We start from the raw sequence: 144,179 nt of genomic DNA, 5'->3' as shown, positions 1-144,179 counted from the left end.
AATGGAAAATAATAAGTTCTTTAATATCCTTGAAATCCTACAGAACTGTTTAATTACATTGTTTCAGTATCCGAAATACTTTTTAGTGATCGGATATAGTTTTAAAATTAACGAGAAACTTAAAAAAAATATTGCAACTAACAGCAATTTGAAAGCAGTTGCAACTGAACTAGCTTGATGTTTAAGTCATACAATCAATTAAACTGAAGAAAAGAGGTTCCGAGTTTCGCAGAATAATTCTTTAAAGAATGTAAGCAATGACTTTAATTATATAATTATTAAAATTGGATTCAATATTTTTAATTGCCAAATTCTTTAAAGATTCTTTTCCTTTCCTTAAAACATAATTTTAGAACATATTTAGAAATAAAATTTTCAGTGAAATATTAATTAATTTATCTAAAATTTAGGAAAACATATTTTTTATAAGATAAAAACCTTTCTTAAAAACAGGACAATTACTTGAGTCGAGTTTTGGAATTGAAAATTTAAGTACCGTTTTGCTTTTTGTAAAAATGTTTCCTAGAAGTAAATTCAAATGATATCATTCAATTTGCAAAACAAATACACGACTTGGAAGAAAAGAATTCATGTGCATGTGAGGCAATGTAATTAAAACTTTGAGTAAATCATTTCCCTGGAGGAAAGATGAACATATATGGAAAAATGTGCAATATATGGATAAAAAATGTAATATTTTCCTTCCAGTCTTCTCATAAAACCTTTTCTTAAAAGGAATATTTGAAGTAAAATAGAGAAAGCAGTGGAGATTTTGCTTTTATATTTGAAGCATTTATATAAAAATATTTTTAAAATTCGAGGCAATCACCTCATGAAAAATTTTAACGATCAAACGTATTGAGAATTTTCAATAATTATGTTCACGCACACAAGAAAAAAAAAAGGATGGTCAAAATTCAAATTATAATTTTCTTGAATTCAATTCTGAATCATCGAGTCAAAGTTCCAGTGATATAAATATAAAGAAAATATAATTGATATTAAAAGTATTTACTTCCATTTTCCCTGTTATAATATTTAAATTAACCAATTTTAAGCAAAATTAGCATATTTCAAAACTCACACATACATTTCACACAAAGTATGCTGTTCAACCCAAATTCAAATTTAAATAAATCATTGTCATTATCATAAATGCATTGACATACGTATTTCAACCTTAATATTCACTTTATTCCTCTGCTCAAAGCTAATGGGCATATCGGAGACCCATCTGCTAATTTCGAACACAATGGTTCATTCTTAGTTATTCGAGTTTCAAATAATTAGAGAATTACGTTTTGAAGCCCCTTTCGGAAGTTTGTATGCACGAGAATATGACGATAGCAATTCCTTCCTTTATAATCTACGACGTAATGCTGTTTTCAATGGTACCCACTCCTATGTAACAGCTCAATTCCAACTAACTGAATAGATTCAGAGCATCCACAAAATTTCCATTATAAATCTTAAAACTCGAAAGTTCACCTCGGCGGAATGTCTCTGTAAAACAGGAGAGTCATTACATAAGATGAGGTTTTCCCAAGAATTTAAGGTTTATGTCTGTACATATGAGTAAGTAAATTCAAAGGCATGAAAAATAGAATTAGAGAAACTGAAATGCGCATGATTGATTTCAGGTCACTTTCCATTTTGGGGTACAGAGGAGAACGACACATGTTAAGTGAAAAATCACAAGTGAAAAAAAAATATAGATTTAGATATGAAATATAGATATGAAACAGATTTAAAAAATTGTAACTAATATTTACATAAGGTACATTAATAAGCAAAATTAACAATAAAATATGATAGATTTCTTAATACTAAATAAAGTTTAAAACATGTATATAGGGTGGTTTAAATTAAACGGATGCGTGGACACTTTTGTGGGAACTATGTGGACAATTTCTCCCAAATTTCACACGCATTCTCTTTTGAATATGAGGTTTTGCTTTTTAAAAGAAAATAACAGTTCTTACTTTACAGGCTAGAAGAAGAAAGGGAACTACGAATCAAGCGGTTTTCATGCTTCTTAAAGTGTCTAGCAATTATATGCACTATATCAAATAAATATTAACTATAGAAAAGAGTTTTAACATGTAATCTCATGAAATTAAACATTTTGACTAATAACTGATTTGTATAATAACTTTATTGCTAACGCACGTGAATCCACACTATCATCATAGATATTGTTCGATTCATGCTTCGTCTCATTTCTCTAGAAATTGAATTTGATGCGCAATGATGCTACGACAGAATGCAATTTTTTTCGTTTGGAGGCACCATGGTGCGAAATTCTATCTAAACGCGGAACATTGGTTTTATAAACACCATTATTCCAAGTTATTTTAAGATGCATTATCCTTTTTAAAATAATTATTTGGCACTTACGAAAGAGGCAAAATATCCCAAATGTTTTATTTATCCCTAAAATAAATTATTTAACCCGAAAATAAGCCATAAATGAAATTAATTTCCTTTATCAATTATTTATCAGCAAATAATCTGTGAAATTCATTAGGTTGCATAGAAATAGCAAATACTTATATTAATTTTTGAAACTCTTCTGCCTCTCTACAATTTAACGCCGCATAGAAATAACTCAAAATATACAAAAATGCTACAATCGCATATAGGCATTTAACAATTGCCCTTCTTATCGTAGGCGTCCTGTAATAGAAGCAAATAAATCATCTTGTTGATATAGTGAAATAAAGGAAATATTAATAATAGTACAAAAAATTTATAATTGATTAGTGAAGAGTTATTTTATGATATATTTTATCGATAAATAAAAAAAATAATAAAAAGGAACATTAACCAAACTTTACAAATTTGGGCAGAAACCAGCCCCTTTGACTAGAAACTAATTACAATATAGATTTTAATAAAAAGGAATAAATACTTTTTGTGATGAAAAAGAAATTTGATATGCTTCACAATTCGATCAGTGTCGATTTCCATTACTATCTATAATTCCTGAGCTTCAAAAGAATGAAATCAAGTCACGCTAGAATCATATCCTTTTCTTTCTATTTCGTCTCCTCTTTGCTTAATACTCTCATTTTTGTTCCTTTTCTTTATTCTAAATACAGCTAATTTAGTTCTAAAAGAGACAACTAATATATTGAATATAATAACAAATAATGTTAAAAATAATACATTAAAATAATTCAGTTTATTATTATAATTGTGTTTTTCAGTATGAATGGAATATCATCAGTAGGAATGGATTTCTTCTTTTGCATTTAACTAAGAATACCAGAAATTCAGAGTTAATACTCGATAGTTTATTCTTTGTCTAAATTAATTTTTTATTGCTTTCAGTTTTAATAAAATAAATTCAATTCAAACTAAATTAAATCTTTGCAAAATGATTAGAAGGGACTCAGACTAACTTCAAGTGCTTAAATTTTTACTTACCTATTGCACAAATCTATATACTTATAATAAAGCTCAATGTGTGTGTGTGTGTGTGTGTGTGTGTGTGTGTGTGTGTGTGTGTGTGTGTGTGTGTGTGTGTGTGTGTTGGCGCTCTACGGGTCAGGTCATTTGACATACAACTATCAAATTTGGTACATGTATACCTTAGAGGTCGGGAATGTGCACCTGGGGTCCCTTTTTTTGAAATTTTAATTAGAATTTTAATTATTAGTTAAAAACTAACTTTCCCGCCAAAAAAATCTTCCATTTTCCCCACCGCCAACTTTCAGTTATTTTTTTCTCCCAACAGAATTGAGGCTAGGGTTAACATTTTTCGGCGGATTATTTCAAACGATTCTGTTTATTTTCTTAATGTTTTATGCATTTAAAATTAAACATTGTTAATTAATCCATGTTTCACATTCATTCTGAAGTACTTTTGAATTAAAATAACAAAGAATAAAGGAAATTAAAAATGTATAATCTGCATAGCGTTACCCCAACTGGCGTAGAAAAATTCACGCACTTGCGTTGACGTAACTGGTGAAGAAATATCACGCATGCGCATTGTTTTCTGACTGTTGACATGGCAACCAACGAATGATTTAAATTATTTTTAGGTTAGTTGCATGCTTTTTTAAGTAAATTGTATTTATGTTAGTTATATATTTTTTGTATATGCTTATAGTTTTAAGTACATCGTTTTTTAAGTAGTTTTTTTTTAACCTATTTTCAATGATTTAAATTATTTTTAGATTAATTGGATGCTTTTGTAATTAAATTGTATTTATGTTAGTTATATACTTTTTTGTATATGCTTATAGTTTTAAGTACATCGTTTTTTAAGTATTTTTTTAAACCTGTTTTCAACCGATTATTTTAAACGATTCATTTTATTTTTTTAGTGTTTGATGCATTTAAAATTAAACATTGTTAATGAATCGATCTGTTCATGATGAATCTGAGAAATTTTTGTTGACAAATTCTTGAGATATTACATAAATTAAGAAAGATATTCTTTAGTGCCCATAAAGTCTAAACGCTCAGTGACTCTATTATCAGTAATCATAGTATTAAAAAGATGCTTTGTTTCAGTAAAAAATATTATTATATTAATTGCAGATTAATCATTTACACTTTAATTTAAAGCATAATTTCTACGAGGGGTAACAGAAAATTAGAGAGATACATATCAGGCTATGACTGAAGGCCCTTATAATATTATGAGTGAATTATATGACTATCAAAATTTGAAGTTTTAAAATATTTTGCCGAAGAATCTATTAAAGTTGGAATTGCGTAAAATATTTAATGGTACGACCGGAGTTTAACCTCTTGCTTGGAGCAATTTTTAAAAATCGCCAACAACGACCTTGCGAAATGTTCAAAAGCAAAGGAGCAGATGTTCAATTATAGTGCATAATAAAGATTGCCAGCTTTGGAGCGTTATCGCAACTTGGCGAAGAAGGGGGTTAAACTCCGATTCAACCTATTTAATTAATAAAATTTAAACGAGCATTAAGATTGGCGAACCGGCTGGTCGCCAAAGGCGGCTAGTAATGAAATAAATCGCAATTTATTGCGTGTTTTCACCGATCAAAAACTAATTTAACTTGCTTAGATTACGCATCATTTATCTGACATATGTAATTAAATAAATTCTTAACCAAAATTTGAAATAAATCTCATATTTCGATAAGAAAAAGTCATTTAGTCTTCTTAATCTCCGTTAAAAATAAATCAAGGGCAAATTAGAGGATTAAAAGTATAATTTTATTGTTAACAAAATGGTATTAGAACCTCAGAAATCTCAATTAAAATTATTTTTGGTGATTAATAGTTTTAATTTCATTTATTTCCTGGATTCTATTGTATGTAAGCAAAAGATTCAATTGCCCATTAACTTTTGATATCTTTTTAAAGGACATATTTTGAAACCTTTACTTATATACATATGTTGTAATGTTTTCTAAGGTAACACGTAAAATGTCATTAATACACATGAGAAGAATTTCTTAATGAACATGTGCTTTGAAATGCTATATTCCTCTGCATTTTATCAATTCGCCAATTATTTAAAAATATATTTAACGAAGAAATTTTAAAAATATATTCATATATTATTTATTCTAACTAATTTGCATAATTCATATTATAATGTAAAAGAAAATTTAGACTGAAAGTCGCTGTTTAAAGTAATATAAAAAAAAACTAATTCCGAATTAGAGTTTTAAATGCCGCTTACATTTAACTCTCTCATTCCAAAAAAATGTAATTATTTTGTAAACAGCCAGAAATATAGAGACAGATTGATAGATTGATAGAGACATGAATGGTTATTCTTAAACTCGTACGATAATTTGAGAGATTAATATCGTCTTAAAGATAACAAATTGTTTTAAAGATATAAAATATTATTGTCTTTATATGCAAATTTTAATTTTCAAAAATATTTTCAGAACTATGCTTTTTCGAAAAAGATTTTAATGATTTCAACATCCTGGAATCTGCAATTAATGAAAAACATCGTAAGCAGTCGTTTGCTAAAATTATTATTTTATATAAAAAAAACTATTACGATTAGAATTTCAATATCAACGTAACATAAAATTTGCAACTCGGGAAAATATAAAATTAAAAACAAGAAAAAAATTAACACCGGCTTCAAAGTAATCAGTCCATCCAAATGAAGAAAAATCTTCCCACCAGCTCTTATCCTACTTTAAAATCACATATTTAATCATCTATCGAATTATCAAACGGGGAGGAGATACATCGGTTTACTATCATTCTCAACATTTGTGAAAAGAAGGTGATTGCTGGAAAAACATTCGGTATGAATGCTTCAAATGTATCACTTTACATGGGGGGTGGTCCTTCATCATCACATGAGCAAGGAAAGTCATTTTCTCTGGTAAATGCATCGGAAAAGCAAATGTTTTTATGAAAATCCCTGATATATGTTCGCGTGCATTGTATGAGTGGTGTTTGTTTATGTGGAGGCGGGAGAAGAAAACGATGCGAGACACATTCAACGAAAATTTCTTCTGCTTCTGTTTTCCTTTTATGTAGTTACAATTCTTGAGTCTTTCTTTTATGTGGCTACAATTCACGAGTCTCCTGTTGTATGTTTAGAAGCGATACGTTGAAGAGAAAGAGAAACTGTATATTTTAGAAATTTTATAAGGTTCGTGTTGTTGAGAGGTGCTTATTTATGCTTTTTGATATTGGAAAAAAATAATATTTTTCAAAACTTGAAAAGTAGAATAATAAAGTAATAAATTACTTTATTACTTTATTAGATATGAAAACTCTCTAATACGTATAAAATACCAAACTTTTGACAGAAAAAAAATATTTTTTTAAGAGTACAATTAGGGTTCCATTAGAATGATTTGATAAATTAAGACGCTGCAGTATGGAAAGTGTTTGTAATCATAAATGAGTATAAGATATATGAAATAACAGCATTTTGTAAGATGAAAAACGTTCACACGAAATTATTTTTGAAGCAACTTATAAGAGGAAGTTATGATGCAAAAAAGCGCACATGGTAATAAAAATAAATTTTATTTCGAATATCTATGATTGTTCAAAACATTCCAATTGAAGAATACAAAACTGTATTTATGCATTTAATGATTACTGAAAAAATGAAAAAGGTTATTTTAAAGAAGAATAAAATCCTTTGGCATGTTGCGAATCAAAGACTCTCGAAACAAAACTTAGGATCGATATTTCAAACTGAATTTAACAATACCAATTTCAATTTTAAAAATGCGGTGTGATAACCAAATAAAGTTACATATAGATCCCCTTTGCAATTTTTAATTTTCCATTGCTTATATTTGCATGCATTAAACGAGGTCGCCATGACCCTATTGATTAGGCCTCGGCAAGAGATCGAAGAGTTCTAAATTCGGAACCTACTAAAGTTCCATCTATTTTGCCTGCCTGATGGACTCTAAATCTGACGTCATAGGCCAAATATCCTCCCTCTGGTGAGATAAGGAAGCTTAGAGTGAAGATGCCATCTCAAATAGGGTCACATTGTTGAACATGAATGGGGATATATTTAGAAGTTTTTAATGCATATTATTTTATATTTAACATTTATAAAGCATATTAAATGTTTTATACGTTTAATAGTATTTCTGTCGAGAGATTTGTGCGCATTTGAGTTATTTGTGGTTCAAATTTTCTGTCATTTGGACTAATAGAATGCATTCTAGAACCCTCTGAAACGGGAAACGTTTTTCTTGCTATTCCGGTACTTGCTTTAATGTATTTTCTTGCGATATAAATATAAGTTTCAATCCTAGTCAGCTAAAATATCGATATATATACATATTCGATTCCATGCCCTGTGAATTGTTTATTATTATTATTGATGGTGAAACAAGTTTTATACCTTGTATGAACACTTGTCTATTACAATGAAACTGCTGTAACACAGATATTTAGCATTCGCAACTTTGCAGCAGAGATTTGATATTTTCTCATTTCTGTTATTTAATAAGGCATATTACTTTTTCATTTTTAGAGTCAATCATTTTAATACTTTCATTTTTTTATCTCTGCAGTTATAAGCCTAAAGTTAAAATACTAGTTATTATACGATGAAGCTTTTAAAATAGATTTATGAAAATTATCAAATTGTAAATTATTAAGTAATGCAATGCTCTAAAACTCTTATTTCTGTAGGAAAGATTGAAAGCTGAAGTACAGATGTTTAAAATATATAAATTAGAAAATTAAAATTTTAACAAAGATATCAGTTATCATCTATTTCATAAATTTTTATATTAAAATTCTATACAAAATAGAATTAAATATTATTAATATTATTGCATTATTAACATTATTGTATAAATACTATTTACAAAAATTCATTTTAACAATTTATGAATAAGAAATAGACTTAAAATAGGGGCGTTAAATAACGAGTTATGCAAATTCTAGTAAGAAAATCAGCAGCACTTACATAAAGATAGGAAAGCTGCATCGTGAAATAACATCAAGAAATCATGACGGATTTATTATATTTTCAAATCCCAAATATATTTAAAATTATAACACACATCGAAAAGCAGTTTTAAAAGTGATACTATGAGCTTTCAGGAGAAAAATAAAAGTGCTTCCAACAACCCCATTTTTCATCTTAATTAATAATTTTGTCTCCTTATCTATCTTAATAAGATACTTAATAAATAATTAAATCCCTAGTCCCTTCATAGAATTGAAAGCTACACTTGTTTTACTAGGGATAAAAGTACCAAAAAATCTAGTTTACTGTCTAATTTTTTGAAAATTCTCTCTTGTTAATTGGAGGTTGGAACGAAGTCTAACAAATTACCTCTCATAAAAAGAGATAATTAATAACTGAAGTAACAGTGTTCGTTAAGGACAACTCGCGAATTGATTTTAGTCGCAATTTTAGCACACATCGGGGGAAAAGTTCTCGTTTGCTATGATGTGCGATCACTTCTTTTTAAACTTCTGCGATGCAGAATTTTAATAAACATTAAAATAGAGGGATATTTTACTTTTTCTCTCCCATCTAATTAGATAAAAGTTACACCTTCATTAAAGGATCCCAGAAGCAAATTCGGACAATTTATGTCTCGATTTCCCTCGAGAATAATAAAATGCTGCTGAGAATTGAAACGAATTTCCCGTTACAGGTTGAGTTTATAGCTTAAAATATGCTTCATCGTTTTAATTTCTTTCTTGATGTTGACATTTTGATAGTGTGTTCGCATTATTGTTTGAATGAAAGGATAATAGTAAATGATTCTAATTAAGATAATTTTTTCTTTAATGTTTGATATATCGGCAATTAACTATGATCTTATCTATTTAATTCACTTGAAAAGCCATCTAAATCAAGATATTTAATTTTTGAAAATGCTGTAATTGAATGAGCTCATTAAGTAAGCAAATTTTAATTTGTGCCATTTAAAAATGGCGCAGTGAGTAATTAATTCTGACAAACAATAAGTTTTATTTTTATTTTATTATTACTTATCGAAAACGACAAGATTGCTAAGCTGTTTATATTTTAATTTATGAAAGTCAATACTGTAATATTATATATAAAAAATCATACATACAGATTAAATGATTTTACAAAAAAAGAAAAGCGCTCAGCATATTAATAAGTTGGTTTCTTTTTCATCCAACTGCACAAAAAATTTCGATTGCAGAACAAAAGTGTTTTTCAACATTCTAATACTACGATTTATTTAAAAATGAATATCATAAGAGTTTTCATAAATTTCAAAAAGACAGCTACATTAAATTATTATTTGAATTTTTTTCCTTTCGTGATAGAAATCGAAATTATTGTGCATTTATGTTAATTGTAAGAATAAGATGAGCCCTCTAGTCAGTAAAAATAATGATTATTATTTAATGGACAGTACAAACTTCGGGAGGAGATAAAAACATGAATATATCAGAATCTGAATCATATAGGAATGAACATTCTGTTTGGGTTGGTAAAAAGGCAACAAATCAGTTGATTGGATTCCTATGAAAACCTCGGAATCTATTTTAAGAATGAAGTTACCTCTGAATGGAATACTTTATTTCAAATATTGAATAATGCGCAATTTACTATAGAATTTATCTCTCCCATTCAGATATTTTAAAAGTTAGCCACTTAAACACTTCAATTTGACACCTACAAACACGTACTCTTGCTATAGTGGTGAAATCCAGAATATCAAGTCATGATACTTGAATTTATCAAATTAATTCCCGAAAGACTTGTGAAATATTTACTAGAGAACAGCATATTGTGGGTGGCTTCGTTCATTCTCTGCCTTTCTTCAGAGCAATTGAATTTTTTACATCATTTTTTAAGTATATCAATAGTATTTTCCTCCTTATTATTTAGATTTCATCTGTGCGTGGTTGCTTGCATAAATTTTACATATATATTTTATGCTTTATGTATTTTTATTTTAAATATTTTATTTCGAACATACTTCCGGGCCTCTCTCATTTTATAACCTTAGTTACTATATGTTAATTACTTCATGTGAGCAATTATGTTCTATTTTTATGTTTGTATTTGTGTATATCCTTATTTCTCCATTTTGAATTTTTATTTGTGCCTGCGCCTTTTCCAATTGAAATTTCCTGCTACTATCATTGAGTACCGACTTACGTTTGTAACTTTTGCGTTATACTTTGGTGCACACAAGGAGTATATAACTAGAGACTCAAAAAGAAAAAAGGAAGAGGTCGTACTGTAAGCAAGCACTCGAGATCAGTATTCGTTTTTTGTAACCGAGTGCATGAGCGATATAATTATAAATCGTTTCACCAACGTCGAGTTAGATGATATTGATATTCACTGATCCATGCAGCCTAGGTATTAATCGTGCATGAATGGCAATGGGCGGAATTCCGAACACCTCCTTTGATGAATCTAACTGATGTACTATTTTTTGTGAGCAATAAAGCGTTTAATATTATTTTTTGTACTGTGTCCTTGCTTTGCCCTTATGTCTCTTAATCATTTGAGGACCGCATTTGAAACCCCACTTTTTTTTTTTTTTTCTGATTCTATTTCCAATTGAATGTTTCCTTCCAAGTTTGTGCTTGGAGTTCAGAAACATCCTGTACATAAAGAATAAACTTAAATGTATTTTAGCAGTTTAATTCACAAAATAATTCACTTTCGTATGATGCATTGATTAATTATGCATTGATTATTTGCCATTGATTTTTTGTACAACATTCTTATATTAAATGCAAAAAAAAAAAAAAACAGAAAATCATTTTAGAAAACTAATGCAATAATAATGCAGTAACTACATTCAATATTATATATATATACAGGGTGTTTCAGTGAACCGTCTCAGAACTTCTAAGAGGGGTAGGGTACATCCTGACGAACCAAATTTATATACCCATGGGCAGTTAGAAATGCTTTCCTGACGCGGTAGATGGCGTTTTGCGAAAAGTCCGAGCTTTCGTGCAGGGAATCTTCATTTCGCACAAGAACGCCAAGATAGTAGGATGGATGATTACACGATTGCAGAATTACACGTCGTGCAGCGCAGAATCGATTTTCGGTCAATGTATGGGCCGTATTGTGGGAGATCACCTCATCGGACCTTACCTGTTACCGGGTCGTCTAACCAGACCTACGTACTTGCTCTTTCTGCAGAGCCCATTTTGCCACAACTTTTGAGAGTTGAACAGATTTCTGTATCGACGCAACAGACAATGTGGTTCCAACACGATGGAGCCCCTGCCCATTATAGCGGAGATGTTCGTAACAACCTGGATGTTACATTTGGTCAACGGTGGATCGGACGTGGGGGTCCCGTGCGTTGGCCTGCTCGTTCACCCGACTTATCATGTCTTGATTTTTATTTCTGGGGTGATATGAAATCACTAATTTATGACACCCCTGTTGACACTGCTGAGGAGCTCGTTGCAAGAATCGCAGTAGCTGCCGAAGAGATTCGAGATATGCCTGGAGTATTCCAGAATGTTCGGATGTCCATGCGTCGGAGATGTGAGGCGTGCATTGTAGCCCTTGGAAGAAACTTCGAACATTTACTTTAATCCATGTACCTTTTGCTTCTTTTCATGTATTATTAAAACGATTTCTCATTTATGGTCTCTTTTCTTTATGGTCCTTCTGTGTACAACACCGCTTCAGGAAAGCATTTCCGACCCCACATTGCTGTATGATTTCGAGTTGTCAGGATGTACCCTATCCCTCTTAGAAGTTCTGAAACGGTTCACTGAAACACCCTGTATATGACTGTTCAACATATTTATCTTACGAATGTTGTTGCTTGATTAGTAGCCCCTATCTTTAACACTATATTGCTATGAAATTGCTAATATAGATCATTTGTGCACTAATCGTAATGTTTTCAATGGCATGATGCTTCAGACATTCATCTTGAAGAAGTCTAAAAATAAAGCGAAATCCTCTTCTAGATACTAAAAGCCATTAATATACTCTTATAAGACATAGAAGCGTTATTCCAGGAGTATTTTTCACTTTCTTAACGAAAAGATGTCGATTCCATTTTATTCCAATGTGAGGAAAGGACGAAAGCCTACAGAAGTAATTAGTTATTCTTTCTTTTAAATAGAAATGTTCGGAACTTCTTTTTCTCTTTATTTCTTTTAATCGCATCCATGTGTGTCTTTGTTTCAGTGTAAAATAAGATCTTCTCCGTGTCCTAGTTTTAGGGAGCGTATCTGAAAAAATAATTACCCGCTCGATTTTTTTTTCTGCTGTTATTTGGAAAATTTCACGAACTGCATAGAAAGTTTTAATTTGTTCATGCGGAATTAAATAAAGTCTGCATTCAGCTGAATTGAGAGGAAAATTTCTTTTATATTTAAGTGTTCGTAAAAAATAATAGGATACAACTTTATTTAAATAACGAAGTGTATTTTAAGTGCTCTTCGGGAAAACGGAAAAAAGAAAGAAAATTTTAACTGTTGGGATAAATACTCACAAACTATCTTTGAACAACCCTTTCATTCTTGTACGGAACTTCTCTTTCTCTTCGTTGTAAAAAAAAATATTGTAGGAAATAGTTTTGAAATCTCCTATGCTGTTCTTGTCTTTCAAATCAGCTGTACTGAAGAATTTGAACTCTTGACATCGATTCAAAATTTTTATTTATATTTCTTTTCTGCTATATTATTTATATTTCTTTTTTCAAAGGTTGATTACGCCTTATTTCGAATCTCGACCCTGTTTTCATTTTAGTTTCTTGTTCGCTTTCAGGTTGAATTAAATATAATTTCGTTAGACAAAGGAAATGTTTATTTGGATAGTTTGGTGAATATTGACTACTGGCGAACCAGAAAATCCTCGATCAGTCCTTTGTCCCAGTCAATCTCGCTTTGTTCCAGTCATCAAAAGTAGCAGTGGGATGAGGATATAATGTATCATTCAAATTTAAGTATTTAGAATACCAGAACATCCGAGTTTCTCCCTCAAAGAAATAAAATTCCCTACGTCCCCTTAAACCGTAATGACTACCTATTTTTTTAAGCAGTTCATATACAAAAGAGGACCTCGCTTAGATGATGCTAGTAAGTAAATGCATGCTCATTCATTCATTGAGAGTTTTCAAAGAACTTCCTTCGTCTTCAAATCCATATTGACGAGTATCTCTAACGGTCAAAGCATGCACCGTGAGTATTCAATCTGTCATACTCAACAAAAGGGGGAGAAAAATTTGAGAGATATCCAGGTATCTAGGGCACCTGCCATAATTCTTTAATCGGACGTTTGGGGCTTTTCAATACTGCTAGCGTTAATCCACCTGTTCTTTATGGAAATAATATATATGTAAAGGAGGGAAAACCGAAATGGCGTAGAAAGGACTTGCTTCATTTTTCAAGATGAAAACAAAATAATACCAATTTAATAAATTTTAAAGAAAGAAGTGCGGTAAAAAACAGAGCCTTAAGGTAATTGGAATTTTTAGTGATAGTGTGAAAATATACCACCACATCTCATTTGGAATTTGAAATTATGTTCTCATTAAAGCTTCAATTCCTGAATAAAATCTTAACCTTTAAGCTTCAGCAACCCAAACTCGAAAAAGTTACTTTGAGTGCTGACATTCAGTGACAGAAACTAGAAGATGCTTTCCCCTTCTTTTAAAGGCGTTTGTTGAAAATAACCTCTTCGATTTCAACCCCCGTAGAGTTAATGGGTCATCTGTCCCCCTCCGTCGTAAGCGGGTTGCTTTTTTTGCGGTTTCGCCTCGATCGTACCTTAGGCTTTTAATCTCATTATTTTTTTTTCCTGAAAATTATTCCAGCAATTCTGTAAGAGAAAATATCGCATTAAATAGTATGATACTAAATAAATTGCAAATACGATATCTGCTGAATAGTTTAGCACATTAAACAATAATTTTACAATTTTTCAATTATATTTTAAATTAAATCAATTTCTCAAATCAATCTCTCAATTTTCAGCATTACTGAAGCTGTGAATTTTGCTGACAACGCTTGAAATCAGCATTGTGAATTTTATTTTATTTTTTTATAATTTTAACTTATCAATTTTCATAAAATGTAACGATTTATATATAATGAATTAAAGATCCTAATTCTTTATATTTTCTTTTTAAAAGTATTCACATCTCTTTTCAGCAATTGCAATACTTTCTCTATACGAGAAACTGAAGGCGCAAAACTCTGATTAAAAATTAAAAGAAGAAAAGAATAATCACACAAAATATGTTTAAAGACACCGTAGAAGAATGAACTAGTCTTCTTACGTGACTTCACTTAAAAGAATATTCAGCCCACACTTCTTCTTTTCAAAATATTTCGAAGTAGAAGTTTGAGGTAGAAGAATTCTACACCTGTTTGCTGATCCCTGTTACAGTTGTTATTCCTCAAACCCATCCATTCTCAATAGTTTTCACTGCGGAAACATACAACCGAACATACAAGCAGTAAAATTCCTTTAAAAAGAGAGCCGGAGAGAATTTGCAAGCTAAATATGCTTTCACCTTTTCTGAACAGTTGTTCCCGTTCTCTTTTTTTATTTACGCATATATATTTCTCTTCTCTTACTACACTGCTGGAAGGTTAAAGAAAAAGAAGTTAAGATTTTATCGTAAACACTAGAGAGATAAATGTGATTCAGTATGTAAATGGGAAAAACAGATTTTACAGTTTCTGCGACGTAAATTGTCCAGTATTAGTCCCCGATATATACATGCAAATGCTTCTGGGTTTCTTATTTTGTTGTTGTTGTTGTTCTCTGTTCATCCTATATCTTTAGGTAGACAAATTCAATGTAAGAAAGTCATGTTTTTCTTTTTCAGAACTACCAAGCTTTCGCAACTTTGTTTCTAGATGACTTTAAAAGTTATTTTTTTGAATTGATCTACATTTCCCTCGAGTAAAACTGGAGCATGTTACACAAGACTGTCTGACTTTTTCACATCATCTCTCAGTAAAGTAAAAATGAATGCATTGATTCCGTTTTTAGGTTTGTATAAAATTTTCCCTTATACCATGTATTGTACCATCTCGTGGGGTAGGCATGCTTATATGACAGTTCTTTGGTAATCATACGATATCATGTTATAATATTTACTGGAATAAAGTATTCCCTTTAGTGATAAATTTTCTAAAAAAATAGATGTTCTTCATTTTATGTAAATTATTTTTTAATCTGGCGAATAAATTCCAAAACCTCAGTAACAGGCATTATGTGGTATAATAATTCTTTCAATTTCAATATATTTTCATTTTGAGATTATTGCGCTCAAGGATTTCTGCATGCATGCAAAATGTGACACGCTTTAAATTTCTCCGCATAGTAAAGAAATCTGACTAAACATTATGTACCTTGTACTTTTTTCTCTTTGACCAATTATATCCAAATTTCGATACAAATATATTAATATAATTAGGTATACAGGTATACATAATACACAGGTTTCCTCAGAACCAGAACTTCTAGTACACCTTTCTTCAAGTGTAACTGGCTTCATGACGCGAAGCACTCCCGTTTCTGTCCTCCTTTCAATTTACCCTCTCCTCCATTTTATGCTTTGGCTTTGGTTCCTTCTTCCTTTCAAAAGTAGACGAGTGAACTCTCCAGGAGAAACTTTTCCCTCTCTGTTTTCTTCCTGCTTCTCATGGATAGTAAATACCTCTGCGTGCTAATGTGCTGGCGATGCGGGGTGGTATTAGGTATATTTCGGTTCCCGGTGTATCATTCGGCCGGTATCCCAGCCATTTGATTGGTTTGCTTAAGGGAAGCAAGCGAAAGGGGTACCTCCTGGGTTTGGCGTTATAGGCAGTTATTGTCTCCGAGGGTGACTCACTGCATATAGGTTTCGGCTAACACCCTGCTAAATGCTAATCCTGGAAAAACTAGAGGCAGTGGTTGCCATCCCTTATTGAGCTCATTGGTGCGTAGTGGCGTTATAATTAAATATATATCTATATCTTATGGGTATTGTATTCAACTTCCTTTTGGCATCATCTAACATACGTTCTATGATCATTAGCATACAAAGTACATTTCGTCGATTCTCTGTTTTTCTGATTAACAAACTATTCCTATCAACAATTGTTTAAATACAAAATATAATAAATTTTGCTTTGGTGACATTAGTTCATATTACTGAAAAACAATCGTTTGTCCTTAGTAAATTTACTAAGCATACGTGATTTCTCGTCCATACATCATTGAATAAAACTTGAAAAGTGACACATGAAGTTATCTCTAAGCCTGACTTAATAGAACTATCAGATGCAATCCAGTGTTCAGAAAATTAAATATGTGTCGCATGTCGTTTTAATGTCCAACGGGATGATTAACTTGTACTAATGAAATATTTTTTACCATACTAAACTTTAAAAAATGTTTATGCTGCTCCTTGTAAAGCATGGATATAAAGTTAATCAATCTCTCATATGTTCCCGCACGTGCCAATTAATATATATATATATATATATATATATATATATATATATATATATATATATATATATATATATATATATATATATATATATATATATATATATATATATATATATATATATATATATATATATATATATATATATATAGTGAAACTATCAAATTAGTTTCACAATAATATTGAAATTGATGTCACAGATTGTGTATTAATTCAACTCTAAAGTGATTACTAAAGAAAATTTCTATGGAAATGTAACTACTATCATTAAAAAAGTAATTGTTTGAGTTTTGAGTTTCAAAACCATTTTGGGGGATACAGAAGTTACAGAAGATATAATTAAAAAATCCGAACATTTACTTAATTTTTAATCAATTCATAGTTTAAGCGACTTTTGAACTTACAAAAGCTCAAAGCGACCTTTCTTCAGATTGAGAAGTTTTATTGCATTTTTAACTTAAAACTGTAGATTTGTGTAAACAAAGTTCAAACATTTATCTTTTTTTATAAATGCTTCGGTAGATTTATCTCCAATAAAATATTCATGTTAGAATAGATTCCGATATTTCATCACATACATATTAATATGTAAAATGGAAAAAATAAAATCCAAAAATCCATTTAAATAAGATAATTTTTACATATACTGATATTTTGTATATAAATTAATATGTGATATTACTTACAATGCACCGCATTCATGCATTCTATTTAACTATTAAACATAACATAATATGAATATTTAATGAAATCTCTAACACTGGGGTTTATCACTGGAACACTAACAGGGAGATGCGGTCTTACACCGCGCTCGAAGAAATAACTGAATTATTTTAAAAAGCATCTGCTGAAATCAGTTGAAAAAGTACACGTGTATTGAAGGTAACAAAAGAGGAAGCAACAAGATCAATCCATTCAATTGAGGTAAAAATAGAATAGGGGTGACAGAAAATCCATCGCTAGTGGTCTCACAGACCACACGTCCCCACTTAAGGGTTAAAATTAACTTTTGCGCCCTGTACTTGGGATTTCAACCATAATTAATAAATTATTTGGGCGGCTATTTGAAAAATAAGAATAATGATCTGTTCTCGTAAATATAATCAAGTTTATGGTAACGAGATTTATTTAAAAATAGATCAATGATATTTATTAAAATGTAAAAATGGGTCTTGTTATTTATTAAAATAACGGTTAATGAGAACATTATTCTGCAGATTTTTGCCCTATTGCTACGAGAAGTTGATGCGATTCCTTAAAACATGATGAAATGACAAATATAATATTGTTTCCAACATGCATTCTAAACTAATTAAAATTAACATTTTTTTCAATAGCACTATTTATGAAATTAAAATTTATATTGCCATATTCCTAAAAAATGCATCTTATGCGTCTATTTCGGCTATTCCCGCAAGTAAACTATTCACTTAATTGATAAATGGAATATTTTTTATTGTATTTGCTATAAAATTTGGCGCAATATTTTTTTCGAAATTAGAGTATTAAATTAAGATACAGCTACATATAGTCTCTTCTATAGCAAAGCAAATTAGTTTAATAAATCTTTTTACTTGTATATCCTTTTCACAATATGCAATATTTAAATTTTAATTTTATTAGAATACAATCTGCATTTATTTCAAGATTTATACGATCATTGATAAAATTTTTATAACATAAATATATTTTTGTGTTGTATCTTTTGTGTTGTGTTGTATAAATATATTTTGTTTTGTGTGAAATTTCTTAGTACTAGTATCTGGCATAAAATTGTTCTTACGAAACTGTTTTGTTGACTAGCCAGCAGTAAGCATATGGTTAGATCAAAGAGTCAACTTTTAGAACGCAAAGGAAGAAAAAATAATTCAGTTCCACTTCGATGAATTAGGACAGAGTTAAGCAGGATTTCAAATATTCTCTATAAAAAAAAAATCACACTAAGTTGAAAAAATTCTGGTCTTCCTCATGTTGTATTTATTCATCTATCATTTCTGGATAAATAGTAAATAAAAACATGAACAAAATGAAAAAAGAGAAAAAAAATCTTGCAGACGTAGGAACTTCAAGTCTGTTTTTCTACCTTTTAACATTAATCGCGTTCAGTCTCACTAACATCTACACCAAGATTTCTCTTTCATTTTAGCTTAATATTTGGGGAAGGGACAAAAATGAAAAAGTGAAACAAAAAAGCGGATAAAGATAGTTAGTTGTAGAAAGTGAAGGCAGAATAATAGAAACTATTTATAAAAGTTCGGTGTTTGCATATTTACTTCGTATTTTTTTTTTTAATTTTTTTTTTTTGTTTTTTTTTTTTGTATGTATTAGTAGTTTGTTTCCGCAGTCGGCACCATGGAGAATGGCGGAGCTTGAGAAATAATAACTATATCTCCAAAGAGACACAAGTGAACAGCTGTAAGTAAAGAGCATATAATCTATAACATTCTCGATTTTCTTCTGATCCCACAAAAGGTTTGGGAATAGATACAAGAGTTGAGTTGAAAATCGAGACAATATTTTGAATAGTCGTCCATTTGGAATAACAGTGAGATGGAGAGTTAAATTTTTTTTCTGATATCCGAAAAGCATTTTTTGTTCTAGAATAAAAGATAAAGGGTCTCCTAATGACGATGACCATTTACTAACCAAAGAAGACAATTGCCGGTTAAGTAATTTTTAATATGATAAAATGATTTTCAAAATGACTGATCCATTTAAGGGCTATTTAATCTCAGGTAAATTATTGGTATTCTGCGCATGAACCTCAATTTTTGAAATGAAAGTTCTTTTAATTTACATAACTTTTTCGGAACCCTGAAATGAAGAAATGACTTGTTAGACATTTTCTCATTTATGTTTGTGGCTTTTAACGTATTATCAATAAGAGTTTATAGAAAATTAAATTTGTCTTTCGAAAGACTTGTTTTACATAATGGATATTTTAATCAACTTACATAAATTTACAAACAATTTACTTCATTGAATTGATAGGGAAGAAAACATGAAAATCTTTTGAATACCAAGAACATGTCTTTTTCCAAAACATGTCTTTTTTAAACATGTTAACAGTCTGTAGATCTTTCAATTGTAGGTTGTTCAAAACAGCAAATTTTTATTATGTATCACATATAAAAGCTAAATTCAATCTGCAAATAAAAGGTGATTGTCGGCGCTGCCGAGCTTTTTTAATTCTTATTTCTCATCAGAAAAATTAATAAGGCAAAGACTGCCCTTTTTGTAAATAAATGTAAACGAAAATAATTGGCATGACACCATATTTAAATTTTTTGATAACATTTAATTGACGTAGGACGAAACATAACATATAAGAACACTATTACAAAATTTAGTACGTTAACATCATAGAACTTTCCAACATCCATCTCTCTCCTCTCTCGGCATCGTCTCTCCCGCCGTCCTTCTTCTCCACACTCTTCCCTTCAGTTCGTTTTCTGGTTCTAATCATACGCAGCGCCCTCACAGTGATAAACCAATAAATAAATGTTTTCATACAAGAGGCTTTGCCAAAACAAAAAATATATATATTACTGGAATAATCATCGCAAGCCATTCATTTGTGGCCGTTACATTGTAATAACATTTTAGACTTGGAAAGATATTCGAACAATTAAGTATTCTTGTACATATTTCGTGATATTAATTATTTTCTCCTATAATTTGGAGCACAAATAATTATTCTTGTTAATATATTCAGAATCGTAATTCAACGTATTTGAGCTCTACTCAAACATTTTTTATTAAACGTATTGCTTACATGCTTATGAATCCAAATCGAATTACAACGTATGAATATCAATATGAATTATTTGGGCAAAATTGTATAATTTTGAGTATAATTTGATTACTATTCGTCTTAATTGAAAGAGAAAACATAGACTCAGGTCTTTTATATATTGCGCTTTTCAGTTTCAAAATGCAACGTGAACGTTTTACTATCCATATCTATTTAAGAATTAAAAAATATATATTATAATCATTACAATTACGATTTTTGCACATTTCTAAACTTTATGTTATTGTTTGCGATGCCGTATTCATCTGAATAAGGTATGTCGAAGATTTCTAGTTAGAAAATCGATTCTAAGATTTTTAAAATTTACTTCTAAATTCCTCAGTTGTATATAAAAAATTATTTATGTTCGAATGTGTTCGCCATAATATAAACCTTTCTGAAAACATTCACAAGGATATCTTAAACATAAACGTTTCATATTCATGTCGCATCAAAATGTTATATGTTATATACATTTAATGCAACTTCTGTACCCATGCGTGTTGCTATTTGTTTTCAAAAAATGCTTTCATTACATTTAATAAGTATCTTATTGCAGCTTTATCTTATAAAAATATTGAATGATTTTATTTGTGCTCTAATTATATTATTATTACTTAAATTAATTCTCAAAAAAATTTGAAAATTGTGTGACTGTCAAATTGGTATACAGTTTTTATTCATTTTAAAGTTGTTGTAAAAGTCTTTTATTTTGTATTTATTTTCGAAATAATAATAGTATAGGAATAATAATAGCATTATTTCGAATAAATAATAATAGAAATCAACAGTCAAATCATCAAAGAATATATAATATAGAATAACGTTCATACATTTTAAAACAATTTTAAATTATCTTTTAAGAACCAATCAGGAGGTATGCTCGTTTTTGCCGAATTATACGGATTATTATGCTATTGAAATTTCAGCAAAAGTCGTAGAATTAGTCAAAAGTCTTCGTCAAATTATTCTTTGGCTTTATATTTCAATTTATTGGTATTGAATATAGAAAGAAGAAAGTCTTTCCTCAATATTTTATAAGAAATTTTAATTGGTAATCATTAGACAGAGAAAAGAAATATTTCTCATAAAGAAAATATGAACTAACAAATCATTCCAAGAACAACAATCACAACTTCAATGTGAAGGTAGTTATAGCAATTATTTTCTGGACAAGAAATGCCTTGTGGAGATCAATCCAATTTCGAAATAAAATTGAATTTTCCAAAAATATAAGGGCAATAAAAAACGTTCCCCCAATCATTTCTCTAATAAATTGAATAAACTTTTTGACCTTGCCAAAAGAATGGATATTTTATTCAAATATTTGCGATTTAAGGTTTACTGATTGGATTGCTAATTAACATAAACAATGATATTCGGAAGAATTTTCAAATGTCTTTTATGATGAAAGCTAAATTGTTATGGTGGTTTTAATATTTATCTTTAATACAGGTTTATAAGCCACTTTCTTTATTTATGATTGTATAAAAATGAATTTAACTTCTTATAATTAGATAAGCTTTTTTTATATGGAAAAAAATGTTTTAGAGGCATAAATTACATGATATGATTTTTTTAATGTATTTTTATCTGTTAATATACTTCAAGAAAATTTTTGTAAAGTTAAAAAAAAAATTAAGTTAAAAAAACAGTTAAAATAAAGTTTAAAAAAACCAGTAAAAAAATTACCAATTCTACATAATAACTACATAAAAATTTACCAGTTCCAGTTCGTAAATCATACTGAAGAATAAAATAGGGCCTTAAAAATCAGAAATAGAAGAAACTTTCTGAGGCTTTTATGTTGTGAATTTCATGAAGCTTTAAAGCTGGATTTCTATTGTCAGTAAACTTACATTAAAATTTTATATGCATCAACTCCATAAAAAAAAAGAAATGGATATAAAATAAATAATTTTACCACACTTATCTACATGATTTACCACATTCATGTAATTATATCTTAGCGAATATCTCGAAAAAAAATTGTATTCAAAATTTGAAGTCGATAAAAAATGGTCACTGTGGTCACATATTTTACAAATAAGTTTTAGTCAAATTGAAAACGATTTAGATCTCCTGTAATCGATTTACAGTGTGAATTGTTTTTGTCAAAAACACAGATTTTGACACAGAACACAGAAACACAGAACAGAAAAAAAAACTGTTACGGGTACAAAAATGCAAGATTCAGAATGTGTGTTATCAATAAATATATAAGTGTGTGTGTGTGTGTGTGTGTGTGTGTGTGTGTGTGTGTGTGTGTGTGTGTGTGTGTGTGTGTGTGTGTGTGTGTGTGTGTGTGTCATGCCAAATTTAGATCTCACGGATACGAAGCAAAATGATCATTTTTCTCAAAATATTCATTGCTAACGGCTTCATTTGTTTAACGTCTGCTTATATATTGATACATTTACTGCAAACAGACACATAAAATAGATTTTAAATTTGAAACGTGTTTACTAGAGCCATTTTATTTCTTATTTATCGAAATTAGTTCTATTTTTGAAATAAGAAATAAAACTAAGTGGAACTTAAAACGAATTTTATTAAAAAGGTTAAAAATATTAATTAATATTCAAATATATTATATATTTCCTCCTTATCTAAAGGGTCCATGTTTATTTATAAACTGGTGTAGTGGCAAATGTTAAATGATGTTTCATTTCGAGCTTTGGAAAGTATTTCCTGTCCAGCAGTCCCAAAGTACTTAAAAGCTTCTGTAATCTATTTGAAAATTCTTTTTATTGCTTATGTGTGTGTGTGTGAAGTAATTTTTATCACCATCATATCACTAGTCCCTGTTTCAACGATGAGCTTAAGCTCTTGTTTATATTAGTGAGATATCAGTGAATTATATCAACATAGCTCTTTACTCAAACTTAGCTTCTTGATGATCTTCTTGATTCTGTTTGCAGAGTTGTTTTGTAGTTTGCTTGGAAAACATTTAATAGTTTTTCCTCAGACAAGCAACACCACCATAGGACATTTTCTGGATGTACAGTAAAACCTTTTCTCTATAGAATTGTTTAAACAATATTTCTATATAATTGAGGCATTTTTCTAACTTAAAATTTTTGTAATGCATAAATATTTCTCAGATTTTACTACATTGAAATCATAAGGAAACATAATTTTCTAACAATGTCAACTAGTGTTTCAGCTGCGAGATTGGATCAAATTATGGACAGTATCAACGCAAAATTCGTCTTGCCATTGCCATTCATCTTGCATGAGAAAGGTTTTCAAGGTTTGTACTTGCCTGTTTTTAAAGTCATTCACCCAATAGTATATACGGGCGAATATCTCAGAGATCATTCTGATCTGTACTCAGTTCAATGAAATGAACCTCTGAAAAAAGATATCTATTTTATTGTACTCATCAACTGGCAAATCTAGACAACTTCTTTTACAATTTCCTCTTGTACCACTAAAAGTAGATTTAAACGTTGGATCTTTGAAGATTACAGTAAATTCGGAGGGGAGAGGATTTATTTAAAGGAAGTAAACAAGCCTTGCTTGGAAGTTTATGAACTTTAAAGCATTTTCGAAAAATTAAATTGATTCCTCGAGATAATCCGGTATTTTGTTGTACATACCATAACAATCAAAAGCGTTAATATTATGAAATGCAATTTTATGTCCTAAATTTTAATGTCTATTATTCTATATATTTCCAGGATTACTTTCTGCTGCTAAATGTCCAAAATATGTGGATTTTTTTAAACAAAGATTTATAATCTTGTTTAATTATCCTAATAGATTTACCATTTGCAGTTTCTTTAATTATTGTTTCATATTTTCGATGATCAAATAAGAGTGCAATTATATCTGAAGTACAAATTGATACCATGCATGTATTTAACCCTTTTACTAAAAGACATCGACTATAGCCGACTGATTTTCTGTCCACAAACTTTAAAGTACTTTCTTTTTTTAGTTTTAGTTCCATTATTTTAAAATTAAGCTCCAACATATAAAATAAAAAGCAAGATAGTTGTTAATGAACATATCCCAATTTTGAAACAAGAAATTTATCAATAGAAAAGTAGATCAGAAATAAACGAAACCGTAAATTGTAAACCTTTATTTTGAGAAAAATATAGAAATTTAATGGAGACCTAATTTTCAAATGATACAGATATAATTTTTAATATTTATTAGCATTCTAAATTTTACTTTTTCACACTTAAAAACAAAAATTTGGATTTCATAAGAACCTCAAATGTTTAATTAAAACGTTTTTTATAAATATGTAATCACAGTGACTAATTTTTATCGTCTTCAGATTTTTAATTTTAAAAAATTTCCTTAATACATCTTATTATCCAAAACCCGAAGGATCTTTGCGGTACTTTCATTTCTTTACATATTTTCATATTCTAATATATTTCATATTTCTACTACATTTACTTATTTGGATTACTTTCATCAGAATTCTAGAATCCTTTTCATCACGAAGCTTCTATCGGATTCTTATATAAATTATTTCTGACTTTTTTTTTTTCAAATAAGTAAATATGAAGTATCAAATTTTGTATTAAAAATTTGTAAGAACTCCTATACCCCCACCAATTGAATGTATTTATTCAAAGATAAATCTCCCCCAATTGTACTAGACGTAACTGAATATCTTTAGTTAAGAATAATCCAGAAGAATTCAATACTTTTTGTCCTAACACAGACATAGTGGCTCAAAAAAAGGCACAACTTCAAGAATACATTTTATGCACGAAATAAGGAGAAAAATTACCTTTTCTTCTTTTATTTTTATAGTGAGGAATATTCAGAATACTGCCTTCTCATCTTTATAAAAAAAACGTTATTTTTTTTTCTAATATCTTACTACTACATTCAATTGCCAGAGTGAAATCATTTTAGGTAGTCATTGTAAATTCAAACAACCAAAAATTATCTATGATTATAACCTGGAAATTATTGTGAATTAATGAAATAGTTAAGATAAAAATAAGTCCAGCCTGAAGACATTATAAAAGAACATCTCTTGAAGTGGTGTCACTTCAGTGATATTTCAAAAATACTAAAAAATAAATTACCGAAGATGATTGGATGGAATTTTATCTAAAATTGCAAAACCTATTTTGGAGAATGGACGAATGTTCTTATGGCTAAAACCTGTAGTGAATTATGCAAAGTTCCTTAATAAAAAAATTTGCCCTCAAACCATAAACCATGCTACTGATATTTGGATGAATGAATACAGGTATTTAAAGATAAAAAAACAAATATTGATTCCATTAATAGAACTTACTCGGATTACATTCTTCTGATTGGTGTTCTTCAATATAAAAATAGACAAATAAAAATATTTTTTGAAATAACTTTTTTTGTTATAAAAGAAAGTTTCAGGTTACAAAAAAATACTTATAAAATATCTCCAAATTCAGTTTGTGTGTGCTGTAAAGTAATGTCTTCGAAAAATATTCAAACAATAAATCCTAAATAAAAAAAAATTAAGCAAAAGTATTATTGAATATATAACAGTGCTTACAAAAAAAATCTAAATTTCCTGTATTTGAGTTTCTGTAAATGAAAGAACATAAAATTTGAACCTGCTTTAGCTGATAAACATAAAAAAGATGTACAATTCCACATGTACGTACTTTTAACACGAAAGTTTTTTTTCATATTTTTTCATATTTTAAAAAAAAAAAAAAAAAAAAAAAAAAAAAAACACTTTTTTTTTTATTTTATAGAATGCAATCTTAGAAAAAGTTATAATACGTTGTATAAATACATAATACATGTATTAATACAATTTATTTTTATTAGTTTAATAAAGTTATAAAAATAAATATTCATCGCATATCATATTTCTATTGCATTCCTGAAATATAGAATATTCTTCAAACTTCCATTCCACTTTTTATAGAATTTTGTAATGAAATTTTGAATTCTAAAATCAGAGAGCAATCATCGTACATACACTACATTTATGAGGGAAAAAATACAAATGCAATTTTGAATTTGGAGTTTAGAAGTTAACTCCATGAAAATATGTACCCATTTCGCTGTATCCTCTTCCCTTAATTTAACTTTTAATGTTTTACCTCTAAATCTCTTGCTATTGCTAAATTAACTCCAAACGTGCTTTTCTATTTTGAATATAACATTAAATTTCTAATTTAGAGGGCAGGAACTGCAAATAAATGTCTAACATCGAATAAGCATACATACTCATAAGTAATATCCACTTTAAGTATGCAAAGGATTTATTTCCCCATTTTACTTTTATTTACCCCATGTTATAAATATACATAAATGTTGTAATTGCCACAATATTCTATATTAAGATTTAATTATTTCTAAAACGATGCCGGTTTATCTGTTTGGCAATCAACTTATTTTTGGACGTGATTAATAATTTTATTTAATTGAATAATATATATCAAAAACGCAATAGGCTAGTTAGATGAAGGAACAGGGTTAGGTAGAAATTAGGGCTTGTGACCCTTACACAACACTTGTGGATCTTTGTGAAACTTTGAATAAAATTTGTATAAGGGAGAAATATATTCACAAAATAAATGTACCATTTTCTTCTTTAAAATAAGGGAACAATAATAAAAAATTATTTTATTAACAAAGATACGAATAATTAAGGATAATATATAAGATGATTTAAGAGAATTCCACACCATACAAGTATTTTTTTTTTTAATTTTCGTGCAAAAAAAATTTGAGAAATAATTTTTTCAAAACTAATACATTGGTGCGCAAAACTTAAGCAACAATATAAACTTTAAGCAGGTAGCCATAAAATTGCAGGAAAGGGGGTTATTGCGATCAGTACAATGAATACACAATTCAGTAGAAAGGGGATGCGTATGCAAATGTCAGGAACAAAACATCTGCGGCAACGTAAATGCACGCAAAACGAGTACAATCAGCGCGCAGCTCAAGATAAGGACGGTGGCGAAATTAAAGACATTCGCTGCAAGTGTAAGTAGTTTCATTTGGGAAATATGACTAAAAGAAATCTCCTTGAGTCCTTCACACGTGAAAAAAATGATCAGAAAGCTGGAGCCGAGGCGCAGTTTGACCAATTTAGCTGAAGAGTTCGGAATCAACAAAAGTGTAGTTTCGCGCGCTGAGAAGGCCTCCAAACCATAGGTACAGTTGTTAGAAATGTTGGTGGTGGCCTTCCTAGGAGAGCAACTGCAGTGACCGATATATCGTGCTGCAGGCGAAAAGAGCCGGATACGAGTCAGCAAGCGCTACTGCTCAGCAACTGTGTACAGCAACAGAGCGACAAGTGTCGCAGTTTACTGTAGCCAGACGCCTTCACCAAAGTGGGCTATTCTCTTACCGTCCTGAACACTGCATCCCTTTGAAAGTTGGCTATCGGTGCCACCGTTTAGAATGGTGTAAGGAGCACCAAAACTGGACATCTCATCAATGGAGTCGTTTCCTCTTTACGAATGAGAGTCGTTTCAGGGCCACAAGTGATTCTCAACGCCAATTGATTTATACAGAGATTCGGACAAGGTTTCATCACAGTAACACCACGGAAAAAGACCACTACATTGGTCCTGGAGTTGTCGTCAGGGATGCATTATATTGAACGGGGGGACAGCTCTGCGTTTTCAGATGTTCTATAACCAGATATAGCTATCGTAAGGAGGTGATTCTTTCCCATATACGTCTGTTTCGGGGTGCAATTGGACCTGACTTCGTTTTTATGGATGACAATGCAAGGCCACACAGGATTGATAATGTGCAGCAGCTACTGGAAAGTGAAGATATCACTCGAATAGATTGACCAGCATTCTCTCCTGATTTAAATCCCATAGAACATGTGTGGGATGCTTTGGGGAGACGCCTTGCGGCACGATTACATTCTCCGGGGAACACCCAACGACTGAAAGAGATGCTGAATGAGGAATGGACACTCTTACTTCAAGAACTGTTGGACAATCTGGTGCTATGTAGCGAGACGGTGCGAAGCAACCATTAGAGTATGGGGAGGGAATATCCCATACTAAGGAATATATGCTTGCTGTTCTTCGTCTTGGACAGACAATCATGTGTAGCAATACTATGAATTCAATAAAGTCTTTATTTGTTTGATTCCATACAATATGCCTTGTATTCTTTTTTGTGCGACTATACTTCCGTCATCTTTTAAATACAAAATGTTCTCATTTCTGAATTTCAAGTCTCTCATATGATTTCTAGTGGAGTTATGGCGAAAAACGCACCTGTTGCTTAAGTTTTGCACACCAGTGTAGATTCAAATGAACAAGCCACCTCAATCCTATTTTTAAGTACCAGACAGAAAGATTAATGTAAAGTGAAATCAATTAATGAAAAATTAAGAAACTTGCTGCAAAAATAATCTTTCTGCTATTTCCAAATACGAGATAACCTTCCAAATTCTAATAAATTTATGTCTCTGTATGCATTGAGGCGAATTATTTTAACAAAATTTCAACCCATAAAATTATTTTAAATACTGGGAAAAATTTAAAAAAAAAATAATTTAATCATTGGTGAAAATTTAAAATTGGTATGAGAATAAATGTGAGGACAGTTTCTCATGCAGATGTTATTCATATACTATTATTCATATTGTCACGTAGGTTCTTTAGTGTGGAACTCAATGAAACACGCAAGAAGTAGAGCTACACCAATTTATTAACTCAACTCTGAACTGAGAACACATGTGACTGAGAGATCTGCTTTTATATTAGCATGGAAAGTTCCAGAATATTTTTCTGGAGACAGTAAGAAAAGTCCAGAACACTTTTTTAATAAACAAAAGAAAGGTCCAGAATCTTATGGAACACGAAATAAAGGAATTAAATATTTACACAAACTCCGAATCGCATCGTCTCTAGCGAGATTCGAACTCGCGATATCCTGATTTTGAAACCAGTGTCATGACCATTCGGCCATGGATAGTCAAAAATCAACTGGCGTTGAGAATCACTTGTGGCCTTGAAACGACTCTCATTCGTAAAGAGGAAACGACTCCATTGATGAGATGTCAAGTTTTGGTGCTTCTTACACCATTCTAAACGGTGGCACCGATAGCCAACTTTCAAAGGCCACTCTTTTAATTGCGGCAATATATACTGTTATTCATATTGAAAAAATCAAGTAGCACTTTTAGACTTTCATGTCTATAGACTGAGAGAAACAAAAAAATGTCCAATAATTGTTATAAACGACAGCACAAAATCAATATTATTAATATAAGGAATCTACATATTCTTTTCACACAAAAAAAATTATTATTTAATTGCAATTTCCAGCAGTTTACTCTTGCAAGCTTTCAAATTATTTCGTAACTGCCTTTTTTGAAAATTTCATTCACCGTAGAGAACAAGTCTGAATGTCGTTACCATTTTTAAGCGGTCTTCCTATCTTTTGCTATTGTATCATCCCAATAATAATTACTAATTTTATTAGTGAGTTATTAATGGCCAGAAAAATGAAGCAAATAACCCTAAAATTAGTAAAACGTGTCCACGTAAATTTAATTGCATTAATTTAAAAAATGATACAAATTTCATATTCGTCATTTTAATATGTTATTTCGAGATTTCACTTCTCTGTTATCAAAAAATTAATACTTAAAGGTTTTTTAAAAAAAATAAAAGTGTAAGTTGTCCAAATTTTAAATTATTTTTAAAGTATCCCTTGATTACCAAAAGCTAATTAAGCTGATAAAAATACTTTCATTGAAATATTTCATTTCTCGCTTCTACCGAAACCTATTGGATGTTTGTACTTGGCCAAGCAAAAAATTGCATAATATTATTGCAAACCAAACATCTGGAAAATACAAATTTATCTAAAGTAAATTTTTAATAAATTATTTTGAAGCAAATCATTCAGAAATTAAAATTCTTTCCATGAAAATATATTTATGTCATTGCATATTAATATATTTATGCAAATTAGGAAATGCAATATTAAGATAACACATTACTGCATAGATTCTTACATTTTACATATTTATATTACACTTCTTTCTAGAAAATATGCGCGTCTAGATGAGTTGTTATCCTTTTAATGACATCCCAAATATGATTATCACAGATAAACAAATTAAAATTACTGTAGAAAATCTCATGTTCATTGGCGGAGTGCTTAAAAAATATAAAAAAATTGCAATATCTGTCAAATGTAAATAAGGTTTTATTAAATTAACATTAAAGGTTTTGTTTTCTTTGGATATTCTCTATCTATAAGGTTCATAACACTCGTATCATAACTAAAGTTAAAATCGGATTGACATAGATAATTATCCTTTATAGAAAAAAAAATGTAATGTCGAAGGCAAAATTTAAAAAAAATCTGAAAAAAATATTACAGTAACCTTCAGTTTGATTTTGAAAAAATAATGTAATGAAAAATTGCAAACCTCAGCTCAATGGTCTTTGCTATCTATTTATACTTAAATTTATTTTTACACCAAGAAATCAATTAGTTTTAAAGAAAAAAAATATGTTTCATTTGTTAAATGATAAAAGAGAAGTTGGGAATTTTGTATCCAATAATAGCACTGCCCAAAATGACAGGGATATTGATATGCTGATAAGTAATTAGTCACCGCTGATTCGCTATTATTTTTGCTATTATGGATAGGGTTTTTAAAATCTTCCCTAACTTTACATGTTTCTGATCCATTCTTGTATTTAACTTTTGTACCGTGTACCTATAGCCAACAGTTTTCATATGCCCATAATTTATTTCTAAAAATTTGAATATTTCTTTATTTACAGTAACGTATAGTTGTAATGCACCTAATAAACCTTTCTATGGGGGAAAATGTACATGGTTAATCCCAACTAACTCACAAATTGTTAAATACTAAAACATATTCGATAGTTCACCGAATACAGGTTCTATCTTCTTACAGAATTGAAACAAATGTCATGAAATAAGGGATATATGATTAAAAGTACAACTGAACAGAAAAAAAATGGAAAATGATACGAAGAGAATACATTGTATCCGATAGATGTAATGCCTTATATTTTAATATTTTCTTTATAGTCAGCATTTATGGAAATTGAAGAAAAATAAATTTCCAATTTATGGAAATTGAATTTATATGTATAGAAGTTTTCGAGAAAAGCTGAAAAGCTTAAGTGAAATGAAACCATTAAATCCAAAATTCAAAGAAGTAGTTTTTTTTTTATTATACGTCAATATAGAGCTGAATAATATTTCTAATGTTGTATGCATTTTTTAATGAATATTAATAAATATTAAAAGACAGAAATGGAATAGACAAGTGGTATTAATTTTAAGTAATGATGTTTATTTGACGTTTGCCTAAAAGTAAAAAGTATTGAATCATTAAAAGTTAAGGTTCTTCAAAATTTAATATCCATTTATTTCTAAAATGCTTTAAGATATACATTGTGCAAAAGCTATTGACATGTTAAGATAAAATATGCATTCATTTTGAAATTACTACAGCTTTCTGATGTTTTTGATTATCAAGTATTGGAGAAAATTTATTCTTTCGGAATTTTTCACCTCTAAATCAAATTTATTTGTAACAACTACATGTTTTTTTTTTTTTTGCCTTACTTTTCTCTGAAAGCATATCAAAAGATGCGAGTGTCGGTAAGTAGAAATCATTGCTTTACAATAAATCTAAATATTATTTGCAAGTTAGTTCTTTGCAATTGTTCAAATACTTACTAAAAAAATCCCTTTCTTTCAATCTGCCTTTCACCCAATGATCAAACGGTGAGCCTAATCGATAAATGTACATTCCACCTCAAGGTATTTTTTCTTTTCTGCCTTCCCTAAGAACATGGATTTTCTCGCAAAAGGAAAACACTGTTAACAGCGTTTGGAAGAAAAATACTCTAACGAAACTAATTTTGATCTCAACAGGTTGTGACAGCGAAGAAAAGAGGGGAAAATTTCCCCAGTGAGCACTTTTCCCAATTATTTTTCGCATTTATCTTACTTTTGGGTATTTCTATTTCATAAGATTTATCAGTTGTTTAATCAGTTCCTCTCATTAGTTAACAATATATTTTAATGACTGATAAAGCCGACAACACAACAGGTTAGAAGATATGTAAATATATTTGTATTTGATAAAATATGTATTTAGTGATTGATGTATTTTCCATGGTGGAAAAATTATTTGAATATATCTGTTCGGGCATGCCTGGAGATTATTCCTACCTCTGACTTTCATTTTATATATCATTGTGTGAAATTTCATTTTATGTAAATACTAACCAGAATTTCACCTTAAAACTCAACTCCATTTTTGAAGAAAATAAATAATTTATTTAAGTAAAAGCAACAAACAATTATTAAACTAGTAATTTGTAGAAAAGTTAATAATTACTTAATTAAAATTAGAAATTCTTTTTAATTTCTATCTAAAGATAGAAACATTTGAACGAAATGCAGAAGAACAATGACGCATTTGAGAAAAAGCAACGGGCAATTATTAAACAAGGAATTTGTAGTAAAAAAAATAATTACTCAATTAAAATTAGAGATTCTTTGCATAGGGATTGCATTAGAGATTCTTTGCAAAAATTGAAAAGTATGCTTAATATCGAAATTTAAAAAAATCTAGCTTATTGCTGATCCAGTATAACCAGAACTGCGAACCAGAATTTCATCACAAAATTCAACTCCGTTTTGGCAGACGAACAATGATGCATTTGGGTAAAATCAATAGACATATATTAAACAAGGAATTCGCAGCAAAAATAATAATCAGTTAATTAAAAATAAAGATTTTTTTTGCATTATAGAAAATATCGGAACACGATGTAGACGAACAATGATGCATAAGGATTGCAATATCGGACCAAAAGTTCAATACCGGTATTCGGTATTTTTTAGATCTTAGTACCGGGATACCGGTTTTAATACCGGTATTAGAAATTTTAGAAAAAGAAAGAAAACACAGGCGTTTCTTTGTTTTATTTGCCAGTTTTATTAGAGAGGGTAAATATCACAAAAAATAATAATAATTTGTAACTTATAAATTGTAACAGTATATAAAGAATCACACAAAAGTGTAAATAACCCGAATCAGTCTGTGGTACTAATACAAATTTTTGAAATGTGATCTTAGAAAACATAATGCATCAATTGTACTGTCATTAAGCCTGGAACGCAATTTTGTGCAAAAATTACCAGCTGTCGAAAACGCTCTTTCGGCATCTACGCTAGTTAGCAATGCATGATATACTTTTTTCAAGTATTTACCTCTAAATCCCTCATCTTCAAATAAATCGATTTCTCGTCGAATGATTTTGGATGTAGCTGATTTCTGTATTGTATTTGGTTTGTTGAAATTTTTTTATTTATCGTTAATTCTAATTTTGGTTCCAGAGACAATTCTTTTTCATTATCGACATTAGTGTCATCATAATCTTCGATAACTATACCGAATTCTTCTCAATGTGGAGAGGTTTGTAGGTAAAAAATTTTAAGAAAATTTACTATAAACTTGATCAGATTTGAATTGATTAGTCTCTTTTTTTTCTTTTTCATTTTTAAAATCATTATAATTATGTAAATACAGTAAAACATTTTCTATTTCGGTCTTTGTCTTTCTTCTGTGCGCGTTTTCAATGTAATATATAATTCTTCTTTCAATAACTGCAACATGAAATTTGTAGTTGCATTAGCTTTTAATAAATTAGAATCTCTCCGACATAATGCCTCAACAGCCAGTTTTATTGGAAGTAGAACTGATACAGTTCTGGATATTAAATCGAGTTTCATGTTCGGCTTCCAAACCATTTGAATAAAAACTGGCTTTACTAGCAATTTCAAAAACATATTTATGTTTCATCTAATTTTCAATAGGCCTTTACATTTTTTTTTTGCCAACATTAAATAATATGTCATATATTACCATGTAAACATTTTTACAAAGTAATGTAGAACATACATTGTGCATATATCAATGCATTTTTTTACGTAGTATAGATGTCAATACAATTCAGTGATAGACGAGAAAATGTTTTAAATCTTCATTTAATACCGAAATAAAAATAATCGTTCAATAAAAAAAAAATATTGCACTTTTTGAAAGATGTTTCGAAAATAATAATACTTTCAACACTCAGCTAAGATTTTTTTATTGTCTTTAGCATTTTTTTTTAATATAAACTATTAGCTTCATTGAATTTTTAAATATAAAATATTATTTTTCATTTTCGATAGTGATACTAAGAGAAAATTTTTAGAACTTTATTTAAATTTGTAAAGAAGTTTTCACATTTTTTCCCAAAATTCTTGCGCATTCTTGCTTTTACATTAAATAATCGAAAAAGAATGTAGGGTAAATATACATTCAAAAAATATCTTTATTTTGCCACTCATTTTTACTAATCTTTTAAAATATAACTATTAAAATTTCTGTCTAACTAAGGGAATATATTGCGTCAAACGTTATATATCTCATCTATCTAATTGTTTCGATAGATGAGATAACATATTTTTAAAACTTCATTTAATACTGAAATACAAAGATTTATGAAATAAAATTAGGGGGAAAAATCACTCAGCGAAATATATTTTGAAAATGCATTCCTTCAGTTTTCAGCCTGAACATTTTACTAAAACATTACATACTACATAAACTAAATATGAAGATTTTACACAATTAAAATTACATTCATCATAAATATTACTTTTTTAGTATGAACTGTCATGCGGAATTTTTCAAGCTGAATTTCTGATTTTAAAATGTTATGTGAAGTTTTTTATAGTATTGTTAAGACAAGATAAATTTTTGAACAAATGTTTAAAATTAAATTTCCACCAATTTAAGCATGAGGGAATCATTTGCAAATTTTTGATAATATGTACATTATATAACATTTTTTGACTCCTCGTCTTTATATCTCCCATTCATCTGACCCTCGTTAGTTTCATCCCCTGCTTCTTTGCTTAGAATGAACGAGATATCAGCCAAAGTATCATTTTTTGGCCAACCATCATTTTCGCTGATAGATCACTGTCTCCTTCATTAAAAGCAAGTAAAATTGCTTTAATTTCTTCTTCAATGTGTTCACGATTTCTTTTACTCATAATGAAGAAATAATAAGCGTTACAAAAATTACTCTGATAATCCACATTCCGATTCACAGTACGTAAAATAAAGAAAAAATTCACAAATGAAGAGAAATTTTCAGAATGGCATTTGGAAAAGGAACTCAGTATTTATATAACTTATCTCACTCTGTGAAGGGGCAATAAAGAATACTCCCAATTTTTTCTGGTCTTTTATTGCTATTTTGAAAGCGGTAGTTTTTACTTGGCCTCAGAAATTTCACAGTCCTTTGATGACAGAATAAGACGCTTGGAGTGTAAAACGATTTCCATCTACAGTAACAAGAGTCGCTACACATTTTGTGAGAAAACTGCGATGTGAATAGGCCGCAGTGTCAATGCAATAGTTTTTGTTTATATCATTACAATAGTCTTAATACTGAAAAGAGCATCTAATGCTTATTCGAAAAATAAACAACTTGTCGGTATCCTTATATATCATTCATCGTTAACAGAGCACTTCAGTAGAAAATTTTTCATAAATGGCCATAAAATATTTCCAATTTTGAGCTAACAGAACATGAAAATAGAAACTAAAACCCTTTCAAAATGCAAAATAAACGCCAACAACCTATTTAGTGAATTCCTCCTCAACCCCTACCGCCCTAAGGCACAGAGGAAACTACCGTGAAAAGGGCCGCGATTGTCGAAGATAACGAGGACCACGTGGAGTGTTTAGTAGAGTTGCCGCTTTTAATACCCATCTCCCCTAAAACGGCTAGCAGTCGCCCCAAACCGACCCACGTGAAAGTTATAGGGTAAATTCTCAAACCGCCCGGCTGGAATCGAGAGGGTTTTAAAGTTATTTTTATTCATTATTATGGGTTTATTTATGAGTAATGGTTATTATTTATGAGTATATATATATATATATATAATAAATCTGAAAAAATATTTTGAACCCTAATGTATAAAATGCAAATACAATGTGATTAACAAACTCACCAATTAAAAAAATGTCGAAATATTACGCACTTTCTTCACAACTACAACCTTGTTTTCACAGATACGAATATCAGACTATGAATCCTGCGCGTGTGCAGTATTGCTCGGAGCTTTAATATGATAGTTTTGACCCTCCTTCTTGGATGATTCATTTACTGTTCGTCAACATTTCGACGATTCCATCTCATTAAAAGGAGTGAGACGCGGAACGATAAGGGTATTTCCGGTTTTCACCTTTAACATTGGATTTCCCCTAGTAGATACTTTTTATTTCATTTTTTTTTACATGTATGTGAGTGTTATCACGTGAACAAATGGTGAAAACAATTTTAAAAATTTCTAGTAAATACCGAAAAAACTATTTAAATTTGTGAATATCGGTATTACAAAACTGTACAAATGGTTCAAAATACCAGTATTCGGTATCCCGGTATACCATTGTTGCAATCCCTAATGATGCATTTTGGTAAATGCTACAGACTACTATAAAACGAGGAATTTGTAAAAAAAAATAATAATTACTCAATTAAAATTATAGATTCTTTGCATATAGATTGCATTATAAATTCTTTGCAAAGATGGAAATTATGTGGAATAGCGAAATAAGAAAGCTTAGCTTATTCCCGATCACAGCATGTTCTCGTCCATCAATAGAAGTCATAAGTCCTGATTTTTTACTTTTGGCTTATGGGAAAAAATTTTAAAAAAAGATGAAAGAAAAAGGTATTTTTCCTTTTTCCCAATAGGCTAATATTTAATATGAATATATCTTTAAATCACATGTGAGAAGGCCTTTTGGTTTCTAATTACATTAAAAAAATATATATCAGACACACGAATCCATAAAATAAGATCCTGCTTACAAATGGATTATCATCGGCAATAAAGACCACACAATCCCCCAATAAATTATTTTCATTAATCTGACGTTGAAAGGATTTGATATAGTGCAAATAAACACTGGAAATCAATTTGTTGAAGGTTTTTTTTTTTTTATCTTTTCATCTTTGCGCATGCCTATTCTATCTGACGTTTAATTCTTGGCTGGTGACCAAATATTACAAGAAACTAAAGATATTCGATTCCAACCTGCAAGAAGCATTAAATAAGATATAGCTTAACACAAAAAACTTCTAATTATAGGATCATAAAAATATGAGAGGACTGGAACCTAGAGAAGAGATTAATTCTTGTGTGCTAGTGGTGCTTATATTATTCCCTAAGGAAAGAAAAATTACCTTGATATAGCATCTATGATGTCTATAATGAAAAAATATATTCTGATGATCATTAGATGTGTGCCAAAAGTGGCGTTACACCGGTAAAAGCTCATAAATAAAATTTTAAAAAAATCGAATTTAAATTGCTATCAAACGATTAGCTATTCATTTTTTTTCATAATCTTGTGTACTTAAAGATAAAAAGCCAAGGGGAAAAAAGGAGCAGGCATAAAAAGAAAAAGTGGAGAGGTCTAAATAGCCCAAGCAGAAAAGTCTACATAATATTCCAACAGCATCATTGAAGCATGATTTATAAATAATTAAATTTACTGAAGATAGGCAATTTAAATTTAGAAAACAGAAAGAAATGAAAAGTAAATTTTAAAAAAAGCAAATAAGAATATAAATAAACAAAGAAAAGAGAAGAATATAAATAAACAAAAAAAAGCAAAGTGAAAAAAATAAACAATTGAAAAAATAAGTAAATGAAAAAATAAACAAACAGAAAAATAAATAAATACAATGGCTCAGTCTAAGGTAGAGTCCATGAATCAGGAACCAAAGGCCAGATAGAGTTATTTTTGCATTTTTTTTTCTTGTATACACTAGATACTGTCCACTTTTAACAATGCTTGACAAACCGGGATAAATTATTTTTCAATTTGGAAAATTCTGTTTTCATTATGATATAGGAAATCCAAAATATTTTGAGCTTCTAAAGTCAATTTATTTCTTAACAGAATTTGGGAAATATTTAGTTGAAGTTTAATAAGTTTTCTCAAATGATGAAGAATAGGGCAATGGAAAATATAGTGTGGAATGTCATCATAATCATTACCACATCTACACTACAATTTCTCAAACTGAATCTTTTAAGGTAATGCGGGCAAAGTCCATGGTTTGTAGTTAATTGGGTTAAATATATTTATTGTCAATACATCTATTTCTTTTTACTTCAGAAAAGATACTGAAAGTAAAACGGCCTTTTTCATTATTTTCCCATCTTAATTGCTATTCATCGATGAGAATTTTACGAAGACGAGTTTTGATTGTTCTTTCAGATTCTCCAAGGTAATGAAAAGGTATGATAAACTGAAAAGCTCACATGTCATCCACTTCTTTTAGATCGCAATGAAATTCCGGACATATTTTCGATATTGAATTTTACGAAGCTAGTGAATTCAGAAGACATAATTTCGTGTCAAAGAATTCGATAATCTTTTATTTTAGTTTTTGATGAAAAAGGATACTTCAGCCAATCGAAAGAAATTCTTTTAAACTTGCTAACATCATCAATGACAAAATATTTTAATTCCATTCACATTTACGTATTTCATATATACGATTCATTTCTGAAAATGATTTTAATAAATTGTTGATTTTTTGAAAATACTTTCTGATATTTTAATAACTAAAAATACGACTCTGACCATAATCTACAAATTATTAACAACAATCAAATAAATTTCCTCGCTATGAAGAAGGCACGAAAAAAATTGATGAAATAAATTCTGTATATAGAATGCCCTTCAAGTAAAACTAGAGTTTGTAAATAAATAAAAGTATTTTAATCACAAAAATGCGTGGTTGTATAAGTTTATTCCCTTACCTAAAATTACAGAAATGAAAGCTGTGCTTGCAGTGTTAATTTAAGATCTTAGCTTCGCCAATTGTGTACTTCCTTAATTCAATTAATTAAACTAGAAGATGTTCTTTTAATACTTTCTTGAATTTAAAATAGATTTACCAAACCTTTTATCATTAAATATTAATGCAACTGTATCTCCATTTACAAAATTATTTCTGTCAATGTTTAAATATAAAAGTTTATCATATGTCTGCTTCATAGTGAAATATTTCATTATAATTAAATAAATATCTTGTAACTAATACCATCTAATTATAAAATTATTAGTTTCAAATTTTTTAAAATGTTATTGAGATTATATAAAAGTATTTATTTATATGTACTATCGAAAATGAAAATCGGATTCTGAAATTTGCAGCAAGTTTGGCTATTCCATATAAGGAGGCAACATGTGTTTCTGAAATGTATCCAATTGATTCATTTTCACTGAAAGGGAGGGGAGATTAGTGACTGATAAATACTTTATTTTTCTACATTTATTTATTTATTTTCTTTCCTCTAAAGATTATATGGAAGCGTAAATACAGGAGAGCAAAACATTAACAGGAATATTCTAAAAATATAAAATTTATTATTAGTTTTTCTCCCATTATTCTGATCTTTTGTTTTTGTTTTTGTTTTTGTATTTAGAACTCAAGCATGAATCTTCTTCCTTTATTTTTCTATTATCCATTATTAAAATAATGCAAGGGCCTTTGTAAATAGTTATCCTAATATAATTACTTTTAACAGCATTATTAATCATGACATCCTAGTAAATGCAGATAAACCGACTAAATTTGTGCACTTAAAAGAAACAGAGTCTGGTACCTTGTATCAGTTTTATTGCTTCCCGGGAATATACACATGGCTATTTTCTTTAGTATCTGTCTAGAAATATAGATTGTCTTAAAACTCCCTGCTTTATTGGGTAAAAACGGAAAATATGCGTAAATTGGTAAGAAAAATTTATGAACATAACACATTATCAAACCCGTATAATGAAAGCCACACCCAATAAAATGTACTAAATTTTGATGCAACATCTAAATCCCCGCGTTGCATAGAGTACTTTTTTCAGAATATTTAATAATTAGTTATCTCTTACTACAATTAGACAGCGGTTATAACTAAGCTATACAAATCTTTTACGTCAATAAAATGTTTTGGCAAATTTGCCATTTATCATTTGGATATGACAATTTCGATATCTAAGTGAATGGAAATTAACCCTCAAAGAGTAATTTATAGTTTCACAAAGCGTTTTTTTTTTTTTTTTCAAACTCCCCAAGAAATATTTTTTTTAAAAAAGAAAGATAATAGCCGTATTCTGAATTATGGATAGATGTCATCATTTAAATTACACAAGGTGGATGAGTGAGGTGCCATTTAATCTATGATCTGCATATGATCTATGATCTAATTCGATGTTGTAAACTTTTATATTTGTTTTACATTCATTATTATGGAGTCATAATTCTCTTGCAATCAGGAAACTAGAAATTGGATGGTTAATATCAATTAGCATACAGAGAGTCTTTTATCTAAAAATTCTATTAGAAATTAAGGACTCTCCAGAAACTTGTTTAGGACAAAGTGTGATTTCCACAAAGAATGATCCTCAACGAAGACTTCAAAAATTTTTACAATCACTTTTACCGTATGTGATATCTCTATTATCAAATATATGTAATATGATATTCATTGTTTATTTATCCTTTTGTAAGATTTCTTGTAGAAAAAATAGTCATTTTTTAAATCTAATTAGGAAGAGTGAACTATTTGCCACTCCCTTAATTAATAAATATAATTTTTATTCTGTTTCCATACTATCTGTGACTTTTTTTATATATATTATTTATTTATATATATTTTTCTTTTCCTTTTTTATAACTTCCAAGTTTATTTCATTCACATTCTATCAAAATTTACATTCATTAGCTTTCGCCGCACGAAATCCATTCAACTATTCAAAGATGTGAATGGCATAGATCAAAACGAACTTCTAGACATATTGGCTCTATAAAAAAGGTTTAAAAAATATAGGCTAACAAGAGTTGTTCTTAAAACTGAATGTTTTCAGCGTATAATGTTGTCCGAAGTATATTTGTGTGATATTTACTTAATTTTGTTTACTATTAATTTGGTTCCAATCATGAATTAATATTAAAAACAAAGAAATATTTGTTAATTCATGAAAAATATTCCTATTTTGTTAAAAATTTAGACAACTATAAGCCATTTAATATCGCCTATTCCTTCTCCAGCTCTTTCATTTTAAGAGCAAAATTATTATCGTTAACGCTGGTATAAATGGGATTATATGCAATAAAATTTTATCATAGGCATTTTCATTGTAAATATATTTGCTCGTCGTTTGAACAATGAAAATTTTAAAAAATCGGATCAGTTAAATTTATCTACTGTCGCTTATATATCTATGAGAACAAAAGATTCGTTTGCAGGTGAGAAAACACTAACTTAGTTTCTTTTTATAATACTTTTTAAATCATAAATGTTTAAACATGTTTTTGTTTCTTTCTTTCTTTAAATTTCATGCAAATCAATTTGATTATTTAAATTCCTTTTATCAGAGAATCTTCAGTAATTAATATGGCACAAAATACAAAATCTAATGTTTTTCTCTTGCATTTTTACACATTTTTATTTAAATAATTGAGAAAACAAGTTCATTCTTGCAATTCTTCTTAAATTATTTCCGTTCTTTCTTTTCCCCATTTTCTCTTGCCATTAGTTACAAAAAAATTTGCTCCTAAACACAACTGGAAAATTGATTCGTAACACAAACTGGTCAATTTATTCAAACCGCTTCGAAATAAAAATGCGAAGAAAATAAACAATACAAATGCCTTGGTATTTTAGATTTACTTGTCTTATAAAGAATGAAATTATTACTCCTAGCAATTAAAAAATTTACATTATTTATACCAAATTCACGAAAAGCTTAGATGCCTATTTATTCAGAATTCCCTATATATTCCCCTACCATCAGAATTTCTTAATATATTATCGAAATTAACATTTCTTTTGGAGGCATAATAATTGGATAGGTCCTATTTAGCATGATTGGTCTCCAGAGTAAGTTGGCGGGTTCTGTACTGGAGTTCCAGTGCAATGTTTATTTCGCTGGCATTATAAATGCCGCATTTACAATAATTGGTTAATGGTCATTCATACAGATTTTTTTATATCCTCTTGTTGAAAAGCGATAATTCTCTTAACCATGGGAATTAATCAGTTAAAACTATATGAAGGAGATCTCGGAACGTACAAGTTATTCAAAAAGTCGTATATTTCATAAATACATCAACTATTTGTAACAAAAATCGAGAGGTAAATCGTACAACCGTTTTAATCTTATTGCCATGGTAAAATTTGGTACAAAATGAAATTTGAAAAAATAATTTGAATTAAAAATTGGCAGAAAGGTTATAAATCAAAGTTAACTTGTGGAAAAAATAAATCAGGAAAATATTTTAAAGCATTAGCTCGAATGCTACTTTATATTAGAAATATGATAAACTGATAAAAATTTGAATGCTTTGAAATTTTATTTAAATGGTATTCATATATATACTTTAAAGTAGAGTCGTGGTCGAAGAAAGAGAAGACACTTTGAATTTTAAACTTCGCTTTTATTTCATCCTGAGAGGCATGGTTTATGCACAAGAAGAAGCGACGAGGCACATAAACACAGAACGACACAAGAGCGAAAAGAGGAATAACTATTAAAATATTTATCCTCATGATTATATCCTGTGAGATTGTGATAGGGATATAGAGATCCTATAGAGAAATATAAGGATCTTTTAAAAGAATGTCGTTTTTATTCCTCCACTCTGAGTGAGAGAACTTTTCGATGTCAGCAATCTTACAGATCTTCTGTTGCATTATTAAATTTAAAAAAAAGGTGGAATTGGATCAGGAAATAAGGGAATATTTTAGAATGAAGTTAAAATGGGAAAATCAGAAAAGCAATTAGGGTTTAATTTAGATTTAAAAGTATTATATATATCCTAAATACGTATAAAGAATCAAATATCGCCTATTGCAAACCTTTGTATCGAAAATTATAATTCTAATTAATCGCTAGTCAAATTTTACATTTGTTTTTCTTTTTTATACTCCACTATATAAATCAGTTGACATGAATTAAACAATCTATATTTAATTATGATCGTAATGGTACTGAACAGATGTAAATACGATAAAATTCTCATTAGGTTCTTAAATTTTTGAGGTTTATTAAAGTTTCGGAAAGGTCATTTTGAAATATAAAATGAAATAATTAAATCAAATCAGTATCGTACGAAATCATTCAATACAATATAATATTCTAAATACTAAATTCAAAGTACGTTTCATTACAGCATTTATTTCCTAAATTATCCGAATTAATTTTATATAATAAAAAATAACAAATAGTTCATAATAATATATTGAACTACGCATTAAGTGTAGTATTAAAGCAGAGAATGGTTTAACATAAATTTATTTGTAACACAAGGTACTGGAAACTTTTATACGTCTATTTATATATATATATATAGTTCATTCTACAAAGACCAAAAAAATTATTATCGAAATTCTAAAAAGAAAGATCTTTGATTTATAAAATTTGCTTATATAGATAATATAAAACAAATTTTTCTTTTACCATTTTTCCCGTCTTTTTTTAAATTCAATTATTGAATTCTTCTAAAAGATTAGATTTGAAAAATAAAAAAAAATATTAATAACGCAAGTCTCCAGAAACAAACAAAAAAAAGCTGAAGAAAACTAGAAAAGCTTTGTAAGTAACTGTTTTATTTTAGAGCAAATATTTCGTTTGGCTTCTTTAGAAATGATTGTTAATACCAAATAGCCGATACTAAATATCATACTTGAAAATGATTTATAAATGCAAATATTGATACAATTTCCTAGTTACAAAATCCTCCCAAATTCTAATAATAAAATTCCATTGGTTATAGCAGGTGGGTGGATATCCGAACAGCTACAGAGCAATGTTCAGTTTCCCCCTGCCGTCAACCCTTCATTGAGCATCGAACTGTTTATCTGCGGTAGAACATTCGAGATCAGTGAATTCCATTAATTGATTGCATCAAATGACTCATATATTATCGTTGCGTTTAGTCGATACGAATTCAGAAACCGAAGTAGAAATGAATTTATTTCGACATATTTAATTATGGTACAGGATTACCTCTTGTTAAAAAGAAAGATCATGTCATCTCAAATACTTAAGTGCTTTAGAAAGACTTTTCAATGTTTATAAGTGAACTTACAGAAAATAATCGACAGATAATAAACAAATCTGAAGAATCTTTTTCTTTATTAATTGTATTTTCAGCGGGAAATACAGAGTAAATCAAAGCAAATGCCCCAATTTCATAGAAGCTCAATGAAAAATGTAATAAATGTATTCATTAAAAATAAACGTACATGCAGAGGCAATATAAGAAAGTTTTAAATGTACTCCTCACAAATAGTCCATATGAGCAACATCTGTTATATAGTATACATTAAGTATGAAATTTAATTCTTGCCAAACTTTGTACAGCATCTCTATATGCTATTGGGAGTTCGTGAAAGATCGAGTGTGTGTACCTGAAAACCGTATGATCACAGCAGATTTGAGAATCCTTATCACAGCTACTATGCCACTATTGATACAGATATACTACACACGTTTGGCTAGATTTACATTTCAGACTTGATATACGTTATACAAAAAAAAAACCAAAAAAAAACCATGTAGAATATTTATGAGAAGTACATTCAAATCTCGCTTATATTACCTCTGCATGTACGGTTATTTTTTCATGAATACATTTATTACATTTTGCGCTGAGCACTTGTGAAATTGGGGCATTCATTTTGACTTACTCTGTATAGTTTGCCATATTGATGAATTTTAACCTGTTACTCTCTAGACACTGCGAAATTTAAGTGAGGACGAAACAAAGTGTCACAAGCAGAACTTTCATAGATGAATTGAAGCATCAATTAACATTAATGATAGCATGGATCTAAACATAATAAAAATTATCAATATTCAAATGAATTATAATCCAGAAAACACTATTATTAATCAGTAAAAAAAAAGAGTAATAATATTGCCCGTATAGTAAAAATTCAAAATTATTTTTTTCTCCTCATAATAAATCTGATTAATTTTTTATGAATATATTAATATAGCATGTATATTTTTAGTACCAAATATGATACCTTAGGATACCTATTGAAATATGCATAAAGTATAGAATATGCGAAATTTAGTGATTTGAGTGTAAATTATAGGTTTTTAATATATTAAAAATGCAAATTTATAGCTTAGTTTAGTGAATATTTAAGGTAAAATCGGTGGAAAGCTACGACTTTCAAGTATCGGTTGTAATTTCAAACTTCTTTTATCAAAATTATTTCATTATGATAGATGAAAATATTTCCAAACCGTTTGGCTCATGCAAATATTTTTAAGATTTATAAAAATGCCTTAAAGCAAGTTTATTTCCATATACATCGACATTCGTATTTGTACTAAAATCTATATAAAGCCAAAACAAAGAGAGGGAATTGTTATTCATGAAAAGAATTTATCTTTTTCAGTAAATAATTTTTATGATTTATTTTCCAATCTATAATAATTTAAAAAAAAAAGTATTTTAAAGAGGTTAGTTTAGAAACATGGTGTTTTAAAAGAAAAATGCGACTAGAGAGCGATTTCTTAAATGAGCAATTTATCAAGCGAAAGATTTATCTCTAACGGGTGACTAGAAGATATTTTATTTTTAAATAACTTTTTTAAACTTAGAAGGGATGCATTTTAAAGTAGTCATTAGCAATCTATTAAATGTTCTCTAAGTAAATTTTAATTCATCCCTTGTTTTATATCGAACACTTGTTTAAGAATGTGATTGCATAGAAACTAATTATTATCGATAAACTAATTATTATCGAACTAATATGGTATTATTTCATATGATTTATTTTATTTTGCACTGATAGAATTTGTTTACTCGATTGTTTATTCATTTCCCTCAGTCCTAATTTTCTGAATTTTAGTACACTGGTTTTATTGTTTATAATATATTGTTTTTTATATTTTCAGAATTTGATTCCTATTATCGACAAATATATTAGAAAAGTATTACAGACTTCCATTATCGAAAAATTTATTAGAAAAGTATTGCATTAATTAAAAGATTATTAGTAGAAAGTATAATTTGAAAGTGGTGCACTAACTTATATGATATTGCATCATATATTTATTTCATTTTCGTACTTAATTGTTTACTCATTTCCTTAAGTCCTAGTAATCTGAATTTTAGTACACTAGTGTCCTCGATTGCAATATATCGTTTTAATATTTTCGGTGTTATATTCCTGAGGATCGATTCATTGGATAAAATTTTGATTGCAAACAAGTGAAACGATCAGAAAGTGCATATAAAAATATTATAATATTGAATTATAAAGAAAAGTCATAAAGTAAAATACAATTTAAAACAATAACACTCTTTTGCCCATTTATAAAAGCGAGTTTTTAAAAGCAATTTATATTAAATTTATTTAATCACTTCCTAAGATTTCAGCAACATGAATTAATCTGGCTCAAATTCTACTACTTTATTGGAGTTTTCGGAAATTACGATGGGCGTAATGGTACCTTCCTTCTTTCCATAGGAGCAAGAATTCAATAAAGATAGCAGCCTTGAGGAAAGGTTAATCCTTTCTTAATACAAATTCCTCGTTTGCCAATCTGGTTGTCAATTAGTTTAGATTGGCTATAGCTTTCGAGGTCGATATAGCTTTTCTTTTTCTAGATCAATACACTCAAGGAACAGTTTCAGAGCAGAAAAGGTTAAGTTTCTGGTATGAGAAAATGTCGGCTTCATAACAAATTATTTAGTCACTAGGTAATTCTTAGTTAGAAGACGGATAAAAGGATCAAATCAAAATTATCCGTTTATTCTATTCAAAATAAGATTGTAAGCAATTTTGTTTCAGTTGTTGAAAAAACTAAAAGTGGTTTTAACATTATTTATCTTAACTTTTTTAAACAACAACAAAAAACAGTCCTTAGATATTTCTCAATTAGAATATGGATAAAAGGATCAAATCAAAATTATCAACATATTCTAATTCAAAATAAAATTACATACAATTGTATTGAAATTGTTGAAAATCTAAAAGTGGTTTTAACCTTATCTATCTTAAGTTTCTTACAATTTCCTTTAAATTAAAGGCTCAAATTTGTTAAAATATACGTTTGTTATAAACTGTCTGTAAACAGTAGTTTAGTTTAGTTATATTAACGTTCCATTTTAAAGCAACATTAGGACTATTTTGGTACGGATCTCGTAATTTTGAACCACGGTCAGATGATGAGGACGACACCTGAGCTGGCACCCACCCACCCTCATCAAACTTCATTTCAACACCTGTTGGTGAACATTTGGTCCTGAAGGATGCCTGCATATAATTTGTATGCTTTTTTTTTTTCGCTATCTTGTAAACAAAATTAACAAAAAGTAATATAATCGTCAGAAAATTTCACTTCGGGACTTTGATGAAGGTCTGTATTTTAAATGTCTGTAAGCCTGTTTTAGAAGTCCATCAATCAGTCAAACAACCTGCCTCTTAGTTTTGTGTATGAATACTATTCAAAAACTCAATGCACTTATTAGTTTAAATTTTTCAAATTATATTTTTATCAGAGTTTTATTTATGAATAAAATTCTATTCCAAATCCGTCAAAGTTCATTGACTATCGGAGAATTAATTCCTTTATTATTTGTGTATAAATGTTAAATGTTGAGTAAAGGAAATTTGTTAAGTAAAAAAATCTGAAATGTTCTATGCTTTCGCCACCTTTCTCTGCAGCTTCAGCTCAAATGTCCTTTTTCATGCATATGTCATTTTACAAGATTAGTAATCACACAACTTATATTCAGAAAGAAGATTTTCATATAAAGCAACAAATCTATTAAAAACATATTTAGATTATTAGAGTTTCGCTTAGAAAATACATTAAGCTTAATTGGATAGCATTCTCAAAATTCTGAACCATAAGCAAATGAAGATGACTGCATGCAAATCTCAAATCCTCTTGCTAAATATTTCACTTTAAACACCTGAAGATTTAACATATTCCGGTATTCTAACACTGAGATTGAAACTCTGCTAAAAAGTCCCAATCTTTTTCATTAAGTAATATTAATAAATTAGTGTTTTTAATTACAAGGTTTCTTCCTCAATATAATGAAGATGGTAAGTGATAAGTCATAATTCAAATTCACAAAAAGACGAATTTATATTTTTGTGCATTTTCTTCATTTATTTTTTTTTCATTTTCTTCATTGTGCATTTTCCATTTAAAACAAAATATTTAATATATGCAAAACTATAATAAAAATATATAAATACTAACTACTCCTTTGATACAAGAATTCATTCCACTGCATACAAGAATTCAACGAGATATCGCATTTCATTTTGGAATTTGAAATCAAATTTATGTGGTCGTAAATGCTGATATACGCAACTTAAAAAATGGTGAATTAATTGGAAAATAATTATCAGAAAGAAATAATTGTGGGGAAATAATTGGAAAAATGTCTCTCAGTTAATTAGTTAAATAGAGAAATTCTTTGTCATCAGGTCACTGTGGCTTAAACTACTGAAATTGCAGAAAATAACTTAAAATCATAATGACAAAATTTCGTCATGATAAACTTGTTTAAGTTTGTTTTATAAAGAGCATATTTTGCTTTCAAAACATAATCAGAATTGTCTTAGAGTTCATTTTAATAGAATCAATTTTTTTAAAAGTTAAGCAAATTCTTCTTAATATTTCACCTCAACTACTCAATTCCCTTCTTTTCTGAATTTAGTCGTAGTAACACCTAGTGATGAAAGTTCATAACTAGCAAAATGGGCAACATTCTCACAAAAATATTTTTTGGATAAAAAAGAGCAAGATGGTATTAAAATTTTATTTAATTGTTATTTACAAAATGCAAATATTATTCTCAGATAAGCTTCAAATTTCCATACTAAAATTAATTTCAAATAGAAGGAATAGATATTGCACAAAAGTTACAATTTTCAAGAGTGTCTAATTTACAAATTAATATGTTTTATCTCTTCTATTTTAAGTCTGGTGACAATTATAGTGAAAGGATTGATAAAGTGCTGTCATTTTATAAGCGGAATACTTTCTTTAACTCTTTCTGATAATAATTTATCTGTCTCACTTTTGTTCTAATCCCACACTGCAATTTATTTATAGAGATAGAAATTTGTCTAAATCTACTATGTGTTGTCTGATTTCATTAAGTTTCAATGTCAAGATTAATTAACGTTCAGAATTCTTCTATATCAAAGATTTACAACCACTTTATCAGAGTGTCTAGTAAACTCTTTTTGAAGCAGTCTGAAAATGAAGATACGATATTTCGTTAATTTGTTTCAAAAGTAAAGAAAATAAATTTGTTTTTATGATAATAATAAAAACAATTAAAGCTTTATATTATTTGTTATAACCAGGAAGGACATATTCTTAAAAATAAGCAGAAATATCTTTTCTTAATGTTTAATTCATATTAAAGTAAAAGAGCGTGCTTTTGATATCAGTAGATGACACTAAAAGAAAGCAATTATGAAAACATAAGAAACAATTATTTATCATAAGAAATTTTATTGATGGTATTCTAAATGCCATTAAACAGATGAAATATTTTTTTCGAAAAAAAATTTGAATAGAATCTGACAAGCTACTGCAAAGTTTAACAAAAATGAAATGCTATTCAGAATTATTCCAATACTTTAATTTCAGAAGTTCAATATCTTTTCAACGAATAACTCAAGTTCGGTAACTTAACACAAATTAACTTCAAATATATGATTTTCAGAAAATATAAATAGTAAAGAAACAAATGATTCTTTAAAGCAGAAATTCTTGAAAACTTTCAATTCATTTTTTTAGAGCTATTTTTCAGACAGATCATATTAGAGAATTTATTATATACTAGTTTGTTTTCAGGTATTAGTTATTTAAGTTCACTAAAGTTCATCGTAGATTACATAGATGGCAGCACGAACATGCAAATAACTCGAGTCTTGTCTGAGAAAAATTCAAAAGAGAAAAATAAATAAGAATTTGGTAGCCATATACGAAATAATTCTTTAAATTATATATGAAATAATAAATTATTGATGATAACCTATTAATGATAGAAAGAAATTATTCATACAAACAGCGATTGTTATTCAAAATAGCCAATCAAAAGTTCGTTAAATGGACGAGCATTAAAATGAGTATGTAAAATCTAAGGACGGGGCTTAATAATATAAGTTAATAAATTACTTTCAAGCCTTTTATCAAAGAATGAGTAATTTTTTAAATTGATATTATTGATCTAGCAATGATTAAATTCATATATAAGTATGCAATTAAATTGATACATCTTTAAAAAATTCATTAATGTATTAATATAACATTAAAAACATTCATTATAACATTCATTAAAAAATTCTTATTGATATCTTCTTTTGCAAAGTTTCATTAGAAAAAGAAAAGAAAATGCGAAAAATTATTAAAAATTTATTCAGTTACATACAAAAACAAATAAAATTAACACACAAAAACATTTTAAAACAGAAAGGAGATCTTCGCTTGAAGAATTTCGCCAACAATTATAGTTTCCGATGATAGAAAAAAAAATTTGACTACTTCAAAGCAGTGAATAATAATAAACTTTTAATTTAATTCTATTTGTAATGGGTTGAATGGGTTTTGAATAAAATCTCGTTTGAAATATATTTGATTTGCATCTTTTTTAAAGAAGATAATAATCACATAGACCAAAAGGCGCTGAATTTTCGTGGCGCCATCTATAATGATTTTTTCATAATTAACCAAAGTATTGAGATTTATTATTTCTTTACTTATCTGCACACGACGTAAAGTAAAATGTTGGATTAAGTAAAAAAAAAATGCCAATATATATATATATATATACAAAAGTATTAGAATCAAGTTAATTAAAAATAACTGGCTTGAGTTATGTAATTTTAATATTACTGAAAATTACGTGTTTCATGGTATTAATTTTTATAAACAAGTCAAGGGCATTCCAATGGGGACAGCTTTCTCAAGTGCTTTAGCTAATATTTTCCTGCATTACTATGAGAAAAAAATAATTAAATATAATTTAATAAACGGGTGGAGATATATTGATGACCTACTTTTGATTAACTTCGACAATACCAATATTATTACTAATTGCTATCCAAAAGATTTAATTCTAAAAGATACAAATATAAATCAACTTGAGGCTACCTTTCTGGATTTAAAAATCGAAATTGCTAATGATAAAACAATAGTTGGTATATACGATAAAAGGGATGATTTCAACTTTAAAATAACAAAACTATGTAACTACCATTCCAATCTAAACTCTAAAATTTTCAAAAATCTAATTTTCTCACAAGTTAACAGGATCAAAAGGGTTTGCAATAATAAAAATTCTTATATTGAAGCATCAAATATCCTCCTTAAAAATTTAATTAAAAATGATTTTCCTAGAAATTACTGTAATGTCAATTTTTTAATTAAACAAGGTATGGTTTGGGATTAATCTTTTGGCTTAAATAAAAATAGAAATTTACTTGCATATTGGATCACTCAATAGATGGCGCTGGGTGCCTACCTCTGTTTACATAATTTACCGTTAACTTTCAAAAACAGGAAATCACAATCGATTGTTTAAAGTTTCCTTCACTGTTGGATGGTATGTACTGGCCTTTTCGTTTTTAATTTTAATTTTAATTTTATTGCTGTTTTTGTTTTTATTGTTATTGTTTTTATTGTATTTTTACTTTGTGGTTTTTTTCTAATTTGTTATTTTATATTTCCTTTCTGTTAAAATGGTATATCTCTTGAGCATAATTTCGGGGGATTTTCGGGTCACGAGGAATCATTATTAGACTTAATGTCTGTATGTCCTCACAGAAAAAATCCCTTTATTTGAATCCCTGCCTGAGGGTGACCCTTGAAAAAGTCTTCAGGCCGGATTCTTTTTTAATATTTTTTAATAATTTTTTTGGTTTAATTTTTATTTGATTTTTGTTTTTCCTATTAACTTGATTCTAATACTTTTGTATCAATTCATCTGTGTTTTAGAAGTAGCTGCAATTGCGCTCTCTAAATACTATGAAGTTCCTTTTTGGTTTTAGTTTAAATAGGTAATAAATTTTAGTTGCGATTTCGAAACTGTTTTGTTTCGTTTTCATTTTAGTTTCGTTTTCAAACTTTTTCTTACTTTAGATTGGTTACTATATATATATATATATATATATATATATATATATATATATATATATAGCAGCTGAGATCTTTAATATTGAAAAATCAAAATTTCCGGCTGCATGAACTTTGATAATTGCAGATTCGTTCACACTTTGCGATCACATTTTGTGGTTTTCTGATAAATCAGAGAGCTAATCGATTTCTAGCACTAGTATAACCTGGGCTACTTCGCAATTTTTATTACGCTTTCAGAGCAGTATCACTTCAAATAGAACGCTTTTCTGGCGTTTGCTAGCTTTGCGCAGAGCTAAATCCCATAATTATTTTTACAAACACACGAAGTTTCCCTTAATTGTATCTTAGTTTGCTCCTTCTATAACTCGTAGCTGTGCTTGTAATTCATCAATAATTTTAATGAGCGCTGTCTCTATTCACAAAACTTGCTAATATTGAATCAGAGTGGAAGATACTGCTTTCACAAATTAAGCAGTTACCAACCTACTGAAATAAAAATCCATTTTTTAATATTAAAGCACTTTTTGCCATTTAAATGAGCCATGAATTATCATTTAACCACCGTGAACAATCACTTCAAAGTGAGGACTTACTTCGTTAGTTCATTAACTCAAAAGTTATTTTATTTATATTAGTCATAGAGAAAATCAAATGCTACCACTAGAACCAGCTTTAAAAGCCCAACTCATATCATGTAAGTTAATTAATTGGTCTAAATTCATAACATTTCTGAAAAAAAATTCCAGCGATCTGGAAGAGAGTTGATTCGTCCAATGAAAGAATTTCGTTAGGTTTGAGGAAAACCATGACACAATCTAGAATTTTCCCGAAAGTTGAGGAAGCTTGAGGAAGAGGGTGTCCAGTTATAGCGTTAATTTGAGGAACAAACAATTTGGTTAATTGGCACAATTCATTTTTCCATGGAAATTTATTCTGGATTTGGTAAACCTTGAAATTTTGGACTTTAAAATGCGCAGATGAAAATTATGATTCTTTCTTGCATATTTTTGGCCTTTTTGATAGTTTAACTGCTTGAAACAGGTTGAGAAATTATTGTAGGGGGTTCTTTAAATTTTTGTGAGTGCTCTTAATTTCTTTGCTTTCATTGATTTTTTAAAATCTCTGAGGTTCTGGCATTTTATCTTTATTGTGTTGTAGGTGCCTTGATTCTTTATTTTACTTTTAAGCTGATACATGAACGATCTGGCTATATAATTTTTTTCTTGTTGCAATTTAGAGTGCAATGTCATTTAAATTCCGAAGGAATTCTGCATTCCACCTACTCATATACACAATGAATATTCTGACAACTCGATACCAACCCCGATGTATAGAATACCACAAGGTTGGAGTGACATCTTCCGAAACAAGAAGGATTTTAGTCCATATATTGCTCAATTATTTGTAGACTAATAAAATCTCAGACACCCTTTTAAAACAGTTTTTTTTTCTTTTTAGAAAAACAGCCCTTTTCCTCTTTCCTCAACCTTGCCTGCTTTGAAAAATAATATTATTTCTGATCTCTTGTAGGATTACCTAATCTTGCCATTCGTTAAAAGCAACCTAGGGCATATACATCGGATGTAAAAATAAGAAACAGAAATAAAAATTTATATACGGTGATTAACAAAGGGCGTAATAATTTCTACTTGAGTAACGAAATCGTAATGGTTTAGTGATTAAACAGTAATTATGCATTAAGTTCTGTCCAATGGAAATCGATCTTCTGAAGCATCATTCAAACTATCTGTCATTGTTTATTTCGCTACAGCTGAAAGTAACAAGTAAGTAGTATCAAATAAATCATTCACAAGTTCGCTATTGCTGGACGCCATTGTATGATTTGTAAAATCCAATGAACATAATTCTGCTTGGTTTAAAAATTATATCCTAATATTTTCAACATATTCAGAAATTCTTTGAGAAAGTGTTTCTCAAAGAATTCTTTAACCGCACTGTTAAAAAGAGGTTATAAAGCATACAAAAATTCCTTAAAGAATTAACATAAATTGCATATTACAAGAGTGCGATAATTAAAACAGTATAAAAAAAAGTTCTAAAACACCAAACGATATTCTAGTGATTCTTTATGGTTCGACATTTATTAATTAAAAGTAAGAAATCAAACTATAATTCAATAGTACTGTCTGTTTATATTCTTAAAATTATATTCTTAAACTGTGTTACTTGGACAACTGTGTTATTTGAATGCCCGAGGAAACAAACAAAAAATATATTACAGAATGAATAATGCTAAATCCCTGTAGGTTTTTAATGATCAAAAATAATGAAATGTAGAATTTATATTTTTTAAATTAAATCATAAAAGAAAATGGAATTAAAATTATATTTGCTCTCAGTAATGTTTCTCTTTAATATAGTTGTTAAATCATTAATGATTGCTAAAATATTAAGTAAATAGATTTCATCTGTAATAAAAATTTATTTAACTGATAAAAAACGTTTGTATTTGTTGTTTTAATAACCACAGTTTTATTACGTTAAACAAAAACAAAATAAATGTCGAGTACTTAAAGTTACGAACACGGATATTTACGCAAACACATTACAACACAAACGTAAAACAAATAACCCGCCTCCTTAAACCAAACAAACCGATTACGGAATTTGCACAAATTTAACAAGAATTACAGACTGACGCATATCTCATACCAGACATTGATAAAGCAGTAATTGAAATTGCTTAATCCTCTCAAAACAGGAAGCCGTAAACTACTTACAAGCAGTTCCGATTGACATTTCACTAGCTTCCCTTTTCAACGATTTCCAATGTTATGAAGAGGGCTGCATTGTTATCTCGTTGAGATTTGTGATGCCTCAAGTGTTGCACACAGTGTTTCGCTCAAACAACACATGGATATCAACAATGGCAGCATCGGCAGCTTAATCAGCGTTGCTGATAACCAGGGGAGGAGAATGAGAGCGAGGGGGGCCTCCTACTTGATCTTCAGAATGCCGATAAGGACATTTTCTACAATTCAGTGGTCTAAGTAGGTCGTGTACCCCGCTGTTTGGTATCGGATTGCATGTCTCTTCAGTAGATTAGAGGCGAGGAATGGAAAGAGTAATCGGTGTATTTATTACAAGAAGTAATTAATGCAAAAGGGGAAATGTGAATCGTTCAAATAGCAATATATATATATTTTTGAACTGGAGGAAAGTTAAGAAAACTTGGAAATGATTTGGTTTGCATTGGAATATATAGAGAATGTTGTTATATAGGTAATTGTTTTTGAATGAATATAGGTAATTGTTTTTTTATATTGTGTGATTTAAAGCGTTAGTTAATATGTTATTGCACGCGATTAATGTCTTCAATTGTAGTACAGTATACTGGTGAAATTAAATGTTATGGTAATATTTTTTCAAATTATTTTTATTTATTTATTGTTGCAGCTACATATATTTATGAAATATGTAGAATGCTATACAAAATAATAACTTAACGTAATGTTATTGCATAGAGAAAAGGAACGAAAGAATCTTTTATCTTTACATTAATAATAACAGTATCATGAATATAATTAATGAATGGCTATTTATAAAATATATATAAGCATAGATGGACGTTGCAAGAGTAAGAATAGTGGCCTTTAAACTGAAATAATATTTATATATTATGAATTTTATTTCAGATGTTTAATATGATATAAATAACCAATAATAACTTATGATAATTGTAGCAGTTAATCTCATCATTTTCAGTTGAATATGCCGGTAAAATTGAATGGGTTAACAAGCATGGTATTTTTTAAATAAATTAAAAATGAAAACAGCTATGTTTTTTAAAATGGCTTTTATTCTCTCATTAGCCGCCTTTGATCATTTCCATTCATCATAAACATTAACTACATTTTATATCGATAAAATTCTAAGGTACCTTCGAAAAATTATTTTTAAAATCCCAAATGTCAATAAATATTAAACTTGTTTCGTATCAGTAGCCTCATATCAGTTCTGTTTACCATGAACTTTCCTAAGAGAGCCAAGTTATATGATGTCACATTTACATTGCTAAAAGCTAATTGTTCATTGTATCTAACAAGTTTCCAGCAGTCTCTTATGCATTGCTGTTATTCCAATTTATAACTCTTCATGTAAAATACGCAGGTGATTCCAATTTTGAAAGTGTATGTCCCATTTTACTTGTTTTATATTATCTCGTTTGATAGCAAGTTAATTGAATTGAAATATTCTCGTAAAAATTAAAGTATAATCTTTCTGTAAATCGAATAATTCCCTTGAGATCTTAAAGAGATTTTTCATATGAGAAAATACTTTATCACAAAGAAAACGAAATAAATTTTATTTAAACTTCGCAAAGTATTATTTCAAAATATTCATTAAGCTTTTTAAAAATCAGGAAAAATGGCACGATAATTAAACTAATATCATTTCAAAGAATTTTTTTTTTTTTTTTTTTTTTTTTTAGTAATAAGATGGCATAAAGATGGATTTTGAGTGTAGTGTTTTCAGATGTTATTTTAAAAAATCATCAAAATTTCACTTTTAAAAAATATTTTTAATACTATTTAAAATTTTACTTAAAAGTTGTGCAATTTTGACGCTGGTCCCCCTCCTTTTAGAGTTTATGATCAAAATTATATGGTTCCTGGTCAAACGGTCCGTTCTATAGAAAGCCAACTTTCAAGCATATATCGGTTTTTATTATTAGCATAGATTAGTAAAACTAATTTTAAAATAATCAGTTGTTAATGTTCAAATTTCTTTAAAAAATCAAGGAAAATAGACTTCGAGGCAGATTTTTATTATAATTAAATCTGCAATTAATAATTATATACAAGATATTAGAAATTTGTACTCGAATATAACTAAATGCCTATATTTTTGACCTTTTTTTTAATTTGAAGTTTCTGATAAAGATTTCTTATATCGATTACCTTTTATTAGTATTAGGAACTTTCAGTTTGACAATTGAGCTGCAATGGTATAGAGACAGATTATTGGCTCTGATGCCAATAAGAGTCATGGATATGAGATCTAATTAAATTCAATATTGGTTTATCACTATCTGAAACCGTCTTATCTATCGCGATAAAAGACTCTATAGCTGATTTAGTGTGAAGAGTTGTTGTTTGCTCTGGTGCCGTCCTTATAATATAAATTTAGTGTTGAACTGTTTAATTTGAATTAAATATCTTAAAAGTATTTATATTATAAAACAAGTCTTAATCTGAAAGAAGAATCTAAGTAAAATGCATACGTTTAATCTGCATCAGTTTTTGAAATCATTTACTTGATTGAGTAGAGCTCACTTCGTGATCAACAAAATTGAATTATAGAATGAACTAAGAATAAAGTTATTTTCACATCGCTACCAGAAACTTTTAATAACTAACTACTTTATTCGGTAAAAATATGTACGGATTGTCATTTTTAGAATTATTTATTATATTTAAAATATCTGCAGTTAATATTTATTATACATAGGATATTAACTTAGAATAAATGCAATATAAAATAGAGAAAATAATTGAAAAATTAAATTTACCTTAACAATTTACAAATAAAGAAATTGTAATGTAAGAAAATGCTGTCATTTGAATGATAATCCGAAACAAGTACAGATTTACAAAAAGTATTATATATATATATATATATATATATATATATATATATATATATATATATATATATATATATATATATATATATATATATATATATATATATATATATATATATACATATATATATATATATATATATATATATATATATATATATATATATATATATATATATATATATATATATATATATATATATATATATATGAGAGAGAGAGAGGGAGAGACTTTTAAATAGACTTATTTCATATTTACATTTATAACATTTCATTCATAACTAGTTTATTAGTTGTATTAATTTACAAGATGATTAAAAATTAATTACCTGTTTTTAAAAACATACTTTCTATTCATTACAAAATAAAACTTTTCAACTATAAATTTACATTTTATTGTTTGTAATATTAAATAACTGAAGTTCCATATTTTGTGCTTAAAGTATTCATTATCATCCTAATCTTGCATTTTAGATGAATGATCAAAAGAAAAAATCACAATGAAGATTTCTCAAACTGTGTTGATTCTATCTTTATTATATAAAGGTAAAATTATTGAAATGCAATTATCTTTCTGAATTTTTATTTCCTTTTCAATGCATTTATCAGAAATAATTTGCTCAGAAGGCATTTAGTTGTTATTATCATGTTCCAGAATAATATAAATGTGATAAGAAAATCAATTTAGTTTCTTATAAAAAATGCGTCTTCAAAATTATATATTAAAGTTTTTCCAAAAAGAATTGTTTTGGGTTAATTAGAGATTACCGATTATCAGATTTTAATAATTAAATTAAAAATTGTAATAAAACTTTTCAAATCTTTATTTTATTTAATTTTTAAATTTATTCTCTATATCGTAATTTTACCTTGACATCATTTTTCATCACTAAAAGGTGTCAAAAAACATAACAATGATGGTTTTTGTCATCCAGGGACAAAAATATTGTATATAGTAGTGCTAAGATAAAATGCAATTTTTTTTTAATTGCATTGATGTTTAAAAACTATATTTGTTTTAAACTTCTTCTTATTGAGAACAAATATATGAAAAAGTGCCTTAGAAGACCGAAAAAGCACGATAAAAATAAAAAAGCACGAAAAAGAACGATGATCAATACTATGTCAGATTACGTGCTGTATTCAATTATAACCTAGCCATAAGTTCATAACTGTGACTGTAACTGATCTATTCTGTGGGATCAATAAGAATAATGGTTCAAAAATGTTAAGTGTTCCGCTGATGTGTGTTGTATCCATGTATTACTAAATTTTATAAAATGGCATATTAGAACTATGCGGTTATTTATTTAAAACATAATAAACGCAATGGGTAATTTTTATCTCCGTTTGTAGGCGAACTCTTAAGAAATGTTTTGATATAAAACTCTTTGATGGCTGTAATCTTTTCGCGTGGTACATTTTATAAAATTTATTATCATTCTATTTTATACAATATTCAGATAAAAGCTCAGTAGTTCAATTTTTTATTTATCTGTACATTGCAACTTAAAATTAATGAGGAAACCAGAGGAAAGAAAGAAACTAAAATAATTACGCGTGATTTTGGAAAGATAATAAGAATTTCATTCAATCTATCTTAATATCAGTACAAAACCACTTGAGATTGTCACTGAACCAGAGAAGAAAAAATCATCCTAACAATAGGATTAAATTTCATGTGCAGTTTTTACGCACACGAAACTCTTAACTCTGACTTAAACTCTGTTAGCGTTTGTACTTTGCCTATCTGTCCTTTCATAGGTTTTCATTATGTTAATATACCTAGAAGAAAGGTTCCTTAATGATAGATTTATCAGTTCTCTTTTCCAGCATTTCGATGCATTTCTCACTTGTAAAAGAGTCAATCCACATTATATTTAATGGATTTTGGCCTTTCTCACAATATTATTTTTTTTTAAGATAGTACGTACAAAGCTACACTTTCATGTTTTTTCACGTGTACCGTAATAAACTTATTGATTTGAATACAGAAAATACTGAGAAAATATTTGAACCAAAGTATGTATGATTTCACTAACTTCATTCGTAATTCCGTCTTTTAGAAAAAGTCTTTTAAGCTCCTATACCATTAGGTGTTTCAAGTACTAAACACAAGAAAGTACGCAGAACGATAATAAAGTAGCAATGATGCCATTAATTCTCTAATTTTGAAATAAGGAAAAGTTGTAATTAAAAAAAAAATTGGGTGCACATACTAAACAAGTAATATATGAGTAATGTATTTATGTAACCTTTGAAACTTTTAACTAATTAATCATTCTTAGAAATATATGTTGATTAATTTAATTACTGTGCAGATGTCTATATACGAATGCATGCTTACAGCACTAATGTAAAAATTTAGTTGCCAATGGAAACACAATCGCATCGAATAAAAAAAATCAATTTGTGATATTAATTGTCAGTTCCATCTGTTAGCTTACGGTGCTATTCAAGAGCGCAATTGCCGAGATTTGTGGAATTACAAAAATGCTCGTCAGTCTGGCAACTACGAAATCGATGTGGACGGAGACGGACCCCTGAAGCCTCTTTGGGTCTATTGTGACATGGGGGATGGCAGAGATCCCCATCAAGTGAGAGAAAATATTTTATTTCTAAAATGCATTTTATCATTGTCTAGCTGTCAAGGTTTATGAATGATCTAGGTTTGCGCAACAACGAATGCATATGCAAGTTAAAAGTATCTATTTCAATATTACATTACTTCTGACTTTTATTTCATATATTTTTCAAATTTAATGCATACTCAATTTTTGTTCAAATCGTACATATGTAGGGTGACCACTATTCAATTGGAATTAATTTTAAGATGTTAGTAATTGACGCAAAACACATTTAGTAAGAAAAAGGGTCTGAAAGAAGTAAAGAATATTATTTTATGCAATTTGAATCAATAAATGTTCTGATGGAAAACGAATTTAATATTTTTATACAAACTCCTGATCCTCTGAATTATATTTAGTGAAATAATCTTGAGATATTAGCATTTTAAATGAAAAGAAAGGTCCACTCTATTTCGAATAAAACTGAATGAGTTGTGAAAAATTAGAATATTACTATTTATAAAAACGTGCGATTTTATAACACTTCATTGAATCGTTTCAAAAAATGCATCTTCTTTAAATTCAAAATTGCAACAGTTATAATCATGAAAGTGGTATCTAGGTATACTAAAAACGTTATGTGCTACGTGAAGAAACCACATTTATTGTTACATGAGGGAAAATATTGAAGTTACTATTCCTGTTTTTTAAAAAAATGGTACAAGATGGAGTGGGGAAATCACTGCAGTAATAATGAAAAAATTAAAGATGTAGAATGTTATCAATGTAATACAAAAATTCACTCAATATTCGCATGTGTCTTTTCATGATTTTCGAAATTATGACATCGCAAAATCCGTTAAAAAGAGAAAACAATTAATTGTCACAAGATAATATTATTTTCATTCTTCAAACCTCTCTCTTTATATATCAAATTCTCTCTGTCACCTATAACGTAAATCTGAATTCTCGTTTGATTTCACTTTACACCCTTTCGTAGCATATTAATTAGTGCATTAACATAAACAAAGGTAATACATCATCAAAATAACTCTAACTGTAGTATTAGCGAAAAGATCGCATATATTTATGATTTAAGTTATTTTGATTTCGAAAAAAAAAATATTGGCTTGACTTTTTATTCAAAAAAAATAATAATAATTTTCCTTGTTATCATTGTCTTGTAATGCCACAATTTCCGAAAATGCCAACAAATAATTATGCATTTTAAGCATTTTATTCTTAGTAGTAATGCACGCAAGTTGCTTTTTTCTCTTAATTATATAATTTTCTTCAATTTTGATAAAATTCCCTTTCCCATCTTGTAATGTTTTTGAGGTAAGAAACTGAACACTAGAATTTTCAGCCGGATGAAGCTGCAAAAAACTTCAATGCATAGAACATAGTCATTTTACTACCTACAAATCCTTCATGATTATAACTGCAATGGTTCTGAAGTAAAGGGATTTAAATGAGTGCTCAGTATTTCTCGACTTCATGAAGTACTGATTGAAATTCGTCAGATCAAAAATTACCTTTTTAGATTTGCATTAAATAGAAAATTAAATTTTGCAATTTTGATATTTTATTAAATTAATATTTATTTATATTTAAAATGAAAAAAAATCAAGTTTTTCCTATATGTATTTAAAGTGAGTACTTTCGTCATGTAGCATGCCTCGATCTATTAAGGGTGAAAAATTCTTCTATGAGTTAATCATCATGTTTGCTATCATAGAAGAGACAGCTTCCTGGATCCAAAAGAGAGCTATATTAGTAGGTCACGAGAGTATAAATATATGATTCTATACAAATTCTGAACGATAAATTAATACGGGAAAGAAAAAGACAATATTGCATTGAGTTTTGGATGCATTCAACATTCCTTTTCAAGTACTATTGATTGTCCAGGGTTCCTCCTATTACTGATATTTACAAAGATTATTTTATATCTTCGGTGAATATTTTTGTAATTTTGCAAGCACAATTAAACCTTTTATGAAAGATACTATGAACTATTATTACATATTTTAATTTTGCACTTTGCGAAAAATTGAAAAATATGTAATCGGAAATTGTCGTCTTGCAAAGCAGAACTGCGAAACTTTAATAATAAAATATTAATATATTTTATAACTTTATTAAAGTTCCCTTACACATCCAACGTGTATTTCTAGTGGCTATTCCAACAATGGCTGGCGCCTATTCTCCGTCTAGACCTGAGTGATCATTTTATATCCAGTTCAATCTTAATAATCGCCCGATTCAATCGTGTTGATTGTGTAGAAATAAATACCGGAATCCGTCATATTCTAGATTATTATATTATTTACAGTAACGGATTAAAATATAAAACATAAAAGTGAATCAAGTCTCTTTCGTTCATGGCGAACCACACCACCTTCGGTCGTCTTTTCTCGTCCTTATCTGTCCAGTACACTTCCTGTTCGTCTCTCTCCTGTTTTCACCCCCTCGGATACCACGTGACCTTTCCCCTCTCGACTGGTTTGCAAGCTTCGTCGTTGGGAGCAGAGGAACGGGTATTACAACTTTATAAACCAAAATCGATATTAAGAAAGAAAAATGACATGGATTCGCCGTCATTGTCTCTTTAGACAGTCTTGGATGTCCATGATCTTTTCCATAGAAAAGGATCTAATAATTTAAAACTGATTTTAACACGGTGAATATTAATAGCATTTAATAACAGCACAATACGACTTTCAACCGAATATACTTTGAATTAATGTTGTAGATCAAAATAAATGCACATCTTAAAAGATTTTCGATTTGAGAATCATAGCTTTCTTCTAGCAATTTCTAATGAAATGATAATAAGAAATGCATAGGTGTGGGCACAACAAAATATTTACTCTTTATCCTTTCTTTGTTTTTGGAATAAGAAATCCGATATTTTATTTTATTTTTTACCAATATTAGAAACACAACCCCGATATTTTCCAGGTATTGACTGTAGTGCATCACGATGCCGAAGACCAAAAGGACGTTCGGGGTTTTGAAGCGGCTGGTTCATACGTGCGCAACATTACCTATAAGAATGCAACCGAAGCTCATCTTATGGCTCTCATAGACCTGTCTTTTTCCTGTCAGCAATTCATTAGGTGGGCTTGCAGAGGGTCCATGTTTGGATTTTGGTACCCTCCTAATCATAATAGTTGGTGAGATATTCGATTTTGGTTTTGAAATATTTTGATTCTTTTTTCTTTCTGATATTATGACGCATACATTATATTTCTTATTTTGCTTATATTCAATTATCCAAGTAGAATAAGGGGAATTTAACTTGGAAATCAAAAATATGTTGGGAAAGGTTTAAATGTATCATTTCATCTCTAAATTACAAATAGCATATAACCACTTTCAACCCAATGATTATATGCTAAATTTATAAATGTTTACATCTTTACCAAATATCTATAATTTAAATATTTTATCAGAAATATATTTAATCATGCATCAATGGAACTATTTTCCGACTCATAGATTCTTTTTAAATTACTTTATTTTAATGTCTGCAATGATTTATTGTAACGATAAATAAAACTTTTTTAAAACTTGATTTTCTACCTGTTGTTATTATTAATATTAATTATTATTAGTTATGGTATTTGCAATTAATAGTTGGTACATTAATACTTAATAATTCTCATAATTTTACAATCACATCTTCTACGCTAATTGCTTTTTAATTTTTAGTATATTCTGCTTAATAAATTTAACATGTGAATAAGCAAAACATTTACTGGTTAAATTTTATAATGGCATCATGTAAAAAAAATCAGAAAAAAACTCCCTTTCAACACAAATGCTTAGTATTCTATAAACAAGCTGGACAAAAAAATTACTAACATATGTTTCTTGCTTACCTATGTGTTCTACATACTATGTTTCAACAAAGATGATCTTTTATGATGTGCTTAGTTCACTTTCAATTATTTTTATAAGTACATTTTCTCTTTAATGCTCATTCATTCATAGGTGGTCCATTATCACTATGCTTCCAATGACGAAAATTGTACTAATAATTGCTTTCTATTAGAAATAAACCTTAAAAATAAAATTATGTTAGCTTTTTTGTACAAAATCAATGTTTTTCTGTGGTTAGTTTCTATTCAGGTATTTTTCAATTGTTTTTATATGCCTATAGATTACATTCAAATACATTTTAAAAACCCTTTCCTTTTATCAAGCCACACATCTTTAATCTCAAATTTTTGTAATGTCGAAGTTCTTGCAACTAATAATAACGAATATTTTCGACAAATTTTTTAAATTTTTTTCTTACACAGGTGGGTTGGAAGATACTGGAAAGATCAATATTATTGGGGAGGGGCAGAAACAGATAGCAGAAGTTGTGGTTGTCACCCATACTGCCATCCAACAAATCGAAATAGTACCTGTAATTGTGATGACAACGACAAATTGAAATGGCGGGAAGATTCTGGCCTCCTGTTGGATTCGAGCCGGCTTCCGGTGCTCCAACTACGATTCGGGGACACTGGGGATCCAAGTGAAGCAGGTCAACACACGCTTGGACCATTGATTTGTAGATCAACTGGACATCGAGGTATTTTCATCGATATTTTTGCAATACACAATATAGCAATGATTACTCAGACTTAGAGCTTTAAAGTTTAGGTCATAACGGTTAATGCTCGTTTATAGTTACTGTATACCAGCAATTGACTGTTTCTACAATTATAATTTAAATATAATGCCAGCATTTAATACCTAATACCATAAATAAATCTTTGATTTTTTTTTGTATCTTTTAACACTTTCAATCACAGATTTATAAAAAATTCTATCAAGCAAGTATCTATGCCATTTCTTTGTTTTAAAAACTCCATGAAGTTTAGTAAGCTCAGCATTAAAAAACAGCAATCTATTTTGCTTGACAAAGAAGTATTGCTGCTTTTGATATGTAATTCAACATAAATGTTAAAGTAGTGAAGCGCAGATAAGTGGAAGCTAATGAAAAAAAAATTCGAATTTAGATGTATTGATTCATTCAAGTTACATTTATCTATCATCTTTATATTTAGATTATATTCCAAAAACATAGCAAATATATTTATAAATACCACACATTAAAGCGTTTATTCTGAATAACTGTATTCATTCAGAAGCTCTCTTCTGATACCTGTCTTAGAATTTTCATATGTAATTTCATTTGAACAATTTTTTTTTTTCGTCTCTTTACAAAACTACATGGCAAATATTACATTAAAATTATTTGCTACACTCAATTTCATGATAATTATTATATCAAAAATAATTACATGTCACAATGTCAGTTCCCTTCCCGATCTTATATTTCTCTAACTAATAAGGTTTTCTTTCTAAAATGTTTAGCATATTTAGACTTGCCTATTACTTAAGAATTAAAATTTATGAATATATATAATATTTTTATTTTATTTTTAAGCTAGTAGAAGAATTGGTGCTTTATAAAGAAGCATTATAAAATGTTATGTAATGAATCACCATCTAAAATAATTTATTTATCTTGTTATTGATCAACAGATATCTTTATGGGTGTATATAAAGCGCCAGTCACTCTGACAACTCCGGGATACGAGATTGGCAAATACCCTCCCCCGTTCCACCGGTACACGTGGTCAGTGAAGATACCAGAAGGTGAAACCATGGAGCTCGTCTTTCCCGATTACGACGTGGTTCATCATGGCTCTTATAACGCTGTCCCTGGATGCAGGAGTGTGGTGACGGTGAGAGCCGAAGAAGAAAATGCCCAAGAGACTGTTCTCATCAGAAGACAGAAAAGCCCACCATACTACGCGTCTGAAGGATCTGAAACCACTGTGAACATCACCCTCACAACCTGCAACCAGCATCCAGAGATCCCTTTGGGAAGAGGTTTCAAGGCATACGTTAGGAGAACTGGTAAGTATTGATTTATTCGAGAGTTTATTATGTTCACAAAATTAAGCTTCTGAGAGGCCTGAAACCATTTAAGTCAACATTAAGTCATTTCAGTCAACAAGCGGGAATTGTTTGGATAGAGATTTAAAGAAATACATTTGGAAAACTGTAAGTGTTGGCAATGCAAATCAATATAAAATCATGAATCTTAAAGAGTTTGAAACTAGTATGAGCAATCCTCTAATATCTTGTAACTACAACGATCTAAACATTTCTTTGATAAGAGATGTACTTTAGAAGAACTGTCAAATATTATCTTTCCTAAGTGTTTGTCCTATCCTCCACGCTACTCAGTCCAGGAAACAAATATTCGATACATCAGTATTTTTAAGCATATCAATGCCTTAAAAATATTCTATTGTAAATTTATTTTACATCCTCAATGATCAAAAAGAATTGGGAATGTTTTAGTGGATAAGGTATCCCCGAAACACTGAAACGCCCTTAAACTATTTAACTATCAGAGATAAGAGACATCGTAGACTGCAAAAATACTCAAATAAAGTAAGAAATTTGATAGAAAATATTTTTTTTATTATACGAATGTTAACTTCGTTTAGTTTCCAAAATGAAAAAGTGTATAATATAAATATTCAATACTTAGTTAATAAAATATTGAGTACACATTATGCATTAAAATTTGTTTGTACAAATTAATTCATGCTATAAATTCATGTTTCGAAAAGCTTTTAAATATATTTATTTATTAAAAACAAGAATGTTTGATTGGAATAAAATGTTTCAAAACGGTTGAGTATTTATCATAGATTAATCAGGTTCTGGAAAACCGTTCACTTAGTCTTATCATCAATATATAGATTCAATTAGAGAATCGGTACATAGTAATAATCGTCGGAAAGATTGAAAGCAATAAAAATTGTGACAAAATAACTCACAAGCTTCACAAAACAGTAATGTGTCTTGTCACAGTTTTATTATTACTCTTTAATTTTTAATTAAAAATTAATCAAATACGGCTCTATAAGCACATGATATGGCGCTGTATTACTTTTTCTTTTTCTGTGAAATTTTCTTTTTGTGGTCACCTCTCTGAGTGCAATAATAAGATAAGAGAAAACTTAGAACGAATTCTAAAGCGGTTGCACAAAAATGTCTTTAAAACCAATTTTGATGTTTTGATAAAAGTTGGCAGAAATGCATGGCATTCAGTGTGTGTGTGTGTGTGTGTGCCAATAACAACTCGGCACTGCCAATAACTGCCAATAACAGTCTCGAATGTTTAAATTTGATTTTTCGGAATATAGAAACATTATAATTAAAGTACCTCTATTTAAATTACCCTTATCATTACAAAAGGAGAAAAAATAACTCCATTCAAACTTTAGTTTCATTAATACAAATAAGATCAAGAAAATAAGATAAAGTATTCTGGAAAAGTTTTAATTTTCAACACACATTTCTTTTCTGGGTAGTTTATATATTTTGACATAATTCGGTTTCCTATGTTTTGTGCTTCGGTTTCCTGGAGCTTTCCCTCATAAAAGTATTACATTAAGTTGAAACTATATGATAATTCTAAATGAACAATGATTGTTATTCTTGCATTTTAGAGTGTGGAGGGTGCAATCCCGGATTGGGTCTCAACGAAGGACGGACCTATTGCTCTGGTGTTTGTGGTATAATTGCTTCTGAAGAGTAAGAAGGCATTTTTTATATATATAAATTTCCTTTTTGGCATGCTGTAATTTATGGGTTAATGTTAAATTTGTAGGCGTATAAGGATAGATTTAAAACACCTGCCAGCTAGTTAAAGTAAAAGTAGGTTAACCCTCGTTTGGGAATCAATTTTCTTTCTGTGGAATCTCTTTTCTTTAGTGCTGGCATAACATTTTAAATTGCCCATACGAATAGGAAAAATGTCTAGTGGGAGATAATCTAAGATCCACTGAAAGAAAAAGCTTGTATAAATGGTTCACAGAAAAAAATTCTTCATATTTAATACTAGAGACGCACATTTAGAAACGTAGTAATTAGTAATATATTTTTTTATTTCTCTTCTGAGCGTTACATATTGTTTATTATTTTTCTTTTAATAGATATCCCTTCCCACCAAACTATTACTTCTCGACCGAAGTTTACTACTTCTCGCACAGTGATTATAATCACACTTGGGTCTTGCATGTACCCCAGCATTACGTTGTAGAATTGGAATTCAGTGATTTTGACGTGCCAGCTATACCAGGATCCAGGAATTGCACTGCTGAGAGTGGCGTCCTATGGATCTACAGTGGAGAAGGAACCCGAAAGCAAGACCTCATTGGCGGGTTCTGTAACCTCAACAGGGAGGGCATTGTGTACTCGAAGACAAATATCATGACTCTTGTATTTGCAACGAGATGGAGAAAGGTTGGCAATGGCAGAGGTTTCTATGCGGTATATCGAGGAGTACATAAACCAACACATAAAAGATTGGGTAAGTATGGAGAAAGATTTCCCTCGGTGTTATTTTTTATTTAAATTTAAATTTCCCTCCAACTAAATTATCAAAATGAAATGAATTGTTTCTGATAAAAAGAATCAACTTAATAATTGAAATGCGAAACAAAACCTCGGTCAATGGAAATAAATTAAAGTTTGAAATACGTATAAAAAAGTAGCAGAAAAAGTATTAATTAAATAAAACCATGTGAAATTAAAACTATAATTCTTGTTTTGATAAAAGATAGAATTAAAAAAGTTATTATTCGATAGAAATTTGATGATTGTGGTGATTGGAAAAGCTTTCTTGTTTAAGGATATAATTGAAGGAACTTGAAAAATGTTTCGTCGCTTGGAAAGAAGAACTACTTGGAAATTAATGAACATTTTGACGAATAAGTTTTATTTCTTGTATAAAGAGAAGAAACAGATTCGTCTTATTTTGGAAAAAATTATCTAAAACTTGAATATTCTTTTTTAGAGCCTCTAAAATGGAAATCAGTTTAAAGAATCGCCTCTTTTTCTGAAATAATATAAAAGGTTCAAACAAAAAAGCAAAAGAAAAAGTTTAGACAGGTAAGAAATACGCAGAGATTTCAAAATACGCTCAATCAACTTCCCTAACGTAGTGCCAATGTAATGTCTATTCATATATAAACAATATTATATGCCAGGATAAACAGGATTCAAAATCCTAATTCATATACATTCTTGTTGGGTCCACTCTTCATAAATTTAAATTTTCATCGAAACAATATCTTGTATGTTTTCAGGTTCAGGTTCGTACCATACATTCTGAATAGATATCCTGAGTTTAATTACAGAAGAATATTATCTATCATTACCGTAAACTTAGTGGCAAAAGATGTCCCAATTATCCGTTATTGAATTAGGATCTGCTCTATATGCTGTTCAGTCTAACTTTTATATTCTGAGAATTAAATTAGATTTCAGTGCTTCTTGTTGAATTGCAATCTCAAGCCTTCACTTGCTGAAAATTTGTGTGGGCCTCCGGGAGGATCATCAAAGGGCAACAAGTTACTCTCCAGTGTCTTAGTATAGAGTTATAATGCTTGGAAATCATTGGTAAAAGGCGGACACTTTTGTCAGCAAAAGACTACTTACACACAAAAGACTACTTAAACCATTACTTACCCATCACATTTTCTGCACATGAAAAAAACAGCAAGATTTTTTGCGTAAGTCATGATAGTTTGGAATCCAGCCATCTGGACCATCCAAATTCCTCTTCTTTGTTGCAAATGAGCACTGATTTCCATTTTGTCAGTATGACATGTGATATCAAGTTCGCAACATTATTTGTGACTTATAATATGGCGTCAGAGGTGACATCTGTTCCATTTTTTTGATGAACAGTAGTTATTCCGGTCTCCAAAATTTGTCTACAAATTGTGTTCTTTGATATTGGGATACGCAGTTACCTTTAAAATTTACAGATAATCAATAGTTGGTTATTCAGCCTTTGCATCTAAAATTATCGCATTTATTTATTACATTCATCGTCTTAGTACTGAAAAATAAAACTCGATAAATAGATTTCTTTGATCAATTAATAATAGCAGAAATTTGTAAAACGAATTTACCTTTATCTTTTAACTGATAAATCTTTGTGACCTCATCCATTTGATTTTCTTTCCCGAACAGCATCTCAAGTGCCTAGTATTTTTATTTGAAGAATTACTCGATGTCTTTGATGTTATCCCTTTTAAATTTGTATATTTTAATAAAAATTCATTGAAACTCGTAAACTTATCTAAATTTTTCCAATAAGTAAATTTCTGCTTTTATCTAAAAAAAAGGGCTTTTGTAATTCTGCTATTAAGTTCTAAGTTTTAAATCCGAATGATGTCAATGTCTATTGTTTTACCTCGCAGTATATTGCAAATATGCTACTTTTGAAGTTCAGAAAGGCAGAATGAAGGATATTATTATGGAAAGCAATGAAAACTATACTCGAAATTCAACTTTTGAACAGATTTGATATTTGAATTAAAGGAAAAAGTGAGCGAATGATAGTTATAAAATGCTTCAACACTTTCCAGCGAATGCTGCATGAGAAAAGCAAATAAGTTTGAATAAATAGCGTTGATTTTCTTATGTGAAACAGGATCACAAAATTATCAATATCATTGGGCTTTCATGGATATTAAGTAGCTAATTAGTAATTAATTTCGTAAGAATAAACAATAATTTGCGAAAATTGATTGCATGGGTTCAAGTAATATCACTTTCCAATAGTTCTCATTTAAGTTATTATATGTATATATAATCATATGTTTTAGGTGTATTTTTATCATTCTGCAAAGGTCATTCAAATCTTATTTTAAATCAAAATATTCAAAATTAAGAACGAAAAGTTATCAAAGAAATTTTAACTTTGCACACTACGAAAGAAGTGAATTATGTGACAGAATACTGAAATCTCATAATGTGGCTATTTCCGATTTGGTATCTTGAAGGAAAATTCGCTTCAATGAAAAAAATAACAAAATAATGCATGCTGAAAGGTTTGGCAAACGAAAGAAGCAAATTCTATACATCAATTTTTGTGAATAATTGAAAAGAATAAAGTAATGGAAAAATAACTTATATGTTTTAAACAAATGTGTAAATGAGCCTGTGGATGCATAACATAGATTGAAATAACACTTAATTCTTAAAATCTGTCATATTTATCGTTTCATTATGCATACTATAATACTGCAATTCTTTTTTTAATAAAGGAAAGAGAGTGAAAATGGCATAACTGTTGCATGGGAAATAAGCCATTTGGCGAACATAATTGTTGTCCAAAATTAATGGACGTAGTGCATTTAAATTTACCGAGCAAACATGAAATGATTATCTAAATTTTAAGGCAATATGCACATATCACCTTCGATAATTTGCTCAATATGGCATTTTGAACGAATTATTTATTTTGCTGAATCATTGGAACTTTTTTTTTTATGCTTCCTTCATCATATCACCAACTGGATATTTTCTATTATAATTGTAATGCAAAAACTATTTTTAGTTTTTTTTTTTAAAAAAACTTAGATCACAGTTAGAGCATCTATATTCCCTTATATATATTATATTATACTTTAAAAGATTTACGGAAACTCTTTTGCAGGTGTAAAACTCCCTCCGCCCAACGTAGCCGAGGGAAAGCCAACCAGGCAATCCAGTACCATGGATGGAAGAAATGCACATTTTGGGGTAGACGGCAAAACCAATTTTGGCGCTCGAGGAGCAACTTGCACGGCAACCGAGTTTGAGAGGGACCCTTGGTGGCAAGTGAACCTGCAGAAACGATTCCTCATCCATGGATTTGAACTATATAGCGCTAAATCCGAATCTAAGGTATACTTTCTTGGTCACATTATGCAAAGTTTTTTCAATATTTACCTTTAAATATTTTAGCTATCGTTTTTATCAGTACAATCATTAGTTATCATTTCTATACGAGCATCAAGTTAATATAAACCGTATAATAATAAGATCGGTATAATAATAACCGGTATAATAATAATAATATAACCGTATAATAATAACCGGTAATATAATAATAAACCGTATAATAACCGTAAGTTAATATAAACCGTATAAGTTCAATAAACAGTTTTTATTCAGAATTCGTAAAGTCTATATGTTTGACCCAACATGCATATAATAATATAATGCATTCTGAACTAATATACATTGCTTTAAAAATTTTATTTCTCAAAATTTGTAATTTTAGTAATGGCAAATAGCCCTTTAACGTGAATATTTTAAAGAACAATTGCTTACATTACATGAGCTGATACTAAAATTTAGTATTATTTTCAACTTTATATGGGACATTACTATTAGCAACAAAGTAATTAATTTCTTTATTTTTCGAAAGTTGTTTTAATATATTCATCATAACTAATATATTAATAATTCATCATAAACTAATATATTCATCACTTGGCAGACAATTTAAAAATTGTTATTTTGTCATGAGTTTTAAAGCAAATTTCCGATTTCTTAATTTATTATAAAGCACTAATAGGAAAATTATAACCAACAAATATCTCTAATAATACCCTTCTTTAACCAATAGTTTATTTGTTCAATTACTTTATACTTTTCGGAAAATTACATTTACATCACCTTTTAACAAACAGAAATATCATATTGAAAAATTTCTTATTTTAACTTAGTGTTTTTACCTGCATTATAATTTACAATCAAAGTTAATAATATGTTTTTAATATTTGAATCACTACATTTGAAAAATCAAGATCACATTTATCAAAGACATAAGCAATATAAAATAAAAAGAACACTCTTCAAAACGGAAATTGGGGTTTCCAAAAATTGAACTTCACTACATTTTTTGTGATCTACTTTCTATTACTGGCAATTAGCATTCAGTATTCGAACACGTGCTCTTATTTGAAGGAGTGGGGAACTATCCCCCCTAAAAGCATGGGAAGGGAAAGCAAAGGGTTTACCATCGGAATCGAAGTAAATAATTTTTATTTATGACCATCTTTAACCTCACAGTGATTTCTGTTTACCTCTCTTTGAAATAGGAACAAAGTTCCATTTACCTTCAAGTGAATTTTTAATTTCTGTTGAAGATGAATTTCATAACAGGTATTTAAGTTCCAGAATCTATGATAGTGTGGCCCACCATGTTTCCCGAAAAGAAACATGGCTGAATACATTTGCTAGCGTTATTATTGAAAGTTTTATGATACCAACAAACATCATTTGACTGAGAAGAGCTATGCCATTGAAGGCGAAAATCAATTCGTTTACGAGAATTATTTCTCGGTCTACCATTGGCACTTCTTGATCGAGATGTATTATTTACATTTGCACAGGAATTAGAACTTGAAATTTGGCTTACCTCGGGTGGCGTAACTTCCCTGATTCTATCCGCAATTTCCGCAGCTTTAGTGACATTTAGAAGACTAATTACTAGAAGTATGGACTGGACGGTTTTGGGCAGTTGTTGTAAAAATAACTCCAGAAGAAGAGTATCCGAAATTTGATGATTTTCGGCACGCCTTTGCATTACTCGTAGTAAATCAGTCGGCTTTCGATCACCTAACTGTTAGCCGGCAAGAAGATATCTAATTTCTTGAGATTTCGATTCACCGCATCTTTTTATAAGTTCCTCTTTCAATTGCTTGTAAGGATCATCTTTGTCAGGACGACATCGCGATCTATAGCTGCTGCTTTCGGAGAAAGATTAGCTACACACTAGTTGTACTTGGTTGCACTGGCAATTATTGTTTCGGGACTGCAAACTGAAATGTTGCCTCTGCCATTATAAACCAAAGTTGAGGGTCTTCGAAATTAAATGGAGGCATCTTCACGGCAGAATTCTCTTCCATAATACTTGCAGTTTTTGGACTACTTTTGTAAATGTTATTGACAGCACAATAATTTTTATTAAAAAATGTAACTTCTTCCAGAACTCGTATTTGGGCAATTAAATTGCATGCCTTATTCGCCACGAAATCAAAACAATGTTTTTGAAATAATCGACTTCTTAAATCTAATTATTTTTTTCAGAAAAGAAAACTTTACGGAGCATTAAAGATGAATACAGTTACTTGTCTATTCGTTAGCATTTAGTTACATGTATTTTGATTATGCTGAACTTCTTATTTGAATGCTATGAAAAAAAACAACAATAAGAAACTACATTTTTTCATTTATTTTATCAGATTGAAGCTTTAGGTTGGCCTGACGGGCAGTACGGACTGCCAATGCCAGTTTCAGGATGTCCCACTGGAAAAGGATTCACTTGGATGACCGGCTATCGTTACCATGACATGCAGTATGAAATTGTCCAAGACAAAAAAGTCTTGCATTGGACAGAGGGAATCTTGCTTAAGGGTGTGTATTAAATAATGTTTATTAAGAATTAGTTATTTTTGTTGGATACAAGTATTATTAAGTGTAGTTGTAATAATGAATAGTTGTAAGGTCATCATAAAGGGCATGCTAAGACAACAAAGGAATATCTTTTAAAGTATTGGGTTCTATCTTATATTATAATGAAAAAAAAGTCTTCCAGTGTCTTGTCATGAAGGAGTTATAAATTAGTTTGCAAACGAATTATCAAAATAAGATATCGCTTTTATAGGAAAGATGAAAAGGAAACCAAATTTTCAACCAGAATTTAATGATTACAATTTTTATAATTATATCACTAAGTTGTGTTGTGGAACAATGCGTTACAGATATGCGCTAAGTGGAATAATAGCTAGCAAATTTTCACTGTGTTATGCCTATTTAAGACGGAGAACCACATTTTTTCCTCACTATGAGAAACGTTTCCCTTCATAGCCTATCATATTAGCAACTTACGCAGCATTTGCCATTAATGTTACAGATATGAAAAATGTGGTCCCGCTTTTGATATTTAAATTATTAAATGATTTGCAGCATATTCAATAAATGTCACGCCATTCCTCACTTATTATTTTATCATACGTAAAGCAACGTCCCTCCTACTGCAGAACCATCTGGTAATTCTGCAAAATATGTAACTAATAAAATCTAATTTTAGGACAAAATAACTCAAGTTATATTATTCTTTTTTGATATATGATATATTTCTATCATCACTTCGCTTGCAAAATTTTCATTTTTAATATTGCATCAAATTCTGAGACATTCTTGTCTTCATTAAATATTCTAGTTGTGGATTGTGGTGAAGTCTATCGATATCTACCAACAAATGCTGGGAAATGAAACAAAATTTGAGATGTAGCTAAGGAATAGAATAGTACTAGTAACTAATAAATATAATAACGAATATAGTGCCACGTGGATACTTTAGTATAGAACTCAATGACACACAGAAGAAGTAGAGCTAAATCAATTTATTAACTGAACTCAGAATACAGTGACTGACAAATCTTCTGCTTTTATAGTAGCAGGGAAAGTTCCAGAAAATTTTCTGGAGACAGTAAGAAAAGTTCAAAACACTTGTCTGGTAAACTAAAGAAAGGTCCAGAATCTTCTGGAACATGAACTAAAGAGAAACATAAAATCAAGGAATTAAATATTTACACGAACTGTGAATCGCATCGTCTCTAGCGTGATTCGAACTCACAATCTCTTGATTATAAGATCAGTGCTATGACCATTCGGCCATGGAGAGTCGACTGCCTCTTTTCAATGCGGCAATAGTGTGGGACTATATAAAAAACGACGATATGTTTTACTGCCAGAAAGAATATTTCTTACCTTCTAATAAAAAAATATAGCCTTGTGTTCGTTCACCGTCCAAATTCTGATGAAAAACGGGATAAGTTTTCCTTTCCCTGGCATGTTGAAAATGTGATAGAACTACAAAACGCAAGTGAAAAATAACCCTTATTGCGGGGCTAATTCCTATAAAAGGAAGTTAGGAACTCTAAAAATAAAGTTGACATTCTCAGCGAGAAATGGGTAAAGAAGTCTGAGAATAGCAATCATAAATGGAAGTGTGAGAATAGCAGCTAAAAAATAAAAATATAGCTGCCATAGAAGTGTGAAATAGCAGCTATAAAAATAAAAATATAGCAGCCATAGAAGTGTGAAATAGCAGCCATCTGTTCACGTGCGCCATCTCTGGCACACGTGCATAGAGAAATTTCAAGAATCCCATTCCTTAAAATGAATGTTGTATGGAAAAGATTACTTGATAACAATAAGTACTTACTGATGTTTTGCTGCGTAATCGAAACCAATGACAAGCGTGATCGAAAATTCCACGTACAGGCTTGGCTTTTGTAAAGTGAAGGCTCAGGGCTGAAAAGACAAAACGTTAGCATGCAAAATAGAGAAGAAAGATTCTTTTGCTCATTCTTGAGGGTGACGAATTATCCGGAGTAGAATAAAATTTGCTGAAGAATAAAGGAGAGTTATTTTACATTATTGTGTATAAGACCTTGCCGGGACTAAGGAAAAACATTAATTTAAAAGGAGTGACGATTTTTTGAGGTTTTACTGTATTTCACTTTACTAAAAGCACGTGCACAAAGTATAATTTTAATTCTTGAACATACATTGAATTTGGCAATCACAGAATTTAGAAATACATTTTTTTTTTCAAATCCAGTATATTTTATTTAATACTAAACTAGAGTATGAAATAACTATGCTTATCTTATAAATTATATCGCCACATTAACGGCTAAGATTTTGTACAGCTCCAAGCTTGAAATATTTAATAATTTTTATGTATTGTACAAGCAAATTCATAAGCTTGAATTTTAGATTTTTGCTTGATAATTAATGTCTTCATTAATCAATCTATTTGCTTTAATATCCTCAATAAACGTTATTGCATAATACGAGAAAACAGCAAAATAATTAAAAACATTTATTCATCTTGTTAATTAAAACTGTATGTTGTCATTTAATTAAGAGAACAAGACAAAATTCTGAGGCTATGACAAATATTCAACAGCTTAAATTATTATTTTTACTATCACACAATTTTTTCAAAATTGTTTACACTATGTAGAAGAATTATGTTCGACTATACAAATCTAAATTCTAGTTTAAAAAACTGTTTCTTATTTTGTTTCTATTTAAATACTTATTTTTTACCTTGATATCTGTATATTTAAAACCAGAGCTTATACCAGGTAAAAATTAAAATCGAATCTCGAATCTGCTTTTTATTGAATTGTAAGTAATCACCGACTTTGCAGTGTCTCTTGGGTTATATTTTATTTAATTACTAGAATCATTCTAAGATTTTGGACTTCGTCTTTTCATTTAGTTTTTGCAGAAACACACTATGGTTGGAGGTTCCACATTTCTCTTACATATGGGAATTCATTTCTATTGCAGGTGGTCTTCAAAGAAAGACAGTTGTTGGTGGAATTGTGCAAAGAAACGGTGTTGTTCAACACTTCTGTATAAAAACACGAATATATTCATCATACAGGACGCCGAAGAGGTGGCCAGCTGGTGAATATTGCATATTCCAGTACGGCAATCGATGTCCGCCTGATTTTCATAGTGGATACATAACTTGGAAGGACACCCACCAAAGTACCCTTTCTGACATCCAAATAGAGGGCTATCTTCCCACTGGAAACTACACCTTGGAGACGACGAGGATTTATTTCTGCTGCAGAAATGATGGAAGTGCTGAAAATTCGATTCAACTGCCTAATGATGCCCCTTTTTATCTCTTCAAATTTGGAAAATCATGTCAAAAAGTGGAAGGAATGTCTGAAATGGAACATTTCTTCCACTTCAATGAAGACGTGTCTCCGTTGCTGCCATCAAATCATCTGGAGAGAGTAGATGGTTTGCCCAAGTACAGAAGACCTCATCCGAAAATAGATGATAACAGATATGAAAAAGGAATAGCGGTGCACTATTGCTACTATGATATATGTAAGCAAACTCTTTCAAAATATTTTTAATTCATGTCTAAATGACTTGTCATTAACTTGATACACATTTTAATTGCTACCTATTTAGTTGCATAGAAGATCTGGAAAAACTTTATTTTAATTATTATTTTAATTCAAGAATCAAAAATATATAATCAATTATTTTACAATATAATTAGAGAAATTCAACTGTTTCTAAATTTGTTTCCAAATTTTAATTAAATTAAATTAATTAATCAAAAATTAATTAATTAATTAATTTAATTAAATTCCAAATTTTAATAAATTGAACTTATGATTTAAGTCCCATCTGCCTTCACCCAATCGCATATGTTTAGGCCTTAATAAAGGCAATTATTATTCATTGATAAAGTTTCTATATTATTGATATAAAATATATCTGTAATGAAAGCAGATTTTTGATTACAAAGTTTGGCTATTTATAATATAATTCTTATTTAGCAAATTTAAATGCTGAAACAAATAAATTATTTTCGACAGAATTAATTGTAATGACAGCAAAATTTATATAAATTTCCGATTCAACAAATTAATTAGACACATATCGTAACGGATATACCAGGCAATATTTTATATTTCTATAAAATTCCTATTCAGCTATATTGATATAAAATATTGGCAGATTCATATAATAATATAATAAACGAATAAATTTAAAACACTTATTGCATGATTAGTTCTTGGCATTTCAAAAAGCTGCGTTATCTAAAAAGTATGCTATTTGAATAAATACACTCAGAAAATTCTTTAAAAAAATTTTAAGCATGTGTAAGAAAATGAATTTCAGATCAGAAAGATACAAAATATTCCTTTTCTTTCCCCATTCGTTCATGAAATATTTTTTATTGATTTAGGACAGATTCGGATATCCATTTAAAATAAAACATCATGTATTATAGAAAACCAATTCCTTAAAATTCCATTTTTACATTTAGAAGCAGTATTTCTATTGCAAATTTTCAATGAAGAGATATATAAAAAAAGAAGACTGATCAGGCGAAAGGCTAGGAAGCAATTAAGTTTGCATGAAATCTCGAGAAATGAATTCATAATGGCATTTTCAAACTAACTTGAATTTAGAGTCATTTATTTAAAATTTTCTTTCATCAATAAAAAATATTTAAATTTACACATAGATTTCGTTATCGCATCTTCTTTGAACTAGAAAAAAAGTTAAGTCTTAAAGTATTACTATATAAAAGTTTTTATAAGTATATCGTTGCATAAAACGTTCTTAATTCTGATAATTATTTAGCATAATTCGCTAAAGTTTAAATTAATTTTTTCAGCTCAAAGTCTGAGAGGTTTCCGTGTGACAGTGGATGATACAGGGTTGGTAAGCACTTTCAGCCGCTATTACGATGAACTCTCATATGGCATTCCTCACACAGAAACTGGAAATTTCTCGAATGCCTACACTTGTCATGTCTATCCTGTAACCAATTCCGAGTTTTCCGTCCTAAGAGTTAATTGCTCTCAGCTAATATATGGTCAGTATGTAACACTACAACTGTACAACCGATTCGATAGCCTGCAGTTTTGTGAAATGAAAGTCTTCGCTACAGGTAAGTGAAAATTATAGTATACATTCTTGTTGGTGCTTTTTGATTTTTATGTACATTTTATATTTCTAACTTTTAATACTATATTTTTGAATTCAATTGTTTTCTTCGGCTATTGCCTTAAAACTACTATATTGTCTGTCAAAAACTGTAAGCTGACAGCTGACTGCAAGCTATCGTTTCATAGTTTGCTTCAAATTTTGGGGCAATGAAATCTAGATTAAGATTATTGCCTCAAGGTATCGAGATATTTGAAATTTGAAGCACTGAAAGGAAAACAATTGAAATATATCGTTTTAAGTATTTAAATTTAACTCAGAACGAACTAAGTGCCTAACTTTGAGCTCTATTTAGTCCTTTATTCCGAAATCACTATAGACGTTAATATCTTTTTTACATTTAATAGTTGAATTGTCACTGTCGTATTTTCAATTCTTTTGTTTGCACACATTTTATTACTATTCGGGAAGCCAATGAAAATATAGGTTCAATGAGAATATATTTGCCAGCAATTTTGGAGATTGTTCCTTCCGTTTATTCTTCTGTTACGCTCAAGTAAAACAACCATTTAATATAACAGACATTTTATATTCAATTTTCTTTGAAAATATTTTATTCATTTAAAGACTGTCGTTAGTATTGGTGAAAATTTAATTAAAAAAATCATTTAAAATGAAATTTTCATTGATTCATTATCATTGATTTCGAAAAAATGGTTATTTATAATAGAAATACAGATTTATATTATAGAAGTAATGTTTCAAGAATAAACTATTCAAAGAATAAATATTCATAAGGCATTTTTTATATTTAAAATGTGCATAACATAAAATTCATATAAAACTGAAGAATTGTCAAGCTTATAAAATTTTGTAGACATAATTAAAAAAAGATTCACATTGCAAATGAACATAGCATATAATAATAGAAATAAAAAAAATGCGATTGCTATAATTCATAAATTTCCACGTCTCTTATTGGAAACTTTGCCCGGTTTTTGACTATTCTGTGAAAGAATTTCTCTTATTGTGTGTTTCCACGAAAAATGAAAAAAAGAACAAAATCCTGTATTTTAAGAGTAGAATTCTATTATAAACAGAAAAAATCTCTTAATTTTGTTTAAAAAAATAATATTTATCTGTAATCTGAAGAATTGATTATATACGTAAAACATAAGCATTTAAGTTTCACTGGAAAGATAATTCTATCGAGAATATTCTTCTAATTTTCACTCTTTTCAATCCAGTCAATTGAAAATTATTCTCGTGCACAAGGATAAATTAAGTGTTCATGAAACAACTAAATTTTATTCATAGACATATTTCTTGTACGAGTGGAATTATCTCGTTTGATGAACTGTCTATCACCGCAGCTTCTCAAAACAGGATGGCATGAAGCCTATTCGGAGATGCACTAAACATGATAGTGGATGACTTTTAAATATTCCCTGGATGACTATTGTATGCAGCAACTCTAAACAAAGTATAGCCAAATCATTCATTTACAGTTTTTTTAGATAAGTTATAATTGCTCAATCTCCTCTTTTAATGCACATACTCTCAATTTTTATACACATCCGATATTAGTTTAAGAAATTTAAAATTAGATATTAAAAAGTTTTCAATTCCAACAATGCCGAATGCCTCAGCTAGTAAATAAAATTATTAAAGAAAAATAATTGTGAAAATAGCACAAAATTAGTCCATTATCATTATTACATAATTTCGAAAAAGATCTTTATAAAAGATCTTAATGACAAAGATAAATGTAATACTGAAGAAATGTGAATATTTTCAATTAAGCAGCGCTAAAATATGTTGAGAGATAAGTAAGATATAAATGTTTATTTTTTTTTCTCAATAGAATCATGTGGTCAGCCATTGGGAATGGCATCGGAAGAAATATTTGACATACAAATCAGTGCAACCTCTAGTGAAGACGATGACAGGTACCACCATACGAACGGAAGACTGAATGCAAATTATGGGTGGTGCGCAAATGTTACCGATTCTCTTAAACAATTTACCGTAAGTTTTATACTTTATTTTGGTAAGTTTTCAATTTTCATTTTTTTTTACATTCGACACCATTCTTTTCCTAGTTTCACTAGTTCCGAATTAGTTTCTTCCTTAGTATTTTTTAAATAGTCAATCAGAACTGTAAAATATTGATATAAAAATGTAATTTCATTTTAAATATATGTTTATAGAGTATTTCAACGCTCTTATTCCTATCAAAATTTAATGTTAACTTAAATATTGCATAAAGGGCCTTGTTTTAATTTTTAGGTAGATTTGCAGAATTTAACGACCGTCACTGGAATTGTTCTACAAGGTCTTAATGGGGCATCGAAGAAAACAGTAGTAAAAACTTTCTATATATTTTTCAGCAATGATTCTATAGGTTGGGTCTGGGAAGAAGAGCCTGTAGGACAACAGAAGGTAAGATATTTTTCTTTTTGCATTTTGGTTTTCTTGTGGGAGTAAAAATGGAAAAAAAAAAAACCCAGAGTATTTATCACTGATCGTTTAAAGTTTCACATTTTTAAAAATTTAATTGAAATGCAAACGTACAGATACTTTCAACCTCTCGATAGATTAGTTTCGAAATTCAATACAGATTTGCGCATGAGAGTCGTAACCTGCGTACAAGACTTAATATATCACACTTTTTACGTTTCGTAGTTATCACGTTTACTTGCACTCGTACAGACAGACAGACTTGTCAATGAATCTCCTTCAAAGTTTCAAAGTTATCTTAAAAATCAGTGAAGTTCATACATCGGATTTCACCCGCCATGGTCAAAAGGTTTTTAAGTTACCACGCTCTCATGCAAGCATAATACCAAAAATGATTTTCGTACTCAGAGAAGTTTAAAATGTGGAGATTCGTCAAAATGTCGATTTTGAATTTTTTGACGATTATAATACTTTTCCTTTGGATCCATCGCATTTGTATATTAAAAGCTTATTTCTTACACCAAATGCAACAACGGGTTTTTACAACTATAAACCAGGAAGCTATCAGGGTCTGGTTTCCGTGACTAAAAGAACTGTGGAATGTTTTTTAAGGTTATATGAATTGCCCGGTTTGCACTTGAGATTCGCTTTTTAACACCAGTGATACCAGGTTGTTCCATATTTAAATATATCCTTTCAATGATAACAAAAAAAAAAAAACATACAGAGTGTTAGATTTCATTCTGAATCAAAGTTATTGTATTTAGTGCATATATATTTTGATTTTATATTAATACATTATGGGCAATACGTGGCTTTCTTGTATTATGAATTAGATTTAAGTCTAAAGGAAGGAGACAAATTCAATGAATTGTATATTCTACAACTGAATATATAATTGTTCACGTCATTAATAATTTGTTTAAATATAAGTGGTGGATTAGACAAAAATAAAAGAAAAAGGTTTCGGAGAATCAATATTTAATGGATTTTACTATAATCTTTATCTTTTTCAGGTTTATGTATGTGACCAGTGTGAATCACCGGAAGTCTACAGTAATAATCTAGAAATGCGATTTAATCTTTTGAAAGGAATTCCTGCTCGGATTGTCCAAATTATGATTCTTGAATACTACGAACTACCTTGTTTGAGGTTAGAAATTTTAGGCTGCAGAGAAAAAGGTGAATTATTGTAACTTCATGTTTTTGCACTCAAATAATTTTTAGAGCTGCCAATAATTTTTTCAGAAATTAATTAATTTTCCCTTCCCATATAACCACGTAAGAATAAGAAACTAAGGAGTCAGATAATATAAGAAATGTAAAACTCGTTTATTTTCCTTTTAATGCTTGAAACATAAAATATAAATACGGAGATGTTCTCTCTTCAACTCTCTTGCATCTATCCACTTTTTGATGAATACTATATTTCATGAAATAATGACCTGGCTAGAGTAAAACGTCTGAGAACTAGAAAATTTAGGCATTGTAGAGCTGATTATTTTTCCGTGTATTGCTTGAAGCTTCAAACATAAATAATGTGTGTTCTCCCCACAATTTTTTTTGTTCACTTCCTTAAAAAGACAAATTCTGTTATTTGCTTCGTAGTTCAGTGAAGAAAAATCGATAAACGATTTTTTTTATCGATTGATTCAAAAGTTTGGCAGGATCATACAATTACGTTCATTTTAAATTCATCAATAACCAAAATAAAAAGTTGACGACTCTTTGATAGATTTAACCCAGAATATGATATACAACTAAAATTCTGGTGACGAGAATTCATATAAAATTAATCTTGTAATTTTTTTTTGAATTTATTTTGTTATTTTTTCGAAATACAGTAGCCATACATATTTTTACCAACAGACAACCAGTCACAGAATTCGTCCAAAATTTGAAAGAAATCTATCTTTTTAATGTACATGGCACGATACAATAATGGATTTGTGATTATGTATAATTACTGGTGATTATTCATGATGATCAATAAGTTTATTTCTGATTATGAATAATCACTGGATCAATCACATTTGCCGCAGCATATATAACATCTAAAATTTCAGCTCTCCAGTTTCCAATTTGGGATTATCATGTCATTCACATACCGCATTCATATGTCGGTTGGCAAAGAAATTAAGAAACGTAATTTGTAAAATTATGTTTGCAGAATGAGAGAGTACGAAAACATGGACATTTACCGAAGTATCGTTGTCAGCATGCTTTGAAAACGAATTTAAATGCATAATCAATCTTAAAACACATTTCATATATTATAGGTGCAAATTATGTAAATTTTGAGAAATTCCAAAAAGGGAAATGTAAAAAATAGAAATAACTTTAAAGTGATTATTTATGTTTCATTTTTCAAATGCAGCATTAATGTTCTTATTTTTCAGTTCAATGTGGTAAAATCAAGAGTACACCACAAGGTGAAGTGTCATCTCCAAACTACCCTCGATATTATGGCCAAGATAAGTCATGCTGGTGGACTATAGAGCCTGAACCGGGAAAACACATCGAGCTGAATTTCATTATTTACGATTTGGCTGAGAAAGAAAAATCGCTTGATTCAGGAAGATGCCGAGATGAGCTCACAGTCTATTCAGGATATGGAAACAGCTCAATCATCAAGTCACCCGATGGAAAAATGTTTCCTAAAAGAATCATCTCCAATGGACTGATGAGAATCCATTTGCAGAGTTGCTTCAGAAATTCCAGAAGCAGGTACAGAGGATTTTATGCCCGCTATAAATCTGTTGGTAAGTCATTTTAACTTATGCATGTAAAAAATACGTTCTGCTAAAGTTGGGTAGAAATGAAATATTTTTTTCTTAAAAGTTCCATAATCAAACAACTAGATGACTTGAGAATATGACATCCCAAGAATATTTAAATAAAAAAAAAAGATTACGCATAAGTTCAAGAAATGAATTGATAGAAGAAGATTGGTAAATAACTCCTACAGTGAAATATCATATTCTTAAACTTCTAAGCTAAAGTTACGGTAATATTATATTAAAGTTGCTAAGTTGAAATTAATGTATGATTCGATACAACGTTTTCCTAACTTTGCAAATTTCTGAAGTATCATTGTTTCTTAATTGAAAAGATGTAATTCCAAAGCAGATAATGGTATCTAATTAGTTAATAGAAAAAATAAAACATTTAAATGTCTTATCATAACGGAGATGAATATAAATTTTGGGTGATTTTAATACCAGAAATATGCAAAAATTATTGTTATAATTATATTACAAAATGTTTATTTCGCTACTGAGTATAACATAAAGTAACGTAAAATATTTTAAGTAATTAAATATCATTTTTATCACGCATGTTTTTTTTTCTATTTCATTTATTCTTTTTGTCTTGCTCTGAAATGAATTTTAACCAGCTATTAAATCCTTATAACCCTTTTTATCTTTTCTTAATTTTGGATAGAGATATTCTAATTTTAGCTCACTTTATGCTGAAATCAATAAAAGTAGCAGAAGATGTAATGCCATGCTCGTTTATGAACAAACAAATTAACGCAATTATGAATTTAAATATGCTGAATCATTTCGAATTTTTAAGGATTCGATTTCTATTTTAAATAAGCTGACTGCCTTTTCTGAACATATTGTAATCCATATTGAATATATTATATTCCAAAGATGAAGCTTTCAAACTAGTATTATTCTTTTTCATTTCTAACAAATGACATTTAATTTTAATACTAAGTTATGCTTTAGCAAAAAAAGAGAGGAGGAGTCTTTATATTCAATTCTAATGTTTGTCATCTATACACTTATAATAAAGCTCAATGTGTGTGTGTTGGCTGTACAGGCCAGACCGTTTGGCCTACAGCTACAAAATTAAGCCTATTTATAACTAAGAGGTGGGAATGTGCACTTCGAAGCGATTTTTTAAAATTTTTAATTAGTTTTAATTAATTAAAAACTAAGCTAAATTTTGGCGTCGTTTCGAGATAACTTCCAAAAGTATTATCGCAAAAAAATAATTTTTACATCAAATTGAAGTTAAAAATAAAAATTTGATTTTAAATGAAATTTTAAATAAATATTTTAACTATATTTTTCAACAATTTATTTCCCATAAAGTTAAAATCAAATTTAATCTGTAAGAGCACGATTCGCGTGCCTGGGAAAAAATGAGCTTCTATCAATGTATTGTCATCACATTAATAAAAGCTCAAATTCAAATATAAATTAACTTTTTACTGAGAATTAAATTTGGAAAGTATAATTTTCAGCACGTGTGTGTATGAAATGACATAAATATGAACAATGATATTTTTTGAAAAGTAAATGCAAGGAAACGTTTTCTATGATCTCTTCCAATACCAATATTACTGATTCAATGAAGCAGTTTCATTAAAGGAAAATAGGGTTTTATATTCAAAAGATATCTACTCAAATCGGAGTCCAACGGCAAATTCGTAAACCTTTAGTAATAGACATACATTGCTAACAAATGGTCCAAGTGAAATAAATAATTATATTCTACGTCCTACGAGTCAATAATTGCTGATGAATTACGAATTTTAAATTTTTACATATATCATCTGCCCTGTGGCTTATATTTGACAATCTTAAATAATATCTTAAATAAAAAAGTTGCATTCCAGTCAACTAAATCAATTATTGAACCTGACCGATTAATGAAAATTTCAATATCACTGTTCTATAAAAACGGGCGATTTTAGATCACTTTATTGATCGTCTCAAAGCAGCCAAAAAAATCTCCCAGTGTTTCTCAAGAATGATTAAGAAAATGTTGATTGTTCTAATATTGTAATGTTCAAAACTTAATAAATCAGACAGATTTGACCGCAGAAGATATTTGTTCATTTATTTATTTAGAACTTGGAGTGTCAAGAATATTTTGAAGAATGTGAATCTATAAGACGAAAGGACTTCCAAAATTTAAACTTCATAATTTTTTAAAGTATATATATAAACCGAAAAAAAATATATTGACAGCATTTATATACTTTAAAAAATAAAGCTAAAACTTTTACGAAGAGTCCATGAAAGTTTTGTCGAATAATTCTTTGAGATATTAAAAACTATGGAAATTATTCTCTAATACACATAAGACTTCAATGCCGAAAATAAATAAAAAAAATGTTTGGAAAAACTCTTTATACTAATTGCAATTTAATCATTTCTATTTAATTTAAAATTGATTTTTACGGGCGTGATAGAAAATTAGATGCATAGTACAATGATTCGAAGGGCTTAAGGCCTACATAATAGTATAAGTGAATTATATGACTATCAAAATTTGAAACTTAAAAATATTTTTGTGAAAAATCTATTATGAAACCAAGTTATAAGAAATATCAATAGTACCTTTTAGCCTACATTAATACTGCTGAATCGGCTGGTCGCAAAGGCGGAAAGTTTATAATATGTAAATGACCAATTATATTTCCACCTGCAAAAAAAAAAATGAATGATGAACGTGATAAGATATTAGAATTTTTAGTTAATAATTTTTAATTTGGTTTATTTATATAGTAGTGATTAATTTTATTTTATTCGCATTTTTTTTTTTCTCATTCAATGCTATGTTTTTACTTTTACAAAAATATTTTTAAATCTAGGAAAATTCCGTTATTTTGATAGCTTTTAAACTTATTAGCAGAAAAATATTTTTTAGCTTTGAAATTTGTAATTTCTATGCGACAATATATTCCGTTATCATTAATTTTTTTTGTTGAAATTATTACATAACTTATAAATTTGTCGAGAATAAGAATATATTCTTTAATCAGACTGTCCAGGCTGTGGCGTTGGAGATTTTCAGTGTTCCGAGTTACATGTGTGCGAGTCGCCATGTGGAAAGATTGTTTCTATTGGGCATCCTCTCAATTATCAAAATAATCACCGATGTAGGTGGCTAATACAGTAAGTACAGCAATATCACTTTATAGCAGCATATACTTTATTATATAAAATTTATTTTTAAAAATCCATTTCATTGCGTGTGTATGTGTGTGAATCAGTTTTGGTTTTAAAATCATGTTATTTTGGTTTTGCTTGTTTATGTGCTTTGTGTGTTTGCATTTCTATACTTTTCAGAACTATTATCTTAAATTCTTATTATAGAAATATCATCTTTAGAATCAGAATAGATTTGTTTAAATGGATCAAATATTTTCAAACATTATTTCAAATTCTTAACAGTTTTTATTACAGTTTTTTTTAATTGTAGCTATTTTAAGGCCATTAGTAAGCTGTTAATAAAATAGTAAATGAAACAGTATTTAACCATAATTGATTTAGTTGTTTAAGCCGTGTTTATTAAAAAGCTGAAATTGGCATGAAGGAAGGGATGATGTTACATGGTTTAGAAGATACTTATAGATCTTCTTCTTCTTCTTATTATTATTATTATTTTTTTTTTTTTTTTTTTTTTTGTTCACAGGGCATAATTAATCGCATGCTGAAGCAAAATCTGTTTATAAAAAATAACTATTTTCAAGCTGATATTTCTTTATAAAATTTTTAATTAATTAAATATTGTATTATCATGAGATTTTCCTATTCTGTGATTTGTTTGTATTTCTGATATTTTTATCTTTAAATCTTTTAAATCTCTGTGTCTTTTATATGCCCGTGTTAATGTGCATTTTTATTAATAAGGCGTAGATTCCACTTTTGGCATGTTATTCAGCTTAGATTCGGCTGGGAATCGAATCTTAGAAGAAAATTGCCCCTTCCTCATAGATATATTATCAATGCTCTGGGAAATATTCTGATGGAGAGTATCAATTCTACGAATTTTCTAAAATTGCCCAAAATGGTCCTATTATATTGAGAAAGGGGAACTGTACGGGCCAAGGTAGATGTGTCACTCCGCTTCGTGTTCATCAAACCACGACTTCACAAATCCAGCGGCCTGAATGGAAGCATTATCATCCTGGAAAATTCCATTTCCTTCAGTCAACAGGGATTGCATCATTGAATGGTCACTTTAATTCAGTTTCATTATTTTTCTAATCATGTTATCTTGTTGACATGAATTACCATCTAAAATATATTTAAAAAAACTGTAAAATTTGTATAATGATTCAGAATATGCAGGAAATGTCCTTTTTTGCTGTAGAAAATGAATAATGGCTATTTTTTAGATTTTTCTCAATAATGGGGGGAGGGAAGGTAACTGACCATATATTATAATGACGTGAGGTTTCAAATGGAATTAAAAGTTGGATTAACATTCGATTCTGATGGTTGGTTCTTTAGTATTTTTAAAGTTGTTTTGCATGCATAAATATAATGATTTCAATATATACGATAATCTAAACCTAAATCTGAATATTTCTTTTTTTAGAGCTGAGCCCACCCGTTTTATCAATTTAACTTTCCAAGATTTCGACATTATCGGTGGGGAGAATTGCCAATATGATTATTTGGCAATTTATGATGGCAATAAAATCCTGAAATCCAATCTGATTGGGAAATTCTGCAACACGAAGAAACCACCTCTTGAAATAGTATCCAGCTGGAATTCGCTTTTGTTGGAATTCTCTTCAGATGCTGAAGTGAATGGCAGGGGATTTGCGTTGAAGTACGCTTCTAAGAGCTTCCAGATGCCTGCGGATATCCACGTATACGACTTGGATGGTAAATCCTATTTGATTTTTTTTTTGTTCCAACATTTTTAGATGTATATATGGAATTTCATTTTGAGATCTAAAATTTTGTTACACAAAAATTTCAACTATTATTGTAGTTACATTATCTTATTTCTACTGGCTATTTTATTTCTAATATTGCGCTGTATTAAATTATTGTTGTTTCTCTTAAACACATTTATTGAAGATTTGGTAAAATTTCATGCGCTACTTTTTCCTGCCAATGTGTATCATGCGTGTTAACGTAAAAATGAATTTAATTAACGCTTTGCAAAATAATATGTAATGCAGAGTAATATTAAATGATTTATTTAGAAGGTGTTTCTATAAAATTTTTAAAAAGGCATAGAAATTTATACAAAATGTGATAAGCATCTTCAGACGATTATATTTTTATACTCAAATTCAAATTCGGGCATGATATATAAATGTTATACTGGAACAATAATTTATTTTTATTTTATTGCATTGTAGATGAATTAGCTTGTCCTATACCATGGAAGTACTACAATGGAAACTGCTACAATGCTTATCATGAAAACGATGCTATCCAGTGGTACGAGGCAGAAGAAAAATGCAAGAAATACGGCGGTGACCAAAATGGCCATCTGGTGAGCATCCTGGATAAAAAGGAAAACGCTGTTGTCCATTATTTCTTGACTAATTTTTGGAATGCAAAGCACAAATCTCTTTATATAGGTTCGTAGATAGTAGAATGACTGGTGCACAATAAAAATTTAGAAATAATAGAAAGTCTAATATAGAGTGCAAATTGAGAAATAATCGAATGTCTGAAGCAACTAGGTTAATGATTTTGTTTTCTTTAAAGGTCTCAATGATGAAGCCAAAGAAGGAGTTTACAGATGGAGCGATTGGAATCCCATGATCTACACTGATTGGTAATTTCTTAATTCTCTATATTCAAAATATTTCTATTCTTTCAAGTAGAGGAATTTCAACATATGGTATTTGTATATGCAAACAAGATAAATTACAAATTTTCCACATCATTTACATACAAAACATATGAGGGACATTTCTGAGTTCTGTGAGTGATTTTCATTGTTGTACTATTCAAACAAAAGAAAACTGAAAAAAATAAATATTGCAAGGTTTTTTCTATAAGATTTTATTTCAATTTATGTATGCTCTTCATACTTAAATTGGACAAAGTTATCTCTTTTGTATCTCCCGCACATTTTTAATTACAAAGCAATTTTTAAATATTGTTCGATTTTCAAAAAAAAAAACACTTTCTTTTTTTAAGAATTCATAAAATTCTAGATAAAGGAACAATCCCAAAATTTTGGGAGTTAAATATGAAAAATATTTTATGGAATGCTCCGAAAAGAGAATTTGCATAACAGGGATAGTTTTACAAATCTTCGAGAAGTCAGACTACGTATAAACTAATGAAACATTTTCCCAAATGTTTTATGAATTGGTATTCATTTGATTATGAACAAATAAATACTGCAAGTTTAAAAAATTAATAATTTGAAGAAATCAAATTCATTTTATATTCATTTCTATTCCAAAATAGGAAACGGTAATTTTAAGTAGATTTGAAACACATTTTATGATGAAAGAAATTTTAAACAGATAAAATTGAATTTCATTTAAATATTTCCTTCCAAGAAGATTTAGCCCTTTCTAAGACCATGGAAAGTATATTTTCCACCAAATTCATCTATCTTTGTATGCACTTATATCAGTTGGCATACATTCTCACAAATTTTTCCAATAAAGCAAAAACCTAGATATTCCAGTTCCTTATTCTCACACAAAATGATGTGTCTTGATTTGTTATTTAGTTTTCAAAAAACGAAATTAATTAATATATTTATACAATAGATTGAATGAATTCCTTTTCTTATGTCTATCTCAATTCTAAAATTATTTTAATATACCAGAACGAGAAAAAAAAACATGGACCGCTAAAGGATTAAGTAAGAGAATATTCTTTTAATTCTAAATTAAATTTTAATCAATTTTATTTTCTCAAAGCATGCCATATATTTCCAGTGCCATTACGATATTGTACATAAACAAAAAATGTAAAAGATAGCGGGTGAGTAGCTATTAATGCCTCAACGGCCCTATTTGGATGAGCTAATCAAAGCTATGAGTAGCTGTGCAAGGCACAATTCGTAAATGATTCCTGTTTGATAATTTAATTATTATAATAATTGCAGATTCATGATTTTCTTGAACATCGAAGACTCGTAGCATTAAAACGTTATAATTTGTTTTACGTTATTCTCTTTTTAATTCCGGAAAATTTAAGTATCTTAATAATTTAATAGTTTCCTAATAAATATTTGCAAAATAAATGTTCGTTGTCGAGGCCTCTAATATCAAAACATCAATTGTCAAGCAATCTTTTTTCATTCAAAATATTTTCATTTGAAACAACAACAACAACAACAAAAAAAAAATATTACCAGAAGCTTTCAAAAACTCTGGCTCTTTAGACGTCTTTTCCATCGCATTCACACCTTTTCCTCATTGTTCAGCATCTGCCTGCATCTCCATCATGCATTAAGAGAAAGCAGAAAGAATCCACTGAGGAAGGGAATCTAGTGGAGTAATCTAAATACCCGTAGAAACTTGCTTTTCTGAGTTGTTCTGAACCGTTCCCCGATTTTTAAAAATCAGTTAACATTTAGAAAGTGAAGCAGAACTTGAAAAATGCAATTTACAGCTCTGTTTCAATATTTTCGTCAATGATGACGAACATCTTTCGTGCCTAATATCGCATCTTTTTCGTTTCATGGTCATCCTTAAAATATTTAAATAACTTAAAAGGAATAATTTTTACGGTCCATGAGGACAGTTGATTTGGCCTTATTTTCATAAACTGCCTTCAATACTCATTAATATGCTGAAAGTTTTTACTAAGTTTCGGTACAAAAAAAAATGAGCTATTATTCTTCCATTTGCATCTACTGGAGTTGTAAAGAACTTGATACTAAAAAAAAAATTATCGGATATAATTGAGTGTTTACTTGAAAATTTGAAGGCTATTGACTCCCCCACTCTGGTCCTTTAAGTCATTAGATAAATGACCAGACACTTCATGCAGACACGTATGGCTTCTGTAATATCTTAATTTTTATATTTATTGGTCAGATCGCGTATACTATCTGATTTTTTAAAAATCTATTCATTTAACTTATACCATTTTTTGACTAATAATAGGGCTGTCTCTGGTCGAAGTCTCCGAACTCAACCAGATGGGGGAGCTTACCAGGATTGCACCATGCTAAGAGTAGATAGTGGTCATCCAACCGCCCACTGGCATGACATTCCTTGCTCCCTCGGGAAACTGGCCTTCCACAATTGGGACGGCATCGACTGGGCTGTCGAAGATTCAAACAGAACTGGATCTGAAAATGAAGTACTGTCCTCCATCAGCAGTTACATCTGCAAGATGAAGATGCAAAGTGATAGGCCAGCAGGTAGGCTAAACCATAATAACACGGATGTTAGCTAGCTGTGCTTACATTCACGAATTATCAAATATGCATTTAGATATGCTACATTATATTGTTTATTTTCAGCAGTTAAGCATTATTATTAAATGACATTCGTCTTTAAAAGAACGAGAATATTCATATTTAAAATTTAAATGAAATAGCATAATTTTATCTCGGAAATTATTTATTTTTGAAATTTACGTTTATATGCTTAATTTATTGTACTATATCGATTTCAATTTCATGTTTAGTAAGAAATTAAAGTCATCATCAGGGACACATATTTACATATTTATTATAGAAACTGCATCATTTTAAGCCTTAGCATAAATACCATTTTTTTTCTTGCAAAAATTTATATTTTTTGAAACAAAATTTTTAAAAATAAATTAAAATTTCATTTTGTATACAATTTTTAATTCAATAGATGTGTTTGAGTTAACAATCTTTGCAAATTTAGAGATAGTTTTGCTTTATTAGCCACTTACATAAAAGTTCAGAAGACGAAAGTTGGAATTTTTTTCCAATAATATACTATTTTTTTCAATTAAATGTAAGAATAAATTTTATAAAATTGTTTTTAATTTCAAATTGTATAGTGATTAATAGTGGGTAGATAAAGTATTGGAAATCAGTCATTCAAATTCTGAAAATTCGCAATTTTATAATGTAGTTTTTGAAGACTTGTACCAGTTTCTCTTTCCCGGGAATAAAATTTATATTCTATAAAATTATAATTTTTTTTGCCCATATTGTTCTCTACCCTGCATCTTGTTCTGAAATTTGTAATTTTCTAGATGCTTGACTTTCTTTTTGTTGCAAATTTTTGGAAGACATTATAATTAAACTTTCTAGCTATTATTTATACAATAACGGTGAAAAAATATGCAATTATAGGAATAAACTTTCATTAATTGGATATAAATTAAAATGCCCATTTCAGCATATTCACTAAGATAGGAATAAAATTCTATCTGAAATTCAAGAAATATGCAGCGATTAATGTTGAATGAATACATATGGTTTGTATTTCTAATATTTCCCTGTATGAATTTTTTAATAATAACTAATAAATGGGATTATCTAAAATATTTTTTTTCAAAATTGTGAAACTTTCTAGAATTTTCCTATGGTTATGATGAAAAGCAAAATCCGAAACTTTTCCAGTTGATTCGAAACTTCTGATCTCTTAATCCAATCCAAAATACAGTTAATGATTGAAAACACATCACGTGTTTTTCACTTTCGACATAGATTTCAAATAACACCTTACACGAGAAGAAAAACTACCCAATGCAAATAAATAAAAATTAGCCACATAACAGATGAATTAAAATAATATTATAAATGTGTAATTATTTAATGAATAAACATTTAAACACATTTAATGAAAACATTTAAACACATTTAATGAATAAAAAACAGCCACATAACAGATCAAAATGAAAAAGCTTAGCCATCATCAATTTGAAACCTTTAGATCGTTCATACATGTTGCTAGTTAAGACATATAAAATTATCAGAAAATTTCTGTTGTACCATTCTGTGCTCACTCGAAATTTAAATATGTTTCACATGATTCAATTTTTAAACATTCTGGTGAGCAAAAGAAATTCCGTAAATGTCCACAGTTCGTATTTCCTAGCTAAATGAGATTGGTTGTCTCTAATTAGAAATGTCATTAGCATTGTTTTAAACTAGCATTTCATTTCATTCAGAATGCTTAAGCAGATTAAAAGCTTTTTTGTTCATGCGTGCATCATTTTTCTTATTATTTTTGATTCTCTCATCCTAAACTTAGGTCTTTGGGGTGTTCTAAAACTTTTCAAGTCCAGAACTTGGAGACACCAGATATTTCATAACATTAGTAAAAATCAACGTAGGTTTCCTTTTTAAAATTATTCACTTTATTCATTTCCAATTCAATTACTCAAATGTGATTCAAATACATCTAAATACTAGCCCACAACAAAATCTGATACCACACCAGTTTAATGTATAATAATAGAAAGATTAATATAATTAGTGCCTAGTAAAATGGTTGTGTTTTAATTTTTAAATTATTTGTTTTATGATAATTCAAGTATCGTTGGCACCATTTCACATTTATTGCTGTCGATAATATAGTTTTGTCAGTGTTGTTTTAGTCAGTCAATGATAACTAATTAATGACTTGTTAATTATGAATTAGGTTTTTTTTTTAATATAAGCATATCCAGTATGATTCTACAGTGGACCAAGACGATGAAGTCTCTCTGTTCAGTTTTTTTCAATTGGAATTATAATTCATAACATATGGTTAAATATTGGAATGATTTTATTTTTGAATAAGATATTAGACATATTTCCAATACTTCTAGATGTTTGAAATGATTTGATAATCTAAGACTCATATTTAATGCTTGCCAATATAAACACAGATAACGTATAACTACCTCATTGAAAATATAATTAAAGCTATTTCGAACGACAACTTTCAAAAGTTATTTTCTGTTTTGACTCATATAAATGACCACTTTTGTTTTTCATTGAAAAATACGATGTCGAAACTCCACAAACAGACACACACATAAAAACTAACCATGAGTTTAATAAGGCAGTTTCGTAAACAGTATTTTTTTTTTTTTGGCAATCGTAAAAGTATACAATAAAACAAGTTTTCTGATATAAAAGAAATTTTTAACGACTTAAAAACTTCTAAAATAAAGCTGTAACCCCAAATTATGAATAATGATTTGAAACATATACTGAACTTGCAAATTTATCATTTATCAAGTCTATTTAAACTGTTACATGAAGGCTTTTTTCTTCTTAATTCTACCAAATTTAAATAAATTAACTTTTATCTCTTTAGTGATAGATTTTAAACTTTGAACAAAATCAATTGACAAGTATTCCTATGATGGTTTTCTCTTAAGGCATTTCGTACCAAAGGAATGTAGTAGACATTCAAGTCAAAACTTTATACAAATCGAGTTTCAAAACCATGATTAAGTGGTCGAAACCGATTCTTTATCATCAAGATATTAGACCATCTTTTAAATTTTGTTTCAGAGAAATATATTAAAGTTTCTCTTAAATTCTCTTTCATTTTTTTTTCAGTATAAATCATTTATAATGGGTTGTGATTAAAATGAGATGTATTCTCCTTTTTTATAAAATTTTTATTTACAAAAGCTTGATATTTCTGTTAATATATACCATATCAATGATATTCCAATTATAATTCTTCAACATATATAAGGTGATTACTGTATGTTTGTAATGTGAGTCAATCACATACAAAATGTTTTTAGAATAATAACCATTTAAAATATTTCAGATACGTAGGGTTTCTCTATCTCTAAACTATTCTACACTTATTTTAGGGAATGTGGAACGAATTAAATCGATTCCGGCTCAAATTGGTGGAACGGCCACAACTCCGATGCATACAAAAAGTTTTTAGAATAACCATTTAAAATATTTCAGATACGTAGGATTTCTCTATCTCTAAACTATTCTACTCTTTTTTTAGGGAATGTGGAACGAATTAAATCGATTCCGGCTCAAATTGGTGGAACGGCCACAACTCCGATGCCTGCTATTGCAGCAGAAAAATACTTCTTGTGCAGAAACAAGGAGATCATCTCAACCCAATTTGTATGCAACCTTGCTGAAGATTGCAGAGACGGCAGTGATGAGGAAACGTGTCGTAAGTTCATATTTAAAGATCAAAAAATGTCTTAAAGAATAAAAAAAAAATTTTTTTAATAATATTCCTTAATCCATAGTTTTAAGTTCCTTAATCCATAGTTAATCCATTGAATTTCATAACTAGATTAAAATATTTTTAAACTTTTTTTTTCATTTAGATATTATGAATCATATTCAAATTGTTAGTTAAGGTTTTTTAATGAACATGCTGAGTTTATAATAGTCACAGATAAATGCGGTGTTTTTAAAGGTAAAAACCTATCACATATGATTCGGATTAAATATTCAGAATTCATAAAAGTGCCTTTTAAAGGTGGTTTTCAAAATTGTTTCAAAATGAATGTGCCACCGTAGAGATTTAATTATCTTTTTCCTATTGAGCATTTCTGTTGATAAAATATATGTTTAATTTTAATGGAAAAGAATGATTCGAAATTATGTTCGCGTCTTTTGTACAAATTATTACGTGAATTTGTAAGGTATTTTTTCGAGTCTTCAGTTTTCAATTCAAATTTAATGAAATCTCTAGAACTCCCATATTTAAAATATTCACCAATTATACGTAATTTAAATTTTGAAACAAAAATGTTAGTATTTTAATTTTCTAATATTTATTTTGTAATAAATGCTGAAATAAGCCACATCAACAAAATTATTTATTAAGGTCATTTCAATATGCAACTAGGCATAAAATTTATCTACAGTGTCCTCATGAAATTCAATAATTAATTCTCTGATGTAACACATTCAGCTTGAGACATTGTTTCTGTCTAAATTTCGAAAGGAATGGGAAGTATTAACTTAGATGAAAAGTAATCTACCTTTGCCTTCCAGCTGCTTGTCGAGAGGAAATCTTTTAATTGGAAATATCCTTGTTCCTTTTCATTTATTACTATTTTCATTACATGAGAATCAACTGAGAGAATGAAAACAATGCGAATGAAAGTTGTTCTACATTGACCGAAAACTACCTTTTTCAGCAGACTTCTTAATAGAATATATGGTAATTAATAGAAGTTGGCACCTTTCAGCTTTTGGATCACGAATAAAAATGGAACAGAATTTAAAATTATGATGATTCGGGAAAACGTACGATGCGAATGTAACAGCAATTTGTTGCTAATATATGGGAGAAAATGTTCAGATTTGTTTACGTCAAAGCTAACTATACTTAATATTGAGCATACCAACCAAATATGCTTCTTTTTATTTTCTGTATTCATTGGTTTTTGCTTTTCCATCCACAGCCCATAAAGAATGTCCACAAAGTAGCTTCCGATGTCACAACACAAAATGCGTTTCCATTGCTGCTTATTGTGACTATAAAGACGACTGTGGCGATCTCTCGGACGAATTTAGATGTCGTAAGTAAAATAAGTCTTTAAACAAATATATTTCTAATTTTGCTTAAACTTAAGTAGAGTGAGTGTATTGGAAAATCTTATTTTTTTAATAACTTTTCGTTGGAGGAGCTGGCATATAGTGCAATTCAGAAAAAATAGGCATATAGAGATAATTTTTCCACTTTTGGCTTTAAGTTTCCATCTACTTTTTCTAGCTTTATACTTCAGTTTTTTAAGAATCATGTTAAAAAAAAAAGAGTCGTGAAAAAAAAGTTAAAACGAAAAAGATAGTGAAATTAATAAATAATTAATTTTAAAAATGAAATTTAGAGAAATGGAAAACTGTTCCAAAAGGTAGATTGTTTCTTAAATAAAAATAAATTTGAATTTATCTATGATGAATATTTATGCAAAAAGTATATGAGATTAATAGTAATCAATTAAGATGCATTGTACACAAATGATATTCTTACTAGAATAGTTGGGAGTGAAGGGATTAGAGATGGAAAAGACTGATATCCACAACTCATTGGCGTATTTTATATGTCAATCTTTCCAATTAATGGTTACATTAAATTTCAGATAAAGTGACGTATGGTATAGTATATATCATAAAAAGAGTATTTATATTTTCAAAAGCAATAAAATTAATCACTTGCAACTGATGGCGCACTTATATTTAATTATGATTTTACAATATAATATACAATTATTCTCATAAATATTAATGTGATATGTTGGAAGTTTCTAAAAATTCTACGGAGAAACGTACAATTAAGTTATAATAGCAATCACGCTTAAGTCATAAATCATGCTTAAGTTGAACTCGAAAATATTTTAACCTTATATAACTTTATTTGAACGACGAATTTTATGAATAAGGTTTATATATAACTTATATAACCTTATTCAAACCTTATACGTAAGTTTATCCTGTTCTAGACAGATATAGCCACACAAAAATGCAGTGTAATCATAACTTAATGAACCCATTCCAGGATTGAATTAAGAAAAGGATATAATAAAGAATGTAAGCTTTTAATGATTTCTCTACAAATTTATTTCAAACAGTTTAATTTAATCTCATTTTGACTTTCAACAAATTCAACATATACTCCATTCTTGTGCAATATTTCTTCCATTATTTCTCCAATTAAATCAATGAAACATGAAAAATTAATTGATATCTTCAATACATATAAATGGACTTTGATAATCCATTCCCCCCCCCCCAAAAAAAAAAAGTCTGAGGTGATAATGTTAAGGGGAATCTACAGCCAGCTATCTGACCATTTCGTCTTATGATTTTATTACAAAATACACAATTATTACTTTAATTTTTGACCTTACAATTTTTGCTATAATATAACTTTATACTCTTTTTTTGACGAAGTTTCGGGCATTTATCAATAACTCACTCATTTGAAAACCTCTCACAAACGATCAACATCTCTCTCCAAGGTCTGAATTTCCACCAGCATCATTCCATTATGACACATTTCTCGTATCTGTAAAATGCTGATGACTTTTTACAGACTTTACATTGTAAATAATGAAAAAATCTGTCTGAAAAGTATTATTTGCTCTATAATTCCGAATTCTCTGCGTCCGAAAAAAAAAAAAAAATACCAAACCAAATGACGAGCTTTACAATTGCTTATACAGTGGTGATTTCCATGACAATATTAGTGTTAGAATTACTTTCTTATTTAATACAAAGTAGTGGTTCCTAATGTTCTTCTTTTATTCAAATTTGAAACTGCTGAATAATCCGGTATAATTGTTTAATTTGTTACTACAAATTTAAATAAATATTCTTGTAAATTATATTTTTCTCTTCCTGATTTTGATTTACATTCATGGCAAAACACGTGTTCGTGCATCGTATTAATAATGTTTAATTAATAGTACATTACTAATAATTTAATAATTCAGTATAAAGCGCAAAAATAGAAATTTTTAAAAAAAATTATAATAATATATATATTCTTCTATATATAATTCGTCTATAATTTTCTTTTATTTAACTTGCAGAAATCTCAGTGATAAAATATTGCTTCCCCTAAGCCTCTTGTTTCTTTTACAATTTCAAAATATATTGTGACCTTTTTATAAAATGCATTAAGTGAATTAATGTAAATAATGTAAATTATCTTTTTAATTGCCAAGAATAATAAATGTTTTTTTAATGTGTTGGCGCATATAAATGATTTCTAAGCATATTTATGTTCTTTTTGTTTAAAATAAATGAATACACAATTGTTTATTATATTTTTCCGATTGTTCCCTCATTGGTTCTTCATGGGGACTCAAATCTATTTCTTAATTTGCCTTTTAGAGCATCGTGAATGTTTACCTGGAGAATTCCAATGCCGTAATGGTCAATGCATTCCAGAATCTCAACGATGTGATTTGTTACCCAACTGTTACGACAAATCAGATGAACATGATTGTAAAGGTACGGTATTTATATGAGAGAAAATTATATAAAATTAGATTAACCTTGTTCTAAAATAATTATTTGTGAAAGTTGAATTTCGAGAAGCCATCAAGATTCCATCCTTATTATTGACTTTAATAAGCTATGTTGAACATGTAAGCTATGCAATTTATGATAGTGGTAAGATGCTGTGTCGGTATGTGAATTGTTACTAACTCCAGCAACTGTTTCAGTGCACATCCGCCGTAGATCTATATATTTTCTATTAACAATTAGCCCTGCCTATTAGCATTTTTGTGACAAAATATGAGTTTTAAAATACATGAGCATATATATATATATAAAGATTTTCCCGTCCGGCTATGACGAGTTCCAGCGTTTTCCGACCGTTGACCGTTCTGTTAATTTGTCATTTCATGTAGATGTGGCCAACTGACTGTCGGCATAAATAAAAGCCAAGGGCCAGATTCTAGGCTATAGTTTTAATTTCACAAATTTACATTATGTACATGGGTTAATTGTTGTGAAATGTACAGCTTTGGTAATTTAAGGAATATTTTCTTAACCGTCAACAAACACAAGCTAACTGAACATGGCGTCCTCTCCTCCTCTCCTATCTTTACACCCCGTCCCTCTCTTTTCCCTAAGGTCAATGCTCTCTGGGGGCGACCTTGGAACCCGCGATGCAAAATTTGACAGAATATCGTCCTGTGGAGTGAGAAAACCATGGCCAATCCTTACTATATGACATTTAAAGTTTTGTTCAATTGAGGAAAAATGCTGAAAAATCTCTCTAATCATCAAAATGAAAGTGACTAGTGAGACGAGACATTAAAATTTTCCTTACTGTATGAAAACAGCTCACTTTTATTTGAAATTATTTTTTGTAACTTTTACTGGTGATTCGATAAATATGTATAGTTAATTTGCTATTACGATGTGAAACTGTGTAATAATAGGTCGTTATATTGAATAAAAAATTATAATTAAAAAGTTCACATTTTAATTTCCTATGTCATGAATGTCCAAGTGTAACAATTGTATCTAAATACTGAAGAAAAGCAGATATAATAGTTAACTTCACTTAATAGTTACCAGTAACGTATAGTTTGATGGAACTCTATAATTATTTGAATGTAGCAATTGAGTTAAAATTAATAACAGAAAAATGAAATTACTGATGACAATGAAAATGAATTAATGATGAAAATACATTATAAAAATACATGCCCAGATGCCAATAAACAATTTTCGTAGAAACCATAGGAAATAAGAGAAGTGTTTTAGCTATATAGGAAAATATATATCAAAATTATACTGTATAAAAATTTCGCTTTTTAATATTAACTATATTTCTACAAATGCTCTTTTAATATCAGCTGATTTTTCGTTTAATTCTAGGTTTTTGCAACCCAAATAGTACTTTTCAATGTTATGACGGAACATGCATTCCACGATATACTTTATGTGATGGTCACAGAGATTGTCCTGGAAAATATCACGAAGATGAACAATACGGATGTTGTAAGAATATTTCCTCATTTCTTTTGCAATTCAAAAGTAATAGAACTGATAAAGCATTCTGAATATATAACAGGTTATTACTGATAATGATTCCCACCTTCTTTATGCAATTGTATTTTGAATTCCAACTTTACTTTTTTTTTAGAAAAAAAATTCCGTACATTTTGTACTCCTAAATTTCATCAGAATATGAAAAATAAAACTTAGTTTTTATGATCTAACAAAATAACAAAAATATATCCAATGTAAATGGTAATGAAACCTATATATCAATTATTATTTCTCAAATTAATAATATGTCTGCTTTTTTTGAATAATATTATTCCTGAAAACGAATTAAGTTTAAAAGCACCGTCTTATAACTTCCATTTGAATAACCGTTAAAAAAATATTATTATTATAATTTTTAAAATTTCAAAATTCCTTTCAGCTCGAAGAGAAGACAGAGATGGAAGAAATGAAGAAAAGAAATTGTGTTCTAACAGAAGTAAGATAATTTGTGATACTTTTGTACTAATCGTCATCAATCGTCAACAAGTGAATATTTTTATCTCCCTGACAAATTTTAATATTAAACATGAATTTTTATAAAAAATATATTTTATAAGTCACTCCATATACCTGTCTTACAAACTAAAGAACTATACAAAAATTCTTACAAAGAATGTTACAAAGAATTATAACCTCTCGAAGAATATACAATATTTCACACATGTATGGTTAAAATTTATTAATTAAAAATATTAATATTTAATCGAGTATTTCAATCTCTATAAATTTTAATATAATGTTGCAATATTACTTTACCGCATTTTGTTTAAGATCATTTGATAGAAAATTCCAAATTTTATATGCAAAAAGCCTGGGCAGAAAATTTGAAGTTAAAAAAAAATTTTATATTTTCACAAATATGCGCACTTATTTTTATAAAAAAAAATGCCTGTAATTATTGCTAAAAAAATAAAACCACTTTCGATAGATTAAAATCATTATCCTTTTTTGTGCACTCAAATAAAATCCTTTTCTTCTTTATTAACTTCTGATCGATGGGTTAAACGCCCCTTAATTGAAACATCATGGTAAAATGGGAATTTACAGATATACTTTTTACATATTCAAATTCAATGTCAAGTTTAGTTTTCGATATCTGGAATTGTGTGAATTGTTTGGGTCGCATAATTTATATAATTCTAACTTTCAATCGCCATTCATTCGCATCTTCAATGTACTAAATATAACGGAATAGATTAGTTGATAATGAGAAATCAAAACGTTGTGAAGATGCTGTTTTATTTATAGAAGTGTTTTGATTAAAATTTTCTAAAAGTGTCATTCTGGGTCCTTTATCGTTCACAGTTAAAAGTCAAATACCAATCAGCAAAAGGATGCTAAAACAATTTAATATGAGTTTACATCACTAAATTTAAATTAGGAAGGTGCATTTAACGCTTTGTGTGAACTAAGTGGACAGCATTGCTTCTTTCATACAAAAGGATAATTTTCAAATGCACTTCTTTGAACACCAAAGACGCCTTAAGAGTTTTTCACCTTAATTCAACGGAAATTTGTAACTAGTTATACGCGATTCTTTCTATATAAATTGCTAAACATTTTAGGGCCTATAACCAACTGTTATCCTTCTAGGCTCATAATCAACTCTGTTATACCTTAGGGTAAACTAACCCAAACTTTAGTAAAGCACACAGCGAAATTTTTGTGTCAAGAAGGCATAAAGATGAAAGCAGTTTCTTAAAAAATGACTTTTATTAAAAATCAAGAATAAAGTCAATGTGCTCGTAACTGGAGCAATCAAAATAATAAGTTGAATAATAAAAACTTAAATCAACATTACCAGACCTCAGATTCGAAACGTCTAAAATAACTAATCGGCATAATTAAAAAATTGAAGCAACGCACAGTTGCATAGCTCTCCCTCTCAGAGCTAAACACATTTCTCGTATTCCATATCCTTCTCCTCTCTAAAAACTACGACACGAGCCGAAATTAAAATAGTCGCTCGATTTGCATTGCGATTGTTGCCAACCACAAAACTAGCAAAAAGGTCGGGCTCGAATCATCGGTTTGTTTATTTACATTGAGATCATGGAACGGGATTGGAAAAACAACACAAGGACCGTAAAACTCGGATCCGAAAATAACTTTCGCATGGTTTTTCTTTAAATGTCTAACATAAATTACTATTTTTGGATGCTTTAAGCCAAAACATTCTGTATATTGATCAATATTTTTCACTCATAAAGGTAGGAAAACATGCCTAGATCTCTATATTTTGGATAACAAACGAATAAGCAATTATTACCAGATTGACCCAGATGGTCCAGACGGACCAATACCTCCTTTCACTGTTTTTTGTCGCATGGGTCGCACGAAGGATGAAGTGGTCACCATCGTCCATCATGACTCAGAACAAAGCATCTATGTCCGCTCGAACAAGGATGGGCCAGGCAGCTACAGCAGGGTCTTGGTTTATTCCATTGGCATGGACAAGATAAAAACCCTCACCAATGCGTCCAAGTACTGCCGCCAAGAGATTAGCTGGCAGTGTTCTGGCACTGGATTTCATTTTGGTTCCGATAAGCCATCTTCTTGGTGGGTGTCTTGGGATGGTAAACCTCAATACATATGGGGCGGTACAAAGAAGAATAACTCCTGTGGCTGCGTTGAAACAGGATGCCGTAACCCTAATTATACTTGTAACTGTGATGCTGTGCCAAGGTTTGAATGGGACAAGGATGAAGGTTATCTTGACGATAAAGAGACTCTGCCAGTTAGTGAGGTAAATATATATTAATACTGATTTGCGTTTAATAATTTTAAACAAATCCTCTATATATTTTGTGACTAAAGATTTTTTATTTAATTTTTACAACGTGGATTAATTTTTAAAAAGCTGAGCCTGTCTTAAGATATTAATGATTAAATAATAGGAGTTGTAATGGTCTTCTTGAAATATTGTAGTAAAATCCCTGACAAAGTATCAGTAGATTTAAGTTTACATTTGCAATATAAATAAAGTCTATAAATATATATCCACAGTAGGGATTGCAATACCGGTATACCGGGATACCGAATACCGGTATTTTGAGCCATTTGTACAATTTTGTAATACCGGTATTCACAAGTTTAAATACTGGTTTTTCGGTATTTACTAGAAGTTTTTAAAATGGTCTCCACTGTATGTTCAGGGATCGCGAACATAGCAAAATAGTATACATTTTTGTTTTTGTCTCCCTAACGGGCGAAATTAATTAGCTAATTAATTGCTTAAATCTAAATTAGCGAAACATGGATTATCCCTGAAAGAAAATATTGTATCCATAACGACTGATGGAGCAACAATTATGAAAAAAGTTGGAAAGTTGATTGGTGCAAATCAGCAGTTGTGCTATGCACATGGAATTCAATTAGGAGTAATAGATGTATTATACCAAAAAAATAAAGAACAGAAGAATCCAAATACTGTGGATATAGAAACTCCGGATTCCAACTTTGAAGAGAGGAAAAGTGAGAGTGATATTGACAATGAAGATAATGACAATGTAATTGTTGAAGAAGATATTGCTAATGACGATGAAATATTAATCTATCAAAAATTCCTTCCTATAATTTATAAAGTTCGAAAAATTGTTAAGATATTTAAACGTTCCCTTATAAAAAAGGATATATTACTAAAATATATACTAACTGAAAATAAAACAGAATATATGTTAATATTAGATTCTAAAACACGTTGTAACAGTTTACTCCTAATGATGGAACGATTTTTGAAACTGAGAAATCCAATACAAAAAGCAATAATTGACTTAAACCTGTAAATTATTTTTTCAGATAGTGAATTCGACTTAATATCCAGAACTATATCAGCTCTACTTCCAATAAAACTGACTATTGGGGCATTATGCCTGAGAGATTCTAATAACAGCTAATGCAACAATAAATTTCATGTTGATATCACTGAAAGAACTGCACACATCACTATCTAAAGAATTATATATTACATTGAAAAATCGCACAGAAGAAAGGCCTACCGAAATAGAAAATGTCTTATGGTATTTACATAATTCTAATGATTTTAAAAATGAAAATGAAAAAGAAGAAAAGAAAATAACCAGTTCAAATCTGATTAAGTTTAGAGTAAATTTTCTTAAAATCTTTTACGCACAAACCTATTTACTTTCAGAAGAATTCGGTTCAATTATCGAAGATTATGATGCCACTACTGTCGATAGTGAAAAGGAATTGTCTCTTGAACAAAAATTAGAATTAGCGATAAATAAAAAAAAATTTCAACGAACCAAAATACAATACAGAAATCAGCTATATCCAAAACCATCAGACGAGAAATCGATTTATTTGAAGATGAGGGATTTAGAGGTAAATACTTGAAAAAAATATATCTCGCATTGCTAACAGTACCACCAGCTAGCGTAGATGACGAAAGAGCGTTTTCGACAGTTGTTAATTTTTACACAAAATTACTTTTCAGGCTTAATGACAGTACAATTGATGCATTATGTTTTTTTAAGATTACATTTTAAAAATTTGTAATAATACCACAGATTGAATAGTGATATTTACACTTTTTTTGTGATTTAAATGAACAATTGATACATTATGTTTTTTTAAGATTACATTTTAAAAATTTGTAATAATAGCACAGACTGAATAGTGATATTTACACTTTTTTTGTGATTTAAATAAATAAGATGTTACGTTACTTTTTTGTGATTATATACTGTCATAATTTATAAGTTACAAATTATTTTTTGTGATATTTACACTCTCTAACGAAACTGGCAAATAAAACAAAGAAACACCTGTGTTTTCTTTCTTTTTCTAAAATTTCTAATACCGGTATTAAAACCGGTATCCCGGTATTAAAATTTAAAAAATACCGATTACCGGTATTGAAATTTTGGTCCGGTATTGCAATCCCTAATCCACAGCAATAAAAAAAAATGTTTGCAATCCCCTCTTTCAATCCTACAAAAATAGGTATTATTTTAATAGTAAAATTCGCATAAGGATTGCGAAACGCATTACTAATGGTTATAGTTTATTTACACCTTCGAGTTCATCTATTATTCGAAGCATTAGTAAAATATTTGCTAATTTCTAAAATTATCATTTCGGATACCGTTCAAAATAATACTAAACAACAAAGTTTGTTTTCATTCAAGGGTAAGAATAAATAAAAATCTGATATACGTTTTTTATTACCTGTTTCCCTAATCAACATGTGCATAATTTAGGTTCGGTTTGGCCACACTTTCCGAACTGGTCAGTACGGATACCATAGGATTGGACCTCTTGAATGCATGGGAAATGGTGAGAGAGAAATTTTTAATTGCTTTTCATAATTTTATTATTATATTAACAATTGCTATTAAACAAATGCTTTAAATAAACATAACGAGACTGTATTTATTAAAGTTGTTTCTTTTAAATATCATTTACAAAAGGATCTAATATTATGGGATCCTTTGACGTTCACCATTATATAATTCTAGCAATTCGAACAAGTAAATTTGAAATAAGTGATATGTATTAAACAAAGAACGCATTAAGTATAAAAAATATTCCATTATTCTACTGCTATATTCTTAGAAAACGGAAGTATGCTATTTTGTGTCTATTTTTAGAAGAGTCTATGCTAATAATCCATTTGCAAGTATTAATGGAAAATATATGCACTTATTCTGTAACTTTCATATCGGTTCACCATTCATTTTATTAATGAAATTGATGCACTCTGTGACTTAAAAAAACTTTAAGTTTGCGGAAAAAATAAATAAAAACAATCACGGAGAAAATATTTTTGATGAAAGTATTTACATTAGTGTTTTATATTGGAAAAGTAAATCTTTTACTTTTCTTGTCAATTGAAGTGAAATCACATGATAAGCAAAACAAAGAATATCATCTTGCATTTGGACGTACGTTCTTGGCTTACGTAATATCGGCGTCAGTTCTTTTTGAAGATTATTCACTGAGGCTTAGTTCAAACTAAAAATAAAATCAGAAATTTATTAATTTTCAAATTAATATTTTTGCCAATTTTACTTTAAAATTATTCTTTTATTTCATAATATTAAAAGTGTCAATATCAATTTAAAATAATTAAAGTTTTCATTGTATTATATTGCAAATATATATTTCCAAAAACATTAATATTCTAAAATTGTTGACTAAAATTCCTTATACGAATTACTAATGCTTTGTTTTTCCTCTTTAAAACGCAGATGCCGAAAGTAATGAAAAGTGTACAAACACAACGAAATACATGAAATGCCAAACTGGCCACTATGTTTCGAACACTTACAAGTGTCGATATGAGTTCGATCCTTACGGTTATCATCTGGGATGTAGAGATGTCACGCATTTAAGGCATTGTGGTAAGAATAACAGTTACTCTTTTGTTTTAAAACTTCTATTAGAATAACCAGTTATATATTTCTTTAAATCTCTCCTGTTACATTCTTTAGTGAAATACATAAAATTATAATATGAGCCTTCGCTTAATATAAAGTACATTATACGTTTGCATTTGTTCTGGATATCATTAATATAATTAGTTTAAAAATTTCAGTAAAAGCAGCTTCTATCTTTTAGAATTGTTATTATAAATAGAAGGTTAAAAAAAGTAAAGCAACAGACTTCCATGATAAATTTATTATTCATTTCATATAGTGCATTATGTTTAGCAATTACCAAACAATAATTATTTTTGAATAAAATGGGCAGAAATGCAATATAACTGCAAATAAACCAAAATACTTAGAAATTCCAAATAAATTGTTCTTTCTATATTGTATATAATATATTACTAATGTTTTATCAAAGCAAATACTATTCAAGAAAAAAAAATCTAACTTTAAGCTTAAAATTGTCTAAATTGTAAACATACAATGAATAAAAACACATTATAAAAAAATTCATGTACATTGTAATTTTTAATATTTCTAATAACTTTATTAAATAAGATCATAAAGTTTAGAATTTTCTTGAGTCATAACTTATGAAAAAAATTAGAAAACTCAACTCACTTTGTTATCATTATTGAGTTTAATTTTTTTAAAGGCATTGCCATTTTTTATCCATTTGATCTATATCTAGGCATTTTCTTGAATTACAATATTTTTTTTTTAATTTAAAGAATTGGAGAATGCATTATTATTTTTCTTCGATAAGCGTTTTCACTAGAGTTCTTTCATAGAATAGACAGTAATGGTTGTATATCTTGTCAGAGTATAAATAAGAAGCACAGAAGAGCTACCGAAAATAGCCAGTTTGTATGAGTGAAGCAGTCGTACTTAAAATTAAAATCTATCTTTAATCACAACCAACCGGAAGCAAATAATATCCGATACATTTTTTTGTTTATAGTTCTAAGGGCTCAATTGGGTTAATAAAACTCCATAAGTAATCAAAGAAGCAACAGCTGTGAGAACTAAAGTTCTTTTTATCTCAACCATTCCCCAAGCAGTCAACCTGACTCGCTCTCTGTCTTCTATCAGTTTCAAACTTTGCCGAAATCCGTCGTGGACATTCCTTGCCTCTTTGATATCTACTGTCTTCACAATTTTTTTCCGGAGCAATCCGAAGCGTCTTTGCAATGTATCGGCAGAATAAATCAAAAGCATAAATAAAAATGTTGTTTGCAGAAAGTAAATCCCTGGGAGAAGCACATTGGATGAGTGGATACTTGCTTCTTTTATAGAGAAAAACATACTAAAGGTTCTAAACGCTTCGGCAAAATTAGTAAAAAGCACAAAAAGTACAGCAAATGACAAAGAATTTTCCAGTTCATTTATAGCTTTAACTATTATATTGTATATGTTGATCACAGCAAAAGAATTTAAGTTTCTTTTTCCATCCAAAATTTTCTGAAATGCTTCAATTTTGCTTGTGAGTTCATTGCAGTAAAAACTGTAAAAAAGCGTTGCAGAAAATGGTACTCCCCAATTACTGAATTGCCGAGCAATCTGCAAGAAAAAGTGGTATAAGGTGTATTGCAGTCGATTCATTTGAGTCCAGAATTCATGACAAGTCGGAGGATGTAGGTATCCTAATTTTGATCTTCCAATTACTCCAGACATGATGCCTGGATTACAAATAGCGAGAAAAAACACAAGAAAGCATATAACTGAATATCTTCGCAGCCTACTTTTATTTTTGCATTTAGTTTTCTTCTGAAGATCACAAAGAAATTTTAATAATTCTTTGTAATTTTTCTTTCTTCGGTACATGCTCCACCATGAAACAAGTGCAGCAATTTTAGTTACTAAAGTGAAAACATAGAAATTGGTATATAGATTTACCAGACAAGCACATGTGTTAAGAAAAGTTAAAATAGAGCACGCAAGGAAAGCAAAACTGCAGAGCAAAGATAATGCGTATCTGAATCTGGATACTGGAATACCACATATCATCAAAGCATAGATAAATAACTTTGATTGTTTGTACAGTTTTGTAGATGATTCATTTATTCCTGGGTTCATTTTGCTATTAAATTCAATCACTTTCGTGTTCCTCATTTTCAGAGGAATCATCCATGCTTCCATTGTAATGCTATACCTTAGAAGTAACTTATTGGCTTCAAACTAAAAATCTTCAAAGAAATCTCTTTTCTAAGCATTCAAAATTTATACAGTAAGCATTAATATCCCCAAGGGAACCCATCCAAGAGAAACATGATACAACCATTAATAGTTGTGTGCTTTCCATGGCAAAAAAAATGTGGAGTTTCAAAACTTGCAAACATATAATAAGCTACATAGTTATCTATGCTTACTTAAAAAATCTATGATTTGTTTCGTATTTTGTAAGTGATGAAATGATTGAGGATAAATATCAGTTAAAGAATGATATTTCCCACCATATACCATGAGAATAGTAAAAATCAATTCCAAGTTCGGCCATTAAAATATTTTCCATAATATTTCCATTTATTTTACAATAATCATTTTGAGGCGTGATAGAAAATTTCTAAAAATTTATCCAATCGTTCGATGTACAATAATTTTTTTACTCTTGCTGTTTTTTTTTTTTTTATCGGAAGAAAAGTTTTAGCTGAAACTTTTGGAAAAAAGTACATAATATTGTCCTATAATTTTACGTTTTTTGTTTTGTTTTTGTTTTTTGTTTTTTTCGTAGAATAATTTGCATTTCCCAGAAATTCTAGTTCATATCATTTTCTAATCTGATACTTTTTATTTCCTTTATCTGAAAAATGGTTATAGAGTTCTACAAAACTGAATTAAGTTTCCAGTGAGTTATTCATTTGCACTTTTTCAATATTTACTGTTGTAATATTGAATGCTAAGTGTTTGTGATGATGATATTTCAGGCAGGTGACATAAATGTTTTCGTTCATTCTTCGTTGTTTTAAAGTTTATCCTGAGAATAACAAGTGACTCGCTTAAAGAATAATCATTAGAATAATATATGCTGAAAGGATATCATAATTTTTTTTTCATTATTGGCAGGCGGATAACAGATTTTTTTTGTCTTAACTTTTTACTAATCACATCTGTACAAAATTAATTTCTTGTCACTTAGAAGTACAGCAAATAACAACTGTGAGGTAACCAGAGGAGCGTGAGTTCTTATATCTATATTTCTCCTCTTGGTCTGAGGTAATACTCAGCCATCGTAATATAAAGTCTGTCGAAAATAAATGCACTTAACTTGCATCGTAATAATTTGTCACAAAGATGTGTATTGAATACATAACAGCTAGGGATTGCAATACCGGTATACCGGGATACCGAATACCGGTATTTTGAGCCATTTGTACAATTTCGTAATACCGGTATTCACAAGTTTAAATACCGGTTTTTCGGTATTAACTAGAAGTTTTAAAAATTGTCTCCACTATATGTTCAGGGATAGTCAACATAACAAAATAGTATACGTTTTTATTCTTATGTCTCCCTAACGAGCGAAATTCATTAACTAATTAATGGTATAATTAATTGCTAAAATCTAAATTAGCGAAACATGGATTATCCCTGAAAGAAGATATTGTATCCATAACGACTAATGGAGCAACAGTTATGAAAAAAGTTGGAAAGTTGATTGGTGCAAATCAGCAATTGTGCTATGCTCATGAAATTCAGGAAGGAGTAATAGATGTATTATACCAAAAAAATAAAGAAAAGAAGAATCCAAATACTGTGGATATAGAAACTTCGGATTCCAACTTTGAAGAGAGTAAGAGTGAGAGTGATATTGACAATGAAGATAATGACAATGTAATTATTGAAGAAGATATTGCTAATGAAATATTAATCTATCAAAAATTCCTTCCTATAATTTATAAAGTTTGAAAAATTGTTAAGATATTTAAACGTTCCCTTATAAAAAAGGATATATTACTAAAATATATACTAACTGAAAATAAAACAGAATATATGTTAATATTAGATTTTAAAACACGTTGGAACCGTTAACGCCTAATGATGGAACGATTTTTGAAACTGAGAAATAAAAACCAAAAAGCAATAATCGACTTAAACCTGTAAATTAATTTTTCAGATAGTGCATTCGACTTAATATCGAGACCTGTATCAGCTCTACTTCCAATAAAACTGACTATTGAGGCATTATGTCGGAGAGATTCTAATTTATTAACAGCTAAGGCAACAATAAATTTCACGTTGCAGTGACTGAAAGAACAGCACACATCACTATCTGAAGAATTATATATTACATTGAAAAATCGCACAGAAGAAAGGCATATCGAAACAGAAAATGTCTTATGGTATTTACATAATTATAATGATTTTTAAAATGAAAATGAAAAAGAAAAGAAAAGAACCAATTCAAATCTGATTAAGTTTATAGTAAATTTTCTTAAAATTTTTTACCCACAGACGTATCCACATTCAGAAGAATTCAGTTCAGTTATTATGTCGATAGTGAAAAGGAATTGTCTCATGAAACAAAAATTAGAATTAGCGATACATGAAAAAATTTCAAGGAACCAAAATACAATACAGAAATCAGCTATATCCAAAACCATCCGACGAGAAATCGATTTATTTGAAGATGAGGGATTTAGAGGTAAATACTTGGAAAAACTATATCGGCTAACAGTACCACCAATTAGCTTATATACCGAAAGAACGTTTTCGACAGCTGGTCATTTTTGCACAAAATTACTTTTCAAGCTTAATGACAGTACAATTGATGCATTATGTTTTTTAAGATCACATTTCAAAAATTTGTAATAGTACCACAGATTGAATAGTGATATTTACACTTTTTTGTGATTTAAATAAATTAGATGTTCCTTTACTTTTTTGTGATTCTTTATATACTGTTACAGTTTATAAGTTACAAATTATTTTTTATGAGATTTACCGTCTCTAATAAAACTAGCAAATAAATGGTGTTATACTGGTAAAATGGTAAAATACAGGTGTTTTCTTTCTTTTTCTAAAATTTCTAATACCGGTATTAAAACCGGTATTCCGGTATTAAGATCTGAAAAATACCGAATACCGGTATTGAAATTTTGGTCCGGTATTGCAATCTCTAATAACAGCGCTTCCAATTTTCAACGTAATAAAGATAAATAAATAGATTGATTTAAGAATTCATTCAATAAGGCTGCTTGTATCCAGGATTATCTCGGGATAATACGTTTTCAGTTTTTTCTTTAATTAAAAATTTCTCAAATTTATCCCAATTTTGAATAGCAATTACCATATCTCAAATTCTAATATTTATGTATCCGAAAAAATTTTAATTTAAAAAATTTGTTGAATTTAATTTTAGATTAGTTTTTGAAAAATTCATTCTGTCTCAATAAATAATAACAATTTAGCAACGTAATTTCTTTAATTATTACGAAAGACTGTACGTGTGTAGGAATTTATACATTTTGAGCCTAGAGTTTAATAACTATAAAGCAACAATGATAAGGAGTTAATGCGCGTACAATCCCTGTTCTGAGCTATTTATATTTGTTTGTCCTTCTTTCGCCGGCTAATGTTAAGTAAAATTGATTATTTTATTTTGAATTCGTTTTTAAGATTTCAAAACAGCATTTATTTTCTTTCAGTTTAGTTTAAAGGCATCCATAAAATCTTTTAAACTTACATCATCAAAGGATTGCCAATAAAAAAAAAAATGATTTTTTTTATATATATTTTAAGAAGTCTATGGGGAGCAGCTAAACATTAATGTATATTAATTCTTAATATAGTTTTGATTATATTTTTGAAAATTTTTTGACATATTTTAAACGAGTTGAATGAAAATAATTGAACTTTCTATTAAAAAAAAGGTTTACAATGTTTATTTATACATATATATAATTTTAAAAATTTAGATTTCTTATTTTCGCACATAAAAGAAAAAAAGTAGTTTTTTAAAGACCTGAGTTTCTGAAAAATTTATTCCAAAGTCGGCAAAAGATACACGCGAAAAGATTAAATATTTAGAATAAACCAAATTTTCGAATAATCTACATCTCTTTGCATATAAATTAAGAAATAATAACTTAAATGAATACGTTTTCCTTTGTTTCAGAGAATTTCGTATGCCCAAAAGATTACGTGAAGTGTCCTGAATCGTACTGCATCCCCACCATTTACGTATGCGATGGAAAATGGGACTGCATTGGTGGAGGAGATGAAGAAGAATGTGGTAAGTGAAACAAAACAAAGAAGTGTTTTTGACCTGAATATTTCGTAATTTTCAAAGGAGGCGATGCTTTATTGAATGAAAATGTATTAAAAGGGATTATACGCATGTGTTTAACATTTTTGTGATTGTATCAAATCCATTGAATATTTGATGGAATCGTTTACTACTCGCTACAAAACAATTCTTGTTCAGTGACACATTCATTACTTACAATTAGACTTGAAATGACATGGAATTAACATTACTTGAAATTCTGCCAATAAAGTCAGATGATTTTGATATATTCTTAACAGAAACTGATGTCATTCTTTATTCTCATATTATAATAATTTAGTGAAATCTTATTTCTCAAAATTTGTACTTGTGTAATTGTTTTACACTTTCCATCAGTTTAAAGATAAACTTATTAAATCATTTAAATCAATAAAAAGTGGATGAATGGATGTTAGGGGAATAAGGCAGTAATATGTCTGTGTCAGTGAATTGATTTTTTTTAATGAATGCATTTGCTAAAACTATGTAGGAAACAATAACTAAGTACTAAAATAACTAACAAGTATTCAATGAAAGTATTTACAGGAAATGCGCAGATTTATCTATACTTATAAATAAAGCTCAATGTGTGTGTGTGTGTGTGTGTGTGTGTGTTGGCGCTCTACAGGCCAGGTCATTTGACATAGAGCTACCAAATTTGACCCAGGTGCACATTCCCGACCTTAGAGGTCGGGAATGTGCACCTGGGGTCCTTTTTTTTGAAATTTTAATTATTATATAAAAACTAACTTTCCCGCCAAAAAAATCTTCCATTTTTCCCACCGCCAACTTTTTCGCCAAAAAAATCTTCCATTTTTCTCATCGCCAAATGAGTAAGACTTCAGTTTTTTTTTTCTCCCAACAGTAATGAGGCTAGGGTTAACATTTTTCGGCGGATTATTTCAAACGATTCTGTTTATGTTCTTAACGTTTTATGCATTTAAAATTAAACATTGTTAATTAATCCATGTTTCAGTTCATTCTGAAGTACTTTTGAATTAAAATAACAAATAATAAAGGAAATTAAAAATGTATAATCTGCATAGCGTTACCCCAACTGGCATAGAAAAATTCACGCATTTGCGTTACCGTAACTGGCCAAGAAAATTCATGGATGCGCATTGTGTTCTGATTGTTGACATGACAACCATTATCAACGGATGATTTAAATTATTTTCGGTTAGTTGCATGCTTTTGTAAGTAAATTGTATTTATGTTAGTTATATATTTTTTGTATATGCTTATAGTGTTAAGTACATCGTTTTTTAAGTAGTTTTTTTAAACCTACTTTCGACCGATTATTTTAAACGATTCATTTTATTTTCTTAGTATTTGATGCATTTAAAATTAAACATTGTTAATTAATCGATATGTTCATGATGAATCTGAGAAAATTTTGTTGACAAATTCTTGAGATATTACATAAATTAAGAAAGATATTCTTTAGTGCACATAAAGTTTAAACGCTCAGTGACTCTATTATCAGTAATCAGATTATTAAAAAAATGCTCTGTTTCAGTAAAAAATATTATTATATTAATTGCAGATTAATCATTTACACTTTAATTTAAAGCATAAATTCTACGAGGGGTAACAGAAAATTAGAGAGATACATATCACGTTATGACTGAATGCCTTTATAATATTATGAGTGAATTATATGACTATCAAAATTTGAAATTTTAAAATATTTTGCTGAAGAATCTATTAAAGTTGGAATTGCGTAAAATATTTAATGGTACGACCGGAGTTTAACCCCCTGCTTGGCGAAATTTTTAAAAATCGCCAACAACGGCCTTGCGAAATGTTTAAAAGCAAAGGAGCAGATGTTCAATTATAGTGCATGATAAAGATTGCCAGCTTTGGCGCGTTATCGCACCTTGGCGAAGAAGGGGGTTAAACTCCGGTTCAACTTATTTTATTATTAAAGTTTAAACGAACATTAAGATTGGCGAACCAGCTGGTCGCCAAAGGCGGCTAGTCTATAATATGACAAAGCTAATTTTTTTATGTTTTTTTTATATCCAGATTAAATTAAAAAATGAAAAATTCAAAAAAAAAATCATATATATAAGACTAAAATATTTTTATATATTACAAACGAAATTAGATACATAAATCAATCTTTTTTTTTTCTTTCTAAATATTTTACTTCATTTTCTAACAAGCTCGAATGTTTTCCCAAAACTTTCTCATAAAGGTGTAACTCCCTTTTTTTCACTTAAAATTAAGAACGGAATCTGTTGAAGAGAATATGCCTGGTGAATCGAAGTGAGCAGTGGACTGTACTTTTGCTTAAATTTCTTTATTTACAATATATACACTCCTTTTGCGGTGAGTAGTTCATATAATACATGCCTGATTGCGGTATTGCATTGCGGTTGGCTTTGTTAAGCCTTTCAAACTAGAAGTTTTTTACAGCTTCTGCGGGAGCTGGGGAACCGATGCGGATCAACGTTCTAAAGAACCCCTGAAAGACTCGACCGGAAGGGCGGGTAACGGGGTTGCCTAATTTTAAGATTGCTAAGTTTGGCGTTAAGCTACATTCGCGTGAACAGTACCTTTTGCACACACTCAAACTGCCGTTTTCTCCAAAATTTGACACAAAATTGGCTTAGGTCATTATATTTATGAGTTATTGCATTTATATGCCTGCGAATGTGCAGACCGATAGACGGTCAAAAGTAAGTCGGATTTCGTTCAAAATTTGATTAGTAACCATATTTTATATGCTAAGCATTTGTATCAAATTTTATTTATTTAGCTCTTTGCATGTTTTGTTTATCAGATCCTCTTGCATTCGAGAAGAAAGACTGACTCACTGAGAATGTTTCCATTTAAAATTTCACAGAAATCTACAAATTTGGTCACAAGTTCATATATAGCAGATTTCATCAATCTAGCTCGACGCGTTTTCGAGTAATCGCGTTCACTGACAGATAGACTGACATAATGCCAAAAATGTGTTTTTCCGACTATGGGAAGTTGGAATGTGGAGATTCGGTTAAAATCTTGAATTCTGATTTATTTATTTTACGATTAGGATCATTTCTCCATATTCTATATTATCTTTTCTCTGTACGAAAAAGAAAAAAAAATGCAGAAAAAGGATGCTACATTATTTTGTTTGAGATTGAAATTTATAATGAAAATTAATACAAATATTTTCCGTCAGGATCTTTCATATAGTATAAACAAAAAGCTGTTAAATTTTGTATGCCAATTCTGTAGCCTGAAAATATTTTCGTTCATATTTAGCCATCATATTTACATAATTAAAAATTATCATATTTAAAATTATATGCATAAAATTACTTAAAATTGTTAATAATTTATTTTTACTGAAACCAGTTAATTATATTTTCAGATAGATACAGTTGTCCTGGACAATATAAGTGTTACAACAAAAGTTCTTGCCTCCCACTGAATAAACTGTGCGATGGAATCAGAAATTGCCCTCATGGTGATGATGAACTTCTGTGCGGTAAGTAATAATGAAATAATAAAGCAGTTTTTTTTTTTTTGTAAACAAGTAGGACTCTGTAAATAAATCCCAGATAATTCAAAGTAAATAAGTTTGTATTCTTAAAATTATGGAATTGTTTTTTCGAAAAATATTTCTATAGATGAAAAATTAAATGATTTAAATCAAGAATTTTCATCCTGGGAAAATGCATTCTTTAATTGTATCTAATTTATTGCAACGTATTCTTCACCGTAATTTCTTTGAAGAAACACGATTCAAATAAAGCTGATTAAAAATGATATGGAAATGTTACTCATTGATTTTGCTGGTATCCGAATATGATAAAATGCAATATTCTATGTTGCATTATATCTGTTTAGAGCGCTGTCTTTATAATGTAATCTATGTTTCGATGATACTATAATTTCATTTTTTAAATTCTTTTTAACGGTGTACAAAGATTATTGGCACATGAGAATACTGGAAAATATTTGATAGAATCAAACAATAAAACAATGATGAAAATTTCAATCAAAATGCTGGAGATAGAAATAAAAATCGTAAAAGTTTGAAGCGCAGAAAACAACAGGTGAAAACCGCAAAGAATATCATAACAATCAAAAATATTTTTAAAATTTATTATATAAAATAAAAAGCATTATAAATGCGATTACAGTTTCTGTTTCCATCAAATTTTTCTATCTGCTCTTTATGTTTTTATAATTTGTATTTTGACCTCCGAAATTCGATTTTTTTTCCTTTTTGCTACTCTGTCAGTTAATTTTCTCTGTTATTTTTCTTTAATATATTTTATAATTTATAATTAATCTGTAATCAGCAATTGATACGATTAAAATAAACAATTGATTGTCTGAAAAACTTATCTGAATTGATGAACAGAAAATGCATTATATTCTAGCCAAGGAAAATTAGATCTTTTGCATCGGAATCCAGCTTTTATACTTATATATTTAACTTATAGAAGCTGCATTAAAAGTTTTATGTGTAAATCTCTGTAATCCTGATTTTGAATCTGCAATATATCAGAGCCATGCGGTATTCTCTTACATATACAAAAGTTGCTTTTAAAAATTCTTCGGAAAATTCATTTAGTTTTTTACCAAGAAATACCACCTATTTATAATTAATGGGATTATGACTTTTATAACGAAAATAGAAAGGCTTGTCAATCGAAGAGAGATAAAACCTGGTTAAAATTTGCTTGAATATTACAATTATGGGAATCCATGATAAAATAATCTACTATTTCATTGACTTTTAGCTTCTCAATTTTTGAAGTTAGCAATCAATTTCTATCCATTTCACCTTATTGAAGTACTGATTTTTTTTATATCACATGGTGGCAAAGCTATATATTTTTTATATTTGCAAGTGGTTCATACATGCTACTATAACATATGTTTGCTTTATTATATCTATCTGTTTGTTTATTATATCTTTCTTTATTTTTATCTGTTTATTATATGTATATTTTTATTATATGTATTCCTCTTTTGTCTGTTGATAGACCTTACCTGTCCCGAAAAATGCATGTGTGTGGGGCTTTTTGTCTCCTGTATGCGGCAGAATTCGTCTATGTTGCCTCATAACTTGCCTCAAGAAGTGCGCAAGCTGTAAGTTTAATTATTGAAGTCTTTACGGCAAAGTTGAAAGCTAAAATATTTCTTTTCAGAAATATTCCTTTATGTTATGTAATGTATTTGTATAAAAAGAAATTTTCATTTAGATTTCATTTTTTTTTTACATGGAATTTTAAAATATTTGATATGCATTATATTGTTTGTTGATGATTGCTGAAGTTTTTGAAAACATTGCTGAGATTTTAATATATATATTGTCTTCATTTTCTATATGAAGCAATAAATGCTGATTGAACTCGGAAAGTTGCAAATTATAAGATAATACGTTCACTCGAAAATATAATTTAGAGTTGTACAAATATAAATACAAAATAATAAATTCAAGTTAAACCCTCATGAATACAAAACATTTTACTCAAAGTATTAATAAATAAAATATTATTCTTCAGTTCGTTATTCATGGTAATCTCTACTTATGAATCATTATAAAACCGAAATACTTCGGAAAAACTAAAAATATACGAGACACGAAATGTATCAAAATAATGTTTCAAAGTATGATTTATTTTCATATTTCAGAGATTTTAGTTTCAACCGGCTTGACTTATTGAAGACAGATTTCTCCAAATATTGGACTTTAGGAGAGTTGTAAGTAAATATATTTCGCATTCCTTTGTAATTGTTGAAATACCATTCAAAAGCATCTTTCATTTACAATAAATTACTAATATGTGGTAAGGTTCCTTGATTGTTTTATAGTAAGATACTTATTTCTTATTTCAGGATATTACAATACAATTATTTGACAATATTGCCTCCAAAGAGATTCATGCATCTCAAAAATTTATACAAATTGTAAGTTGATTTTTTTTATATTGATGATATTAACATGCTCATTGCAGAACAATAAAGTGATTGTTAGTATCAACAGATAAAACAAAGCACTTAACATTCTTTTCATATGAATTTCCTTCCTATATATCGAATATATTTATGTGCATTGAACGAAAACGTTTGCTCTAAAGACTATGAATTCCAATTGCAATCAAATCGTAATTTTCCTATCTTACACAAAAAGAAATATAAATTCAATAAGACAAAGTTTTTCAACAATTCATAAGAGAAAATCGTAGATGGCCAGAACTCGTTTACTAAACTCGTTAAAATAATTACACTAAACATTTGCTGGTGAATTATTTGTTTTTCTTAGTTTTCTGTCCGGCTAATCCCAGACCTCCTAATATGAAATTTTTATTTGAATGTATTTCAGCTTTAATTTTTCAATGGAACTTGAAGACGTGCTTGTCAAGACAGAATATCACAGATCTGATTGTCATAGATTACCTAATGAAAGTTGCTACATAAAATCTGATACTTAAAAAAATGAAAAAAAATGTAGCGCATTTTAGATATTACTATATAGTAGCATTAATAACAAAAAATAAAGGCCAGGAATTCTAGCATCTGAGAAACTTCACGAACACTCAAAACAAAACTAATCACTAAAAACGGTTCAGAACAATTAGTAATTCACTAACAGAAAAAAAATCTCTGCTAAATTATAAATTTAAAAAATGCCGTAGAAATATTAGCAATAATTCTAAATTATCCATGAGGAGAGAATATAATTAATCTTGATAAATGTAAAATAAAATAAATGTAGTAAAAATTGCAGATGCCATCTCATTGACCTTTGTTAGAACCCAGCAAAAAATAATGTGAATGATGATTACGATCCCACAAATAATTTTTAATCATTTTAATTTTATTTGCGTACCGATAAATCAGTCACTTTTAACATAGAAAAAAAACTATCCTAGTTTCATGATGGTAAAACAAAATTTGGGTTTCGTGCGTTTGATAAGATGCATACCAAAAAAAGAGGGTTTATTTTAAACTCAACCAGCTTTATAGACATCGCTTGCTTATTTTATCACAGATTGCTCCTAAATGAGCCTCTTTAAGTGTAAAAGAGAAGATCAATTGAATGAATGACACAGAAAGCGGGATTAAAAATAAAGATGAGACAAAAACATAAAAAATGTGGCCAAGTATGGTATCAACAATTTTAAAAATCATTTTACTTCATATATTTATATATATTTTTGAATAGTTCTCTCTCTTGAATCTTCTTTTTATTCTTATGTATTCTTTCTCTAATAAGGCCATGAAAGAAAATTGCAATTATTAAATAATATGAAAGAGCGAATTTGTGCACTTTTGAATGTTTATGAATTTGTGTACGATAATTCAATTTCTCAATTTCTTTCCCTTATCAACTACTAATTATACATCACATCTCACCATCATATTATTAATTTCCGAAGTATCGAATTTCTTATTTAAAAAATAGCTCCTAAATGAAATATATATATATATATATCCAGTTTGAATTTTTCATGATTGTAATCCTGATATCTCGAACCCCTAGCTACTATCAAACCTATTCACATATGAATAACGATATGCATGTTTGAATAATTCTTAGAAGCGAATAAGAAGCAAGATTAAAAAATTATTCATTATATTACATGCACAACTTTATGTTTAGAATTTCATTATTAAGAATTTATATTATTGATTCTAACAATAAAATTGTAATTCTATATCTTAATAACTTATTTTTTATATTTAGGGATCTAAGTCATAACAGGCTGACATTTATTGCATCTTCTGCATTTGCAGGGCTTACGAACGTTCGATTACTGTAAGTAGAACAATTTTGCTGTTTATGTTTTAATTTACTATATTCGAAATTTCCAAAATAATGTCTTTAAATATTTTTAACGAAACGGTAAATAACTAAGATGGTTTTTTTCTCCCTAGAATTCTAGAAAATAATCCTACAATAACTGAAATTGAACCCGAAGCCTTTAATGGTCTCTCTAACCTTCCGACATTGTAAGTAAATTCACTTTCTGAATTTTTGAACTCATTTTATGAATTTTAAATTTTAATTACGTACTTCTATATCGTTTACAGCCAAAAATAATTTAAATATACTGATAAATGACTGCGTGTTTTAAATATCTGTTTTAAAATCCTATTTTTTGTTTTGTTTTGAAGGAAGATTTTTTACTGCTTCTAATTAAAAGTCAATTAGAAGAATTACTGCTTCTAATTAAAAGTTAATTAAGCTAAATTTCTTTTTAACTCTATTGAAGTTAGTATATATTTGATGGGATAAATAGCTAGCTATATGGTAAATAGCTTGTGCTATATGGTAAAATGAATAAAGCAATAAATGCTACACATAAGATCCAAATTAAAATTTAAAAAAATTATTTTTAGAGAGATTATATCTAGAACTTCGAAACCTCACTAGCTAAAAAAATGTTGCAGAAAAATTTAATTCTTATGTTTCAAACAAAGCTCCTGAAATAACATATTGCTGTTTCGAGTCTTCTTTACCTGCATTTATAAACGGCACAAGAGTAAAAATGTAAAAAATTATCATTGGAACCATTTTAATTGAACTGTAACTTCAATTTTCAACAAACATTGCTCAAATACAGACATTACCTAAATGGTAAAACTTAAGAATTATAGAAACACAAATAAATCAAATAACGTAATAACGCCGTAACTTCGCCCTAAATTTACAAATTTAATAAACAACTAAGCAACTTGTCAAATTGATTTATTAATAATTCTAACTAATGAGTTTCATTAATTAGAAAATTTGCAATCGTATTTCCCTTTTGAGCTGTTATAATTTATTTTATTGCAATGTTTTATGTCTTATTACCTCATAATAAAATTTTATGTGCTTTCTAGAAATTTAACGGGAATATCTCTCAATGTTTTGAGAAAAACTACTTTCAACGGAATGTCCAGTCTAAGAACTCTGTAAGTATTTCTGTATATTCTAGTATCTTTTTTTTAATTTTAATTTGTGAATAATTGTAATTAGGGCTGGGCGATTATTAGATTTCAACATTGAAATACATTATTGAAGATAATCTATAATTTTTCGGTATATCTCAATATTATTACTTTTACACAATTTGATTTCGTTTTTTTTTTCAAAATTTTTATTGTAATTTTTTTTAAATATTGACAATTTAAAATTAATTCAAACTATAGTAAATCCGAAGTTCAGCTTTTTAAAACGAATTTCGAACAATAAAATTATTTTTTTTCTGTTAATAGTAAAAATAATTTTCTTTTCAATAAAAGAAAATCGTATTGTAACTTGTAACAATTCAGTACTTTACCATCTGACTTAATATTTAAATTATTTCGATATTCTTTTCATATTAAAAGGATTTTTTTAAATTTATTTTCATTTGTGCCAATTAATAAGTTACAATTCCTGCAATTTTTCACAAACAAAATTACCTTGTGGAGAAACAACGATTATTTTTACTGAATGTACAATTTCATGAGAATAAACGAATATCATTAATTATGTGCTTCCTGGTGGGAGAATTAATAAAATATGAAATCACAAGATGAGTGTGTTCAAGTCAAATAAATTATCGGTTTCTATAGCGGAAACTGAGTCATGGTTATTTCATTGCATTCCGTTGAAGAGAAGGAAACGCTTTTCCCAACAATTTTTGTTTTTTTATGTGTCTACATGCGTATGGATAATGTATCAATATTTTGACCTTGAATTTCTTATAGTTTTGACGGCATGACTTCCGTTTAGAAGGAAAAATCCATTGCGAATCCTTTTTAATACTTTTTTTTTTCGATGTGCAGGAGGGTTGAGGGAGTGCGCAAACTCAAGGACACTAAATCTCTGAGCTTTACTACGAATTAGAAAACAATTGCAATAATATCGTCACGTTATAAATATTAAATGAAAAAAATGAAAGCTAATTATTACATAATAAGATAATTAAAAACTGGGAGAAATAAAAACGGATATAATGTAGGAGAAAAGATAAACACAAGGATAAATTATCGGCATTTTCAGCTGAGAAGGTGAGGTCATGCCTGGAAGTTGGGAAAAACCAAATTAACCATTTTTAAGTAAATTAACCGATCTTAAATTTGGTATACATTTAGTTTAAATTACTCTCTAGGGCATGAACCATCGTAAAGTTATGCATATTTCAAGCTTTAAAAAAATCAAAATTCCACAAAAATCTATAATTTTATGTATAAACTACAGTTATTTAAAAGAAATTTGAGTTACTCCTAAAATTTTGGATGGTATATCGATCATTCAATATGCCTCAAATAGTCAATATATCCACGATAAAATATAATATTCCGGTCATTAATTTTTGGTCAAAATTACTTTTAAAAAGTCAAGTGTAAGGTAAGAAAAAAATCCCAAATTTTTCAAAAGATTAAAAGAAAGTAATCAAACTATAAGATACGTTAGTATGATATTACGTTTTTGAATAAATGTCAAATGAAAATAGAAAAATATTGCTTTAAGTATCATTATTTAAAAAAAAAAATGCATGTGAACGTAGGCGGGTATTTTAAAGACTTTTTATAGCATTCTATGTAATACCGCATCAATCTCATAATCTGTTAGAAACGTCATTATTTTAATCAAGCTACAGTAAAAAGAATTGCTTACATTTTTGCTGTCTCGTATTCACATTACGCATTAATGATCTGTTGGAGATTTACGCAGCGAATATTGCAAAACAACCAAATCATTTATTTATACAACAATATACACACGCAGGCATTACAATAAAAGATGAACTAAAACCATGAAGGAAGGTTAACAGTACCAGAAGCATCTTCAGTTAGAATGCAACAGACGTGAACGCCTAATTGGCGCATGCGCAACTTTGGCAGATTACATGACGGCAGATTCTACTTTAGGTCAAAGGGGGGAGGATTCAAAAGAAAAAAAATTAACTTTGATATCTTACAAATGCAGTAAGTATACAGTTTTTTAGAACAGAGTACTAATTATTAACTTAAAAATATGATTCAGTTAAAAAAATATTCCATTTATAAAAGTTTAGAATAATAAAAAGAAAGAAATATTAAGCTTTTACATGGCGAACACACACAAAAAAAGAGTAAAAACTGAATTTTTAAAAAGAAGGAAACGAGAATTCAGTTTTTGACATTAAAAAACGACGTTTAGTTAGGTTGATAATTAAATTAATTTCCAATTTTCCAAACAACAACACAAAAACAATTTTGAGATGAAAATCATAATTTTGAAGCGTGGCCAGTTGAGAAAACCGTGGTGAAATATCGATCAGAGCAGCTATCGAAAAAGAAACTTAATTTAAGGGCATCATGATTCGTGATTTAATATAGAACTAATTCATTGTAACTTTCAATCCATCATGGTTACCGCTTAAAAAATCGCAATAATATCGCTAAATCTTTTTTTAAGCAGATACAAAAAAAAAAAATGAAATATCAATTTATTTTGATAAATCATTCATTTTGACCCCAGTTGAAATAAATTATCCATTAACCCCATTCGTTTTTGAAAGTTTTTTTTAGGACAGAGATAGTAAATATAGTTAAGTTTAATAATTTTTGGAGTTAAACAAATCCAAAATATAACTGGCATTACCAATATTGTTTTCATTTTACGGAGTGAATTTTAGCAACAAATAAATGTTAATGCAATAATAAAAATGCAAGAAATGTGGATTTTCTTTATGATATGTATGTTATAGAATATCTCAAATATATGCATAATATATGCCCTTCTTAATTTCAGAAACCTGCAAAACAACAACATTGCAAAAGTAGAAAGCGGAGCATTTGTTGGTCTTCATTCTGTGACAGTTCTGTAAGTGTATATTAATATTCTTTTTAATATTATTCAATATGATCATACTGCGATGTTTGGAAGTGGTAAATTTACAATGACAAAAATTTAATAAGAAATCATCAATTAAATTTAATTTTTACCTTCTTGGATTATTATATAAAAATTGTATCACTGTGTTTTTTGTAAATAACATAGAAGATATGTCCTGAAAGATAAATAAAATTATGATAGATAATGTGAATGAAGTTAGTTTATTTCTACGACTTCGAAATGATCTGTTTAGTGGTTTTTCATTTTTGATAGAATGCAAATAGTCAAATAAAGATTTGTCTAAATATATGACATTATCCTCAATAAAAGATGCATAATGTGTTTTATAAACATATGTGGTAGATGAGATGATGGGTAAGGCAAACCACTTTAAAAACGAAACAAAGATATTTATTTTATATTTGCATGAGGGTATTAGTACAGAAAGTTATTGCCAATATTAATTTTTATATATGCAAAAATACAAATTACAGTTACAGCTAAGAAAAACAGTGACATTAATATATGAGCATGAAAAACTGGTGGGTTGTTATTAAGTTTCGAATCCGAGGAATCTGTAGATCCCACATATCAAATATTGAAAACGGCTGTATTGAAGATTTGAGATGTTGCAATTCCACATGGAAGTCTGCAGATAGAGATATCACTTCAAACATAGATAATCACCTTCGATAAATCGTTTCACAGATTTTAAATGAATGATAGCATATTCCCTATTCTTTCAAAGAGAGCAACCAAATAGTTATTTGCAGACAAGCAGATATACCGATATCAATTTCTCTCTTTCGACTTGAGGGCAACGACATCGAAAAAAGTGAATGATCTACATCAAGATCTTAATGCTTAACTAACGTTCATTATTCTTCTTTATGAATGCTTTTGTTACACTTTTTATTTTTACATAATCTTTTCAGTGGTTGTAAAATGGCTTCATTGGCTCACTAGTTTTTGGCTGAATTTCATCATCAGAATTATTATTATTAATAAAATGATCTATTTCAAAATATAATTCTAATTGCATCACTATTTTATTTATTCAAATATGCTTTTAGAATTCTAATTTAACAGAATAATAATAAAGAAGTGATGCATGATGTCACCAAATCGTCGTCCGTACAAGCTATTGAGTTTGATCAAGTTTGAGAGTTCATCTATAGCTAATTTCTCAGTGGCTTGCTGCAGCAAATTTTTCCTCATATGATATATTAAAAAAATTGGGCACATAAATTATTTTGAAAATATAATATTATACAAGCGATATTTTAATCTTATCATACTTTTATAACATTATAGATGATGCATTCCGATAGCTATGTTGTTAAATTTCAATTCAATTTTGTTTGGAAATGTTTATTGATATATCCAGTTTTTTTCATTTAACAACATACTAAATTTTCGACTAAATTTTTATACGAATTATTCTTATTGCTAGTATTTTTTTCTTTAAAAATGAAAGCTTTATTGTTTTTTTCCTCATGTTAATATTTCTGCCTTTCTATACATGTTTGATTTAATAATTGTGCTTTTTTGCAGGGATATCAAAGGAAACGATATTGTCGATTTTAATTCAGAAATTTTTATTGGCTTAAAGTCTTTAGAATATTTGTAAGTTATTTTTTTCTTTTTTCCCCAATATTCTTTTTATTCATATCAGCTAATAAACCAAAAATGAGTTGGAATGTGAAATATTTTTTAATAATTGCTTTTATTTAGATTGATGTAAATTTCGTTTTGCAGGTATAGTGATTCCTACACCTTCTGCTGCATAGCATCAAACCAAGTGCCTCTTTACAACTGTCAACCGCCTCCTGACGAAATCTCATCCTGCGAGGACCTTATGAGTAGCCCCATACAAAGATCTTTTCTCTGGGTCTTGGGTATCATCGCTCTGGTGGGTAATTTCTTTGTCATCGTCTGGCGTTGCAAAACCAAGGATTCCACTCGTATCAGCTCCACCCTCATACTCAGTTTAGGATGTGCCGATTTTCTTATGGGGATCTACCTCATCATTATAGCTAGCGTCGATGTCTACTATAGAAGTATATATATCGAAAATTCTGACAAATGGAAACGAAGTATCCTGTGTAAAATATGTGGTTTCCTATCGACAATATCTAGTGAAGTGTCTGTGTTCACACTGGTATTTATTACAGTGGATCGTCTAATTAGTCTGTGCTTTCCTTTGTCCCAGAAGAGATTTAGTGTGAAATTCACTTACAAACTCATCTTCACATCATGGATTATAGCATGTGTGATGGCTGCCGTTCCCTTTTTCGTACAGCCATACTTTCAAGGGCGTTTCTACGCTCGTTCAGGGGTATGTCTGGCTTTGCACATAACCAATCACAGACCAGCTGGCTGGGAATATTCGGTTGCCTTATTTTTCTGCATGAACTTCATAGCCTTCTTAATTATTGCTTCGGCCTACCTCTATATGTACATAACAATTAAGAAATCTTACCAAAATATGAGCCGACTCATGTCTCGTCAATCGATGACGGATAAGATTGGAAGACAGATGGCTCTCATCGTATTGACGAACTCATTGTGTTGGATTCCTATCATCATCATGGGTATGCTGGCAATGTCAGGTGTGAATATTACAGGTATGTTTTATCTTATTGAGAATGCTTGGTGATTATTCCCACGATATAAAAATATTCTTGTCTATTATAAAAGTATTTAAATTCAGAAAGATTTTTTTTTTAATAATTACGAACATTTATTTTGATGATACAGTAAAAGTTGATAAAACATGCACTTTGAATATGTCCACTTTTTAAATAAATATAAACAATATTATTGTCTCTTTTTCGATACTTTTTTTAAATTTATAAAAAATAAATATTAAAATAAATATGTGCTTAGGCTCGTCGTTATGCTACATGTCCCGGCATGTGATTGGTAACGTTTACAGAAATTTCAGAACTGGATGCCAGTTCACGCTTGCAAGTACAATTGAAAAGTGGTGTTCTAAAGGATTTGAGTCTTATTATTTAAAATGTGCAACAAGAATTAAATATTATTCAATCGGCAATGCAAAAAAGATTAACATTTAATGTCACCGCATGACATTTTAGCTAGAGTCATAAAGGGTTTTTCCATCGTAGAGGAGATAAATATGTTTGGAAGGCGAAGTAATTCTTGTACTTTGAGCAGATTCATAGAAGAATAAACCTTTGAATTACTTTCTTCTTCAGACGTGTAAAGATATCTTGCCCATTAATTAATATACTAACTAATGTATAAATCTTTCTAATAAGATCTTAGCTCTGCACATACAAAAAAAATGTAAATTATATCCAGGAGGTGTCAAATAAAACTAAAATAAAAATAATAAAATACTGATTAACCTTGACTAAACATTTGATACTTTTTATAAAGACCTTCGAAGGATAAAAATAATCATAATGAAAGTCCAAAAAGTTCTTGCAAAATATAAAAGTAAATTAAATAATGTTCATATGAAAAGCAAAAACATTGTCGTTATTGGATAAAACTATATATGGATATGTTTTGTGAAGTTTGTAATAGAATAAGTAAATGATCATGCAACGCTAATATTTGTAAAAATTCTTGAGTTAATGTGAGAGGAATTCATTTATGATGATGATGGTACTTTTGAGGATTTCTTCTTATTCGAAAATAAGCATTAGCAGTTGGATCTTTTCCCTATTGAAAGTGCAGGCAAAAAATAGTCTTTTCAATAATAAAAAAAAAAGCTAAAAATCTAGTTTTATAGCATGGAAGAAAATGGTTAAGATATAGACAATGTTTAATGAAATACCGACTTCACCATATTCTCTGTATATATGTCGCGTGCTCGTTAAACAGCAAAAAGAAAAATCTAAAAATGATTTAATTATTTTTTAAAGAATAGTGTTTTGTTAATTGTTGTTTTCAGGTGAAGCTTATTCCTGGACAGCAATTTTCGTTTTGCCCCTGAACTCAGCGACGAATCCTTTGATTTACACCATCTCATCTTTGCACTTTCAATCAAGGCTACTTTCTAGATTCGGATTAAATACCAAGGACGGGAAAGATTCATATGTCAGGAAACTTTCAAACAATCCCAGTAAGCGTCTTTTTTAATTACTTTTTTAAATGATAATTTAAGATTGTGTTCCCTGCTGAAATTAGATATATATTGAATTCTGTATTTATTTCAGTCCCCGATAAAACAAAACGGAGGCTGACCCAAGAACAGTTGAATTCAAGGCCATTTAAACCACCCCACGGATATATCAGCCTGTTACAATATCTCAGAACGGTGCCGGGTCTTCGGCCCAGACATCTGCTCAGAATTGCTACTGCTATCTGCAAAACTCTTGCAGAACTTCATTCCGGTAGTTATGCATTAGGAGGAATCGACGTCAATGCTGTATTTATCAAGGAAACGACTGTAAGCTCATTTTTTTCTTCAGATTTATATTCATTTAAATTAGTTTTTCAGTTAAAAAGTTTCCAATAAGTTTTCTAAAAGTTTCAACAGCTAGACAATAGAATGTGTTTTCCAATCCTTAGAAGAAAAAATATTGTAACTCCTTTGAAATGCTCTTGAGGTAACCTATTTGTTCCTTCCTCCATAGCAATGAATTTGTTCATCAGCCATAGAGGAATACAGCAAGAATGAAGAGTCTACCTACAGGTTATTGGAAAACCACATTTATCTGTAATTGTTTAAGAATAAAATTAAGAAAGTAGCGTAAATAAAACATTGTAAATTTATCGATGCAGACTTTGTATAAACATAAATGCAAAAGAGAAAATTCAATTCTAATATTTATTCTGGTTTATTTGCCAGCGTCCTGGCATAGGGGTAGCGCATCTTCTCCGTGATCTGAGCGTCCCCAGTTCGAATCCCGGTTCGAGCATGATTGTTCTTTATCCGTGTTCTAACTGTGAGGTGTGTGAATGTGCCCCCCTGTAAAAAGGAGTTGTGCAAGCGAATGTGTGTGTGTCTTCTTCATATGTGCTAGAAGTGAGACTTCTGCCCTCGGGTGCTCAGGGGTCTTAACCCTCAGAAGCTACTGTATCCCTTTTCCGTGGTAAAGCGGGCACGACATCGTCCGCATTCTGGTTTATTTTCTGCTAATACATATATAAGAAAAGAGTAACAAACTATTCTTAACTACACTAATACCATGTTAATAGTTAAATATAAGTCATGTTATAGAGAATATTCTAAATCTCCAATTCTACATATTTCACCATCTCATCATTTACTTGTTTTAACAATGTTGCATTAATTTTTTAAAAATCTTTTATAAATCTATCTAAAATTCTTCAGTTTTTTTATTTAACTTGTGACTTAAAATATCAGTTAAAAATAAAATTTAGGATTATTTCTGAGAATATGCACCTATTTAGGTAAATTCCTTTTCGGTACTAAGTGTAAGATTTCAATGAAAGGAAAGGAAGTACCCACAAAAATTTTTTAAAAAAAAAATCCCGAATATTAAATTATAATTGTGCGAATGTTTGATGTTATCCAGATTTTTTTTAACTGACAACCTAAGTATCAAATTTGTTTGAACACTTTACCCGACTATGTTTCCTTTTATTCAATTTTTTTTCAGCATACATAAAGAATGGGACAAAACATTTGTTTAATCAGGCTTCATTGTCGCACTCAAGGTCACAAGTAGCTAAAGAATAGCTTATTTTGTTTAAGAATAAACAAAAAAAAATGTTTAGAAAGTAGTGCAAATAAAACATATGGGCATGCATTATACTTATTGATAATCATGGTAAACTGAATACGGACAAATTTCATATAAGGAAATATCCATTAGGATGCATTGAACGCTTCTGTGACTCTAAACAATAATGGCCCTGTGATTTCAAAAAATCTGATCGACTTATTTTTATAAAATAATTCAATAATATTTCCTTTTTTACGCTAAACACTTATAATCAGCAGCGAATTATTTACTCAAATGGCATAAAATGAATGCATGTCGTTTCCAATTAATATACAAAATAAAAAATCGATAAGGATTCGTAATAAATTTATTAATTTCTAGAAAAATAAAAAAAAGACCCATCTCTTTTGAAAATTTATAAACCTTATTTTAGCCTAATAGTAAATCGTTAATTAGTTAGATTTAGCTATTTTATTACTTCCATTTTCAGCTATTTCATAGCTTACATTTGATTTTATCTTTGTCAAATTTCAAACAAACATTCGTTGATTTTAGAAGATAAAATTGATAAACAGAATATACACTATTTTATCTTTGGTTGAAGAAAACTTTTGAAGCCATACCGTTTTCGTAAATAGTGTGGAAATAATATCAGTAAAAAAAATTTAGGTCTCTATATAAAAAGAATTTTATTCCAAATCTTTTTCAGGATGATAGCGACGAGATTCACGTTTATGTGCCAGATTTCAATGCGTACAAAATAGCTTCTTCGCCCATCAGTGGCATGCCAGATGATACTGCAGTCGACATGGAAGAATTTGGTTTGGTGGTGAAGAAAATGCTCCGAGTCTACCATGTCATATCCAGGTCGAATGATCCCATGCAAGGGACAGCATGCTAAAAAATGGGTTCTAACACTGAATTAGTTTATGAAAAAGAAATGTGATGAATGTGTGAATCAATGACAGATAAATGAATGAAAGATACTTCGAACTTCTTAGTAAACATGAATTTATTTTATTAGAAAACTAAGTGGGCAATTGAAGCTGTAGACTTTTTGATAAAGATTCCAAACGTAATATTTCATGTTGCGATGCTGTAATGATGTGAACCATTTTCATTAAACTGAACTATATTCTATTTTATTATCTTACTTTTGTAAAGCATTTTTATTTTATTATAATAAAAAAGGTTAATGTACGAACTATGACTAGAATAAAATCTGTTTTTATGGATACTTTTTTTTTTATTTTCAAAAATAAAAAAGAGCCAAGACTCATATTAATGTATACATTTAGGAATGCTATGTATGTTTCTCGCGTTGTTGTTTTTATTTGGATATTTGTTTTTTGGCAAGTTATAGAAAATGGAATTCTAAAAGGTGTAAATTGCAATTGTAAAAAAAGTTCCCGAAATCTTCTGTAGCAGCCTTCAAGGTACTAAGTAAGTAATCTAACAAAAAATATTTCAGTAGCTTATTATTTGAATTCGAGATATGACACCTAAAACAATCCTTTCAAAATTATTCAGGATAACCCCGTGCAAGAATTTAAAAATTGAATCGCCTAATCATTAAGTTTTGGAAAGAGTAAAAGTTATGAAACTCAAATCTATTTAGACTCTTTAAGTAAATAATTTCAAAAACTGAAAATTTCTCCTTAACCAGTTCAGTGCTTTTGACACACATACATGTCAATCATGTCTACATTTTGGCGTGGTCGATATGTAATTATACATCTAATAAAAATGAAATCTTATTCGGTTTATTATGATTTTTTTGCGAAATTTATTTTGCAATCATTTGTATTGCGTTCGACGTATTGCGTGTTTATGCTTCATCGCTTGACTTTAAAAAAGAGGTCTTGACAGATTTAAAAAAATAAATTCCACTATTAACTGGTTAAGAATCGCGATGAAATTTACTCAAGATATAGTACTACATAATTTATGTGGTATGAAACAAACTGTCAATCTTTCATATTTTGGTGATATTTCTTTCAATGCTATGTAGAGGATTACATTGAAATAAAGATATATTAGTCTCTACTTGCATATAAAAACCAAGAATATATTTAATATGTTAAAATTCATTATATCTTCTAATGCACAAAGTTATGTATAGACAACTTTAAGAACTTCGAAGGCTTGGATATTTTTTGGTAGAATGTCATTTATTTCAAAGACTACAGAATCCACATTTGCCTCTGCGTGTCATAGTTTCTAAAAGCATGCTTGAAATGCACTTTGTTCTTTGCCTGCCGTTTCTTCACTATCTTTTGCCATAGCCATTGGATAATGAGCAGTGCTGTTTCGATGGCATCGCAGATGGCAACGAGCGATATTCCAAGCCAAAGACCCAAATAGCCTCCAATATATGAAAACAAGGAAATACTCTGAAAGAAAGCAAGAATATACTCTGATTGTAAGGATTTAAAATGAAGAATTATTTTGATAGTCTGATTATCAGTTCTACATTTCAGGATAATTCATATAATTCCATAGTGGGTCAAGTTGAAAGTTAAAATACCCATTGTCGGAAGAATATTCATTGTTGAAAACCCATACCCATTGTTGAAAGAATATTCATGATTTAAAGAAAGTATAAGCACAATTTTTATCTTTTTCCTAAATAAAAATGAAAAATTAAGGCATATATTCAATTATAAACAAAAAGATATGCAGATACTATTAACGCACGATTTCATACAATTAAGAAAGAAAAAGAACTATAATTAAAAATAATAAAAGTTAATGTAAATGAGTGTTTTTTTTAATTAATGTATCACCATTTTCAAAGAATCTACTTGTGAATGCAAGAGTTGCATTCAATATATGACATTTTGAAAATTATTTTGCCACTTAACAAATACTATTAATCTCAATTTAAAAAAAATTAATTAAAAGAGAAAGAAGCAATTGAATTTTTAAAAGTCAGTAATGAATATTTTTATTTTGGTCTGTTTATACCAGAAAGAAACATCTGGCATAAATGTGCGAAAAAAATCAGGGATATTCGTTTTAAATTGCGAAAAAGTTCAGATGCTTCTTTGTCTTCTACAATTTATGAAATTGAGATTGGTGGTGTAGCTAAGAGACGATTTATAGAGGCAGAGGATTAATCATTAAATAAATGCTTATATTCGATGCATATATCTCCACTTTCTAAATTATTGGATATTTTTCATCAAAATCAAAACATCTGTTTAGGTTAATTTAACTTTTTTTAATACCTTATCTGATAGGACTTGGTGTAGAAAAGTAAATATATAACATTTTTGAGAGATGTAGTTACTATATGGTCATTCTTTCAATTATTTAAAGCATCTTTAGGATTGGAATTATAAGTCTATTCTAACAGTTTAGAAACTAACTTTCAGATCACAGTAAGAGCAGGTAAAGTACATAACGTCACTTAAAACTATTATCAAATATAAAATTAAAAAATATATATAATTTGTAAAAATCAACCAATTCTTACCTCGTATTTAGGTGAATAACTGTATTTAACTACTTCCATTCTGTTGAAAGACAATGTAATTAAAGAAAAGCATCTGCAAACGGTAATCATAAGTTACTTCATCTATAATCAATGTGCAAATTAATATAATAATCGTAATGACAGTTATTTTGTTTATCTTTTTCATTAGTTGATATAAAACACTCTTTTTAGTTAGAAAAATAACTACTTCTTAAAAAAATCCTTTTCTTTAATTTACCGCTTAAAAAACTTTCCCTTTGGTTAGAAAAAAAAAATTGATTGAAGATATTTCTCTCTCATTAGTTGTTCTTAAAACCATTGCTAGAACATTAAGCTGAGAAAAATCCATTTAATTTTTCCTCTATTGATGTTCTTATCCAAAATTAAAATTCTGTCTGGTTTAGTGCGAAAAAAAACCACTGTTGTAACTGAATCTGTCTCTAAATGAGTATGAATATGAATACCTCGAATATGAATTTTTTTTATTATTTTTAATTAATCATATGCATTAATTAATCGATTTTTTTTTAAATTTTAAAGTGTATTTACTTAATAATGGAATAATGGAGTAATTAATAATGGAGTAATAGTGTAATTTACTTAATAAATGGAGAATTTTAAGCATCGTGTATAAATATATATTACTTAAAAGCTGTTGTTTCTTGCACATATATACAACGATTTTTTTATAAATAGGAGTTAAATTAATTTATGAATTTCTTAGTTTAATACATTTAAAAATAAAATAACATTTTTCATTCTGCTAAAATTAAAAAATAAGTAATTAACAAAATAACATCTTTATCATTTAATTCTAATAAAATGAAAAGGGAATTTACTCTCTCAAGACAAATTGCGACACATAAGTTTTCAATTAATTAAAAATTTGTCTTACTCATTGCTTCTTCCTTTTCCTCGCTGCATTTGGAATAAAAACAAAGTAATGAGCATAAAGTTCTAAAATTCTATTTAATTAAATCAGAAAAAATGACATAAGACATGAAACTAACTGCATGCGACTTCAAAGGAGAGTGCTCTTGTACATCAGCAGTAATGTCTTCCCTACTGTGAAAAAAAGGAAACAGTATTTTATTTACTAATTAAAATAGAAATATTTAGAAGGAAAATTTTTTTGAATTTTCTTAATGAAATAAAAATAAACTGTTTTTAATGAAATAAAATCTTGTAGTTTCCATATATTTGACATTCTAAACTTATTCAAATTTTAGCCAAATGAACAAAGATAAATCGAACAACATAAGAATAATTGAAAATAATTTAAATTTCATTATTTTAATTCAAAATATGAGTCAAATTTTCGGAGGAGATTCTTGAAATGAATTTGCAGGCCGGTTGATTGCACAAATTATTTTATCTCATATTCTGCATACATCATGATTTTTTTAAATATTCTTTTAAATAAACTAACCTTCAAACAGTTAAGCTAAAAATTCATTGATTAAGGATTATTATTGGATAATCAAACAAATTTTTAATTATAAAAAGCATTTGTATCAGTTTTGTACTCACAAACAAGCTGGCCGACAGAAATTTCTGCATTTCTGGTAGACGTAATGATGAACTGGATCTGTAACAATAATACATTTTCATGAATAAAAATGATATCAACAAATTAAAATTATACTATCTCTTTTCGTATAATTATATTATTCGTATAATAGAATTTTATAATTCTTGGAATCACCAAAAATTAATCTGAAATTCATTTGAGATAAGCATGTATTTAAATACAAAAAATTTCTATACTACGAGAATACGAGAATATTATTATTACTGTCAATATTTTTACATCTTCAAAGGAAAAGGGAATAAAATAAAATTTTTATTGTAATAGAAACAATTTATTCTTTGGAAAAATTGTTTAAGAAGATGGTTTATGGTCATGATTTGAATTTATTTAACTGACATATGTTATTAACTGTAAATTTGAAAAATCATTAATATGACCTGGTTATGGTCTGCACCTATTAATCATTAATATGGTGCAGAATTCAACAACGACTCATTAGTGAGAATTTAGCATTGTATGTGACTGTTTAACTTCTATGGGCTCATGGAATTAAAAATCATAAGAAATAAATATATTGATACTTGTTTACAATCACCATTATATATAGGTTATAATTAAAAATTCTAAATAAGGAAAGTCTGATTTATTCTTAAAAATTTTTAAAGTTTTATAATTAAATATTTTTATTAAGTAAAACATATATCCTCATCCAATGAGAATGATTTTCAATTGAACTAATCACTAAGATAACTAAGATATTCAGAATGGAACAGATCCAGAAAATTCAAACTGATGATTAATATCATGCTGCAAAAAAAATATCTGGAAATTAATATTCTTTACTGCTGTCTTTCTGCACAAAAATAGCTTGCAGTTGAAAAACATTACCAGGACAAATCCTTTCTGTATTTGGATAAGCAATATACAATGGATCCACACAACCTAATAATCGTACTGATTCGTTCAAAAAGCATTCTTCGGCACATAACTGAAAAAGAAATTGAAATTCAAAATTGAAACATTACTTTATTAGGGAAATTATAATACATCTAATAATAAGTATGTTTCTCTAGCAAAGAAAAAGCTTGCACTAAAACAATAACCTTCAATTCACGATTCTCAGATGAATTATATGCGTCTATAATAAATTTATAATCATTTAGCACTATTCTTATTTTTATATATTGTATTCAACATTTAGTCAGGGAAGACAAAATAATTTCATTCTAATCAAAATTTATTCTCTAAAAAAGACTTACACTTGTTTCTTCTTATGGATTTCCACTTGATTTTAACAGAATTCTACACTTTTATTGGTTTAAACCAAAACAAATATTATAATGAAATATAGAATTATATTGACTTTCTCAATCGGCTATTCTCATTGTATGAGTTATTTAATACTTACTCTTTTGTTTCGAGGTCCTTTTCCAGATCTTGCATACCAACTGGAGGTATAATTGTAGCAACCACTAGTATAAGGCGGAGGTAAAAGGTCATTTATTTGCTGCATAAAAGATAATGATGATAAGACATACTTATCAAAACATCATAAAAGCCGAAGTATGAATTTTTGAAATAAAATTTTAAAAAATAATCAGGGTGAACAGCTTTTTAAAGAACGGGGGGGGGGATTAAAGTAAGATATGTTCGTCTATCTATAGAAAATAGAAATAGAAGTATATATATTTCACTTTTCTGTTTTTTTAAAAATATTTCTTTCTTAAGACTTTTTTTTTTACTTTGAAATTTTTTAGTGAATTCTGTTATACGAAAGAATGTTTACCGTGTAATCCCTATAATAAACTCTCAATAACATTATTATAATATATCATGACATATTATCTGACATTCAGAATATCGAACAATAGTGAGGAGATATTGTACAATATCACCTGCTAATGGAGGTGTAAGGGCATTTCAATACATATGTTGACGATTTTAGGATGAACTGTAATTTTTCAATTAAATGCTTTTATTTATTTATTATCTAATTTTCTAAAAATAAAAAATAGGAAAGTTAGTTTACAGTATAAATTATCTTTCAAACAGAATTTTTTTGCATTTCATTTTTGAATAATGTTCTCTGTTTTAATATTTACTTATATACATCAACCTAGAGTTTGTCCTTTATTTTAAAGTTTTTTTCAAGAAATCAAAAGTCAAAAAAAATTCAGAATATAATTGGTCGTCATAAATATTTCTGTAGATCTTAGTGCACAACTGATTATCATTTCGGAGGTGCAATTTTCCAGAAAAATGTACCTGAAAATGTAAATGAATGTAAATGTAAATGAAAAATGTAAAAATGTACCAGAAATCTCCCCCCCCCTTTTTTTCTAATATTTAAAAAAAAAAAAAAATTATGGACGGCGAGCAACCATTTTAGTTTGTTACTTATTTCTTAGATGGCGCCACGAAGGATTGCTAAGAGCAAAGTTCAGGAGCTTCTTTCAGAAGCGTGAAGGAGCGCCATCTAAGTAGTTATTAATTAACTAGAGAGGAAGATTGCCTTCTATAAGAATAATTGCATTGGAAAGACAACAATGAATTCTCTGCAAACAAATTTAAAACATAAAAATATTTTATAAATATGTTTTACAATAAGTAAAATAAATAAATATTGTTTAATAAATGATAGAAAAATTTAATCACGCATAATCTAGAAGTTTGAAAGTAACTTGAAAACTATTTTATAAAAGGTGCTCAAAATTACAACCCTTTAGCACTTATGTACGGTGCCTTGAAAAGCATACATTTTCTACCGTATAATGGTTTTCAAAATGATCAACATAACGGTATTTATGAAATCGAATGTGATTTCAATGATTCAGTTTTCTATATAAGGTATACTTGAATTCTGTCGTGATTATAAGTTTTTCTCTATATAGTTACTTAAGTATTTTAAAGCATCTACAGGCTTATTGGAATATTCTCAATCATATATTCTGATTACAATGCTAACTATTTTTTATTTTTATGTAAAATGTTCAGTCTATTTACAAAAACAAAATAAATAAAAATCAGTCTTTTTAACCTTATTCTTCTCGTGAATGTCATAATTCTTACTTACTTTAGCAGGAAAAACGTAATAATTCGAGCAGGGTTTTAGAGAAAAGCCATTTAAAAATGGGTTTACGAGACTGTAAGGACTGTGCAGTGAGATCTGCAAGGCGAAAGGAGTTCCTGTATAGAACTGATTGCGCTGCGTTCGTTCCGATTTCAATTCAAATATGACCACTGTTAATTAAATACGAAAAACATTGTTGTAATAGTTATTACCATAAAATTTAGAAACACACTTAAAACTAATTATTTCAAGAATTGTCTGGAAAATTCTTACATGATTTCGTTTTAATTGTTCTTGCCCCATCTGTTTTACCCCATAAACTGTTATAAGCATAGCAGTTGTTCGGCAGACCTTTTGTATCGAATACATTTACAGGTTCATATTTCTCTCTGGAAAAGATAAAAAAGTTAACGGATATTAAATAACATTATATTAAGCAAAATGATTGCATCTTTATTATTTTGTGAATACACTACAGGAAGCTAATTTTTTTAAAAAAAATCGTATTTAGTTAATTTCTGATTAAGACGAGTTTTTGAATTGCAACTATCAGGAGGGGTCTCCCCTGAACTTTCCCGCATACTTTCTGATAAATGTGTTACGAAAAATTGTGAATTTTGCGCAAGGTTGTAAATGCTACGATTGCTCTTTTTGTATTCAAAGATTGATTTATATATTCGAAGTCCTGCATATGAGAATTTTGTGATTTAGTGTTATGGCGAGTTGTATATGGCCTTTTTTCCAATTGAGTGAAATCAAAACCTGCCACAGAGTTATAATTTTAATTATAAGATTACTTACAAAATTTCATTTATCCAAGACTTTGTGTTTTTGATTTATAGTGTCAGAACTGTTCACGACTTTCTTCAAAATCTGTTAGCGATCTGTCATTTTGATGCTAAATATATACCAAATTTTATACATCTAGCACTTTGCATTGGGTAGTTATCGTTTTCATTTTCATTCAGACAGATAGGCAAATACTGAATAGATTTCTTTCAAAACTTGACAGACATTCATAAATTTCATGTGAGGATTACTCACCGAATTTCGTCCTTCTAATTCAAAGTGTTTTTGAGTCACCTAAATATAGTTATAATAGTTTCCCAGTTCGTAGAAATGTAGATATAATGCCAAAAATGTAGTAAATGTAAACAAAAATAAATCTCAAACTTGGAGATCCCTCAAAATCTGGAGGTCTAAAGTTTTGAAAATTTTAATATTTTCTCTTTGCACATAGGAAAGTTAAAAAAAGTGCTTTGAAAATTTGACATTACGTAAAATTGTATTCTGTCTAAAAAATTGAAAAACGAGAAGTTATTGTTAAAAGTTAGTGTAACTAATGAGTAGCGATGAACGGAATGCAAGAGAAGAACGCAGTTATGTGAGAACAGATAGGCGCGCAAATAATGCGTTTTCCCGTAAATCGTTGTTGTAAAACAAAAAAAAACCGGCATGATTGATTGATGAACTTATTTCACATTACTTATCAAAAGTTTCTATGAAAAAATACAATTTTCGCTTAAAAATGATCGAGTATATTTGGTCTATGATTCTCATAATTGAGTTTTACATAAATGGCAATCTTTTCATTCTTTTAACCGCTTTACCTAAGAAATGAGTGATCATCTAACTATCAAGGACATTCTTTACTGACATATTTGTTATTTCATGCAAGAAAGTAAACGCTATATGAGATACTTAAATTTGGTCAAGTGATGTTTGTCTTTTAAACCATTAGTTACTTCAAATCTAAAATTCGATGCATGTCAATCATTGTATACGAAGATGCTAAATATAAATAATTTAAGTTATAGTTCGAACAATAAAATTATTGCAAAAACATTTTATGGGCTAAAGCTAAATTACATTGATGAAAGCATATTTTGCAGATTTCATTTATTTTTTAATTGTTCATTAAAATTTATTGAAGAATATTTTTTTTATTAAAACGAAAGTGCATTCTACAGAAGAAAAAAATTACAGAGTGCATTACCAAATGCACAACAAAGTCACAAAAAACAAAACGTATAGTAAATGATAAGACCATTATAAAATATATTTGGAAGGTAACATTGTTGGAAGGTAACAAATAAGTTGTAAAGACCGCGTTTTAAATTCGTGTATATACATTTAAAATTAAATAAATCCAATTTTAAAAGCACTAGGAAAGTAAATAATTGTTAAAGTTGAAAACAAATAGTCGTAAAAACTTTAAAACTTCTTATGACAATATAAATAATGATAACAACATGATACTTAAAAAAAATACATAAGGTGTTTAGAAGCGATAAACACTTTATTTCAAAAGCACCAGATTATATAGCAATAATATGAAATTCTTCAGAAAAAATTGATTTTTTAAATTAAAATTTATATAATGAGAATTTATTTACATATTTAAATTTGATAAACATCTTCTCAAATATGCTATTTACTATAATATATTTTGTACATCAAAATGTATAAAGCGTGGTATGTCACCGCAATCGATTATATAATGAATGGCTTTATAATGAAAAATAACACAAGAAAGATCATGATGGAATTTCAAACTGGGAATTTTAAACACATCACAAAAGCAGAGGATATATCATGTAAACAAAGGTGGTCATTTTTTGCAATACAAATAACATACATTTGGTTTGTACTTGCACTAGAATTTCGATTTTATTTTTATAGTAATGAACCAAATGAGACTGCAGTCTTCAATCTAATATTAGACAATACTGAAATGCAGAACTTTAAAAGCCAATTCATTAGAAAATTTCTTAGTTTTATCTCTGGGAAATCCAAGATTTACATATGCTTTTGCGAGTACAGTACACTCCCGATTATCCGCGGAATT

At 28.9% G+C, this 144,179-nt stretch overlaps 1 protein-coding gene across 2 annotated transcripts; it reads left to right on the top strand.

Annotated features, from left to right (window-relative positions):
• The first annotated feature begins 55,925 nt into the window (after positions 1–55,925).
• Positions 55,926–134,460, top strand: LOC129963261 (uncharacterized). 2 transcript variants are annotated; one of them, XM_056077502.1, is made up of 43 exons: positions 55,926–56,158; positions 58,998–59,069; positions 60,966–61,120; positions 64,055–64,269; positions 65,401–65,678; positions 66,638–67,015; positions 68,626–68,710; positions 69,112–69,488; positions 72,630–72,859; positions 75,208–75,379; positions 78,335–78,889; positions 80,199–80,474; positions 82,335–82,498; positions 82,760–82,912; positions 83,947–84,112; positions 85,330–85,692; positions 88,716–88,848; positions 90,278–90,570; positions 91,056–91,280; positions 91,411–91,480; positions 93,783–94,042; positions 97,578–97,754; positions 99,004–99,120; positions 101,438–101,557; positions 102,941–103,063; positions 103,494–103,550; positions 105,325–105,860; positions 108,337–108,412; positions 109,327–109,479; positions 115,625–115,741; positions 119,142–119,258; positions 120,769–120,874; positions 121,421–121,489; positions 121,625–121,696; positions 123,477–123,548; positions 123,668–123,742; positions 124,619–124,690; positions 127,503–127,574; positions 129,141–129,212; positions 129,345–130,213; positions 131,512–131,682; positions 131,777–132,009; positions 133,962–134,460. In XM_056077502.1, exons 2-43 carry the CDS (start codon positions 59,024–59,026, stop codon positions 134,151–134,153), a joined length of 8,262 nt encoding a protein of 2,753 aa, XP_055933477.1. In that variant the 5' UTR covers positions 55,926–56,158; positions 58,998–59,023; the 3' UTR covers positions 134,154–134,460. The 2 variants fall into 2 exon arrangements, with proteins under 2 accessions (XP_055933477.1, XP_055933480.1); XM_056077505.1 differs by having other exon boundaries at positions 55,926–56,182.
• Positions 134,461–144,179: the final 9,719 nt, after the last annotated feature.

The sequence above is a fragment of the Argiope bruennichi genome, chromosome 3 (genome assembly GCF_947563725.1).
Source record: "Argiope bruennichi chromosome 3, qqArgBrue1.1, whole genome shotgun sequence".
Lineage (NCBI taxonomy): Eukaryota > Metazoa > Arthropoda > Arachnida > Araneae > Araneidae > Argiope > Argiope bruennichi.
Note: the sequence above shows the minus strand (reverse complement) of the source record. Positions and strands in the feature narration are given on the sequence as shown.

Bases quoted from the DNA above. Each gene is read 5' to 3' on its own strand.
- LOC129963261 (XM_056077502.1), top strand. From the start codon at position 59,024: ATGAAGATTTCTCAAACTGTGTTGATTCTATCTTTATTATATAAAG. The intron at 105,861-108,336 runs GTAAATATATAT...TGCATAATTTAG, and splicing joins AGACTCTGCCAGTTAGTGAG to GTTCGGTTTGGCCACACTTT. The intron at 121,490-121,624 runs GTAAGTAAATAT...TTCTTATTTCAG, and splicing joins TATTGGACTTTAGGAGAGTT to GATATTACAATACAATTATT.